Here is a 144,179-nt window from a genome sequence, read left to right on the forward strand (position 1 = left end):
GCTTTCACACACACTTACCTCTCAGAACTGAGCAAGTGGAGAGACTTTCGTTCATCTAGCACCAAGTGAACGGGTTGCAGGAGACACTATTTCTCTGTTTCTCAGTGTGTTTCTTAGTGCCGGTTGGAAGTTCCTGCATTTTTCACTGTAAAAGCGAGTTGGAGCTAGTACCTCCCCTTATATATATATGGAATGGAGTTTGCAACTGAAAAGAAACTTTGTGTTCCCAACAAGCTAGTTGAAGGACGGCTTTCACACACACTTACCTCTCAGAACTGAGCAAGTGGAGAGACGTTCATTCATCTAACACCAAGGGAACGGGTTGCAGGAGACAATTTTTCTCTGCTTTCTCAGTCTGATTCCTAGTGCCGGATTGAAGTTCCTGCAGTTTTCACTGTAAAACCGAGTTGGAGCTAGTACCTCCCCATATATATGTATGGAAATGAGTTTGCAACTGAAAAGAAACTTTGTGTTCCCAACAAGCTAGTTGAAGGACGGCTTTCACACACACTTTCCTCTCAGAACTGAGCAAGTGGAGAGACGTTCATTCATCTAACACCAAGGGAACGGGTTGCAGGAGACAATTTTTCTCTGCTTTCTCAGTCTGTTTCCTAGTGCCCGATTGAAGTTCCTGCAGTTTTCACTGTAAAACCGAGTTGGAGCTAGTACCTCCCCATATATATGTATGGAAATGAGTTTGCAACTGAAAAGAAACTTTGTGTTCCCAACAAGCTAGGTGAAGGACGGCTTTCACACACACTTACCTCTCAGAACTGAGCAAGTGGAGAGACGTTCGTTCATCTAGCACCAAGGGAACGGGTTGCAGGAGACACTTTTTCTCTGTTTCTCAGTTTGTTTCCTAGTTCCGGTTTGAAGTTCCTGCAGTTTTCACTGTAAAACCGAGTTGGAGCTAGTACCTCCCCATATATATGTATGGAATGGAGTTTGCAACTGAAAAGAAACTTTGTGTTCCCAACAAGCTAGGTGAAAGACGGCTTTCACACACACTTACCTCTCAGAACTGAGCAAGTGGAGAGACGTTCGTTCATCTAGCACCAAGGGAACGGGTTGCAGGAGACACTTATTCTGTGGTTTCTTATTCTGTTTCCTAGTGCCGGTTTGAAGTTCCTGCAGTTTTCACTGTAAAACCGAGTTGGAGCTAGTACCACCCCATATATATGTATGGAATGGAGTTTGCAACTGAAAAGAAACTTTGTGTTCCCAACAAGCTAGGTGAAGGACGGCTTTCACACACACATACCTCTCAGAACTGAGCAAGTGGAGAGATGTTCGTTCATCTAGCACCAAGGGAACGGGTTGCAGTAAACACTTTTCTTCTTCTTTCTCAGTCTGTTTCCTAGTGCCGGTTTGAAGTTCCTGCAGTTTTCACTGTAAAACAGAGTTGGAGCTAGTACCTCCCCATATATATGTATGGAATGGAGTTTGCAACTGAAAAGAAACTTTGTGTTCCCAACAAGCTAGGTGAAAGACGGCTTTCACACACACTTACCTCTCAGAACTGAGCAAGTGGAGAGACGTTCGTTCATCTAGCACCAAGGGAACGGGTTGCAGGAGACACTTGTTCTCTGTTTCTCTGTCTGTTTCCTAGTGCCGGTTTGAAGTTCCTGCAGTTTTCACTGTAAAATCCAGTTGGAGCTAGTACCTCCCCATATATATGTATGGATTGGAGTTTGCAACTGAAAAGAATCTTTGTGTTCCCCACAAGCTAGGTGAAGGACGGCTTTCACACACACTTATTTCTCAGAACTGAGCAAGTGGAGAGACGTTCGTTCATCTAGCACCAAGGGAACGGGTTGCAGGAGACACTTTTTCTCGGCTTTCTCAGTCTGTTTCCTAGTGCCGGTTTCAAGTTCCTGCAGTTTTCACTGTAAAACTGAGTTGGAGTTAGTACCTCCCTTTATATATATATGGAATGGAGTTTGCAACTGAAAAGAAACTTTGTGTTCCCAACAAGCTAGGTGAAGGACGGCTTTCACACACACTTACCTCTCAGAACTTAGCAAGTGGAGAGACGTTCGTTCATCTAGCACCAAGGGAACGGGTTGCAGGAGAAACTTTTTCTCTGCTTTCTCAGTCTGTTTCCTACTGCCGGTTTCAAGTTCCTGCAGTTTTCACTGTAAACCCGAGTTGGAGCTAGTACCTCCCCTTATATATATATGGAATGGAGTTTGCAACTGAAAAGAAACTTTTTGTTCCCAACAAGCGAGGTGAAGGACGGCTTTCACACACACTTACCTCTCAGAACTGAGCAAGTGGAGAGATGTTCGTTCATCTAGCACCATGGGAACGGGTTGCAGGAGACACTTTTTATCTGCTTTCTCAGTCTGTTTCCTAGAGCCGGTTTGAAGATCCTGCAGTTTTCACTGTAAAACCGAGTTGGAGCTAGTATCTCCCTTATATATATATGGAATGGAGTTTGCAACTGAAAAGAAACTTTGTGTTCCCAACAAGCTAGGTGAAGTACGGCTTTCACACACACTTATCTCTCAGAACTGAGCAAGTGGCGAGACTTCCATTCATCTAGCACCAAGGGAACGGGTTGCAGGAGACACATTTTCTCTGCTTTCTCAGTCTGTTTCCTAGTCCCGGTTTGAAGATCCTGCAATTTTCACTGTAAAACAAAGTTCGAGCTAGTACCTACCCATATATATGTATGGAATGAAGTTTGCACCTGAAAAGAAACTTTGTGTTCCCAACAAGCTAGTTGAAAGACGGCTTTCACACACACTTATCTCTCAGAACTGAGCAAGTGGAGAGACGTTCGTTCATCTAGCACCAACGGAACGGGTTGCAGGAGAAAATTTTTCTCTGCTTTATCAGTCTGTTTCCTAGTGCCGGTTTGAAGTTCCTGCAGTTTTCACTGTCAAACCGAGTTTGAGATAGTGCCTCCCCAAATATATGTATTGAATGGAGTTTGCAACTGAAATGAAACTTTGTGTTCGCAACAAGCTAGGTGAAGGACGGCTTTCACACACACTTATCTCTCAGAACTGAGCAAGTGGAGAGACGTTCGTTCATCTAGCACCAAGGGAACGGGTTGCAGGAGAAACTTTTTCTCTGCTTTCTCAGTCTGTTTCCTACTGCCGGTTTCAAGTTTCTGCAGTTTTCACTGTAAAACCGAGTTGGAGCTAGTACCTCCCCTTATATATATATGGAATGGAGTTTGCAACTGAAAAGAAACTTTGTGTTCCCAACAAGCTAGGTGAAGGACGGCTTTCACACACATTAACCTCTCAGAACTGAGCAAGTGGAGAGACGTTCGTTCAACTAGCACCAAGGTAACGGGTTGCAGGAGACACTTTTCCTCTGCTTTCTCAGTCTGTTTCCTAGTGCCGGTTTGAAGTTCCTGCAGTTTTCACTGTAAAACAGAGTTGGAGCTAGTACCTCCCCATATATATGTATGGAATGGAGTTTGCAACTGAAAAGAAACTTTGTGTTCCCAACAAGCTAGGTGAAGGACGGCTTTCACACACACTTATCTCTCAGAACTGAGCAAGTGGAGAGATGTTCGTTCATCTAGCACCAAGGGAACGGGTTGCAGGAGACACTTTTTCTCTGTTTCTCAGTCTGTTTCCTAGTGCCGGTTTGAAGTTCCTGCAGTTTTCACTGTAAAACCGATTTGGAGCTAGTACCTCCCCATATATATGTATGGAATGGAGTTTGCAACTGAAAAGAAACTTTGTGTTCGCAAAAAGCTAGGTGAAGGACGGCTTTCACACACACTTATCTCTCAGAACTGAGCAAGTGGAGAGACGTTCGTCATCTAGCACCAAGGGAACGTGTTGCAGGAGACACTTTTTCTCTGCTTTCGCAGTCTTTTTCCTAGTGCCGGATTGAAGTTCCTGCAGTTTTCACTGTCAAACCGAGTTGGAGCTAGTGCCTCCCCATATATATGTATGGAATGGGTTTGCAACTGAAAAGAAACTTTGTGTTCCCAACAAGCTAGGTGAAGGACGGCTTTCACACACACTTATCTCTCAGAACTGAGCAAGTGGAGAGACGTTCGTTCATCTAGCACCCAGTGAACGTGTTGCAGGAGACACTTTTTCTCTGCTTTCTCAGTGTGTTTCCTAGTGCCGGTTTGAAGTTCCTGCAGTTTTCACTGTAAAACAGAGTTGGAGCTAGTACCTCCCCATATATATGTATGGAATGGAGGTTGCAACTGAAAAGAAACTTTGTGTTCCCAACAAGCTAGGTGAAGGACGGCTTTCACACACACTTATCTCTCAGAACTGAGCAAGTGGAGAGATGTTCGTTCATCTAGCACCAAGGTAACGGGTTGCAGGAGACACTTTTTCTCTGTTTCTCAGTCTGTTTCCTAGTGCCGGTTTGAAGTTCCTGCAGTTTTCACTGTAAAACCGATTTGGAGCTAGTACCTCCCCATATATATGTATGGAATGGAGTTTGCAACTGAAAAGAAACTTTGTGTTCCCAACAATCTAGGTGAAGGACGGCTTTCACACACACTTATATCTCAGAACTGAGCAAGTGGAGAGACGTTCGTTCATCTAGCACCAAGGGAACGGGTTGCAGGAGACACTTTTTCTCTGCTTTCTCAGTCTGTTTCCTAGTGCCGGTTTGAAGTTCCTGCAGTTTTCACTGTCAAACCGAGTTTGAGATAGTGCCTCCCCAAATATATGTATTGAATGGAGTTTGCAACTGAAATGAAACTTTGTGTTCGCAACAAGCTAGGTGAAGGACGGCTTTCACACACACTTATCTCTCAGAACTGAGCAAGTGGAGAGACGTTCGTTCATCTAGCACCAAGGGAACGGGTTGCAGGAGAAACTTTTTCTCTGCTTTCTCAGTCTGTTTCCTACTGCCGGTTTCAAGTTTCTGCAGTTTTCACTGTAAAACCGAGTTGGAGCTAGTACCTCCCCTTATATATATATGGAATGGAGTTTGCAACTGAAAAGAAACTTTGTGTTCCCAACAAGCTAGGTGAAGGACGGCTTTCACACACATTAACCTCTCAGAACTGAGCAAGTGGAGAGACGTTCGTTCAACTAGCACCAAGGTAACGGGTTGCAGGAGACACTTTTCCTCTGCTTTCTCAGTCTGTTTCCTAGTGCCGGTTTGAAGTTCCTGCAGTTTTCACTGTAAAACAGAGTTGGAGCTAGTACCTCCCCATATATATGTATGGAATGGAGTTTGCAACTGAAAAGAAACTTTGTGTTCCCAACAAGCTAGGTGAAGGACGGCTTTCACACACACTTATCTCTCAGAACTGAGCAAGTGGAGAGATGTTCGTTCATCTAGCACCAAGGGAACGGGTTGCAGGAGACACTTTTTCTCTGTTTCTCAGTCTGTTTCCTAGTGCCGGTTTGAAGTTCCTGCAGTTTTCACTGTAAAACCGATTTGGAGCTAGTACCTCCCCATATATATGTATGGAATGGAGTTTGCAACTGAAAAGAAACTTTGTGTTCGCAAAAAGCTAGGTGAAGGACGGCTTTCACACACACTTATCTCTCAGAACTGAGCAAGTGGAGAGACGTTCGTCATCTAGCACCAAGGGAACGTGTTGCAGGAGACACTTTTTCTCTGTTTTCGCAGTCTTTTTCCTAGTGCCGGATTGAAGTTCCTGCAGTTTTCACTGTCAAACCGAGTTGGAGCTAGTGCCTCCCCATATATATGTATGCAATGGAGTTTGCAACTGAAAAGAAACTTTGTGTTCCCAACAAGCTAGGTGAAGGACGGCTTTCACACACACTTATCTCTCAGAATTGAGCAAGTGGAGAGACGTTCGTTCATCTAGCACCAAGGGAACGGGTTGCAGGATACACTTTTTCTCTGCTTTCGCAGTCTTTTTCCTAGTGCCGGATTGAAGTTCCTGCAGTTTTCACTGTCAAACCGAGTTTGAGATTGTGCCTCCCCATATATATGTATTGAATGGAGTTTGCAACTGAAAAGAAACTTTGTGTTCGCAAAAAGCTAGGTGAAGGACGGCTTTCACACACACTTATCCCTCAGAACTGAGCAAGTGGAGAGACGTTCGTTCATCTAGCACCAAGTGAACGTGTTGCAGGAGACACTTTTTCTCTGCTTTCTCAGTGTGTTTCCTAGTGCCGGTTTGAAGTTCCTGCAGTTTTCACTGTCAAACCGAGTTGGAGCTAGTGCCTCCCCATATATATGTATGGAATGGAGTTTGCAACTGAAAAGAAACTTTGTGTTCCCAACAAGCTAGGTGAAGGACGGCTTTCACACACACTTATCTCTCAGAACTGAAAAACTGGAGAGACGTTCGTTCATCTAGCACCAAGGGAACGGGTTGCAGGAGACCCATTTTCTGTGGTTTCTTAGTCTGTTTCCTAGTGCCGGTTTGAAGTTCCTGCAGTTTTCACTGTAAGACAGAGTTGGAGCTAGTTCCTCCCCTCATATATGTATGGAATGGAGATTGCAACTGAAAAGAATCTTTGTGTTCCCAACAAGCTAGGTGAAGGACGGCTTTCACACACACTTACCTCTCAGAACTGAGCAAGTGGAGAGACGTTCGTTCATCTAGCACCAAGGGAACGGGTTGCAGGAGACACTTTTTCTCTGTTTCTCAGTTTGTTTCCTAGTGCCGGTTTGAAGTTCCTGCAGTTTTCACTGTAAAACCGAGTTGGAGCTAGTACCTCCCCATATATATGTATGGAATGGAGTTTGCAACTGAAAAGAAACTTTGTGTTCCCAACAAGCTAGGTGAAGGACGGCTTTCACACACACTTATCTCTCAGAACTGAGCAAGTGGAGAGATGTTCGTTCATCTAGCACCAAGGGAACGGGTTGCAGGAGACACTTTTTCTCTGTTTCTCAGTCTGTTTCCTAGTGCCGGTTTGAAGTTCCTGCAGTTTTCACTGTAAAACCGATTTGGAGCTAGTACCTCCCCATATATATGTATGGAATGGAGTTTGCAACTGAAAAGAAACTTTGTGTTCCCAACAATCTAGGTGAAGGACGGCTTTCACACACACTTATATCTCAGAACTGAGCAAGTGGAGAGACGTTCGTTCATCTAGCACCAAGGGAACGGGTTGCAGGAGACACTTTTTCTCTGCTTTCTCAGTCTGTTTCCTAGTGCCGGTTTGAAGTTCCTGCAGTTTTCACTGTAAAACAGAGTTGGAGCTAGTACCTCCCCTTATATATGTATGGAATGGAGATTGCAACTGAAAAGAAACTTTGTGTTCCCAACAAGCTAGGTGAAGGACGGCTTTCACACACACTTACCTCTCAGAACTGAGCAAGTGGAGAGACGTTCGTTCATCTAGCACCAAGGGAACGGGTTGCAGGAGACACTTTTCCTCTGCTTTCTCAGTATGTTTCCTAGTGCCGGTTTGAAGTTCCTGCAGTTTTCACTGTAAAACCGAGTTGGAGCTAGTACCTCCCCATATATATGTATGGAATGGAGTTTGCAACTGGAAAGAAACTTTGTGTTCCAAACAAGCTAGGTGAAGGATGGCTTTCACACACACTTACCTCTCAGAACTGAGCAAGTGGAGAGACGTTCGTTCATCTAGCACCAGGTGAACGGGTTGCAGGAGACACTATTTCTCTGTTTCTCAGTGTGTTTCCTAGTGCCGGTTGGAAGTTCCTGCATTTTTCACTGTAAAACCGAGTTGGAGCTAGTACCTCCCCTTATATATATATGGAATGGAGTTTGCAACTGAAAAGAAACTTTGTGTTCCCAACAAGCTAGGTGAAGGACGGCTTTCACACACATTAAACTCTCAGAACTGAGCAAGTGGAGAGACGTTCGTTCAACTAGCACCAAGGTAACGGGTTGCAGGAGACACTTTTCCTCTGCTTTCTCAGTCTGTTTCCTAGTGCCGGTTTGAAGTTCCTGCAGTTTTCACTGTAAAACAGAGTTGGAGCTAGTACCTCCCCATATAAATGTATGGAATGGAGTTTGCAACTGAAAAGAAACTTTGTGTTCCCAACAAGCTAGTTGAAGGACGGCTTTCACACACACTTATCTCTCAGAACTGAGCAAGTGGAGAGACGTTCGTTCACCTAGCACCAAGGGAACGGGTTGCAGGAGACACTTTTTCTCTGTTTCTCAGTCTGTTTCCTAGTGCCGGTTTGAAGTTCCTGCAGTTTTCACTGTAAAACCGATTTGGAGCTTGTACCTCCCCATATATATGTATGGAATGGAGTTTGCAACTGAAAAGAAATTTTGTGTTCCCAACAAGCTAGGTGAAGGACGGCTTTCACACACACTTATCTCTCAGAATTGAGCAAGTGGAGAGACGTTCGTTCATCTAGCACCAAGGGAACGGGTTGCAGGAGACACTTTTTCTCTGCTTTCACAGTCTTTTTCCTAGTGCCGGTTTGAAGTTCCTGCAGTTTTCACTGTCAAACCGAGTTTGAGATAGTGCCTCCCCATATATATGTATTGAATGGAGTTTGCAACTGAAAAGAAACTTTGTGTTCGCAAAAAGCTAGGTGAAGGACGGCTTTCACACACACTTATCTCTCAGAACTGAGCAAGTGGAGAGACGTTCGTTCATCTAGCACCAAGGGAACGGGTTGCAGGAGAAACTTTTTCTCTGCTTTCTCAGTCTGTTTCCTACTGCCGGTTTCATGTTCCTGCAGTTTTCACTGTAAAACCGAGTTGGAGCTTGTACCTCCCCTTATATATATATGGAATGAAGTTTGCAACTGAAAAGAAACTTTATGTTCCCAACAAGCTAGGTGAAGGACGGCTTTCACACACACTTATCTCTCAGAACTGAGCAAGTGGAGAGACTTTCGTTCATCTAGCACCAAGGGAACGTGTTGCAGGAGACACTTTTTCTCTGCTTTCTCAGTGTGTTTCCTAGTGCCGGTTTGAAGTTCCTGCAGTTTTCACTGTCAAACCGAGTTGGAGCTAGTGCCTCCCCATATATATGTATGGAATGGAGTTTGCAACTGAAAAGAAACTTTGGGTTCCCAACAAGCTAGGTGAAGGACGGCTTTCACACACACTTATCTCTCAGAACTGAGCAACTGGAGAGACGTTCGTTCATCTAGCACCAAGTAAACGGGTTGCAGGAGACCCTTTTTCTGTGGTTTCTTAGTCTGTTTCCTAGTGCCGGTTTGAAGTTCCTGCAGTTTTCACTGTAAGACAGAGTTGGAGCTAGTTCCTCCCCTCATATATGTATGGAATGGAGATTGCAACTGAAAAGAAACTTTGTGTTCCCAACAAGCTAGATGAAGGACGGCTTTCACACACACTTACCTCTCAGAACTGAGCAAGAGGAGAGACGTTCGTTCATCTAGCACCAAGGGAACGGGTTGCAGGAGACACTTTTTCTCTGTTTCTCAGTTTGTTTCCTAGTGCCGGTTTGAAGTTCCTGCAGTTTTCACTGTAAAACCGAGTTGGAGCTAGTACCTCCCCATATATATGTATGGAATGGAGTTTGCAACTGAAAAGAAACTTTGTGTTCCCAACAAGCTAGGTGAAGGACGGCTTTCACACACACTTATCTCTCAGAACTGAGCAAGTGGAGAGACGTTCATTCATCTAGCACCAAGGGAACGGGTTGCAGGAGACACTTTTTCTCTGTTTCTCAGTTTGTTTCCTAGTGCCGGTTTGAAGTTCCTACAGTTTTCACTGTGAAACCGAGTTGGAGCTTGTACCTCCCCATATATATGTATGGAATGGAGTTTGCAACTGAAAAGAAACATTGTGTTCCCAACAAGCTAGGTGAAGGACGGCTTTCACACACACTTATCTCTCAGAACTGAAAAACTGGAGAGACGTTCGTTCATCTAGCACCAAGGGAACGGGTTGCAGGAGACCCTTTTTCTGTGGATTCTTAGTCTGTTTCCTAGTGCCGGTTTGAAGTTCCTGCAGTTTTCACTGTAAGACCGAGTTGGAGCTAGTTCCTCCCCTCATATATGTATGGAATGGAGATTGCAACTGAAAAGAATCTTTGTGTTCCCAACAAGCTAGGTGAAGGACGGCTTTCACACACACTTACCTCTCAGAACTGAGCAAGTGGAGAGACGTTCGTTCATCTAGCACCAAGGGAACGGGTTGCAGGAGACACTTTTTCTCTGTTTCTCTGTTTGTTTCCTAGTGCCGGTTTGAAGTTCCTGCAGTTTTCACTGTAAAACCGAGTTGGAGCTAGTACCTCCCCATATATATGTATGGAATGGAGTTTGCAACTGGAAAGAAACTTTGTGTTCCCAACAAGCTAGGTGAAGAACGGCTTTCACACACACTTACCTCTCAGAACTGAGCAAGTGGAGAGACTTTCGTTCATCTAGCACCAAGTGAACGGGTTGCAGGAGACACTATTTCTCTGTTTCTCAGTGTGTTTCCTAGTGCCGGTTGGAAGTTCCTGCATTTTTCACTGTAAAACCGAGTTGGAGCTAGTACCTCCCCTTATATATATATGGAATGGAGTTTGCAACTGAAAAGAAACTTTGTGTTCCCAACAAGCTAGGTGAAGGACGGCTTTCACACACATTAACCTCTCAGAAATGAGCAAGTGGAGAGACGTTCGTTCAACTAGCACCAAGGTAACGGGTTGCAGGAGACACTTTTCCTCTGCTTTCTCAGTCTGTTTCCTAGTGCCGGTTTGAAGTTCCTGCAGTTTTCACTGTAAAACAGAGTTGGAGCTAGTACCTCCCCATATATATGTATGGAATGGAGTTTGCAACTGAAAAGAAACTTTGTGTTCCCAACAATCTAGGTGAAGGACGGCTTTCACACACACTTATCTCTCAGAACTGAGCAAGTGGAGAGATGTTCGTTCATCTAGCACCAAGGGAACGGGTTGCAGGAGACACTTTTTCTCTGTTTCTCAGTCTGTTTCCTAGTGCCGGTTTGAAGTTCCTGCAGTTTTCACTGTAAAACCGATTTGGAGCTAGTACCTCCCCATATATATGTATGGAATGGAGTTTGCAACTGAAAAGAAACTTTGTGTTCCCAACAAGCTAGGTGAAGGACGGCTTTCACACACACTTATCTCTCAGAATTGAGCAAGTGGAGAGACGTTCGTTCATCTAGCACCAAGGGAACGGGTTGCAGGAGACACTTTTTCTCTGCTTTCGCAGTCTTTTTCCTAGTGCCGGATTGAAGTTCCTGCAGTTTTCACTGTCAAACCGAGTTTGAGATAGTGCCTCCCCATATATATGTATTGAATGGAGTTTGCAACTGAAAAGAAACTTTGTGTTCGCAAAAAGCTAGGTGAAGGACGGCTTTCACACACACTTATCTCTCAGAACTGAGCAAGTGGAGAGACGTTCGTTTATCTAGCACCAAGGGAACGTGTTGCAGGAGACACTTTTTCTCTGCTTTCTCAGTGTGTTTCCTAGTGCCGGTTTGAAGTTCCTGCAGTTTTCACTGTCAAACCGAGTTGGAGCTAGTGCCTCCCCATATATATGTATGGAATGGAGTTTTCAACTGAAAAGAAACTTTGTGTTCCCAACAAGCTAGGTGAAGGACGGCTTTCACACACACTTATCTCTCAGAACTGAAAAACTGGAGAGACTTTCGTTCATCTAGCACCAAGGGAACGGGTTGCCGGAGACCCTTTTTCTGTGGTTTCTTAGTCTGTTTCCTAGTGCCGGTTTGAAGTTCATGCAGTTTTCACTGTAAGACAGAGTTGGAGCTAGTTCCTCCCCTCATATATGTATGGAATGGAGATTGCAACTGAAAAGAATCTTTGTGTTCCCAACAAGCTAGGTGAAGGACGGCTTTCACACACACTTACCTCTCAGAACTGAGCAAGTGGAGAGACGTTCGTTCATCTAGCACCAAGGGAACGGGTTGCAGGAGACACTTTTTCTCTGTTTCTCATTTTGTTTCCTAGTGCCGGTTTGAAGTTCCTGCAGTTTTCACTGTAAAACCGATTTGGAGCTAGTACCTCCCCATATATAGGTATGGAATGGAGTTTGCAACTGAAAAGAAACTTTGTGTTCCCAACAAGCTAGGTGAAGGACGGCTTTCACACACACTTACCTCTCAGAACTGAGCAAGTGGAGAGACGTTCATTCATCTAGCACCAAGGGAACGGGTTGCAGGGGACACTTTTCCTCTGCTTTCTCAGTATGTTTCCAAGTGCCGGTTTGAAGTTCCTGCAGTTTTCACTGTAAAACCGATTTGGAGCTAGTACCTCCCCATATATATGTATGGAATGGAGTTTGCAACTGAAAAGAAACTTTGTGTTCCCAACAAGCTAGGTGAAGGACGGCTTTCACACACACTTATCTCTCAGAACTGAGCAAGTGGAGAGATGTTCGTTCATCTAGCACCAAGGGAACGGGATGCAGGAGACACTTTTTCTCTGTTTCTCAGTCTGTTTCCAAGTGCCGGTTTGAAGTTCCTGCAGTTTTCACTGTAAAACCGATTTGGAGCTAGTACCTCCCCATATATATGTATGGAATGGAGTTTGCAACTGAAAAGAAACTTTGTGTTCCCAACAAGCTAGGTGAAGGACGGCTTTCACACACACTTATCTCTCAGAATTGAGCAAGTGGAGAGACGTTCGTTCATCTAGCACCAAGGGAACGGGTTGCAGGAGACACTTTTTCTCTGCTTTCGCAGTCTTTTTCCTAGTGCCGGTTTGAAGTTCCTGCAGTTTTCACTGTCAAACCGAGTTTGAGATAGTGCCTCCCAATATATATGTATTGAATGGAGTTTGCAACTGAAAAGAAACTTTGTGTTCGCAAAAAGCTAGGTGAAGGACGGCTTTCACACACACTTATCTCTCAGAACTGAAAAACTGGAGAGACGTTCGTTCATCTAGCACCAAGGGAACGGGTTGCAGGAGACCTTTTTTCTGTGGTTTCTTAGTCTGTTTCCTAGTGCCGGTTTGAAGTTCCTGCAGTTTTCACTGTAAGACAGAGTTGGAGCTAGTTCCTCCCCTCATATATGTATGGAATGGAGATTGCAACTGAAAAGAATCTTTGTGTTCCCAACAAGCTAGGTGAAGGACGGCTTTCACACACACTTACCTCTCAGAACTGAGCAAGTGGAGAGACGTTCGTTCATCTAGCACCAAGGGAACGGGTTGCAGGAGACACTTTTTCTCTGTTTCTCAGTTTGTTTCCTAGTGCCGGTTTGAAGTTCCTGCAGTTTTCACTGTCAAACCGAGTTGGAGCTAGTGCCTCCCCATATATATTTATGGAATGGAGTTTGCAACTGAAAAGAAACTTTGTGTTCCCAACAATCTAGGTGAAGGACGGCTTTCACACACACTTATCTCTCAGAACTGAGCAAGTGGAGAGACGTTCGTTCATCTAGCACCAAGGGAACGGGTTGCAGGAGACACTTTTTCTCTGCTTTCTCAGTCTGTTTCCTAGTGCCGGTTTGAAGTTCCTGCAGTTTTCACTGTAAAACAGAGTTGGAGCTAGTACCTCCCCTTATATATGTATGGAATGGAGATTGCAACTGAAAAGAAACTTTGTGTTCCCAACAAGCTAGGTGAAGGACGGCTTTCACACACACTTACCTCTCAGAACTGAGCAAGTGGAGAGACGTTCGTTCATCTAGCACCAAGGGAACGGGTTGCAGGAGACACTTTTCCTCTGCTTTCTCAGTATGTTTCCTAGTGCCGGTTTGAAGTTCCTGCAGTTTTCACTGTAAAACCGAGTTGGATCTAGTACCTCCCCATATATATGTATGGAATGGAGTTTGCAACTGGAAAGAAACTTTGTGTTCCCAACAAGCTAGGTGAAGGACGGCTTTCACACACACTTACCTCTCAGAACTGAGCAAGTGGAGAGACGTTCGTTCATCTAGCACCAAGTGAACGGGTTGCAGGAGACACTATTTCTCTGTTTCTCAGTGTGTTTCCTAGTGCCGGTTGGAAGTTCCTGCATTTTTCACTGTAAAACCGAGTTGGAGCTAGTACCTCCCCTTATATATATATGGAATGGAGTTTGCAACTGAAAAGAAACTTTGTGTTCCCAACAAGCTAGGTGAAGGACGGCTTTCACACACATTAACGTCTCAGAACTGAGCAAGTGGAGAGACGTTCGTTCAACTAGCACCAAGGTAACGGGTTGCAGGAGACACTTTTCCTCTGCTTTCTCAGTCTGTTTCCTAGTGCCGATTTGAAGTTCCTGCAGTTTTCACTGTAAAACAGAGTTGGAGCTAGTACCTCCCCATATAAATGTATGGAATGGAGTTTGCAACTGAAAAGAAACTTTGTGTTCCCAACAAGCTAGTTGAAGGACGGCTTTCACACACACTTATCTCTCAGAACTGAGCAAGTGGAGAGACGTTCGTTCATCTAGCACCAAGGGAACGGGTTGCAGGAGACACTTTTTCTCTGTTTCTCAGTCTGTTTCCTAATGCCGGTTTGAAGTTCCTGCAGTTTTCACTGTAAAACCGATTTGGAGCTTGTACCTCCCCATATATATGTATGGAATGGAGTTTGCAACTGAAAAGAAATTTTGTGTTCCCAACAAGCTAGGTGAAGGACGGCTTTCACACACACTTATCTCTCAGAATTGAGCAAGTGGAGAGACGTTCGTTCATCTAGCACCAAGGGAACGGGTTGCTGGAGACACTTTTTCTCTGCTTTCACAGTCTTTTTCCTAGTGCTGGTTTGAAGTTCCTGCAGTTTTCACTGTCAAACCGAGTTTGAGATAGTGCCTCCCCATATATATGTATTGAATGGAGTTTGCAACTGAAAAGAAACTTTGTGTTCGCAAAAAGCTAGGTGAAGGACGGCTTTCACACACACTTATCTCTCAGAACTGAGCAAGTGGAGAGACGTTCGTTCATCTAGCACCAAGGGAACGGGTTGCAGGAGAAACTTTTTCTCTGCTTTCTCAGTCTGTTCCTACTGCCGGTTTCATGTTCCTGCAGTTTTCACTGTAAAACCGAGTTGGAGCTTGTACCTCCCCTTATATATATATGGAATGAAGTTTGCAACTGAAAAGAAACTTTATGTTCCCAACAAGCTAGGTGAAGGACGGCTTTCACACACACTTATCTCTCAGAACTGAGCAAGTGGAGAGACTTTCGTTCATCTAGCACCAAGGGAACGTGTTGCAGGAGACACTTTTTCTCTGCTTTCTCAGTGTGTTTCCTAGTGCCGGTTTGAAGTTCCTGCAGTTTTCACTGTCAAACCGAGTTGGAGCTAGTGCCTCCCCATATATATGTATGGAATGGAGTTTGCAACTGAAAAGAAACTTTGGGTTCCCAACAAGCTAGGTGAAGGACGGCTTTCACACACATTTATCTCTCAGAACTGAGCAACTGGAGAGACGTTCGTTCATCTAGCACCAAGGGAACGGGTTGCAGGAGACCCTTTTTCTGTGGTTTCTTAGTCTGTTTCCTAGTGCCGGTTTGAAGTTCCTGCAGTTTTCACTGTAAGACAGAGTTGGAGCTAGTTCCTCCCCTCATATATGTATGGAATGGAGATTGCAACTGAAAAGAAACTTTGTGTTCCCAACAAGCTAGGTGAAGGACGGCTTTCACACACACTTACCTCTCAGAACGGAGCAAGAGGAGAGACGTTCGTTCATCTAGCACCAAGGGAACGGGTTGCAGGAGACACTTTTTCTCTGTTTCTCAGTTTGTTTCCTAGTGCCGGTTTGAAGTTCCTGCAGTTTTCACTGTAAAACAGAGTTGGAGCTAGTACCTCCCCATATATATGTATGGAACGGAGTTTGCAACTGAAAAGAAACTTTGTGTTCCCAACAAGCTAGGTGAAGGACGGCTTTCACACACACTTATCTCTCAGAACTGAGCAAGTGGAGAGACGTTCATTCATCTAGCACCAAGGGAACGGGTTGCAGGAGACACTTTTTCTCTGTTTCTCAGTTTGTTTCCTAGTGCCGGTTTGAATTTCCTACAGTTTTCACTGTGAAACCGAGTTGGAGCTTGTACCTCCCCATATATATGTATGGAATGGAGTTTGCAACTGAAAAGAAACATTGTGTTCCCAACAAGCTAGGTGAAGGACGGCTTTCACACACACTTATCTCTCAGAACTGAGCAAGTGGAGAGACTTTCGTTCATCTAGCACCAAGGGAACGTGTTGCAGGAGACACATTTTCTCTGCTTTCTCATTCTGTTTCCTAGTGCCGGTTTGAAGTTACTGCAGTTTTCACTGTCAAACCGAGTTGGAGCTAGTGCCTCCCCATATATATTTATGGAATGGAGTTTGCAACTGAAAAGAAACTTTGTGTTCCCAACAATCTAGGTGAAGGACGGTTTCACACACACTTATCTCTCAGAACTGAGCAAGTGGAGAGACGTTCGTTCATCTAGCACCAATGGAACGGGTTGCAGGAGACACTTTTTCTCTGCATTCTCAGTCTGTTTCCTAGTGCCGGTTTGAAGTTCCTGCAGTTTTCACTGTAAAACAGAGTTGGAGCTAGTACCTCCCCTTATATATGTATGGAATGGAGATTGCAACTGAAAAGAAACTTTGTGTTCCCAACAAGCTAGGTGAAGGACGGCTTTCACACACACTTACCTCTCAGAACTGAGCAAGTGGAGAGACGTTCATTCATCTAACACCAAATGAACGGGTTGCAGGAGACAATTTTTCTCTGCTTTCTCAGTCTGTTTCCTAGTGCCGGTTTGAAGTTCCTGCAGTTTTCACTGTAAAACAGAGTTGGAGCTAGTACCTCCCCATATATATGTATGGAAATGAGTTTGCAACTGAAAAGAAACTTTGTGTTCCCAACAAGCTAGGTGAAGGACGGCTTTCACGCACACTTACCTCTCAGAACTGAGCAAGTGGAGAGACGTTCGTTCATCTAGCACCAAGGGAACGGGTTGCAGGAGACACTTTTTCTCTGTTTCTCAGTTTGTTTTCTAGTTCCGGTTTGAAGTTCCTGCAGTTTTCACTGTAAAACCAATTTGGAGCTAGTACCTCCCCATATATATGTATGGAATGGAGTTTGCAACTGAAAAGAAACTTTGTGTTTCCAACAAGCTTGGTGAAGGACGGCTTTCACACACACTTACCTCTCAGAACTGAGTAAGTGGAGAGACGTTCGTTCATCTAGCACCAAGGGAACCGGTTGCAGGAGAAACTTTTTCTCTGCTTTCTCAGTCTGTTTCCTACTGCCGGTTTCATGTTCCTGCAGTTTTCACTGTAAACCCGAGTTGGAGCTTGTACCTCCCCTTATATATATATGGAATGAAGTTTGCAACTGAAAAGAAACTTTGTGTTCCCAGCAAGCTAGGTGAAGGACGGCTTTCACACACACTTATCTCTCAGAACTGAGCAAGTGGAGAGACTTTCGTTCATCTAGCACCAAGGGAACGGGTTGCAGGAGACACTTTTTCTCTGCTTTCTCAGTGTGTTTCCTAGTGCCGGTTTGAAGTTCCTGCAGTTTTCACTGTCAAACCGAGTTGGAGCTAGTGCCTCCCCATATATATGTATGGAATGGAGTTTGCAACTGAAAAGAAACTTTGTGTTCCCAACAAGCTAGGTGAAGGACGGCTTTCACACACACTTATCTCTCAGAACTGAGCAACTGGAGAGACGTTCGTTCATCTAGCACCAAGGGAACGGGTTGCAGGAGACACTTTTTCTGTGGTTTCTTAGTCTGTTTCCTAGTGCCGGTTTGAAGTTCCAGCAGTTTTCACTGTAAGACAGAGTTGGAGCTAGTTCCTCCCCTCATATATGTATGGAATGGAGATTGCAACTGAAAAGAAACTTTGTGTTCCCAACAAGCTAGGTGAAGGACGGCTTTCACACACACTTACCTCTCAGAACTGAGCAAGTGGAGAGACGTTCGTTCATCTAGCACCAAGGGAACGGGTTGCAGGAGACACTTTTTCTCTGTTTCTCAGTTTGTTTCCTAGTGCCGGTTTGAAGTTCCTGCAGTTTTCACTGTGAAACCGAGTTGGAGCTAGTACCTCCCCATATATATGTATGGAATGGAGTTTGCAACTGAAAAGAAACTTTGTGTTCCCAACTAGCTAGGTGAAGGACGGCTTTCACACACACTTATCTCTCAGAACTGAGCAAGTGGAGAGACTTTCGTTCATCTAGCACCAAGGGAACGTGTTGCAGGAGACACATTTTCTCTGCTTTCTCAGTCTGTTTCCTAGTGCCGGTTTGAAATTACTGCAGTTTTCACTGTAAGACAGAGTTGGAGCTAGTTCCTCCCCTCATATATGTATGGAATGGAGATTGCAACTGAAAAGAAACTTTGTGTTCCCAACAAGCTAGGTGAAGGACGGCTTTCACACACACTTACCTCTCAGAACTGAGCAAGTGGAGAGACGTTCGTTCATCTAGCACCAAGGGAACGGGTTGCAGGAGACACTTATTCTCTGATTCTCAGTTTGTTTCCTAGTGCCGGTTTGAAGTTCCTGCAGTTTTCACTGTGAAACCGAGTTGGAGCTAGTACCTCCCCATATATATGTATGGAATGGAGTTTGCAACTGAAAAGAAACTTTGTGTTCCCAACTAGCTAGGTGAAGGACGGCTTTCACACACACTTATCTCTCAGAACTGAGCAAGTGGAGAGACTTTCGTTCATCTAGCACCAAGGGAACGTGTTGCAGGAGACACATTTTCTCTGCTTTCTCAGTCTGTTTCCTAGTGCCGGTTTGAAGTTACTGCAGTTTTCACTGTCAAACCGAGTTGGAGCTAGTGCCTCCCCATATATATTTATGGAATGGAGTTTGCAACTGAAAAGAAACTTTGTGTTCCCAGCAATCTAGGTGAAGGACGGCTTTCACACACACTTATCTCTCAGAACTGAGCAAGTGGAGAGACGTTCGTTCATCTAGCACCAAGGGAACGGGTTGCAGGAGACACTTTTTCTCTGCTTTCTCAGTCTGTTTCCTAGTGCCGGTTTGAAGTTCCTGCAGTTTTCACTGTAAAACAGAGTTTGAGCTTGTACCTCCCCTTATATATGTATGGAATGGAGATTGCAACTGAAAAGAAACTTTGTGTTCCCAACAAGCTAGGTGAAGGACGGCTTTCACACACACTTATCTCTCAGAACTGAGCAAGTGGAGAGACGTTCGTTCATCTAGCACCAAGTGAACGGGTTGCAGGAGACACTATTTCTCTGTTTCTCAGTGTGTTTCCTAGTGCCGGTTGGAAGTTCCTGCATTTTTCACTGTAAAACCGAGTTGGAGCTAGTACCTCCCCTTATATATATATGGAATGGAGTTTGCAACTGAAAAGAAACTTTGTGTTCCCAGCAATCTATGTGAAGGACGGCTTTCACACACACTTATCTCTCAGAACTGAGCAAGTGGAGAGACGTTCGTTCATCTAGCACCAAGGGAACGGGTTGCAGGAGACACTTTTTCTCTGCTTTCTCAGTCTGTTTCCTAGTGCCGGTTTGAAGTTCCTGCAGTTTTCACTGTAAAACAGAGTTTGAGCTTGTACCTCCCCTTATATATGTATGGAATGGAGATTGCAACTGAAAAGAAACTTTGTGTTCCCAACAAGCTAGGTGAAGGACGGCTTTCACACACACTTATCTCTCAGAACTGAGCAAGTGGAGAGACGTTCGTTCATCTAGCACCAAGGGAACGGGTTGCAGGAGACACTTTTCCTCTGCTTTCTCAGTATGTTTCCTAGTGCCGGTTTGAAGTTCCTGCACTTTTCACTGTAAAACCGAGTTGGAGCTAGTACCTCCCCATATATATGTATGGAATGGAGTTTGCAACTGGAAAGAAACTTTGTGTTCCCAACAAGCTAGGTGAAGGACGGCTTTCACACACACTTACCTCTCAGAACTGAGCAAGTGGAGAGACGTTCGTTCATCTAGCACCAAGTGAACGGGTTGCAGGAGACACTATTTCTCTGTTTCTCAGTGTGATTCCTAGTGCCGGTTGGAAGTTCCTGCATTTTTCACTGTAAAACCGAGTTGGAGCTAGTACCTCCCCTTATATATATATGGAATGGAGTTTGCAACTGAAAAGAAACTTTGTGTTCCCAACAAGCTAGGTGAAGGACGGCTGTCACACACATTAACCTCTCAGAACTGAGCAAGTGGAGAGACGTTCGTTCAACTAGCACCAAGGTAACGGGTTGCAGGAGACACTTTTCCTCTGCTTTCTCAGTCTGTTTCCTAGTGCCGGTTTGAAGTTCCTGCAGTTTTCACTGTAAAACAGAGTTGGAGCTAGTACCTCCCCACATAAATTTATGGAATGCAGTTTGAAACTGAAAAGAAATTTTGTGTTCCCAACAAGCTAGGTGAAGGACGGCTTTCACACACACTTATCTCTCAGAATTGAGCAAGTGGAGAGACGTTCGTTCATCTAGCACCAAGGGAACGGGTTGCAGGAGAAAATTTTTCTCTGCTTTCTCAGTCTGTTTCCTACTGCCGGTTTCATGTTCCTGCAGTTTTCACTGTAAAACCGAGTTGGAGCTTGTACCTCCCCTTATATATATATGGAATGAAGTTTGCAACTGAAAAGAAACTTTGTGTTCCCAACAAGCTAGGTGAAGGACGGCTTTCACACACACTTATCTCTCAGAACTGAGCAAGTGGAGAGACTTACGTTCATCTAGCACCAAGGGAACGTGTTGCAGGAGACACTTTTTCTCTGCTTTCTCAGTGTGTTTCCTAGTGCCGGTTTGAAGTTCCTGCAGTTTTCACTGTCAAACAGAGTTGGAGCTAGTGCCTCCCCATATATATGTATGGAATGGAGTTTGCAACTGAAAAGAAACTTTGGGTTCCCAACAAGCTAGGTGAAGGACGGCTTTCACACACACTTATCTCTCAGAACTGAGCAACTGGAGAGACGTTCGTTCATCTAGCACCAAGGGAACGGGTTGCAGGAGACACTTTTTCTGTGGTTTCTTAGTCTGTTTCCTAGTGCCGGTTTGAAGTTCCTGCAGTTTTCACTGTAAGACAGAGTTGGAGCTAGTTCCTCCCCTCATATATGTATGGAATGGAGATTGCAACTGAAAAGAAACTTTGTGTTCCCAACAAGCTAGGTGAAGGACGGCTTTCACACACACTTACCTCTCAGAACTGAGCAAGTGGAGAGACGTTCGTTCATCTAGCACCAAGGGAACGGGTTGCAGGAGACACTTTTTCTCTGTTTCTCAGTTTGTTTCCTAGTGCCGGTTTGAAGTTCCTGCAGTTTTCACTGTGAAACCGAGTTGGAGCTAGTACCTCCCCATATATATGTATGGAATGGAGTTTGCAACTGAAAAGAAACTTTGTGTTCCCAACTAGCTAGGTGAAGGACGGCTTTCACACACACTTATCTCTCAGAACTGAGCAAGTGGAGAGACATTCGTTCATCTAGCACCAAGGGAACGTGTTGCAGGAGACACATTTTCTCTGCTTTCTCAGTCTTTTTCCTAGTGCCGGTTTTAAGTTACTGCAGTTTTCACTGTCAAACCGAGTTGGAGCTAGTGCCTCCCCATATATATTTATGGAATGGAGTTTGCAACTGAAAAGAAACTTTGTGTTCCCAGCAATCTAGGTGAAGGACGGCTTTCACACACACTTATCTCTCAGAACTGAGCAAGTGGAGAGACGTTCGTTCATCTAGCACCAAGGGAACGGGTTGCAGGAGACACTTTTTCTCTGCTTTCTCAGTCTGTTTCCTAGTGCCGGTTTGAAGTTCCTGCAGTTTTCACTGTAAAACAGAGTTTGAGCTTGTACCTCCCCTTATATATGTATGGAATGGAGATTGCAACTGAAAAGAAACTTTGTGTTCCCAACAAGCTAGGTGAAGGACGGCTTTCACACACACTTATCTCTCAGAACTGAGCAAGTGGAGAGACGTTCGTTCATCTAGCACCAAGGGAACGGGTTGCAGGAGACACTTTTCCTCTGCTTTCTCAGTATGTTTCCTAGTGCCGGTTTGAAGTTCCTGCAGTTTTCACTGTAAAACCGAGTTGGAGCTAGTACCTCCCCATATATATGTATGGAATGGAGTTTGCAACTGGAAAGAAACTTTGTGTTCCCAACAAGCTAGGTGAAGGACGGCTTTCACACACACTTACCTCTCAGAACTGAGCAAGTGGAGAGACGTTCGTTCATCTAGCACCAAGTGAACGGGTTGCAGGAGACACTATTTCTCTGTTTCTCAGTGTGTTTCCTAGTGCCGGTTGGAAGTTCGTGCATTTTTCACTCTAAAACCGAGTTGGAGCTAGTACCTCCCCTTATATATATATGGAATGGAGTTTGCAACTGAAAAGAAACTTTGTGTTCCCAACAAGCTAGGTGAAGGACGGCTTTCACACACATTAACCTCTCAGAACTGAGCAAGTGGAGAGACGTTCGTTCAACTAGCACCAAGGTAACGGGTTGCAGGAGACACTTTTCCTCTGCTTTCTCAGTCTGTTTCCTAGTGCCGGTTTGAAGTTCCTGCAGTTTTCACTGTAAAACAGAGTTGGAGCTAGTACCTCCCCATATAAATGTATGGAATGCAGTTTGCAACTGAAAAGAAATTTTGTGTTCCCAACAAGCTAGGTGAAGGACGGCTTTCACACACAATTATCTCTCAGAATTGAGCAAGTGGAGAGACGTTCGTTCATCTAGCACCAAGGGAACGGGTTGCAGGAGACACTTTTTCTCTGCTTTCGCAGTCTTTTTCCTAGTGCCGGTTTGAAGTTCCTGCAGTTTTCACTGTCAAACAGAGTTTGAGATAGTGCCTCCCCATATATATGTATTGAATGGAGTTTGCAACTGAAAAGAAACTTTGTGTTCGCAAAAAGCTAGGTGAAGGACGGCTTTCACACACACTTATCTCTCAGAACTGAGCAAGTGGAGAGACGTTCGTTCATCTAGCACCAAGGGAACGGGTTGCAGGAGAAAATTTTTCTCTGCTTTCTCAGTCTGTTTCCTACTGCCGGTTTCATGTTCCTGCAGTTTTCACTGTAAAACCGAGTTTGAGCTTGTACCTCCCCTTATATATATATGGAATGAAGTTTGCAACTGAAAAGAAACTTTGTGTTCCCAACAAGCTAGGTGAAGGACGGCTTTCACACACACTTATCTCTCAGAACTGAGCAAGTGGAGAGACTTTCGTTCATCTAGCACCAAGGGAACGTGTTGCAGGAGACACTTTTTCTCTGCTTTCTCAGTGTGTTTCCTAGTGCCGGTTTGAAGTTCCTGCAGTTTTCACTGTCAAACCGAGTTGGAGCTAGTGCCTCCCCATATATATGTATGGAATGGAGTTTGCAACTGAAAAGAAACTTTGGGTTCCCAACAAGCTAGGTGAAGGACGGCTTTCACACACACTTATCTCTCAGAACTGAGCAAGTGGAGAGACTTTCGTTCATCTAGCACCAAGGTAACGGGTTGCAGGAGACCCTTTTTCTGTGGATTCTTAGTCTGTTTCCTAGTGCCGGTTTGAAGTTCCTGCAGTTTTCACTGTAAGACAGAGTTGGAGCTAGTTCCTCCCCTCATATATGTATGGAATGGAGATTGCAACTGAAAAGAAACTTTGTGTTCCCAACAAGCTAGTTGAAGGACGGCTTTCACACACAATTACCTCTCAGAACTGAGCAAGAGGAGAGACGTTCGTTCATCTAGCACCAAGGGAACGGGTTGCAGGAGACACTTTTTCTCTGTTTCTCAGTTTGTTTCCTAGTGCCGGTTTGAAGTTCCTGCAGTTTTCACTGTAAAACCGAGTTGGAGCTAGTACCTCCCCATATATATGTATGGAATGGAGTTTGCAACTGAAAAGAAACTTTGTGTTCCCAACAAGCTAGGTGAAGGACGGCTTTCACACACACTTATCTCTCAGAACTGAGCAAGTGGAGAGACGTTCATTCATCTAGCACCAAGGGAACGGGTTGCAGGAGACACTATTTCTCTGTTTCTCAGTTTGTTTCCTAGTGCCGGTTTGAAGTTCCTACAGTTTTCACTGTGAAACCGAGTTGGAGCTTGTACCTCCCCATATATATGTATGGAATGGAGTTTGCAACTGAAAAGAAACTTTGTGTTCCCAACAAGCTAGGTGAAGGACGGCTTTCACACACACTTATCTCTCAGAACTGAGCAAGTGGAGAGACTTTCGTTCATCTAGCAACAAGGGAACGTGTTGCAGGCGACACATTTTCTCTGCTTTCTCAGTCTGTTTCCTAGTGCCGGTTTGAAGTTACTGCAGTTTTCACTGTCAAACCGAGTTGGAGCTAGTGCCTCCCCATATATATTTATGGAATGGAGTTTGCAACTGGAAAGAAACTTTGTGTTCCCAACAATCTAGGTGAAGGACGGCTTTCACACACACTTACCTCTCAGAACTGAGCAAGTGGAGAGACGTTCGTTCATCTAGCACCAATGGAACGGGTTGCAGGAGACACTTTTTCTCTGCTTTCTCAGTCTGTTTCCTAGTGCCGGTTTGAAGTTACTGCAGTTTTCACTGTCAAACCGAGTTGGAGCTAGTGCCTCCCCATATATATTTATGGAATGGAGTTTGCAACTGAAAAGAAACTTTGTGTTCCCAACAATCTAGGTGAAGGACGGCTTTCACACACACTTACCTCTCAGAACTGAGCAAGTGGAGAGACGTTCGTTCATCTAGCACCAATGGAACGGGTTGCAGGAGACACTTTTTCTCTGCTTTCTCAGTCTGTTTCCTAGTGACGGTTTGAAGTTCTTGCAGTTTTCACTGTAAAACAGAGTTGGAGCTAGTACCTCCCCTTATATATGTATGGAATGGAGATTGCAACTGAAAAGAAACTTTGTGTTCCCAACAAGCTAGGTGAAGGACGGCTTTCACACACACTTACCTCTCAGAACTGAGCAAGTGGAGAGACGTTCATTCATCTAACACCAAATGAACGGGTTGCAGGAGACAATTTTTCTCTGCTTTCTCAGTCTGTTTCCTAGTGCCGGTTTGAAGTTCCTGCAGTTTTCACTGTAAAACAGAGTTGGAGCTAGTACCTCCCCATATATATGTATGGAAATGAGTTTGCAACTGAAAAGAAACTTTGTGTTCCCAACAAGCTAGGTGAAGGACGGCTTTCACACACACTTATCTCTCAGAACTGAGCAACTGGAGAGACGTTCGTTCATCTAGCACCAAGGGAACGGGTTGCAGGAGACACTTTTTCTCTGTTTCTCAGTTTGTTTCCTAGTGCCGGTTTGAAGTTCCTGCAGTTTTCACTGTGAAACCGAGTTGGAGCTAGTACCTCCCCATATATATGTATGGAATGGAGTTTGCAACTGAAAAGAAACTTTGTGTTCCCAACTAGCTAGGTGAAGAACGGCTTTCACACACACTTATCTCTCAGAACTGAGCAAGTGGAGAGACTTTCGTTCATCTAGCACCAAGGGAACGTGTTGCAGGAGACACATTTTCTCTGCTTTCTCAGTCTGTTTCCTAGTGCCGGTTTGAAGTTACTGCAGTTTTCACTGTCAAACCGAGTTGGAGCTAGTGCCTCCCCATATATATTTATGGAATGGAGTTTGCAACTGAAAAGAAACTTTGTGTTCCCAACAATCTAGGTGAAGAACGGCTTTCACACACACTTACCTCTCAGAACTGAGCAAGTGGAGAGACGTTCGTTCATCTAGCACCAAGGGAACGGGTTGCAGGAGAAACTTTTTCTCTGCTTTCTCAGTCTGTTTCCTACTGCCGGTTTCATGTTCCTGCAGTTTTCACTGTAAACCCGAGTTGGAGCTTGTACCTCCCCTTATATATATATGGAATGAAGTTTGCAACTGAAAAGAAACTTTGTGTTCCCAACAAGCTATGTGAAGGACGGCTTTCACACACACTTATCTCTCAGAACTGAGCAAGTGGAGAGACTTTCGTTCATCTAGCACCAAGGGAACGTGTTGCAGGAGACACTTTTTCTCTGCTTTCTCAGTGTGTTTCCTAGTGCCGGTTTGAAGTTCCTGCAGTTTTCACTGTCAAACCGAGTTGGAGCTAGTGCCTCCCCATATATATGTATGGAATGGAGTTTGCAACTGAAAAGAAACTTTGTGTTCCCAACAAGCTAGGTGAAGGACGGCTTTCACACACACTTATCTCTCAGAACTGAGCAACTGGAGAGACGTTCGTTCATCTAGCACCAAGGGAACGGGTTGCAGGAGACCCTTTCTGTGTGGTTTCTTAGTCTGTTTCCTAGTGCCGGTTTGAAGTTCCTGCAGTATTCACTGTAAGACAGAGTTGGAGCTAGTTCCTCCCCTCATATATGTATGGAATGGAGATTGCAACTGAAAAGAAACTTTGTGTTCCCAACAAGCTAGGTGAAGGACGGCTTTCACACACACTTACCTCTCAGAACTGAGCAAGTGGAGAGACGTTCGTTCATCTAGCACCAAGGGAACGGGTTGCAGGAGACACTTTTTCTCTGTTTCTCAGTTTGTTTCCTAGTGCCGGTTTGAAGTTCCTGCAGTTTTCACTGTGAAACCGAGTTGGAGCTAGTACCTCCCCATATATATGTATGGAATGGAGTTTGCAACTGAAAAGAAACTTTGTGTTCCCAACTAGCTAGGTGAAGAACGGCTTTCACACACACTTATCTCTCAGAACTGAGCAAGTGGAGAGAATTTCCTTCATCTAGCACCAAGGGAACGTGTTGCAGGAGACACATTTTCTCTGCTTTCTCAGTCTGTTTCCTAGTGCCGGTTTGAAGTTACTGCAGTTTTCACTGTCAAACCGAGTTGGAGCTAGTGCCTCCCCATATATATTTATGGAATGGAGTTTGCAACTGAAAAGAAACTTTGTGTTCCCAACAATCTAGGTGAAGGACGGCTTTCACACACACTTACCTCTCAGAACTGAGCAAGTGGAGAGACGTTCGTTCATCTAGCACCAAGGGAACGGGTTGCAGGAGAAACTTTTTCTCTGCTTTCTCAGTCTGTTTCCTACTGCCGGTTTCATGTTCCTGCAGTTTTCACTGTAAACCCGAGTTGGAGCTTGTACCTCCCCTTATATATATATGGAATGAAGTTTGCAACTGAAAAGAAACTTTGTGTTCCCAACAAGCTATGTGAAGGACGGCTTTCACACACACTTATCTCTCAGAACTGAGCAAGTGGAGAGACTTTCGTTCATCTAGCACCAAGGGAACGTGTTGCAGGAGACACATTTTCTCTGCTTTCTCAGTGTGTTTCCTAGTGCCGGTTTGAAGTTCCTGCAGTTTTCACTGTCAAACCGAGTTGGAGCTAGTGCCTCCCCATATATATGTATGGAATGGAGTTTGCAACTGAAAAGAAACTTTGTGTTCCCAACAAGCTAGGTGAAGGACGGCTTTCACACACACTTATCTCTCAGAACTGAGCAACTGGAGAGACGTTCGTTCATCTAGCACCAAGGGAACGGGTTGCAGGAGACCCTTTCTCTGTGGTTTCTTAGTCTGTTTCCTAGTGCCGGTTTGAAGTTCCTGCAGTTTTCACTGTAAGGCAGAGTTGGAGCTAGTTCCTCCCCTCATATATGTATGGAATGGAGATTGCAACTGAAAAGAAACTTTGTGTTCCCTACAAGCTAGGTGAAGGACGGCTTTCACACACACTTACCTCTCAGAACTGAGCAAGTGGAGAGACGTTCGTTCATCTAGCACCAAGGGAACGGGTTGCAGGAGACACTTTTTCTCTGTTTCTCAGTTTGTTTCCTAGTGCCGGTTTGAAGTTCCTGCAGTTTTCACTGTGAAACCGAGTTGGAGCTAGTACCTCCCCATATATATGTATGGAATGGAGTCTGCAACTGAAAAGAAACTTTGTGTTCCCAACTAGCTAGGTGAAGAACGGCTTTCACACACACTTATCTCTCAGAACTGAGCAAGTGGAGAGACTTTCGTTCATCTAGCACCAAGGGAACGTGTTGCAGGAGACACATTTTCTCTGCATTCTCAGTCTGTTTCCTAGTGCCGGTTTGAAGTTACTGCAGTTTTCACTGTCAAACCGAGTTGGAGCTAGTGCCTCCCCATATATATTTATGGAATGGAGTTTGCAACTGAAAAGAAACTTTGTGTTCCCAACAATCTAGGTGAAGGACGGCTTTCACACACAGTTATCTCTCAGAACTGAGCAAGTGGAGAGACGTTCGTTCATCTAGCACCAAGGGAACGGGTTGCAGGAGACACTTTTTCTCTGCTTTCTCAGTCTGTTTCCTAGTGCCGGTTTGAAGTTCCTGCAGTTTTCACTGTAAAACAGAGTTGGAGCTAGTACCTCCCCTTATATATGTATGGAATGGAGATTGCAACTGAAAAGAAACTTTGTGTTCCCAACAAGCTAGGTGAAGGACGGCTTTCACACACACTTACCTCTCAGAACTGAGCAAGTGGAGAGACGTTCGTTCATCTAGCACCAAGGGAACGGGTTGCAGGAGACACTTTTCCTCTGCTTTCTCAGTATGTTTCCTAGTGCCGGTTTGAAGTTCCTGCAGTTTTCACTGTAAAACCGAGTTGGAGCTAGTACCTCCTCATATATATGTATGGAATGGAGTTTGCAACTGGAAAGAAACTTTGTGTTCCCAACAAGCTAGGTGAAGGACGGCTTTCACACACACTTACCTCTCAGAACTGAGCAAGTGGAGAGACGTTCGTTCATCTAGCACCAAGTGAACGGGTTGCAGGAGACACTATTTCTCTGTTTCTCAGTGTGTTTCCTAGTGCCGTTGGAAGTTCCTGCATTTTTCACTGTAAAACCGAGTTGGAGCTAGTACCTCCCCTTATATATATATGGAATGGAGTTTGCAACTGAAAAGAAACTTTGTGTTCCCAACAAGCTAGGTGAAGGACGGCTTTCACACACATTAACCTCTCAGAACTGAGCAAGTGGAGAGACGTTCGTTCAACTAGCACCAAGGTAACGGGTTGCAGGAGACAGTTTTCCTCTGCTTTCTCAGTCTGTTTCCTAGTGCCGGTTTGAAGTTCCTGCAGTTTTCACTCTAAAACAGAGTTGGAGCTAGTACCTCCCCATATAAATGTATGGAATGGAGTTTGCAACTGAAAAGAAACTTTGTGTTCCCAACAAGCTAGGTGAAGGACGGCTTTCACACACACTTATCTCTCAGAACTGAGCAAGTGGAGAGACGTTCGTTCATCTAGCACCAAGGGAATGGGTTGCAGGAGACAATTTTTCTCTGTTTCTCAGTCTGTTTCCTAGTGCCGGTTTGAAGTTCCTGCAGTTTTCACTGTAAAACCGATTTGGAGCTTGTACCTCCCCATATATATGTATGGAATGGAGTTTGCAACTGAAAAGAAATTTTGTGTTCCCAACAAGCTAGGTGAAGGACGGCTTTCACACACACTTATTACTCAGAAATGAGCAAGTGGAGAGACGTTCGTTCATCTAGCACCAAGGGAACGGGTTGCAGGAGACACTTTTTCTCTGCTTTCGCAGTCTTTTTCCTAGTGCCGGTTTGAAGTTCCTGCAGTTTTCACTGTAAAACCGAGTTGGAGCTTGTACCTCCCCTTATATATATATGGAATGAAGTTTGCAACTGAAAAGAAACTTTGTGTTCCCAACAAGCTAGTTGAAGGACGGCTTTCACACACACTTATCTCTCAGAACTGAGCAAGTGGAGAGACTTTCGTTCATCTAGCACCAAGGGAACGTGTTGCAGGAGACACTTTTTCTCTGCTTTCTCAGTGTGTTTCCTAGTGCCGGTTTGAAGTTCCTGCAGTTTTCACTGTCAAACCGAGTTGGAGCTAGTGCCTCCCCATATATATGTATGGAATGGAGTTTGCAACTGAAAAGAATCTTTGGGTACCCAACAAGCTAGGTGAAGGACGGCTTTCACACACACTTATCTCTCAGAACTGAGCAAGTGGAGAGACGTTCGTTCATCTAGCACCAAGGGAACGGGTTGCAGGAGACCCTTTTTCTGTGGTTTCTTAGTCTGTTTCCTAGTGCCGGTTTGAAGTTCCTGCAGTTTTCACTGTAAGACAGAGTTGGAGCTAGTTCCTCCCCTCATATATGTATGGAATGGAGATTGCAACTGAAAAGAAACTTTGTGTTCCCAACAAGCTAGGTGAAGGACGGCTTTCACACACACTTACCTCTCAGAACTGAGCAAGAGGAGAGACGTTCGTTCATCTAGCACCAAGGGAACGGGTTGCAGGAGACACTTTTTCTCTGTTTCTCAGTTTGTTTCCTAGTGCCGGTTTGAAGTTCCTGCAGTTTACACTGTAAAACCGAGTTGGAGCTAGTACCTCCCCATATATATGTATGGAATGGAGTTTGCAACTGAAAAGAAACTTTGTGTTCCCAACAAGCTAGGTGAAGGACGGCTTTCACACACACTTATCTCTCAGAACTAAGCAAGTGGAGAGACGTTCATTCATCTAGCACCAAGGGAACGGGTTGCAGGAGACACTTTTTCTCTGTTTCTCAGTTTGTTTCCTAGTGCCGGTTTGAAGTTCCTACAGTTTTCACTGTGAAACCGAGTTGGAGCTTGTACCTCCCCATATATATGTATGGAATGGAGTTTGCAACTGAAAAGAAACTTTGTGTTCCCAACAAGCTAGGTGAAGTTCGGCTTTCACACACACTTATCTCTCAGAACTGAGCAAGTGGAGAGACTTTCGTTCATCTAGCACCAAGGGAACGTGTTGCAGGAGACACATTTTCTCTGCTTTCTCAGTCTGTTTCCTAGTGCCGGTTTGAAGTTACTGCAGTTTTCACTGTCAAACCGAGTTGGAGCTAGTGCCTCCCCATATATATTTATGGAATGGAGTTTGCAACTGAAAAGAAACTTTGTGTTCCCAACAATCTAGGTGAAGGACGGCTTTCACACACACTTATCTCTCAGAACTGAGCAAGTGGAGAGACGTTCGTTCATCTAGCACCAATGGAACGGGTTGCAGGAGACACTTTTTCTCTGTTTCTCAGTTTGTTTTCTAGTTCCGGTTTGAAGTTCCTGCAGTTTTCACTGTAAAACCGATTTGGAGCTAGTACCTCCCCATATATATGTATGGAATGGAGTTTGCAACTGAAAAGAAACTTTGTGTTCCCAACAAGCTTGGTGAAGGACGGCTTTCACACACACTTACCTCTCAGAACTGAGCAAGTGGAGAGACGTTCGTTCATCTAGCACCAAGGGAACGGGTTGCAGGAGAAACTTTTTCTCTGCTTTCTCAGTCTGTTTCCTACTGCCGGTTTCATGTTCCTGCAGTTTTCACTGTAATACCGAGTTGGAGCTTGTACCTCCCCTTATATATATATGGAATGAAGTTTGAAACTGAAAAGAAACTTTGTGTTCCCAACAAGCTAGGTGAAGGACGGCTTTCACACACACTTATCTCTCAGAACTGAGCAAGTGGAGAGACTTTCGTTCATCTAGCACCAAGGGAACGTGTTGCAGGAGACACTTTTTCTCTGCTTTCTCAGTGTGTTTCCTAGTGCCGGTTTGAAGTTCCTGCAGTTTTCACTGTCAAACCGAGTTGGAGCTAGTGCCTCCCCATATATATGTATGGAATGGAGTTTGCAACTGAAAAGAAACTTTGTGTTCCCAACAAGCTAGGTGAAGGACGGCTTTCACACACACTTATCTCTCAGAACTGAGCAAGTGGAGAGACGTTCGTTCATCTAGCACCAAGGGAACGGGTTGCAGGAGACCCTTTTTCTGTGGTTTCTTAGTCTGTTTCCTAGTGCCGGTTTGAAGTTCCTGCAGTTTCACTGTAAGACAGAGTTGGAGCTAGTTCCTCCCCTCATATATGTATGGAATGGAGATTGCAACTGAAAAGAAACTTTGTGTTCCCAACAAGCTAGGTGAAGGAAGGCTTTCACACACACTTACCTCTCAGAACTGAGCAAGTGGAGAGACGTTCGTTCATCTAGCACCAAGGGAACGGGTTGCAGGAGACACTTTTTCTCTGTTTCTCAGTTTGTTTCCTAGTGCCGGTTTTAAGTTCCTGCAGTTTTCACTGTAAAACCGAGTTGAAGCTAGTACCTCCCCATATATATGTATGGAATGGAATTTGCAACTGAAAAGAAACTTTGTGTTCCCAACAAGCTAGGTGAAGGACGGCTTTCACACACACTTATCTCTCAGAACTGAGCAAGTGGAGAGACGTTCGTTCATCTAGCACCAAGGGAACGGGTTGCAGGAGAAACTTTTTCTCTGCTTTCTCAGTCTGTTTCCTAGTGCCGGTTTGAAGTTCCTGCAGTTTTCACTGTAAAACCGAGTTGGAGCTACTACCTCCCCTTATATATGTATGGAATGGAGATTGCAACTGAAAAGAAACTTTGTGTTCCCAACAAGCTAGGTGAAGGACGGCTTTCACACACAGTTACCTCTCAGAACTGAGCAAGTGGAGAGACGTTCATTCATCTAACACCAAGGGAACGGTTTGCAGGAGAAACTTTTTCTCTGCTTTCTCAGTCTGTTTATTAGTGCTGGATTCAAGTTCCTGCAGTTTTCACTGTAAAACCGAGTTGGAGCTTGTACCTACCCTTATATATATATGGAATGGAGTTTGCAACTGAAAAGAAACTTTGTGTTCCCAACAAGATAGGTGAAGGACGGCTTTCACACACACTTACCTCTCAGAACTGAGCAAGTGGAGAGACGTTCTTTCATCTAGCACCAAGGGAACGGGTTGCAGGAGACACTTTTCCTCTGCTTTCTCAGTCTGTTTCCTAGTGCCGGTTTGAAGTTCCTGCAGTTTTCACTGTAAAACCGAGTTGGAGCTAGTACCTCCCCATATATATGTATGGAATGGAGTTTGCAACTGAAAAGAAACTTTGTGTTCCCAACAAGCTATGTGAAGGACGGCTTTCACACACACTTACCTCTCAGAACTTAGCAAGTGGAGAGACGTTCGTTCATCTAGCACCAAGGGAACGGTTTGCAGGAGACACTTTTTCTCTGTTTCTCAGTTTGTTTCCTAGTGCCGGTTTGAAGTTCCTGCAATTTTCACTGTAAAACCGAGTTGGAGCTAGTATCTCCCCATATATATGTATGGAATGGAGTTTGCAACTGAAAAGAAACTTTGTGTTCCCAACAAGCTAGGTGAAGGACGGCTTTCACACACACTTATCTCTCAGAACTGAGCAAGTGGAGAGACTTTCGTTCATCTAGCAACAAGGGAACGGGTTGCAGGAGACACTATTTCTCTGCTTTCTCAGTCTGTTTCCTAGTGCCGGTTTGATGTTCCTGCAGTTTTCACTGTCAAACCGAGTTGGAGCTAGTGCCTCCCCATATATATGTATGGAATGGAGTTTGCAACTGAAAAGAAACTTTGTGTTCCCAACAAGCTAGGTGAAGGACGGCTTTCACACACACTTATCTCTCAGAACTGAGCAAGTGGAGAGACGTTCGTTCATCTAGCACCAAGGGAACGGGTTGCAGGAGACACTTTTTCTGTGGTTTCTTAGACTGTTTCCTAGTGCCGGTTTGAAGTTCCTGCAGTTTTCACTGTAAAACCGAGTTGGAGCTAGTACCTCCCCTTATATATGTATGGAATGGTGATTGCAACTGAAAAGAAACTTTGTGTTCCCAACAAGCTAGGTGAAGGACGGCTTTCACACACACTTATCTCTCAGAACTGAGCAAGTGGAGAGACGTTCATTCATCTAACACCAAGGGAACGGGTTGCAGGAGACACTTTTTCTCTGCTTTCTCAGTCTGTTTCCTAGTGCCGGTTTGAAGTTCCTGCAGTTTTCACTGTAAAACCGATTTGGAGCTAGTACCACCCCATATATATGTAAGGAATGGTGTTTGCAACTGAAAAGAAACTTTGTGTTCCCTACAAGCTAGGTGAAGGACGGCTTTCACACACACTTACCTCTCAGAATAGAGCAAGTGGAGAGACGTTCGTTCATCTAGCACCAAGGGAACGGGTTGCAGGAGTCACTTTTTCTCTGCTTTCTCAGTCTGTTTCCTAGTGCCGGTTTGAAGTTCCTGCAGTTTTCACTGTAAAACCGAGTTGGAGCTAGTACCTCCCCATATATATGTTTGGAATGTAGTTTGCAACTGAAAAGAAACTTTGTGTTCCCAACAAGCTACGTGAAGTACGGCTTTCACACACACTTATCTCTCAGAACTGAGCAAGTGGAGAGACGTTCATTCATCTAGCACCAAGTGAACGGGTTGCAGGAGACACATTTTCTCTGCTTTCTCAGTCTGTTTTCTAGTCCCGGTTTGAAGTTCCTGCAGTTTTCACTGTAAAACAAAGTTCGAGCTGGTACCTACCCATATATATGTATGGTATGAAGTTTGCAACTGAAAAGAAACTTTGTGTTCCCAACAAGCTAGTTGAAAGACGGCTTTCACACACACTTATCTCTCAGAACTGAGCAAGTGGAGAGACGTTCGTTCATCTAGCAACAAGGGAACGGGTTGCAGCAGAAACTTTTTCTCTGCATTCTCTGTCTGTTTCCTACTGCCGGTTTCAAGTTCCTGCAGTTTTCACTGTAAACCCGAGTTGGAGCTTGTACCTACCCTTATATATATATGGAATGGAGTTTGCAACTGAAAAGAAACTTTGTGTTCCCAACAAGCTAGGTGAAGGACGGCTTTCACACACACTTACCTCTCAGAACTGAGCCACTGGAGAGACTTTCGTTCATCTAGCACCAAGGGAACGGGTTGCAGGAGAAACTTTTTCTCTGCTTTCTCAGTCTGTTTCCTACTGCCGGTTTCAAGTTCCTGCAGTTTTCACTGTAAAACCGAGTTGGAGCTAGTACCTCCCCTTATATATGTATGGAATGGTGATTGCTACTGAAAAGAAACTTTGTGATCCCAACAAGCTAGGTGAAGGACGGCTTTCACACACACTTACCTCTCAGAACTGATCAAGTGGAGAGACGTTCATTCATCTAACACCAAGGGAACGGGTTGCAGGAGACACTTTTTCTCTGCTTTCTCAGTCTGTTTCCTAGTGCCGGTTTGAAGTTCCTGCAGTTTTCACTGTAAAACCGAGTTGGAGCTAGTACCACCCCATATATATGTATGGAATGGAGTTTGCAACTGAAAAGAAACTTTGTGTTCCCAACAAGCTAGGTGAAGGACGTCTTTCACACACACTTACCTCTCAGAACTGAGCAAGTGGAGAGATGTTCGTTCATCTAGCACCAAGGGAACGGGTTGCAGTAGACACTTTTCTTCTTCTTTCTCAGTCTGTTTCCTAGTGCCGGTTTGAAGTTCCTGCAGTTTTCACTGTAAAACAGAGTTGGAGCTAGTACCTCCCCATATATATGTATGGAATGGAGTTTGCAACTGAAAAGAAACTTTGTGTTCCCAACAAGCTAGGTGAAGGACGGCTTTCACACACACTTATTTCTCAGAACTGAGCAAGTGGAGAGACGTTCGTTCAACTAGCACCAAGGGAACGGGTTGCAGGAGACACTTTTTCTCTGTTTCTCAGTCTGCTTCCTAGAGCCGGTTTGAAGTTCCTGCAGTTTTCACTGTAAAACCGAGTTGGAGCTAGTACCTCCCCATATATATGTATGGAATGGAGTTTATAACTGAAAAGAAACTTTGTGTTCCCAACAAGCTAGGTGAAGGACGGCTTTCACACACACTTATCTCTCAGAACTGAGCAAGTGGAGAGACGTTCGTTCATCTAGCACCAAGGGAACGTGTTGCAGGAGACACTTTTTCTCTGCTTTCTCAGTCTGTTTCCTACTGCCGGTTTGAAGTTCCTGCAGTTTTCACTGTCAAACCGAGTTGAAGCTAGTACCTCCCCTTATATATGTATGGAATGGTGATTGCAACTGAAAAGAAACTTTGTGTTCCCAACAAGCTAGGTGAAGGACGGCTTTCACACACACTTACCTCTCAGAACTGAGCAAGTGGAGAGACGTTCATTCATCTAACACCAAGGGAACGGGTTGCAGGAGACACTTTTTCTCTGCTTTCTCAGTCTGTTTCCTAGTGCCGGTTTGAATTTCCTGCAGTTTTCACTGTAAAACCGATTTGGAGCTAGTACCACCCCATATATATGTAAGGAATGGTGTTTGCAACTGAAAAGAAACTTTGTGTTCCCTACAAGCTAGGTGAAGGACGGCTTTCACACACACTTACCTCTCAGAATAGAGCAAGTGGAGAGACGTTCGTTCATCTAGCACCAAGGGAACGGGTTGCAGGAGTCACTTTTTCTCTGCTTTCTCAGTCTGTTTCCTAGTGCCGGTTTGAAGTTCCTGCAGTTTTCACTGTAAAACCGAGTTGGAGCTAGTACCTCCCCATATATATGTTTGGAATGTAGTTTGCAACTGAAAAGAAACTTTGTGTTCCCAACAAGCTACGTGAAGTACGGCTTTCACACACACTTATCTCTCAGAACTGAGCAAGTGGAGAGACGTTCATTCATCTAGCACCAAGTGAACGGGTTGCAGGAGACACATTTTCTCTGCTTTCTCAGTCTGTTTTCTAGTCCCGGTTTGAAGTTCCTGCAGTTTTCACTGTAAAACAAAGTTCGAGCTGGTACCTACCCATATATATGTATGGTATGAAGTTTGCAACTGAAAAGAAACTTTGTGTTCCCAACAAGCTAGTTGAAAGACGGCTTTCACACACACTTATCTCTCAGAACTGAGCAAGTGGAGAGACGTTCGTTCATCTAGCAACAAGGGAACGGGTTGCAGCAGAAACTTTTTCTCTGCATTCTCTGTCTGTTTCCTACTGCCGGTTTCAAGTTCCTGCAGTTTTCACTGTAAACCCGAGTTGGAGCTTGTACCTACCCTTATATATATATGGAATGGAGTTTGCAACTGAAAAGAAACTTTGTGTTCCCAACAAGCTAGGTGAAGGACGGCTTTCACACACACTTACCTCTCAGAACTGATCAAGTGGAGAGACTTTCGTTCATCTAGCACCAAGGGAACGGGTTGCAGGAGAAACTTTTTCTCTGCTTTCTCAGTCTGTTTCCTACTGCCGGTTTCAAGTTCCTGCAGTTTTCACTGTAAAACCGAGTTGGAGCTAGTACCTCCCCTTATATATGTATGGAATGGTGATTGCTACTGAAAAGAAACTTTGTGATCCCAACAAGCTAGGTGAAGGACGGCTTTCACACACACTTACCTCTCAGAACTGATCAAGTGGAGAGACGTTCATTCATCTAACACCAAGGGAACGGGTTGCAGGAGACACTTTTTCTCTGCTTTCTCAGTCTGTTTCCTAGTGCCGGTTTGAAGTTCCTGCAGTTTTCACTGTAAAACCGAGTTGGAGCTAGTACCACCCCATATATATGTATGGAATGGAGTTTGCAACTGAAAAGAAACTTTGTGTTCCCAACAAGCTAGGTGAAGGACGTCTTTCACACACACTTACCTCTCAGAACTGAGCAAGTGGAGAGATGTTCGTTCATCTAGCACCAAGGGAACGGGTTGCAGTAGACACTTTTCTTCTTCTTTCTCAGTCTGTTTCCTAGTGCCGGTTTGAAGTTCCTGCAGTTTTCACTGTAAAACAGAGTTGGAGCTAGTACCTCCCCATATATATGTATGGAATGGAGTTTGCAACTGAAAAGAAACTTTGTGTTCCCAACAAGCTAGGTGAAGGACGGCTTTCACACACACTTATTTCTCAGAACTGAGCAAGTGGAGAGACGTTCGTTCATCTAGCACCAAGGGAACGGGTTGCAGGAGACACTTTTTCTCTGCTTTCTCAGTCTGTTTCCTACTGCCGGTTTCAAGTTCCTGCAGTTTTCACTGTAAAACCGAGTTGGAGTTAGTACCTCCCCTTATATATATATGGAATGGAGTTTGCAACTGAAAAGAAACTTTGTGTTCCCAACAAGCTAGGTGAAGGACGGCTTTCACACACACTTACCTCTCAGAACTGAGCAAGTGGAGAGACGTTCGTTCATCTAGCACCAAGGGAACGGGTTGCAGGAGACACTTTTTCTCTGCTTTCTCAGTCTGTTTCCTAGAGCCGGTTTGAAGTTCCTGCAGTTTTCACTGTAAAACCGAGTTGGAGCTAGTATCTCCCTTATATATATATGGAATGGAGTTTGCAACTGAAAAGAAACTTTGTGTTCCCAACAAGCTAGTTGAAGGACGGCTTTCACACACACTTACCTCTCAGAACTGAGCAAGTGGAGAGACTTTCGTTCATCTAGCACCAAGGGAACGGGTTGCAGGAGACACTATTTCTGTGGTTTCTTAGTCTGTTTCCTAGTGCCGGTTTGAAGTTCCTGCAGTTTTCACTGTAAAACAGAGTTGGAGCGAGTACCTCACCTTATATATTTATGGAATGGATATTGCAACTGAAAAGAAACTTTGTGTTCCCAAAAAGCTAGGTGAAGGACGGCTTTCACACACACTTACCTCTCAGAACTGAGCAAGTGGAGAGACGTTCATTCATCTAACACCAAGGGAACGGGTTGCAGGAGACACATTTTCTCTGCTTTCTCAGTCTGTTTCCTAGTGCCGGTTTGAAGTTCCTGCAGTTTTCACTGTAAAACCGAGTTGGAGCTAGTACCTCCCCATATATATGTATGGAAATGTGTTTGCAACTGAAAAGAAACTTTGTGTTCCCAACAAGCTAGGTGAAGGACGGCTTTCACACACACTTACCTCTCAGAACTGAGCAAGTGGAGAGACGTTCGTTCATCTAGCACCAAGGGAACGGGTTGCAGGAGACACTTGTTCTCTGTTTCTCAGTCTGTTTCCTAGTGCCGGTTTGATGTTCCTGCAGTTTTCACTGTAAAACCGAGTTGGAGCTAGTACCTCCCCATATATATGTATGGAATGGAGTTTGCAACTGAAAAGAAACTTTGTGTTCCCAACAAGCTAGGTGAAGGACGGCTTTCACACACACTTATCTCTCAGAACTGAGCAAGTGGAGAGACGTTCGTTCATCTAGCACCAAGGGAACGGGTTGCAGGAGACACTTGTTCTCTGTTTCTCAGTCTGTTTCCTAGTGCCGGTTTGAAGTTCCTGCAGTTTTCACTGTAAAACAGAGTTGGAGCTAGTACCTCCCCATATATATGTATGGAATGGAGTTTGCAACTGAAAATAAACTTTGTGTTCCCAACAAGCTAGGTGAAGGACGGCTTTCACACACACTTATTTCTCAGAACAGAGCAATTGGAGAGACGTTCGTTCATCTAGTACCAAGGGAACGGGTTGCAGGAGAAACTTTTTCTCTGCTTTCTCATTCTGTTTCCTACTGCCGGTTTCAAGTTCCTGCAGTTTTCACTGTAAAACCGAGTTGGAGCTTGTACCTCCCCTTATATATATATGGAATGGAGTTTGCAACTGAAAAGAAACTTTGTTTTCCCAACAAGCTAGGTGAAGGACGGCTTTCACACACTCTTACCTCTTAGAACTGAGCAATTGGAGAGACGTCCGTTCATCTAGCACCAAGGGAACGGGTTGCAGGAGAAACTTTTTCTCTGCTTTCTCAGTCTGTTTCCTACTGCCGGTTTCAAGTTCCTGCAGTTTTCACTGTAAAACCGTGTTGGAGCTAGTACCTCACCTTATATATATATGGAATGGAGTTTGAAACTGAAAAGAAACTTTGTGTTCCCAACAAGCTAGGTGAAGGACGGCTTTCACACACACTTACCTCTCAGAACTGAGCAAATGGAGAGACGTTCGTTCATCTAGCACCAAGGGAACGGTTTGCAGGAGACACTTTTCCTCTGCTTTCTCAGTCTGTTTCCTAGTGCCGGTTTGAATTTCCTGCAGTTTTCACTGTAAAACCGAGTTGGAGCTAGTACCTCCCCATATATATGTATGGAATGGAGTTTGCAACTGAAAAGAAACTTTGTGTTCCCAACAAGCTAGGTGAAGGACGGCTTTCACACACACTTACCTCTCAGAACTGAGCAAGTGGAGAGACGTTCGTTCATCTAGCACCAAGGGAACGATTTGCAGGAGACACTTTTTCTCTGTTTCTCAGTTTGTTTCCTAGTGCCTGTTTGAAGTTCCTGCAGTTTTCACTGTAAAACCGAGTTGGAGCTAGTACCTCCCCATATATATGTATGGAATGGAGATTGCAACTGAAAAGAAACTTTCTGTTCCCAACAAGCTAGGTGAAGGACGGCTTTCACACACACTTATCTCTCAGAACTGAGCAAGTGGAGAGACGTTCGTTCATCTAGCACCAAGGGAACGGGTTGCAGGAGACACTTTTTCTGTGGTTTCTTAGTCTGTTTCCTAGTGCCGGTTTGAAGTTCCTGCAGTTTTCACTGTAAAACCGAGTTGGAGCTAGTACCTCCCCTTATATATGTATGGAATGGAGATTGCAACTGAAAAGAAACTTTGTGTTCCCAACAAGCTAGATGAAGGACGGCTTTCACACACACTTACCTCTCAGAACTGAGCAAGTGGAGAGACGTTCATTCATCTAACACCAAGGGAACGGGTGGCAGGAGACACTTTTTCTCTGCTTTCTCAGTCTGTTTCCTAGTGCCGGTTTGAAGTTCCTGCAGTTTTCACTGTAAAACCGAGTTGGAGCTAGTACCTCCCCATATATATGTATGGAATGGAGTTTGCAACTGAAAAGAAACTTTGTGTTCCCAACAAGCTAGGTGAAGGACGGCTTTCACACACACTTACCTCTCAGAACTGAGCAAGTGGAGAGATGTTCGTTCATCTAGCACCAAGGGAACGGGTTGCAGTAGACACTTTTCTTATTCTTTCTCAGTCTGTTTCCTAGTGCCGGTTTGAAGTTCCTGCAGTTTTCACTGTAAAACAGAGTTGGAGCTAGTACCTCCCCTTATATATGTATGGAATGGAGTTTGCAACTGAAAAGAAACTTTGTGTTCCCAACAAGCTAGGTGAAAGACGGCTTTCACACACACTTACCTCTCAGAACTGAGCAAGTGGAGAGACGTTCGTTCATCTAGCACCAAGGGAACGGGTTGCAGGAGACACTTGTTCTCTGTTTCTCAGTCTGTTTCCTAGTGCCGGTTTGAAGTTCCTGCAGTTTTCACTGTAAAACCGAGTTGGAGCTAGTACCTCCCCATATATATGTTTGGAATGTAGTTTGCAACTGAAAAGAAACTTTGTGTTCCCAACAAGCTACGTGAAGTACGGCTTTCACACACACTTATCTCTCAGAACTGAGCAAGTGGAGAGACGTTCATTCATCTAGCACCAAGTGAACGGGTTGCAGGAGACACATTTTCTCTGCTTTCTCAGTCTGTTTTCTAGTCCCGGTTTGAAGTTCCTGCAGTTTTCACTGTAAAACAAAGTTCGAGCTGGTACCTACCCATATATATGTATGGTATGAAGTTTGCAACTGAAAAGAAACTTTGTGTTCCCAACAAGCTAGGTGAAGGACGGCTTTCACACACACTTACCTCTCAGAACTGAGCAAGTGGAGAGACGTTCGTTCATCTAGCACCAAGGGAACGGGTTGCAGGAGACACTTGTTCTCTGTTTCTCAGTCTGTTTCCTAGTGCCGGTTTGATGTTCCTGCAGTTTTCACTGTAAAACCGAGTTGGAGCTAGTACCTCCCCATATATATGTATGGAATGGAGTTTGCAACTGAAAAGAAACTTTGTGTTCCCAACAAGCTAGGTGAAGGACGGCTTTCACACACACTTATCTCTCAGAACTGAGCAAGTGGAGAGACGTTCGTTCATCTAGCACCAAGGGAACGGGTTGCAGGAGACACTTGTTCTCTGTTTCTCAGTCTGTTTCCTAGTGCCGGTTTGAAGTTCCTGCAGTTTTCACTGTAAAACAGAGTTGGAGCTAGTACCTCCCCATATATATGTATGGAATGGAGTTTGCAACTGAAAATAAACTTTGTGTTCCCAACAAGCTAGGTGAAGGACGGCTTTCACACACACTTATTTCTCAGAACAGAGCAATTGGAGAGACGTTCGTTCATCTAGTACCAAGGGAACGGGTTGCAGGAGAAACTTTTTCTCTGCTTTCTCATTCTGTTTCCTACTGCCGGTTTCAAGTTCCTGCAGTTTTCACTGTAAAACCGAGTTGGAGCTTGTACCTCCCCTTATATATATATGGAATGGAGTTTGCAACTGAAAAGAAACTTTGTTTTCCCAACAAGCTAGGTGAAGGACGGCTTTCACACACTCTTACCTCTTAGAACTGAGCAAGTGGAGAGACGTCCGTTCATCTAGCACCAAGGGAACGGGTTGCAGGAGAAACTTTTTCTCTGCTTTCTCAGTCTGTTTCCTACTGCCGGTTTCAAGTTCCTGCAGTTTTCACTGTAAAACCGTGTTGGAGCTAGTACCTCACCTTATATATATATGGAATGGAGTTTGCAACTGAAAAGAAACTTTGTGTTCCCAACAAGCTAGGTGAAGGACGGCTTTCACACACACTTACCTCTCAGAACTGAGCAAATGGAGAGACGTTCGTTCATCTAGCACCAAGGGAACGGTTTGCAGGAGACACTTTTCCTCTGCTTTCTCAGTCTGTTTCCTAGTGCCGGTTTGAATTTCCTGCAGTTTTCACTGTAAAACCGAGTTGGAGCTAGTACCTCCCCATATATATGTATGGAATGGAGTTTGCAACTGAAAAGAAACTTTGTGTTCCCAACAAGCTAGGTGAAGGACGGCTTTCACACACACTTACCTCTCAGAACTGAGCAAGTGGAGAGACGTTCGTTCATCTAGCACCAAGGGAACGATTTGCAGGAGACACTTTTTCTCTGTTTCTCAGTTTGTTTCCTAGTGCCTGTTTGAAGTTCCTGCAGTTTTCACTGTAAAACCGAGTTGGAGCTAGTACCTCCCCATATATATGTATGGAATGGAGATTGCAACTGAAAAGAAACTTTCTGTTCCCAACAAGCTAGGTGAAGGACGGCTTTCACACACACTTATCTCTCAGAACTGAGCAAGTGGAGAGACGTTCGTTCATCTAGCACCAAGGGAACGGGTTGCAGGAGACACTTTTTCTGTGGTTTCTTAGTCTGTTTCCTAGTGCCGGTTTGAAGTTCCTGCAGTTTTCACTGTAAAACCGAGTTGGAGCTAGTACCTCCCCTTATATATGTATGGAATGGAGATTGCAACTGAAAAGAAACTTTGTGTTCCCAACAAGCTAGGTGAAGGACGGCTTTCACACACACTTACCTCTCAGAACTGAGCAAGTGGAGAGACGTTCATTCATCTAACACCAAGGGAACGGGTGGCAGGAGACACTTTTTCTCTGCTTTCTCAGTCTGTTTCCTAGTGCCGGTTTGAAGTTCCTGCAGTTTTCACTGTAAAACCGAGTTGGAGCTAGTACCTCCCCATATATATGTATGGAATGGAGTTTGCAACTGAAAAGAAACTTTGTGTTCCCAACAAGCTAGGTGAAGGACGGCTTTCACACACACTTACCTCTCAGAACTGAGCAAGTGGAGAGATGTTCGTTCATCTAGCACCAAGGGAACGGGTTGCAGTAGACACTTTTCTTATTCTTTCTCAGTCTGTTTCCTAGTGCCGGTTTGAAGTTCCTGCAGTTTTCACTGTAAAACAGAGTTGGAGCTAGTACCTCCCCTTATATATGTATGGAATGGAGTTTGCAACTGAAAAGAAACTTTGTGTTCCCAACAAGCTAGGTGAAAGACGGCTTTCACACACACTTACCTCTCAGAACTGAGCAAGTGGAGAGACGTTCGTTCATCTAGCACCAAGGGAACGGGTTGCAGGAGACACTTGTTCTCTGTTTCTCAGTCTGTTTCCTAGTGCCGGTTTGAAGTTCCTGCAGTTTTCACTGTAAAACCGAGTTGGAGCTAGTACCTCCCCATATATATGTTTGGAATGTAGTTTGCAACTGAAAAGAAACTTTGTGTTCCCAACAAGCTACGTGAAGTACGGCTTTCACACACACTTATCTCTCAGAACTGAGCAAGTGGAGAGACGTTCATTCATCTAGCACCAAGTGAACGGGTTGCAGGAGACATATTTTCTCTGCTTTCTCAGTCTGTTTTCTAGTCCCGGTTTGAAGTTCCTGCAGTTTTCACTGTAAAACAAAGTTCGAGCTGGTACCTACCCATATATATGTATGGTATGAAGTTTGCAACTGAAAAGAAACTTTGTGTTCCCAACAAGCTAGTTGAAAGACGGCTTTCACACACACTTATCTCTCAGAACTGAGCAAGTGGAGAGACGTTCGTTCATCTAGCAACAATGGAACGGGTTGCAGCAGAAACTTTTTCTCTGCATTCTCTGTCTGTTTCCTACTGCCGGTTTCAAGTTCCTGCAGTTTTCACTGTAAACCCGAGTTGGAGCTTGTACCTACCCTTATATATATATGGAATGGAGTTTGCAACTGAAAAGAAACTTTGTGTTCCCAACAAGCTAGGTGAAGGACGGCTTTCACACACACTTACCTCTCAGAACTGAGCCAGTGGAGAGACTTTCGTTCATCTAGAACCAAGGGAACGGGTTGCAGGAGAAACTTTTTCTCTGCTTTCTCAGTCTGTTTCCTACTGCCGGTTTCAAGTTCCTGCAGTTTTCACTGTAAAACCGAGTTGGAGCTAGTACCTCCCCTTATATATGTATGGAATGGTGATTGCTACTGAAAAGAAACTTTGTGATCCCAACAAGCTAGGTGAAGGACGGCTTTCACACACACTTACCTCTCAGAACTGATCAAGTGGAGAGACGTTCATTCATCTAACACCAAGGGAACGGGTTGCAGGAGACACTTTTTCTCTGCTTTCTCAGTCTGTTTCCTAGTGCCGGTTTGAAGTTCCTGCAGTTTTCACTGTAAAACCGAGTTGGAGCTAGTACCACCCCATATATATGTATGGAATGGAGTTTGCAACTGAAAAGAAACTTTGTGTTCCCAACAAGCTAGGTGAAGGACGGCTTTCACACACACTTAACTCTCAGAATTGAGCAAGTGGAGAGATGTTCGTTCATCTAGCACCAAGGGAACGGGTTGCAGTAGACACTTTTCTTCTTCTTTCTCAGTCTGTTTCCTAGTGCCGGTTTGAAGTTCCTGCAATTTTCACTGTAAAACAGAGTTGGAGCTAGTACCTCCCCATATATATGTATGGAATGGAGTTTGCAACTGAAAAGAAACTTTGTGTTCCCAACAAGCTAGGTGAAGGACGGCTTTCACACACACTTATTTCTCAGAACTGAGCAAGTGGAGAGACGTTCGTTCATCTAGCACCAAGGGAACGGGTTGCAGGAGACACTTTTTCTCTGCTTTCTCAGTCTGTTTCCTACTGCCGGTTTCAAGTTCCTGCAGTTTTCACTGTAAAACCGAGTTGGAGTTAGTACCTCCCCTTATATATATATGGAATGGAGTTTGCAACTGAAAAGAAACTTTGTGTTCCCAACAAGCTAGGTGAAGGACGGCTTTCACACACACTTACCTCTCAGAACTGAGCAAGTGGAGAGACGTTCGTTCATCTAGCACCAAGGGAACGGGTTGCAGGAGACACTTTTTCTCTGCTTTCTCAGTCTGTTTCCTAGAGCCGGATTGAAGTTCCTGCAGTTTTCACTGTAAAACCGAGTTGGAGCTAGTATCTCCCTTATATATATATGGAATGGAGTTTGCAACTGAAAAGAAACTTTGTGTTCCCAACAAGCTAGTTGAAGGATGGCTTTCACACACACTTACCTCTCAGAACTGAGCAAGTGGAGAGACTTTCGTTCATCTAGCACCAAGGGAACGGGTTGCAGGAGACACTATTTCTGTGGTTTCTTAGTCTGTTTCCTAGTGCCGGTTTGAAGTTCCTGCAGTTTTCACTGTAAAACAGAGTTGGAGCGAGTACCTCACCTTATATATTTATGGAATGGATATTGCAACTGAAAAGAAACTTTGTGTTCCCAACAAGCTAGGTGAAGGACGGCTTTCACACACACTTACCTCTCAGAACTGAGCAAGTGGAGAGACGTTCATTCATCTAACACCAAGGGAACGGGTTGCAGGAGACACATTTTCTCTGCTTTCTCAGTCTGTTTCCTAGTGCCGGTTTGAAGTTCCTGCAGTTTTCACTGTAAAACCGAGTTGGAGCTAGTACCTCCCCATATATATGTATGGAAATGTGTTTGCAACTGAAAAGAAACTTTGTGTTCCCAACAAGCTAGGTGAAGGACGGCTTTCACACACACTTACCTCTCAGAACTGAGCAAGTGGAGAGACGTTCGTTCATCTAGCACCAAGGGAACGGGTTGCAGGAGACACTTGTTCTCTGTTTCTCAGTCTGTTTCCTAGTGCCGGTTTGATGTTCCTGCAGTTTTCACTGTAAAACCGAGTTGGAGCTAGTACCTCCCCATATATATGTATGGAATGGAGTTTGCAACTGAAAAGAAACTTTGTGTTCCCAACAAGCTAGGTGAAGGACGGCTTTCACACACACTTATCTCTCAGAACTGAGCAAGTGGAGAGACGTTCGTTCATCTAGCACCAAGGGAACGGGTTGCAGGAGACACTTGTTCTCTGTTTCTCAGTCTGTTTCCTAGTGCCGGTTTGAAGTTCCTGCAGTTTTCACTGTAAAACCGAGTTGGAGCTATTACCTCCCCATATATATGTATGGAATGGAGTTTGCAACTGAAAATAAACTTTGTGTTCCCAACAAGCTAGGTGAAGGACGGCTTTCACACACACTTATTTCTCAGCACAGAGCAAGTGGAGAGACGTTCGTTCATCTAGTACCAAGGGAACGGGTTGCAGGAGAAACTTTTTCTCTGCTTTCTCATTCTGTTTCCTACTGCCGGTTTCAAGTTCCTGCAGTTTTCACTGTAAAACCGAGTTGGAGCTTGTACCTCCCCTTATATATATATGGAATGGAGTTTGCAACTGAAAAGAAACTTTGTTTTCCCAACAAGCTAGGTGAAGGACGGCTTTCACACACTCTTACCTCTTAGAACTGAGCAAGTGGAGAGACGTCCGTTCATCTAGCACCAAGGGAACGGGTTGCAGGAGAAACTTTTTCTCTGCTTTCTCAGTCTGTTTCCTACTGCCGGTTTCAAGTTCCTGCAGTTTTCACTGTAAAACCGTGTTGGAGCTAGTACCTCACCTTATATATATATGGAATGGAGTTTGCAACTGAAAAGAAACTTTGTGTTCCCAACAAGCTAGGTGAAGGACGGCTTTCACACACACTTACCTCTCAGAACTGAGCAAATGGAGAGACGTTCGTTCATCTAGCACCAAGGGAACGGTTTGCAGGAGACACTTTTCCTCTGCTTTCTCAGTCTGTTTCCTAGTGCCGGTTTGAAGTTCCTGCAGTTTTCACTGTAAAACCGAGTTGGAGCTAGTACCTCCCCATATATATGTATGGAATGGAGTTTGCAACTGAAAAGAAACTTTGTGTTCCCAACAAGCTAGGTGAAGGTCGGCTTTCACACACACTTACCTCTCAGAACTGAGCAAGTGGAGAGACGTTCGTTCATCTAGCACCAAGGGAACGATTTGCAGGAGACACTTTTTCTCTGTTTCTCAGTTTGTTTCCTAGTGCCTGTTTGAAGTTCCTGCAGTTTTCACTGTAAAACCGAGTTGGAGCTAGTACCTCCCCATATATATGTATGGAATGGAGATTGCAACTGAAAAGAAACTTTCTGTTCCCAACAAGCTAGGTGAAGGACGGCTTTCACACACACTTATCTCTCAGAACTGAGCAAGTGGAGAGACGTTCGTTCATCTAGCACCAAGGGAACGGGTTGCAGGAGACACTTTTTCTGTGGTTTCTTAGTCTGTTTCCTAGTGCCGGTTTGAAGATCCTGCAGTTTTCACTGTAAAACAGAGTTGGAGCTAGTACCTCCCCTTATATATGTATGGAATGGAGTTTGCAACTGAAAAGAAACTTTGTGTTCCCAACAAGCTAGGTGAAAGACGGCTTTCACACACACTTACCTCTCAGAACTGAGCAAGTGGAGAGACGTTCGTTCATCTAGCACCAAGGGAACGGGTTGCAGGAGACACTTGTTCTCTGTTTCTCAGTCTGTTTCCTAGTGCCGGTTTGAAGTTCCTGCAGTTTTCACTGTAAAACCGATTTGTAGCTAGTACCTCCCCATATATATGTATGGAATAGGGTTTGCAACTGAAAAGAAACTTTGTGTTCCCAACAAGCTAGATGAAGGACGGCTTTCACACACACTTATTTCTCAGAACTGAGCAAGTGGAGAGACGTTCGTTCATCTAGCACCAAGGGAACGGGTTGCAGGAGACACTTTTTCTCTGCTTTTTCAGTCTGTTTCCTACTGCCGGTTTCAAGTTCCTGCAGTTTTCACTGTAAAACCGTGTTGGAGTTTGTACCTCCCCTTATATATGTATGGAATGGAGTTTGCAACTGAAAAGAAACATTGTGTTCCCAACAAGCTAGGTGAAGGACGGCTTTCACACACACTTACCTCTCAGAACTGAGCAAGTGGAGAGACTTTCGTTCATCTAGCACCAAGGGAACGGGTTGCAGGAGAAACTTTTTCTCTGCTTTCTCAGTCTGTTTCCTACTACCGGTTTCAAGTTCCTGCAGTTTTCACTGTAAAACCGAGTTGGAGCTAGTACCTCCCCTTATATATATATGGAATGGAGTTAGCATCTGAAAAGAAACTTTGTGTTCCCAACAAGCTAGGTGAAGGACGGCTTTCACACACAAATACCTCTCAGAACTGAGCAAGTGGAGAGACGTTCGTTCATCTAGCACCAAGGGAACGGGTTGCAGGAGACACTTTTTCTCTGCTTTCTCAGTCTGTTTCCTAGTGCCGGTTTGAAGTTCCTGCAGTTTTCACTGTAAAACCGAGTTGGAGCTAGTACCTCCCCATATATATGTTTGGAATGGAGTTTGCAACTGAAAAGAAACTTTGTGTTCCCAACAAGCTAGGTGAAGGACGTCTTTCACATACACTTATCTCTCAGAACTGAGCAAGTGGAGAGACGTTCGTTCATCTAGCACCAAGGAAACGGGTTGCAGGAGTCACTTTTTCTCAGCTTTCTCAGTCTGTTTCCTAGAGCCGGTTTGAAGTTCCTGCAGTTTTCACTGTAAAACCGAGTTGGAGCTAGTATCTCCCTTATATATATATGGAATGGAGTTTGCAACTGAAAAGAAACTTTGTGTTCCCAACAAGCTAGTTGAAGGACGGCTTTCACACACACTTACCTCTCAGAACTGAGCAAGAGGAGAGACGTTCGTTCATCTAGCACCAAGGGAACGGGTTGGAGGAGACACTATTTCTGTGGTTTCAAGTCTGTTTCCTAGTGCCGGTTTGAAGTTCCTGCAGTTTTCACTGTAAAACAGAGTTGGAGCGAGTACCTCACCTTATATATTTATGGAATGGATATTGCAACTGAAAAGAAACTTTGTGTTCCCAACAAGCTAGGTGAAGGACGGCTTTCACACACACTTACCTCTCAGAACTGAGCAAGTGGAGAGACGTTCATTCATCTAACACCAAGGGAACGGGTTGCAGGAGACACATTTTCTCTGCTTTCTCAGTCTGTTTCCTAGTGCCGGTTTGAAGTTCCTGCAGTTTTCACTGTAAAACCGAGTTGGAGCTAGTACCTCCCCATATATATGTATGGAAATGTGTTTGCAACTGAAAAGAAACTTTGTGTTCCCAACAAGCTAGGTGAAGGACGGCTTTCACACACACTTACCTCTCAGAACTGAGCAAGTGGAGAGACGTTCGTTCATCTAGCACCAAGGGAACGGGTTGCAGGAGACACTTGTTCTCTGTTTCTCAGTCTGTTTCCTAGTGCCGGTTTGATGTTCCTGCAGTTTTCACTGTAAAACCGAGTTGGAGCTAGTACCTCCCCATATATATGTATGGAATGGAGTTTGCAACTGAAAAGAAACTTTGTGTTCCCAACAAGCTAGGTGAAGGACGGCTTTCACACACACTTATCTCTCAGAACTGAGCAAGTGGAGAGACGTTCGTTCATCTAGCACCAAGGGAACGGGTTGCAGGAGACACTTGTTCTCTGTTTCTCAGTCTGTTTCCTAGTGCCGGTTTGAAGTTCCTGCAGTTTTCACTGTAAAACCGAGTTGGAGCTATTACCTCCCCATATATATGTATGGAATGGAGTTTGCAACTGAAAATAAACTTTGTGTTCCCAACAAGCTAGGTGAATGACGGCTTTCACACACACTTATTTCTCAGAACAGAGCAAGTGGAGAGACGTTCGTTCATCTAGTACCAAGGGAACGGGTTGCAGGAGAAACTTTTTCTCTGCTTTTCATTCTGTTTCCTACTGCCGGTTTCAAGTTCCTGCAGTTTTCACTGTAAAACCGAGTTGGAGCTTGTACCTCCCCTTATATATATATGGAATGGAGTTTGCAACTGAAAAGAAACTTTGTTTTCCCAACAAGCTAGGTGAAGGACGGCTTTCACACACAATTACCTCTTAGAACTGAGCAAGTGGAGAGACGTCCGTTCATCTAGCACAAAGGGAACGGGTTGCAGGAGAAACTTTTTCTCTGCTTTCTCTGTCTGTTTCCTACTGCCGGTTTCAAGTTCCTGCAGTTTTCACTGTAAAACCGTGTTGGAGCTAGTACCTCACCTTATATATATATGGAATGGAGTTTGCAACTGAAAAGAAACTTTGTGTTCCCAACAAGCTAGGTGAAGGACGGCTTTCACACACACTTACCTCTCAGAACTGAGCAAATGGAGAGACGTTCGTTCATCTAGCACCAAGGGAACGGTTTGCAGGAGACACTTTTCCTCTGATTTCTCAGTCTGTTTCCTAGTGCCGGTTTGAAGTTCCTGCAGTTTTCACTGTAAAACCGAGTTGGAGCTAGTACCTCCCCATATATATGTATGGAATGGATTTTGCAACTGAAAAGAAACTTTGTGTTCCCAACAAGCTAGGTGAAGGACGGCTTTCACACACACTTACCTCTCAGAACTGAGCAAGTGGAGAGACGTTCGTTCATCTAGCACCAAGGGAACGATTTGCAGGAGACACTTTTTCTCTGTTTCTCAGTTTGTTTCCTAGTGCCTGTTTGAAGTTCCTGCAGTTTTCACTGTAAAACCGAGTTGGAGCTAGTACCTTCCCATATATATGTATGGAATGGAGTTTGCAACTGAAAAGAAACTTTCTGTTCCCAACAAGCTAGTTGAAGGACGGCTTTCACACACACTTATCTCTCAGAACTGAGCAAGTGGAGAAACGTTCGTTCATCTAGCACCAAGGGAACGGGTTGCAGGAGACACTTTTTCTGTGGTTTCTTAGTCTGTTTCCTAGTGCCGGTTTGAAGTTCCTGCAGTTTTCACTGTAAAACCGAGTTGGAGCTAGTACCTCCCCATATATATGTATGGAATGGAGATTGCAACTGAAAAGAAACTTTGTGTTCCCAACAAGCTAGGTGAAGGACGGCTTTCACACACACTTACCTCTCAGAACTGAGCAAGTGGAGAGACGTTCATTCATCTAAAACCAAGGGAACGGGTGGCAGGAGACACTTTTTCTCTGCTTTCTCAGTCTGTTTCCTAGTGCCGGTTTGAAGTTCCTGCAGTTTTCACTGTAAAACCGAGTTGGAGCTAGTACCTCCCCATATATATGTATGGAATGGAGTTTGCAACTGAAAAGAAACTTTGTGTTCCCAACAAGCTAGGTGAAGGACGGCTTTCACACACACTTACCTCTCAGAACTGAGCAAGTGGAGAGATGTTCGTTCATCTAGCACCAAGGGAACGGGTTGCAGTAGGCACTTTTCTTATTCTTTCTCAGTCTGTTTCCTAGTGCCGGTTTGAAGTTCCTGCAGTTTTCACTGTAAAACAGAGTTGGAGCTAGTACCTCCCCATATATATTTATGGAATGGAGTTTGCAACTGAAAAGAAACTTTGTGTTCCCAACAAGCTAGGTGAAAGACGGCTTTCACACACACTTACCTCTCAGAACTGAGCAAGTGGAGAGACGTTCGTTCATCTACCACCAAGGGAACGGGTTGCAGGAGACACTTGTTCTCTGTTTCTCAGTCTGTTTCCTAGTGCCGGTTTGAAGTTCCTGCAGTTTTCACTGTAAAACCGAGTTGTAGCTAGTACCTCCCCATATATATGTATGGAATAGGGTTTGCAACTGAAAAGAAACTTTGTGTTCCCAACAAGCTAGGTGAAGGACGGCTTTCACACACACTTATTTCTCAGAACTGAGCAAGTGGAGAGACGTTCGTTCATCTAGCACCAAGGGAACGGGTTGCAGGAGACACTTTTTCTCTGCTTTCTCAGTCTGTTTCCTACTGCCGGTTTCAAGTTCCTGCAGTTTTCACTGTAAAACCGAGTTGGAGCTAGTACCTCCCCATATATATGTATGGAATGGAGTTTGCAACTGAAAAGAAACTTTGTGTTTCCAACAAGCTAGGTGAAGTACGGCTTTCACACACACTTATCTCTCAGAACTGAGCAAGTGGCGAGACGTTCATTCATCTAGCACCAAGGGAACGGGTTGCAGGAGACACTTTTTCTCTGCTTTCTCATTCTGTTTCCTAGTGCCGGTTTGAAGTTCCTGCAGTTTTCACTGTAAAATAGAGTTGGAGCTAGTACCTCCCCATATATATGTATGGAATGGAGTTTGCAACTGAAAAGAAACTTTGTGTTCCCAACAAGCTAGGTGAAGGACGGCTTTCACACACACTTACCTCTCAGAACTGAGCAAGTGGAGAGATGTTCGTTCATCTAGCACCAAGGGAACGGGTTGCAGTAGACACTTTTCTTATTCTTTCTCAGTCTGTTTCCTAGTGCCGGTTTGAAGTTCCTGCAGTTTTCACTGTAAAACAGAGTTGGAGCTAGTACCTCCCCATATATATGTATGGAATGGAGTTTGCAACTGAAAAGAAACTTTGTGTTCCCAACAAGCTAGTTGAAAGACGGCTTTCACACACACTTACCTCTCAGAACTGAGCAAGTGGAGAGACGTTCGTTCATCTAGCACCAAGGGAACGGGTTGCAGGAGACACTTGTTCTCTGTTTCTCAGTCTGTTTCCTAGTGCCGGTTTGAAGTTCCTGCAGTTTTCACTGTAAAACCGAGTTGTAGCTAGTACCTCCCCATATATATGTATGGAATAGGGTTTGCAACTGAAAAGAAACTTTGTGTTCCCAACAAGCTAGGTGAAGGACGGCTTTCACACACACTTATTTCTCAGAACTGAGCAAGTGGAGAGACGTTCGTTCATCTAGCACCAAGGGAACGGGTTGCAGGAGACACTTTTTCTCTGCTTTCTCAGTGTGTTTCCTACTGCCGGTTTCAAGTTCCTGCAGTTTTCACTGTAAAACCGAGTTGGAGCTAGTACCTCCCCATATATATGTATGGAATGGAGTTTGCAACTGAAAAGAAACTTTGTGTTTCCAACAAGCTAGGTGAAGTACGGCTTTCACACACACTTATCTTTCAGAACTGAGCAAGTGGCGAGACGTTCATTCATCTAGCACCAAGGGAACGGGTTGCAGGAGACACATTTTCTCTGCTTTCTCAGTCTGTTTCCTAGTGCCGGTTTGAAGTTCCTGCAGTTTTCACTGTAAAATAGAGTTGGAGCTAGTACCTCCCCATATATATGTATGGAATGGAGTTTGCAACTGAAAAGAAACTTTGTGTTCCCAACAAGCTAGGTGAAGGACGTCTTTCACATACACTTATCTCTCAGAACTGAGCAAGTGGAGAGACGTTCGTTCATCTAGCACCAAGGGAACGGGTTGCAGGAGGTATTTTTTCTCTGCTTTCTCAATCTGTTTCCTAGTGCCGGTTTGAAGTTCCTGCAGTTTTCACTGTAAAACCGAGTTGGAGCTAGTACCTCCCCATATATATGTATGGAATGGAGTTTGCAACTGAAAAGAAACTTTGTGTTCCCAACAAGCTAGGTGAAGGACGGCTTTCACACACACTTACCTCTCAGAACTGAGCAAATGGAGAGACGTTCGTTCATCTAGCACCAAGGGAACGGTTTGCAGGAGACACTTTTCCTCTGCTTTCTCAGTCTGTTTCCTAGTGCCGGTTTGAAGTTCCTGAAGTTTTCACTGTAAAACCGAGTTGGAGCTAGTAAATCCCCATATATATGTATGGAATGGATTTTGCAACTGAAAAGAAACTTTGTGTTCCCAACAAGCTAGGTGAAGGACGTCTTTCACACACACTTACCTCTCAGAACTGAGCAAGTGGAGAGACGTTCGTTCATCTAGCACCAAGGGAAAGATTTGCAGGAGACACTTTTTCTCTGTTTCTCAGTTTGTTTCCTAGTGCCTGTTTGAAGTTCCTGCAGTTTTCACTGTAAAACCGAGTTGGAGCTAGTACCTCCCCTTATATATTTATGGAATGGAGATTGCAACTGAAAAGAAACTTTCTGTTCCCAACAAGCTAGGTGAAGGACGGCTTTCACACACACTTATCTCTCAGAACTGAGCAAGTGGAGAGACGTTCGTTCATCTAGCACCAAGGGAACGGGTTGCAGGAGACACTTTTTCTGTGGTTTCTTAGTCTGTTTCCTAGTGCCGGTTTGAAGTTCCTGCAGTTTTCACTGTAAAACCGAGTTGGAGCTAGTACCTCCCCTTATATATGTATGGAATGGAGATTGCAACTGAAAAGAAACTTTGTGTTCCCAACAAGATAGGTGAAGGACGGCTTTCACACACACTTACCTCTCAGAACTGAGCAAGTGGAGAGACGTTCATTCATCTAACACCAAGGGAACGGGTGGCAGGAGACACTTTTTCTCTGCTTTCTCAGTCTGTTTCCTAGTGCCGGTTTGAAGTTCCTGCAGTTTTCACTGTAAAACCGAGTTGGAGCTAGTACCTCCCCATATATATGTATGGAATGGAGTTTGCAACTGAAAAGAAACTTTGTGTTCCCAACAAGCTAGGTGAAGGACGGCTTTCACACACACTTACCTCTCAGAACTGAGCAAGTGGAGAGATGTTCGTTCATCTAGCACCAAGGGAACGGGTTGCAGTAGACACTTTTCTTATTCTTTCTCAGTCTGTTTCCTCGTGCCGGTTTGAAGTTCCTGCAGTTTTCACTGTAAAACAGAGTTGGAGCTAGTACCTCCCCATATATATGTATGGAATGGAGTTTGCAACTGAAAAGAAACTTTGTGTTCCCAACAAGCTAGGTGAAGTACGGCTTTCACACACAGTTACCTCTCAGAACTGAGCAAGTGGAGAGACGTTCGTTCATCTAGCACCAAGGGAACGGGTTGCAGGAGACACTTGTTCTCTGTTTCTCAGTCTGTTTCCTAGTGCCGGTTTGAAGTTCCTGCAGTTTTCACTGTAAAACCGAGTTGTAGCTAGTACCTCCCCATATATATGTATGGAATAGGGTTTGCAACTGAAAAGAAACTTTGTGTTCCCAACAAGCTAGGTGAAGGACGGCTTTCACACACACTTATTTCTCAGAACTGAGCAAGTGGAGAGACGTTCGTTCATCTAGCACCAAGGGAACGGGTTGCAGGAGACACTTTTTCTCTGCTTTCTCAGTCTGTTTCCTACTGCCGGTTTCAAGTTCCTGCAGTTTTCACTGTAAAACCGTGTTGGAGTTAGTACCTCCCCTTATATATGTATGGAATGGAGTTTGCAACTGAAAAGAAACTTTGTGTTCCCAACAAGCTAGGTGAAGGACGGCTTTCACACACACTTACCTCTCAGAACTGAGCAAGTGGAGAGACGTTCGTTCATCTAGCACCAAGGGAACGGGTTGCAGGAGAAACTTTTTCTCTGCTTTCTCAGTCTGTTTCCTACTGCCGGTTTCAAGTTCCTGCAGTTTTCACTGTAAAACCGAGTTGGAGCTAGTACCTCCCCTTATAAATATATGGAATGGAGTTAGCAACTGAAAAGAAACTTTGTGTTCCCAACAAGCTAGGTGAAGGACGGCTTTCACACACAATTACCTCTCAGAACTGAGCAAGTGGAGAGACGTTCGTCCATCTAGCACCAAGGGAACGGGTTGCAGGAGACACTTTTTCTCTGCTTTCTCAGTCTGTTTCCTAGTGCCGGTTTGAAGTTCCTGCAGTTTTCACTGTAAAACCGAGTTGGAGCTAGTACCTCCCCATATATATGTATTGAATGGAGTTTGCAACTGAAAAGAAACTTTGTGTTTCCAACAAGATAGGTGAAGTACGGCTTTCACACACACTTATCTCTCAGAACTGAGCAAGTGGCGAGACGTTCATTCATCTAGCACCAAGTGAACGGGTTGCAGGAGACACATTTTCTCTGCTTTCTCAGTCTGTTTCCTAGTGCCGGTTTGAAGTTCCTGCAGTTTTTACTGTAAAACAGAGTTGGAGCTAGTACCTCCCCATATATATGTATGGAATGGAGTTTGCAACTGAAAAGAAACTTTGTGTTCCCAACAAGCTAGGTGAAGGACGTCTTTCACATACACTTATCCCTCAGAACTGAGCAAGTGGAGAGACGTTCGTTCATCTAGCACCAAGGGAACGGGTTGCAGGAGGTATTTTTTCTCTGCTTTCTCAATCTGTTTCCTAGTGCCGGTTTGAAGTTCCTGCAATTTTCACTGTAAAACCGAGTTGGAGCTAGTACCTCCCCATATATATGTATGGAATGGAGTTTGCAACTGAAAAGAAACTTTGTGTTCCCAACAAGCTAGGTGAAGTACGGCTTTCACACACACTTATCTCTCAGAACTGAGCAAGTGGAGAGACGTTCGTTCATCTAGCACCAAGGGAACGGGTTGCAGGAGACACTTTTTCTCTGCTTTCTCAGTCTGTTTCCTACTGCCGGTTTCAAGTTCCTGCAGTTTTCACTGTAAAACCGATTTGGAGTTTGTACCTCCCCTTATATATATATGGAATGGAGTTTGCAACTGAAAAGAAACTTTGTTTTCCCAACAAGCAAGGTGAAGGAAGGCTTTCACACACACTTACCTTTCAGAACTGAGCAAGTGGAGAGACGTTCGTTCATCTAGCACCAAGGGAACGGGTTGCAGGAGAAACTTTTTCTCTGCTTTCTCAGTCTGTTTCCTACTGCCGGTTTCAAGTTCCTCCAGTTTTCACTGTAAAACCGAGTTGGAGCTAGTACCTCCCCTTATATATATATGGAATGGAGTTTGCAACTGAAAAGAAACTTTGTGTTCCCAAAAAGCTAGGTGAAGGACGGCTTTCACACACACTTACCTCTCAGAACTGAGCAAGTGGAGAGACGTTCGTTCATCTAGCACCAAGGGAACGGGTTGCAGGAGAAACTTTTTCTCTGCTTTCTCAGTCTGTTTCCTACTGCCGGTTTCATGTTCCTGCAGTTTTCACTGTAAAACCGAGTTGGAGCTAGTACCTCCCCATATATATGTATGGAATGGAGTTTGCAACTGAAAAGAAAATTTGTGTTCCCAACAAGCTAGGTGAAGGACGGCTTTCACACACACTTATCTCTCAGAACTGAGCAAGTGGAGAGACGTTCGTTCATCTAGCACCAAGGGAACGGGTTGCAGGAGACACTATTTCTCTGCTTTCTCAGTCTGTTTCCTACTGCCGGTTTCAAGTTCCTGCAGTTTTCACTGTAAAACCGAGTTGGAGTTAGTACCTCCCCTTATATATATATGGAATGGAGTTTGCAACTGAAAAGAAACTTTGTTTTCCCAACAAGCTAGGTGAAGGACGGCTTTCACACACACTTACCTCTCAGAACTGAGCAAGTGGTGAGACGTTCGTTCATCTAGCACCAAGGGAACGGGTTGCAGGAGAAACTTTTTCTCTGCTTTCTCAGTCTGTTTCCTACTGCCGGTTTCAAGTTCCTGCAGTTTTCACTGTAAAACCGAGTTGGAGCTAGTACCTCCCCTTATATATATATGGAATGGAGTTTGCAACTGAAAAGAAACTTTGTGTTCCCAACAAGCTAGGTGAAGGACGGCTTTCACACACACTTACCTCTCAGAACTGAGCAAGTGGAGAGACGTTCGTTCATCTAGCACCAAGGGAACGGTTTGCAGGAGACACTTTTTCTCTGCTTTCTCAGTCTGTTTCCTAGTGCCGGTTTGAAGTTCCTGCAGTTTTCACTGTAAAACCGAGTTGGAGCTAGTGCCTCCCCATATATATGTATTGAATGTAGTTTGCAACTGAAAAGAAACTTTGTGTTCACAACAAGCTAGGTGAAGGACGGCTTTCACACACACTTATCTCTCAGAACTGAGCAAGTGGAGAGACGTTCGTTCATCTAGCACCAAGGGAACGAGTTTGCAGGAGAAAGTTTTTCTCTGTTTTCTCAGTCTGTTTCCTAGTGCCGGTATGAAGTTCCTGCAGTTTTCACTGTAAAACCGAGTTGGAGCTTGTACGTCCCCATATATATGTATGGAATGGAGTTTGCAACTGAAAAGAAACTATGTGTTCCCAACAAGCTAGGTGAAGGACGTCTTTCACACACACTTATCTCTCAGAACTGAGCAAGTGGAGAGACGTTCGTTCATCTAGCACCAAGGGAACGGGTTGCAGGAGGTATTTTTTCTCTGCTTTCTCAATCTGTTTCCTAGTGCCGGTTTGAAGTTCCTGCAGTTTTCACTGTAAAACCGATTTGGAGTTTGTACCTCCCCTTATATATATATGGAATGGAGTTTGCAAGTGAAAAGAAACTTTGTTTTCCCAACAAGCTAGGTGAAGGACGGCTTTCACACACACTTACCTCTCAGAACTGAGCAAGTGGAGAGACGTTCGTTCATCTAGCACCAAGGGAACGGGTTGCAGGAGAAACTTTTTCTCTGCTTTCTCAGTCTGTTTCCTACTGCCGGTTTCAAGTTCCTGCAGTTTTCACTGTAAAACCGAGTTGGAGCTAGTACCTCCCCTTATATATATATTGAATGGAGTTTGCAACTGAAAAGAAACTTTGTGTTCCCAACAAGCTAGGTGAAGGACGGCTTTCACACACACTTACCTCTCAGAACTGAGCAAGTGGAGAGACGTTCGTTCATCTAGCACCAAGGGAACGGGTTGCAGGAGACACTTTTTCCCTGCTTTATCAGTCTGTTTCCTAGTGCCGGTTTGAAGTTCCTGCAGTTTTCACTGTAAAACAGATTTGGAGCTAGAACCTCCCCATATATATGTATGGAATGGAGTTTGCAACTGAAAAGAAACTTTGTGTTCCCAACAAGCTAGGTGAAGGACGTCTTTCACACACACTTACCTCTCAGAACTGAGCAAGTGGAGAGACGTTCGTTCATCTAGCACCAAGGGAACGGGTTGCAGGAGACACTTGTTCTCTGTTTCTCAGTCTGTTTCCTAGTGCCGGTTTGAAGTTCCTGCAGTTTTAACTGTAAAACCGAGATGGAGCTAGTACCTCCCCATATATATGTATGGAATGGAGTTTGCAACTGAAAAGAAACTTTGTGTTCCCAACAAGCTAGATGAAATACGGCTTTCACACACAATTATTTCTCAGAACTGAGCAAGTGGAGAGACGTTCGTTCATCTAGCACCAAGGGAACGGTTTGCAGGAGACACTTTTTCTCTGCTTTCTCAGTCTGTTTCCTAGTGCCGGTTTGAAGTTCCTGCAGTTTTCACTGTAAAACCGAGTTGGAGCTAGTGCCTCCCCATATATATGTATTGAATGTAGTTTGCAACTGAAAAGAATCTTTGTGTTCACAACAAGCTAGGTGAAGGACGGCTTTCACACACACTTATCTCTCAGAAAAGAGCAAGTGGAGAGACGTTCGTTCATCTAGCACCAAGGGAACGAGTTTGCAGGAGAAACTTTTTCTCTGTTTTCTCAGTCTGTTTCCTACTGCCAGTTTCAACTTCCTGCAGTATTCACTGTAAAACCGAGTTGGAGCTTGTACGTCCCCATATATATGTATGGAATGGGGTTTGCAACTGAAAAGAAACTTTGTGTTCCCAACAAGGTAGGTGAAGGACGTCTTTCACACACACTTATCTCTCAGAACTGAGCAAGTGGAGAGGCGTTCGTTCATCTAGCACCAAGGGAACGGGTTGCAGGATATATTTTTTCTCTGCTTTCTCAATCTGTTTCCTAGTGCCGGTTTGAAGTTCCTGCAGTTTTCACTGTAAAACCGAGTTGGAGCTAGAACCTCCCTATATATATGTATGGAATGGAGTTTGCAACTGAAAAGAAACTTTGTGTTCCCAACAAGCTAGTTGAAGGACGGCTTTCACACACACTTACCTCTCAGAACTGAGCAAGTGGAGAGACGTTCGTTCATCTAGCACCAAGGGAACGGGTTGCAGGAGACACTTTTTCTCTGTTTCTCAGGCTGTTTCCTAGTGCCGGTTTGAAGTTCCTTCAGTTTTCACTGTAAAACCGATTTGGAGCTAGTACCTCCCCATATATATGTATGGAATGGAGTTTGCAACTGAAAAGAAACTTTGTGTTCCCAACAAGCTAGGTGAAGGACGGCTTTCACACACACTAATCTCTCAGAACTGAGCAAGTGGAGAGACGTTCGTTCATCTAGCACCAAGGGAACGGGTTGCAGGAGAAACTTTTTCTCTGCTTTCTCAGTCTGTTTCCTACTGCCGGTATCAAGTTCCTGCAGTTTTCACTGTAAAACCGAGTTGGAGCTAGTACCTCCCCTTATATATATATGGAATGGAGTTTGCAACTGAAAAGAAACTTTGTGTTCCCAACAAGCTAGGTGAAGGACGGCTTTCACACACACTTACCTCTCAGAACTGAGCAAGTGGAGAGACGTTCGTTCATCTAGCACCAAGGGAACGGGTTGCAGGAGAAACTTTTTCTCTGCTTTCTCATTCTGTTTCCTAGTGCCGGTTTGAAGTTCCTGCAGTTTTCACTGTAAAACCGAGTTGGAGCTAGTACCTCCCCATATATATGTTTGGAATGGAGTTTGCAACTGAAAAGAAACTTTGTGTTTCCAACAAGCTAGGTGATGTACGGCTTTCACACACACTTATGTCTCAGAACTGAGCAAGTGGCGAGACGTTCATTCATCTAGCACCAAGTGAACGGGTTGCAGGAGACACATTTTCTCTGCTTTCTCAGTCTGTTTCCTAGTGCCGGTTTGAAGTTCCTGCAGTTTTCACTGTAAGACAGAGTTGGAGCTTGTACGTCCCCATATATATGTATGGAATGGAGTTTGCAACTGAAAAGAAACTTTGTGTTCCCAACAAGCTAGGTGAAGGACGTCTTTCACACACACTTATCTCTCAGAACTGAGCAAGTGGAGAGACGTTCGTTCATCTAGCACCAAGGGAACGGGTTGCAGGAGGTATTTTTTCTCTGCTTTCTCAATCTGTTTCCTAGTGCCGGTTTGAAGTTCCTGCAGTTTTCACTGTCAAACGGAGTTGGAGCTAGTACCTCCCCATATATATGTATGGAATGGAGTTTGCAACTGAAAAGAAACTTTGTGTTCCCAACAAGCTAGGTGAAGGACGGCTTTCACACACACTTATCTCTCAGAACTGAGCAAGTGGAGAGACGTTCGTTCATCTAGCACCAAGGGAACGGGTTGCAGGAGACACTTTTTCTCTGCTTTCTCAGTCTGTTTCCTACTGCCGGTTTCAAGTTCCTGCAGTTTTCACTGTAAAACCGATTTGGAGTTTGTACCTCCCCTTATATATATATGGAATGGAGTTTGCAACTGAAAAGAAACTTTGTTTTCCCAACAAGCTAGATGAAGGACGGCTTTCACGCACACTTACCTTTCAGAACTGAGCAAGTGGAGAGACGTTCGTTCATCTAGCACCAAGGGAACGGGTTGAAGGAGAAACTTTTTCTCTGCTTTCTCAGTCTGTTTCCTACTGCCGGTTTCAAGTTCCTCCAGTTTTCACTGTAAAACCGAGTTGGAGCTAGTACCTCCCCTTATATATATATGGAATGGAATTTGCAACTGAAAAGAAACTTTGTGTTCCCAACAAGCTAGGTGAAGGACGGCTTTCACACACACTTATCTCTCAGAACTGAGCAAGTGGAGAGACGTTCGTTCATCTAGCACCAAGGGAACGGGTTGCAGGAGAAACTTTTTCTCTGCTTTCTCAGTCTGTTTCCTAGTGCCGGTTTCAAGTTCCTGCAGTTTTCACTGTAAAACCGAGTTGGAGCTAGTACCTCCCCATATATATGTATGGATTGGAGTTTGAAACTGAAAAGAAACTTTGTGTTCCCAACAAGCTAGGTGAAGGACGGCTTTCACACACACTTATCTCTCAGAACTGAGCAAGTGGAGAGACGTTCGTTCATCTAGCACTAAGGGAACGGGTTGCAGGAGACACTTTTTCTCTGCTTTCTCAGTCTGTTTCCTACTGCCGGTTTCAAGTTCCTGCAGTTTTCCTGTAAAACCGAGTTGGAGTTAGTACCTCCCCTTATATATATATGGAATGGAGTTTGCAACTGAAAAGAAACTTTGTTTTCCCAACAAGCTAGGTGAAGGACGGCTTTCACACACACTTACCTCTCAGAACTGAGCAAGTGGTGAGACGTTCGTTCATCTAGCTCCAAGGGAACGGGTTGCAGGAGAAACTTTTTCTCTGCTTTCTCAGTCTGTTTCCTACTGCCGGTTTCAAGTTCCTGCAGTTTTCACTGTAAAACCGAGTTGGAGCTAGTACCTCCCCTTATATATATATGGAATGGAGTTTGCAACTGAAAAGAAACTTTGTGTTCCCAACAAGCTAGTTGAAGGACGGCTTTCACACACACTTACCTCTCAGAACTGAGCAAGTGGAGAGACGTTCGTTCATCTAGCACCAAGGGAACGGGTTGCAGGAGAAACTTTTTCCCTGCTTTATCAGTCTGTTTCCTAGTGCCAGTTTGAAGTTCCTGCAGTTTTCACTGTAAAAGAGTTTTGGAGCTAGAACCTCCCCATATATATGTATGGAATGGAGTTTGCAACTGTAAAGAAACTTTGTGTTCCCAACAAGCTAGGTGAAGGACGGCTTTCACACACACTTACCTCTCAGAACTGAGTAAGTGGAGAGACGTTCGTTCATCTAGCACCAAGGGAACGGGTTGCAGGAGACACTTGTTCTCTGTTTCTCAGTCTGTTTCCTAGTGCCGGTTTGAAGTTCCTGCAGTTTTCAGTGTAAAACCGAGTTGGAGCTAGTACCTCCCCATATATATGTATGGAATGGAGTTTGCAACTGAAAAGAAACTTTGTGTTCCCAACAAGCTAGGTGAAGTACGGCTTTCACACACAATTATTTCTCAGAACTGAGCAAGTGGAGAGACGTTCGTTCATCTAGCACCAAGGGAACGGTTTGCAGGAGACACTTTTTCTCTGCTTTCTCAGTCTGTTTCCTAGTGCCGGTTTGAAGTTCCTGCAGTTTTCACTGTAAAACCGAGTTGGAGCTAGTGCCTCCCCATATATATGTATTGAATGTAGTTTGCAACTGAAAAGAAACTTTGTGTTTACAACAAGCTAGTTGAAGGACGGCTTTCACACACACTTATCTCTCAGAACTGAGCAAGTGGAGAGACGTTCGTTCATCTAGCACCAAGGGAACGAGTTTGCAGGAGAAACTTTTTCTCTGTTTTCTCAGTCTGTTTCCTACTGCCGGTTTCAACTTCCTGCAGTTTTCACTGTAAAAAAGAGTTGGAGCTTGTACGTCCCAATATATATGTATGGAATGGAGTTTGCAACTGATAAGAAACTTTGTGTTCCCAACAAGCTAGGTGAAGGACGTCTTTCACACACACTTATCTCTCAGAACTGAGCAAGTGGAGAGGCGTTCGTTCATCTAGCACCAAGGGAACGGGTTGCAGGATATATTTTTTCTCTGCTTTCTCAATCTGTTTCCTAGTGCCGGTTTGAAGTTCCTGCAGTTTTCACTGTAAAACCGAGTTGGAGCTAGTACCTCCCTATATATATGTATGGAATGGAGTTTGCAACTGAAAAGAAACTTTGTGTTCCCAACAAGCTAGGTGAAGGACGGCTTTCACACACACTTACCTCTCAGAACTGAGCAAGTGGAGAGACGTTCGTTCATCTAGCACCAAGGGAACGGTTTGCAGGAGACACTTTTTCTCTGTTTCTCAGGTTGTTTCCTAGTGCCGGTTTGAAGTTCCTTCAGTTTTCACTGTAAAACCGATTTGGAGCTAGTACCTCCCCATATATATGTATGGAATGGAGTTTGCAACTGAAAAGAAACTTTGTGTTCCCAACAAGCTAGGTGAAGGACGGCTTTCACACACACTTATCTCTCAGAACTGAGCAAGTGGAGAGACGTTCGTTCATCTAGCACCAAGGGAACGGGTTGCAGGAGACACTTTTTCTCTGCTTTCTCATTCTGTTTCCTACTGCCGGTTTCAAGTCAGTGCAGTTTTCAGTGTAAAACCGAGTTGGAGTTAGTACCTCCCCTTATATATATATGGAATGGAGTGTGCAACTGAAAAGAAACTTTGTGTTCCCAACAAGCTAGGTGAAGGACGGCTTTCACACACACTTACCTCTCAGAACTGAGCAAGTGGAGAGACGTTGGTTCATCTAGCACCAAGGGAACGGGTTGCAGGAGAAACTTTTTCTCTGCTTTCTCAGTCTGTTTCCTACTGCCGGTTTCAAGTTCCTGCAGTTTTCACTGTAAAATCGAGTTGGAGCTAGTACCTCCCCTTATATATATATGGAATGTAGTTTGCAACTGAAAAGAAACTTTGTGTTCCCAACAAGCTAGGTGAAGGACGGCTTTCACACACACTTACCTCTCAGAACTGAGCAAGTGGAGAGACTTTCGTTCATCTAGCACCAAGGGAACGGGTTGCAGGAGACACTTATTCTCTGCTTTCTCAGTCTGTTTCCTAGTGCCGGTTTGAAGTTCCTGCAGTTTTCACTGTAAAACCTAGTTGGAGCTAGTACCTCCCCTTATATATATATAGAATGGAGTTTGCAACTGAAAAGAAACTTTGTGTTCCCAACAAGCTAGGTGAAGGACGGCTTTCACACACACTTATCTCTCGAAACTGAGCAAGTGGAGAGACTTTCGTTCATCTAGCACCAAGGGAACGGGTTTCAGGAGACACTTTTTCTCTGCTTTCTCAGTCGGTTTCCTATTGCCGATTTTGAAGTTCCTGCAGTTTTCACTGTAAGACCTAGTTGTTGCTAGTACCTCCCCATATATATTAATGGAATGGAGTTTGCAACTGAAAAGATACTTTGTGTTCCCAACAATCTAGGTGAAGTACGGCTTTCACACACACTTATCTCTCGGAACTGAGCAAGTGGAGAGACGTTCGTTCATCTAGCACCAAGGGAACGGGTTGCAGGAGACACTTTTTCTCTTCTTTCTCAGTCTGTTTCCTAGTGCCGGTTTGAAGTTCCTGCAGTTTTCACTGTAAAATAGAGTTGGAGCTAGTACCTCCCCATATATATGTATGGAATGGAGTTTGCAACTGAAAAGAAACTTTGTGTTCCCAACAAGCTAGTTGAAGGACGGCTTTCACATACACTTATCTCTCAGAACTGAGCAAGTGGAGAGACTTTCGTTCATCTAGCACCAAGGGAACGGATTGCAGGAGACAATTTTTCTCTGCTTTCTCAGTCTGTTTCCTAGTGCCGGTTTGATGTTCCTGCAGTTTTCACAGTAAAACCGAGTTGGAGCTTGTACCTCCCCATATATATGTATGGAATGGAGTTTGCAACTGAAAAGAAACTTTGTGTTCCCAACAAGCTAGGTGAAGGACGGCTTTCATACACACTTATCTCTCGAAACTGAGCAAGTGGAGAGACGTTCGTTCTTCTAGCACCAATGGAACGGGTTGCAGGAGACAGTTTTTCTCTGCTTTCTCAGTCTGTTTCCTACTGCCGGTTAGAAGTTCCTGCAGTTTTCACTGTAAAACCGTGTTGGAGCTAGTACCTCCCCATATATATATATGGAATGGAGTTTGCAACTGAAAAGAAACTTTGTGTTCCCAAAAAGCTAGGTGAAGGACGGCTTTCACACACACTTATCTCTCAGAAATGAGCAAGTGGAGAGACATTCGTTCATCTAGCACCAAGGGAACGGTTTGCAGGAGACACTTTTTCTCTGCTTTCTCAGTCTGTTTCCTAGTGCCGGTTTGAAGTTCCTGCAGTTTTCACTGTAAAACCGAGTTGGAGTTAGTACCTCCCCTTATATATATATGGAATGGAGTTTGCAACTGAAAAGAAACTTTGTGTTCCCAACAAGCTAGGTGAAGGACGGCTTTCACACACACTTACCTCTCAGAACTGAGCAAGTGGAGAGACGTTGGTTCATCTAGCACCAAGGGAACGGGCTGCAGGAGAAACATTTTCTCTGCATTCTCATTCTGTTTCCTACAGCCGGTTACAAGTTCCTTCAATTTTCACTGTAAAACCGAGTTGGAGCTAGTACCTCCCCTTATATATATATGGAATGGAGTTTGCAACTGAAAACAAACTTTGTGTTCCCAACAAGCTAGGTGAAGGACGGCTTTCACACACACTTACCTCTCAGAACTGAGCAAGTGGAGAGACGTTCGTTCATCTAGCACCAAAGGAACGGGTTGCAGGAGACACTTTTTCTCTGCTTTCTCAGTCTGTTTCCTAGTGCCGGTTTGAAGTTCCTGCAGTTTTCACTGTAAAACCGAGTTGGAGCTAGTACCTCCCCTTATATATATATGGAATGGAGTTTGCAACTGAAAAGAAACTTTGTGTTCCCAACAAGCTAGGTGAAGGACGGCTTTCACACACACTTACCACTCAGAACTGAGCAAGTGGAGAGACGTTCGTTCATCTAGCACCAAGGGAACGGTTTGCAGGAGACACTTTTTCTCTGCTTTCTCAGTCTGTTTCCTAGTGCCGGTTTGAAGTTCCTGCAGTTTTCACTGTAAAACCGATTTGGAGCTAGTACCTCCCCATATATATGATTGGAATGGAGTTTGCAACTGAAAAGAAACTTTGTGTTTCCAACAAGCTAGGTGAAGTTCGGCTTTCACACACACTTATCTCTCAGAACTGAGCAAGTGGAGAGACGTTCGTTCATCTAGCACCAAGGGAACGGGTTGCAGGTGGTATTATTTCTCTGCTTTCTCAGTCTGTTTCCTAGTGCCGGTTTGAAGTTCCTGCAGTTTTCACTGTAAAACCGAGATGGAGCTAGTACCTCCCCATATATATGTATGGAATGGAGTTTGAAACTGAAAAGAAACTTTGTGTTCCCAACAATCTAAGTGAAGGACGGCTTTCACACACACTTACATCTCAGAACTGAGCAAGTGGAGAGACGTTCGTTCATCTAGCACCAAGGGAACGTGTTGCAGGAGACACTTTTTCTCTGTTTCTCAGTCTGTTTCCTAGTGCCGGTTTGAAGTTCCTGCAGTTTTCACTGTAAAACCGAGTTGGAGCTAGTACCTCCCCATATATATGTATGGAATGGAGTTTGCAACTGAAAATAAACTTTGTGTTCCCAACAAGCTAGGTGAAGGACGGCTTTCACACACACTTATTTCTCAGAACTGAGCAAGTGGAGAGACGTTCGTTCATCTAGTACCAAGGTAACGGGTTGCAGGAGAAACTTTTTCTCTGCTTTCTCAGTCTGTTTCCTACTGCCGGTTTCATATTCCTGCAGTTTTCACTGTAAAACCGGGTTGAAGCTTGTACCTCCCCTTATATATATATGGAATGGAGTCTGCAACTGAAAAGAAACTTTGTTTTCCCAACAAGCTAGGTGAAGGACGGCTTTCACACACACTTACCTCTCAGAACTGAGCAAGTGGAGAGACGTTCGTTCATCTAGCACCAAGGGAACGGGTTGCAGGAGAAACTTTTTCTCTGCTTTCTCAGTCTGTTTCCTACTGCCGGTTTCAAGTTCCTGCAGTTTTCACTGTAAAACCGTGTTGGAGCTAGTACCTCACCTTATATATATATGGAATGGAGTTTGCAACTGAAAAGAAACTTTGTGTTCCCAACAAGCTAGGTGAAGGACGGCTTTCACACACACTTACCTCTCAGAACTGAGCAAGTGGAGAGACGTTCGTTCATCTAGCACCAATGGAACGGGTTGCAGGAGACACTTTTCCTCTGCTTTCTCAGTCTGTTTCCTAGTGCCGGTTTGAATTTCCTGCAGTTTTCACTGTAAAACCGAGTTGGAGCTAGTACCTCCCCATATATATGTATGGAATGGAGTTTGCAACTGAAAAGAAACTTTGTGTTCCCAACAAGCTATGTGAAGGACGGCTTTCACACACATTTACCTCTCAGAACTGAGCAAGTGGAGAGACGTTCGTTCATCTAGCACCAAGGGAACGGGTTGCAGGAGACACTTTTTCTCTGTTTCTCAGTTTGTTTCCTAGTGCCTGTTTGAAGTTCCTGCAGTTTTCACTGTAAAACCGAGTTGGAGCTAATACCTCCCCATATATATGTATGGAATGGAGGTTGCAACTGAAAAGAAACTTTTTGTTCCCAACAAGCTAGGTGAAGGACGGCTTTCACACACACTTATCTCTCAGAACTGAGCAAGTGGAGAGACGTTCGTTCATCTAGCACCAAGGGAACGGGTTGCAGGAGACACATTTTCTGTGGTTTCTTAGTCTGTTTCCTAGTGCCGGTTTGAAGTTCCTGCAGTTTCACTGTAAAACAGAGTTGGAGCTAGTACCTCCCCTTATATATGTATGGAATGGAGATTGCAACTGAAAAGAAACTTTGTGTTCCCAACAAGCTAGGTGAAGGACGGGTTTCACACACACTTACCTCTCAGAACTGAGCAAGTGGAGAGACGTTCATTCATCTAACACCAAGGGAACGGGTTGCAGGAGACACTTTTTCTCTGCTTTCTCAGTCTGTTTCCTAGTGCCGGTTTGAAGTTCCTGCAGTTTTCACTGTAAAACCGAGTTGGAGCTAGTACCTCCCCATATATATGTATGGAATGGAGTTTGCAACTGAAAAGAAACTTTGTGTTCCCAACAAGCTAGGCGAAGTACGGCTTTCACACACACTTACCTCTCAGAACTGAGCAAGTGGAGAGATGTTCGTTCATCTAGCACCAAGGGAACGGGTTGCAGGAGACACTTTCTTATTCTTTCTCAGTCTGTTTCCTAGTGCCGGTTTGAAGTTCCTGCAGTTTTCACTGTAAAACAGAGTTGGAGCTAGTACCTCCCCATATATATGTATGGAATGGAGTTTGCAACTGAAAAGAAACTTTGTGTTCCCAACAAGCTAGGTGAAAGACGGCTTTCACACACACTTACCTCTCAGAACTGAGCAAGTGGAGAGACGTTCGTTCATCTAGCACCAAGGGAACGGGTTGCAGGAGACACTTGTTCTCTGTTTCTCAGTCTGTTTCCTAGTGCCGGTTTGAAGTTCCTGCAGTTTTCACTGTAAAACCGAGTTGTAGCTAGTACCTCCCCATATATATGTATGGAATGGAGTGTGCAACTGAAAAGAAACTTTGTGTTCCCAACAAGCTATGTGAAGGACGGCTTTCACACACACTTACCTCTCAGAACTGAGCAAGTGGAGAGACTTTGGTTCATCTAGCACCAAGGGAACGGGTTGCAGGAGAAACTTTTTCTCTGTTTTCTCAGTCTGTTTCCTACTGCCGGTTTCAAGTTCCTGCAGTTTTCACTGTAAAATCAAATTGGAGCTTGTACCTCCCCTTATATATATATGGAATGGAGTTTGCAACTGAAAAGAAACTTTGTGTTCCCAACAAGCTAGGTGAAGTACGGCTTTCACACACACTTACCTCTCAGAACTGAGCAAGTGGAGAGACTTTCGTTCATCTAGCACCAAGGGAACGGGTTGCAGGAGACACTTATTCTCTGCTTTCTCACTCTGTTTCCTAGTGCCGGTTTGAAGTTCCTGCAGTTTTCACTGTAAAACCGAGTTGGAGCTAGTACCTCCCCTTATATATATATAGAATGGAGTTTGCAACTGAAAAGAAACTTTGTGTTCCCTACAAGCTAGTTGAAGGACGGCTTTCACACACACTTACCTCTCAGAACTGAGCAAGTGGAGAGACGTTCGTTCATCTAGCACCAAGGGAACGGGTTGCAGGAGAAACATTTTCTCTGCTTTCTCAGTCTGTTTCCTAGTGCCGGTTTGAAGTTCCTGCAGTTTTCACTGTAAAACCGAGTTGGAGCTAGTACCTCCCCATATATATGTTTGGAATGGAGTTTGCAACTGAAAAGAAACTTTGTGTTCCCAACAAGCTAGGTGAAGGTCGGCTTTCACACACACTTATCTCTCAGAACTGAGCAAGTGGAGAGACGTTCGTTCATCTAGCACTAAGGGAACGGGTTGCAGGAGGTAATTTTTCTCTGCTTTCTCAGTCTGTTTCCTAGTGCCGGTTTGAAGTTCCTGCAGTTTTCACTGTAAAACCGTGTTGGAGCTAGTAACTCCCCATATATATGTATGGATTGAAGTTTGCAACTGAAAAGAAACTTTGTGTTCCCAACAAGCTAGGTGAAGTACGGCTTTCACACACACTTACCTCTCAGAACTGAGCAAGTGGAGAGACTTTCGTTCATCTAGCACCAAGGGAACGGGTTGCAGGAGACACTTATTCTCTGCTTTCTCACTCTCTTTCCTAGTGCCGGTTTGAAGTTCCTGCAGTTTTCACTGTAAAACCGAGTTGGAGCTAGTACCTCCCCTTATATATATATAGAATGGAGTTTGCAACTGAAAAGAAACTTTGTGTTCCCTACAAGCTAGGTGAAGTACGGCTTTCACACACACTTACCTCTCAGAACTGAGCAAGTGGAGAGACGTTCGTTCATCTAGCACCAAGGGAACGGGTTGCAGGAGAAATTTTTCTCTGCTTTCTCAGTCTGTTTCCTAGTGCCGGTTTGAAGTTCCTGCAGTTTTCACTGTAAAACCGAGTTGGAGCTAGTACCTCCCCATATATATGTTTGGAATAGAGTTTGCAACTGAAAAGAAACTTTGTGTTCCCAACAAGCTAGGTGAAGGTCGGCTTTCACACACACTTATCTCTCAGAACTGAGCAAGTGGAGAGAAGTTCGTTCATCTAGCACTAAGGGAACGGGTTTCAGGAGGTATTTTTTCTCTGCTTTCTCAGTCTGTTTCCTAGTGCCGGTTTGAAGTTCCTGCAGTTTTCACTGTAAAACCGAGTTGAAGCTAGTAACTCCCCATATATATGTATGGAATGAAGTTTGCAACTGAAAAGAAACTTTGTGTTCCCAACAAGCTAGGTGAAGGACGGCTTTCACACACACTTACCTCTCAGAACTGAGCAAGTGGAGAGATGTTCGTTCATCTAGCACCAAGGGAACGGGTTGCAGTAGACACTTTTCTTATTCTTTCTCAGTCTGTTTCCTAGTGCCGGTTTGAAGTTCCTGCAGTTTTCACTGTAAAACAGAGTTGGAGCTAGTACCTCCCCATATATATGTATGGAAAAGAGTGTGCAACTGAAAAGAAACTTTGTGTTCCCAACAAGCTATGTGAAGGACGGCTTTCACACACACTTACCTCTCAGAACTGAGCAAGTGGAGAGACGTTGGTTCATCTAGCACCAAGGGAACGGGTTGCAGGAGACACTTATTCTCTGTTTTCTCAGTCTGTTTCCTAGTGCCGGTTTGAATTTCCTGCAGATTTCACTGTAAAACCGAGTTGGAGCTAGTACCTCCCCATATATATGTATGGAATGGAAGTTGCAACTGAAAAGAAACTTTCTGTTCCCAACAAGCTAGGTGAAGGACGGCTTTCACACACACTTATCTCTCAGAAATGAGCAAGTGGAGAGACTTTCGTTCATCTAGCACCAAGGGAACGGGTTGCAGGAGACACATTTTCTGTGGTTTCTTAGTCTGTTTCCTAGTGCCGGTTTGAAGTTCCTGCAGTTTTCACTGTAAAACAGAGTTGGAGCTAGTACCTCCCCTTATATATGTATGGAATGGAGATTGCAACTGAAAAGAAACTTTGTGTTCCCAACAAGCTAGGTGAAGGACGGCTTTCACACACACTTACTTCTCAGAACTGAGCAAGTGGAGAGACGTTCGTTCATCTAACACCAAGGGAACGGGTTGCAGGAGACACTTTTTCTCTGCTTTCTCAGTCTGTTTCCTAGTGCCGGTTTGAAGTTCCTGCAGTTTTCACTGTAAAACAGAGTTGGAGCTAGTACCTCCCCATATATATGTATGGAATGGAGTTTGCAACTGAAAAGAAACTTTGTGTTCCCAACAAGCTAGGTGAAGGACGGCTTTCACACACACTTACCTCTCAGAACTGAGCAAGTGGAGAGATGTTCGTTCATCTAGCACCAAGGGAACGGGTTGCAGTAGACACTTTTCTTATTCTTTCTCAGTCTGTTTCCTAGTGCCGGTTTGAAGTTCCTGCAGTTTTCACTGTAAAACAGAGTTGGAGCTAGTACCTCTCCATATATATGTATGGAATGGAGTTTGCAACTGAAAAGAAACTTTGTGTTCCCAACAAGCTAGGTGAAAGACGGCTTTCACACACACTTATCTCTCAGAACTGAGCAAGAGGAGAGACGTTCGTTCATCTAGCACCAATGGAACGGGTTGCAGGAGACACTTGTTCTCTGTTTCTCAGTCTGTTTCCTAGTGCCGGTTTGAAGTTCCTGCAGTTTTCACTTTAAAACCGAGTTGTAGCTAGTACCTCCCCATATATATGTATGGAATGGAGTGTGCAACTGAAAAGAAACTTTGTGTTCCCAACAAGCTATGTGAAGGACGGCTTTCACACACACTTACCTCTCAGAACTGAGCAAGTGGAGAGACGTTGGTTCATCTAGCACCAAGGGAACGGTTTGCAGGAGAAACTTTTTCTCTGTTTTCTCAGTCTGTTTCCTACTGCCGGTTTCAAGTTCCTGCAGTTTTCACTGTAAAATCGAATTGGAGCTAGTACCTCCCCTTATATATATATGGAATGGAGTTTGCAACTGAAAAGAAACTTTGTGTTCCCAACAAGCTAGGTGAAGTACGGCTTTCACACACACTTACCTCTCAGAACTGAGCAAGTGGAGAGACTTTCGTTCATCTAGCACCAAGGGAACGGGTTGCAGGAGACACTTATTCTCTGCTTTCTCAGTCTGTTTCCTAGTGCCGGTTTGAATTTCCTGCAGTTTTCACTGTAAAACCGAGTTGGAGCTAGTACCTCCCCATATATATGTATGGAATGGAGATTGCAACTGAAAAGAAACTTTGTGTTCCCAACAAGCTAGGTGAAGGACGGCTTTCACACACACTTACCTCTCAGAACTGAGCAAGTGGAGAGACGTTCATTCATCTAACACCAAGGGAACGGGTTGCAGTAGACACTTTTTCTCTGCTTTCTCAGTCTGTTTCCTAGTGCCGTTTTGAAGTTCCTGCAGTTTTCACTGTAAAACAGAGTTGGAGCTAGTACCTCCCCATATATATGTATGGAATGCAGGTTGCAACTGAAAAGAAACTTTCTGTTCCCAACAAGCTAGGTGAAGGACGGCTTTCACACACACTTATCTCTCAGAACTGAGCAAGTGGAGAGACGTTCGTTCATCTAGCACCAAGGGAACGGGTTGCAGGAGACACATTTTCTGTGGTTTCTTAGTGTGTTTCCTAGTGCCGGTTTGAAGTTCCTGCAGTTTTCACTGTAAAACAGAGTTGGAGCTAGTACCTCCCCTTATATATGTATGGAATGGAGATTGCAACTGAAAAGAAACTTTGTGTTCCCAACAAGCTATGTGAAGGACGGCTTTCACACACACTTACCTCTCAGAACTGAGCAAGTGGAGAGACGTTCATTCATCTAACACCAAGGGAACGGGTTGCAGGAGACACTTTTTCTCTGCTTTCTCAGTCTGTTTCCTAGTGCCGGTTTGAAGTTCCTGCAGTTTTCACTGTAAAACAGAGTTGGAGCTAGTACCTCCCCATATATATGTATGGAATGGAGTTTGCAACTGAAAAGAAACTTTGTGTTCCCAACATGCTAGGTGAAGGACGGCTTTCACACACACTTACCTCTCAGAACTGAGCAAGTGGAGAGATGTTCGTTCATCTAGCACCAAGGGAACGGGTTGCAGTAGACACTTTTCTTATTCTTTCTCAGTCTGTTTCCTAGTGCCGGTTTGAAGTTCCTGCAGTTTTCACTGTAAAACAGAGTTGGAGCTAGTACCTCCCCATATATATGTATGGAATGGAGTTTGCAACTGAAAAGAAACTTTGTGTTCCCAACAAGCTAGTTGAAAGACGGCTTTCACACACATTTATCTCTCAGAACTGAGCAAGTGGAGAGACGTTCGTTCATCTAGCACCAAGGGAACGGGTTGCAGGAGACACTTGTTCTCTGTTTCTCAGTCTGTTTCCTAGTGCCTGTTTGCAGTTCCTGCAGTTTTCACTGTAAAACCGAGTTGTAGCTAGTACCTCCCCAGATATATGTATGGAATGGAGTGTGCAACTGAAAAGAAACTATGTGTTCCCAACAAGCTATGTGAAGGACGGCTTTCACACACACTTACCTCTCAGAACTGAGCAAGTGGAGAGACGTTGGTTCATCTAGCACCAAGGGCACGGTTTGCAGGAGAAACTTTTTCTCTGTTTTCTCAGTCTGTTTCCTAGTGCCGGTTTCAAGTTCCTGCAGTTTTCACTGTAAAATCGAATTGGAGCTAGTACCTCCCCTTATATAAATATGGAATGGAGTTTGCAACTGAAAAGAAACTTTGTGTTCCCAACAAGCTAGGTGAAGTACGGCTTTCACACACACTTACCTCTCAGAACTGAGTAAGTGGAGAGACTTTCGTTCATCTAGCACCAAGGGAACTGGTTGCAGGAGACACTTATTCTCTGCTTTCTCAGTCTGTTTCCTAGTGCCGGTTTGAAGTTCCTGCAGTTTTCACTGTAAAACCGAGTTGGAGCTAGTACCTCCCCTTATATATATATAGAATGGAGTTTGCAACTGAAAAGAAACTTTGTGTTCCCAACAAGCTAGGTGAAAGACGGCTTTCACACACACTTATCTCTCAGAACTGAGCAAGTGGAGAGACGTTCGTTCATCTAGCACCAAGGGAACGGGTTGCAGGAGACACTTGTTCTCTGTTTCTCAGTCTGTTTCCTAGTGCCGGTTTGCAGTTCCTGCAGTTTTCACTGTAAAACCGAGTTGTAGCTAGTACCTCCCCAGATATATGTATGGAATGGAGTGTGCAACTGAAAAGAAACTATGTGTTCCCAACAAGCTATGTGAAGGACGGCTTTCACACACACTTACCTCTCAGAACTGAGCAAGTGGAGAGACGTTGGTTCATCTAGCACCAAGGGCACGGTTTGCAGGAGAAACTTTTTCACTGTTTTCTCAGTCTGTTTCCTAGTGCCGGTTTCAAGTTCCTGCAGTTTTCACTGTAAAATCGAATTGGAGCTAGTACCTCCCCTTATATATATATGGAATGGAGTTTGCAACTGAAAAGAAACTTTGTGTTCCCAACAAGCTAGGTGAAGTACGGCTTTCACACACACTTACCTCTCAGAACTGAGCAAGTGGAGAGACGTTCGTTCATCTAGCACCAAGGGAACGGGTTGCAGGAGAAACTTTTTCTCTGCTTTCTCAGTCTGTTTCCTAGTGCCGGTTTGAAGTTCCTGCAGTTTTCACTGTAAAACCGAGTTGGAGCTAGTAACTCCCCATATATATGTATGGAATGAAGTTTGCAACTGAAAAGAAACTTTGTGTTCCCAACAAGCTAGGTGAAGTACGGCTTTCACACACACTTACCTCTCAGAACTGAGCAAGTGGAGAGACGTTCGTTCATCTAGCACCAAGGGAACGGGTTGCAGGAGACACTTATTCTCTGCTTTCTCACTCTGTTTCCTAGTGCCGGTTTGAAGTTCCTGCAGTTTTCACTGTAAAACCGAGTTGGAGCTAGTACCTCCCCTTATATATATATAGAATGGAGTTTGCAACTGAAAAGAAACTTTGTGTTCCCTACAAGCTAGGTGAAGGACGGCTTTCACACACACTTATCTCTCAGAACTGAGCAAGTGGAGAGACGTTCGTTCATCTAGCACCAAGGGAACGGGTTGCAGGAGACACTTGTTCTCTGTTTCTCAGTCTGTTTCCTAGTGCCGGTTTGCAGTTCCTGCAGTTTTCACTGTAAAACCGAGTTGTAGCTAGTACCTCCCCAGATATATGTATGGAATGGAGTGTGCAACTGAAAAGAAACTATGTGTTCCCAACAAGCTATGTGAAGGACGGCTTTCACACACACTTACTTCTCAGAACTGAGCAAGTGGAGAGACGTTGGTTCATCTAGCACCAAGGGCACGGTTTGCAGGAGAAACTTTTTCTCTGTTTTCTCAGTCTGTTTCCTAGTGCCGGTTTCAAGTTCCTGCAGTTTTCACTGTAAAATCGAATTGGAGCTAGTACCTCCCCTTATATATATATGGAATGGAGTTTGCAACTGAAAAGAAACTTTGTGTTCCCAACAAGCTAGGTGAAGGTCGGCTTTCACACACACTTACCTCTCAGAACTGAGTAAGTGGAGAGACTTTCGTTCATCTAGCACCAAGGGAACGGTTTGCAGGAGACACTTATTCTCTGCTTTCTCAGTCTGTTTCCTAGTGCCGGTTTGAAGTTCCTGCAGTTTTCACTGTAAAACCGAGTTGGAGCTAGTACCTCCCCTTATATATATATAGAATGGAGTTTGCAACTGAAAAGAAACTTTGTGTTCCCTACAAGCTAGGTGAAGGACGGCTTTCACACACACTTACCTCTCAGAACTGAGCAAGTGGAGAGACGTTCGTTCATCTAGCACCAAGGGAACGGGTTGAAGGAGAAACTTTTTCTCTGCTTTCTCAGTCTGTTTCCTAGTGCCGGTTTGAAGTTCCTGCAGTTTTCACTGTAAAACCGAGTTGGAGCTAGTAACTCCCCATATATATGTATGGAATGAAGTTTGCAACTGAAAAGAAACTTTGTGTTCCCAACAAGCTAGGTGAAGTACGGCTTTCACACACACTTACCTCTCAGAACTGAGCAAGTGGAGAGACGTTCGTTCATCTAGCACCAAGGGAACGGGTTGCAGGAGACACTTATTCTCTGCTTTCTCACTCTGTTTCCTAGTGCCGGTTTGAAGTTCCAGCAGTTTTCACTGTAAAACCGAGTTGGAGCTAGTACCTCCCCTTATATATATATAGAATGGAGTTTGCAACTGAAAAGAAACTTTGTGTTCCCTACAAGCTAGGTGAAGGACGGCTTTCACACACACTTACCTCTCAGAACTGAGCAAGTGGAGAGACGTTCGTTCATCTAGCACCAAGGGAACGGGTTGCAGGAGAAACTTTTTCTCTGCTTTCTCAGTCTGTTTCCTAGTGCCGGTTTGAAGTTCCTGCAGTTTTCACTGTAAAACCGAGTTGGAGTTAGTACCTCCCCATATATATGTTTGGAATGGAGTTTGCAACTGAAAAGAAACTTTGTGTTCCCAACAAGCTAGGTGAAGGTCGGCTTTCACACACACTTATCTCTCAGAACTGAGCAAGTGGAGAGAAGTTCGTTCATCTAGCACTAAGGGAACGGGTTGCAGGAGGTATTTTTTCTCTGCTTTCTCAGTCTGTTTCCTAGTGCCGGTTTGAAGTTCCTGCAGTTTTCACTGTAAAACCGAGTTGGAGCTAGTAACTCCCCATATATATGTATGGAATGAAGTTTGCAACTGAAAAGAAACTTTGTGTTCCCAACAAGCTAGGTGAAGGACGGCTTTCACACACACTTACCTCACAGAACTGAGCAAGTGGAGAGATGTTCGTTCATCTAGCACCAAGGGAACGGGTTGCAGTAGACACTTTTCTTATTCTTTCTCAGTCGGTTTCCTAGTGCCGGTTTGAAGTTCCTGCAGTTTTCACTGTAAAACAGAGTTGGAGCTAGTACCTCCCCATATATATGTATGGAATGGAGTGTGCAACTGAAAAGAAACTTTGTGTTCCCAACAAGCTATGTGAAGGACGGCTTTCACACACACTTACCTCTCAGAACTGAGCAAGTGGAGAGACGTTCGTTCATCTAGCACCAAGGGAACGGGTTGCAGGAGACACTTATTCTCTGCTTTCTCAGTCTGTTTCCTAGTGCCGGTTTGAATTTCCTGCAGTTTTCACTGTAAAACCGAGTTGGAGCTAGTACCTCCCCATATATATGTATGGAATGGAGGTTGCAACTGAAAAGAAACTTTCTGTTCCCAACAAGCTAGGTGAAGGACGGCTTTCACACACACTTATCTCTCAGAACTGAGCAAGTGGAGAGACGTTCGTTCATCTAGCACCAAGGGAACGGGTTGCAGGTGACACATTTTCTGTGGTTTCTTAGTCTGTTTCCTAGTGCCGGTTTGAAGTTCCTGCAGTTTTCACTGTAAAACAGAGTTGGAGCTAGTACCTCCCCTTATATATGTATGGAATGGAGATTGCTACTGAAAAGAAACTTTGTGTTCCCAACAAGCTAGGTGAAGGACGGCTTTCACACACACTTACTTCTCAGAACTGAGCAAGTGGAGAGACGTTCATTCATCTAACACCAAGGGAACGGGTTGCAGGAGACACTTTTTCTCTGCTTTCTCAGTCTGTTTCCTAGTGCCGGTTTGAAGTTCCTGCAGTTTTCACTGTAAAACAGAGTTGGAGCTAGTACCTCCCCATATATATGTATGGATTGGAGTTTGCAACTGAAAAAAAACTTTGTGTTCCCAACAAGCTAGGTGAAGGACGGCTTTCACACACACTTACCTCTCAGAACTGAGCAAGTGGAGAGATGTTCGTTCATCTAGCACCAAGGGAAGGTGTTGCAGTAGACACTTTTCTTATTCTTTCTCAGTCTGTTTCCTAGTGCCGGTTTGAAGTTCCTGCAGTTTTCACTGTAAAACAGAGTTGGAGCTAGTACCTCCCCATATATATGTATGGAATGGAGTTTGCAACTGAAAAGAAACTTTGTGTTCCCAACAAGCTAGGTGAAAGACGGCTTTCACACACACTTATCTCTCAGAACTGAGCAAGTGGAGAGACGTTCGTTCATCTAGCACCAAGGGAACGGGTTGCAGGAGACACTTGTTCTCTGTTTCTCAGTCTGTTTCCTAGTGCCGGTTTGAAGTTCCTGCAGTTTTCACTGTAAAACCGAGTTGTAGCTAGTACCTCCCCATATATATGTATGGAATGGAGTGTGCAACTTAAAAGAAACTTTGTGTTCCCAACAAGCTATGTGAAGGACGGCTTTCACACACACTTACCTCTCAGAACTGAGCAAGTGGAGAGACGTTCGTTCATCTAGCACCAAGGGAACGGGTTGCAGGAGAAACTTTTTCTCTGTTTTCTCAGTCTGTTTCCTAGTGCCGGTTTCAAGTTCCTGCAGTTTTCACTGTAAAACCGAGTTGGAGCTAGTACCTCCCCTTATATATATATAGAATGGAGTTTGCAACTGAAAAGAAACTTTGTGTTCCCTACAAGCTAGGTGAAGGACGGCTTTCACACACACTTACCTCTCAGAACTGAGCAAGTGGAGAGACGTTCGTTCATCTAGCACCAAGGGAACGGGTTGCAGGAGAAACTTTTTCTCTGCTTTCTCAGTCTGTTTCCTAGTGCCGGTTTGAAGTTCCTGCAGTTTTCACTGTAAAACCGAGTTGGAGCTAGTAACTCCCCATATATATGTATGGAATGAAGTTTGCAACTGAAAAGAAACTTTGTGTTCCCAACAAGCTAGGTGAAGTACGGCTTTCACACACACTTACCTCTCAGAACTGAGCAAGTGGAGAGACTTTCGTTCATCTAGCACCAAGGGAACGGGTTGCAGGAGACACTTTTTCTCTGCTTTCTCACTATGTTTCCTAGTGCCGGTTTGAAGTTCCTGCAGTTTTCACTGTAAAACCGAGTTGGAGCTAGTACCTCCCCTTATATATATATAGAATGGAGTTAGCAACTGAAAAGAAACTTTGTGTTCCCTACAAGCTAGGTGAAGGACGGCTTTCACACACACTTACCTCTCAGAACTGAGCAAGTGGAGAGACGTTCGTTCATCTAGCACCAAGGGAACGGGTTGCAGGAGAAACTTTTTCTCTGCTTTCTCAGTCTGTTTCCTAGTGCCGGTTTGAAGTTGCTGCAGTTTTCACTGTAAAACCGAGTTGGAGCTAGTACCTCCCCATATATATGTTTGGAATGGAGTTTGCAACTGAAAAGAAACTTTGTGTTCCCAACAAGCTAGGTGAAGGTCGGCTTTCACACACACTTATCTCTCAGAACTGAGCAAGTGGAGAGAAGTTCGTTCATCTTGCACTAAGGGAACGGGTTGCAGGAGGTATTTTTTCTCTGCTTTCTCAGTCTGTTTCCTAGTGCCGGTTTGAAGTTCCTGCAGTTTTCACTGTAAAACCGAGTTGGAGCTAGTAACTCCCCATATATATGTATGGAATGAAGTTTGCAACTGAAAAGAAACTTTGTGTTCCCAACAAGCTAGGTGAAGGACGGCTTTCACACACACTTACCTCTCAGAACTGAGCAAGTGGAGAGATGTTCGTTCATCTAGCACCAAGGGAACGGGTTGCAGTAGACACTTTTCTTATTCTTTCTCAGTCTGTTTCCTAGTGCCGGTTTGAAGTTCCTGCAGTTTTCACTGTAAAACCGAGTTGGAGCTAGTACCTCCCCATATATATGTATGGAATGGAGTGTGCAACTGAAAAGAAACTTTGTGTTCCCAACAAACTATGTGAAGGACGGCTTTCACACACACTTACCTCTCAGAACTGAGCAAGTGGAGAGACGTTGGTTCATCTAGCACCAAGGGAACGGGTTGCAGGAGACACTTATTCTCTGCTTTCTCAGTCTGTTTCCTAGTGCCGGTTTGAATTTCCTGCAGTTTTCACTGTAAAACCGAGTTGGAGCTAGTACCTCCCCATATATATGTATGGAATGGAGGTTGCAACTGAAAAGAAACTTTCTGTTCCCAACAAGCTAGGTGAAGGACGGCTTTCACACACACTTATCTCTCAAAAATGAGCAAGTGGAGAGACGTTCGTTCATCTAGCACCAAGGGAACGGGTTGCAGGAGACACATTTTCTGTGGTTTCTTAGTCTGTTTCCTAGTGCCGGTTTGAAGTTCCTGCAGTTTTCACTGTAAAACAGATTTGGAGCTAGTACCTCCCCTTATATATGTATGGAATGGAGATTGCAACTGAAAAGAAACTTTGTGTTCCCAACAAGCTAGGTGAAGGACGGCTTTCACACACACTTACTTCTCAGAACTGAGCAAGTGGAGAGACGTTCGTTCATCTAACACCAAGGGAACGGGTTGCAGGAGACACTTTTTCTCTGCTTTCTCAGTCTGTTTCCTAGTGCCGGTTTGAAGTTCCTGCAGTTTTCACTGTAAAACAGAGTTGGAGCTAGTACCTCCCCATATATATGTATGGAATGGAGTTTGCAACTGAAAAGAAACTTTGTGTTCCCAACAAGCTAGGTGAAGGACGGCTTTCACACACACTTACCTCTCAGAACTGAGCAAGTGGAGAGATGTTCGTTCATCTAGCACCAAGGGAACGGGTTGCAGTAGACACTTTTCTTATTCTTTCTCAGTCTGTTTCCTAGTGCCGGTTTGAAGTTCCTGCAGTTTTCACTGTAAAACAGAGTTGGAGCTAGTACCTCCCCATATATATGTATGGAATGGAGTTTGCAACTGAAAAGAAACTTTGTGTTCCCAACAAGCTAGTTGAAAGACGGCTTTCACACACACTTATCTCTCAGAACTGAGCAAGTGGAGAGACGTTCGTTCATCTAGCACCAAGGGAACGGGTTGCAGGAGACACTTGTTCTCTGTTTCTCAGTCTGTTTCCTAGTGCCGGTTTGAAGTTCCTGCAGTTTTCACTGTAAAACCGAGTTGTAGCTAGTACCTCCCCATATATATGTATGGAATGGAGTGTGCAACTTAAAAGAAACTTTGTGTTCCCAACAAGCTATGTGAAGGACGGCTTTCACACACACTTACCTCTCAGAACTGAGCAAGTGGAGAGACGTTGGTTCATCTAGCACCAAGGGAACGGGTTGCAGGAGAAACTTTTTCTCTGTTTTCTCAGTCTGTTTCCTACTGCCGGTTTCAAGTTCCTGCAGTTTTCACTGTAAAATCGAATTGGAGCTTGTACCTCCCCTTATATATATATGGAATGGAGTTTGCAACTGAAAAGAAACTTTGTGTTCCCAACAAGCTAGGTGAAGTACGGCTTTCACACACACTTACCTCTCAGAACTGAGCAAGTGGAGAGACTTTCGTTCATCTAGCACCAAGGGAACGGGTTGCAGGAGACACTTATTCTCTGCTTTCTCAGTCTGTTTCCTAGTGCCGGTTTGAAGTTCCTGCAGTTTTCACTGTAAAACCGAGTTGGAGCTAGTAACTCCCCATATATATGTATGGAATGAAGTTTGCAACTGAAAAGAAACTTTGTGTTCCCAACAAGCTAGGTGAAGGACGGCTTTCACACACACTTATCTCTCAGAACTGAGCAAGTGGAGAGATGTTCGTTCATCTAGCACCAAGGGAACGGGTTGCAGTAGACACTTTTCTTATTCTTTCTCAGTCTGTTTCCTAGTGCCGGTTTGAAGTTCCTGCAGTTTTCACTGTAAAACAGAGTTGGAGCTAGTACTTCCCCATATATATGTATGGAATGGAGTGTGCAACTGAAAAGAAACTTTGTTTTCCCAACAAGCTATGTGAAGGACGGCTTTCACACACACTTACCTCTCAGAACTGAGCAAGTGGAGAGACGTTGGTTCATCTAGCACCAAGGGAACGGTTTGCAGGAGAAACTTTTTCTCTGTTTTCTCAGTCTGTTTCCTACTGCTGGTTTCAAGTTCCTGCAGTTTTCACTGTAAAATCGAATTGGAGCTAGTACCTCCCCTTATATATATATGGAATGGAGTTTGCAACTGAAAAGAAACTTTGTGTTCCCAACAAGCTAGGTGAAGTACGGCTTTCACACACACTTACCTCTCAGAACTGAGCAAGTGGAGAGACTTTCGTTCATCTAGCACCAAGGGAACGGGTTGCAGGAGACACTTATTCTCTGCTTTCTCAGTCTGTTTCCTAGTGCCGGTTTGAAGTTCCTGCAGTTTTCACTGTAAAACCGAGTTGGAGCTAGTACCTCCCCATATATATGTATGGAATGGAGGTTGCAACTGAAAAGAAACTTTCTGTTCCCAACAAGCTAGGTGAAGGACGGCTTTCACACACACTTATCTCTCAGAACTGAGCAAGTGGAGAGACGTTCGTTCATCTAGCACCAAGGGAACGGGTTGCAGGAGACACATTTTCTGTGGTTTCTTAGTGTGTTTCCTAGTGCCGGTTTGAAGTTCCTGCAGTTTTCACTGTAAAACAGAGTTGGAGCTAGTACCTCCCCTTATATATGTATGGAATGGAGATTGCAACTGAAAAGAAACTTTGTGTTCCCAACAAGCTAGGTGAAGGACGGCTTTCACACACACTTACCTCTCAGAACTGAGCAAGTGGAGAGACGTTCATTCATCTAACACCAATGGAACGGGTTGCAGGAAACACTTTTTCTCTGCTTTCTCAGTCTGTTTCCTAGTGCCGGTTTGAAGTTCCTGCAGTTTTCACTGTAAAACAGAGTTGGAGCTAGTACCTCCCCATATATATGTATGGAATGGAGGTTGCAACTGAAAAGAAACTTTCTGTTCCCAACAAGCTAGGTGAAGGACGGCTTTCACACACACTTATCTCTCAGAACTGAGCAAGTGGAGAGACGTTCGTTCATCTAGCACCAAGGGAACGGGTTGCAGGAGACACATTTTCTGTGGTTTCTTAGTGTGTTTCCTAGTGCCGGTTTGAAGTTCCTGCAGTTTTCACTGTAAAACAGAGTTGGAGCTAGTACCTCCCCTTATATATGTATGGAATGGAGTTTGCAACTGAAAAGAAACTTTGTGTTCCCAACAAGCTAGGTGAAGGACGGCTTTCACACACACTTACCTCTCAGAACTGAGCAAGTGGAGAGATGTTCGTTCATCTAGCACCAAGGGAACGGGTTGCAGTAGACACTTTTCTTATTCTTTCTCAGTCTGTTTCCTAGTGCCGGTTTGAAGTTCCTGCAGTTTTCACTGTAAAACCGAGTTGGAGCTAGTACCTCCCCATATATATGTATGGAATGGAGTGTGCAACTGAAAAGAAACTTTGTGTTCCCAACAAACTATGTGAAGGACGGCTTTCACACACACTTACCTCTCAGAACTGAGCAAGTGGAGAGACGTTGGTTCATCTAGCACCAAGGGAACGGGTTGCAGGAGACACTTATTCTCTGCTTTCTCAGTCTGTTTCCTAGTGCCGGTTTGAATTTCCTGCAGTTTTCACTGTAAAACCGAGTTGGAGCTAGTACCTCCCCATATATATGTATGGAATGGAGGTTGCAACTGAAAAGAAACTTTCTGTTCCCAACAAGCTAGGTGAAGGACGGCTTTCACACACACTTATCTCTCAAAAATGAGCAAGTGGAGAGACGTTCGTTCATCTAGCACCAAGGGAACGGGTTGCAGGAGACACATTTTCTGTGGTTTCTTAGTCTGTTTCCTAGTGCCGGTTTGAAGTTCCTGCAGTTTTCACTGTAAAACAGATTTGGAGCTAGTACCTCCCCTTATATATGTATGGAATGGAGATTGCAACTGAAAAGAAACTTTGTGTTCCCAACAAGCTAGGTGAAGGACGGCTTTCACACACACTTACTTCTCAGAACTGAGCAAGTGGAGAGACGTTCGTTCATCTAACACCAAGGGAACGGGTTGCAGGAGACACTTTTTCTCTGCTTTCTCAGTCTGTTTCCTAGTGCCGGTTTGAAGTTCCTGCAGTTTTCACTGTAAAACAGAGTTGGAGCTAGTACCTCCCCATATATATGTATGGAATGGAGTTTGCAACTGAAAAGAAACTTTGTGTTCCCAACAAGCTAGGTGAAGGACGGCTTTCACACACACTTACCTCTCAGAACTGAGCAAGTGGAGAGATGTTCGTTCATCTAGCACCAAGGGAACGGGTTGCAGTAGACACTTTTCTTATTCTTTCTCAGTCTGTTTCCTAGTGCCGGTTTGAAGTTCCTGCAGTTTTCACTGTAAAACAGAGTTGGAGCTAGTACCTCCCCATATATATGTATGGAATGGAGTTTGCAACTGAAAAGAAACTTTGTGTTCCCAACAAGCTAGTTGAAAGACGGCTTTCACACACACTTATCTCTCAGAACTGAGCAAGTGGAGAGACGTTCGTTCATCTAGCACCAAGGGAACGGGTTGCAGGAGACACTTGTTCTCTGTTTCTCAGTCTGTTTCCTAGTGCCGGTTTGAAGTTCCTGCAGTTTTCACTGTAAAACCGAGTTGTAGCTAGTACCTCCCCATATATATGTATGGAATGGAGTGTGCAACTTAAAAGAAACTTTGTGTTCCCAACAAGCTATGTGAAGGACGGCTTTCACACACACTTACCTCTCAGAACTGAGCAAGTGGAGAGACGTTGGTTCATCTAGCACCAAGGGAACGGGTTGCAGGAGAAACTTTTTCTCTGTTTTCTCAGTCTGTTTCCTACTGCCGGTTTCAAGTTCCTGCAGTTTTCACTGTAAAATCGAATTGGAGCTTGTACCTCCCCTTATATATATATGGAATGGAGTTTGCAACTGAAAAGAAACTTTGTGTTCCCAACAAGCTAGGTGAAGTACGGCTTTCACACACACTTACCTCTCAGAACTGAGCAAGTGGAGAGACTTTCGTTCATCTAGCACCAAGGGAACGGGTTGCAGGAGACACTTATTCTCTGCTTTCTCAGTCTGTTTCCTAGTGCCGGTTTGAAGTTCCTGCAGTTTTCACTGTAAAACCGAGTTGGAGCTAGTAACTCCCCATATATATGTATGGAATGAAGTTTGCAACTGAAAAGAAACTTTGTGTTCCCAACAAGCTAGGTGAAGGACGGCTTTCACACACACTTATCTCTCAGAACTGAGCAAGTGGAGAGATGTTCGTTCATCTAGCACCAAGGGAACGGGTTGCAGTAGACACTTTTCTTATTCTTTCTCAGTCTGTTTCCTAGTGCCGGTTTGAAGTTCCTGCAGTTTTCACTGTAAAACAGAGTTGGAGCTAGTACTTCCCCATATATATGTATGGAATGGAGTGTGCAACTGAAAAGAAACTTTGTTTTCCCAACAAGCTATGTGAAGGACGGCTTTCACACACACTTACCTCTCAGAACTGAGCAAGTGGAGAGACGTTGGTTCATCTAGCACCAAGGGAACGGTTTGCAGGAGAAACTTTTTCTCTGTTTTCTCAGTCTGTTTCCTACTGCTGGTTTCAAGTTCCTGCAGTTTTCACTGTAAAATCGAATTGGAGCTAGTACCTCCCCTTATATATATATGGAATGGAGTTTGCAACTGAAAAGAAACTTTGTGTTCCCAACAAGCTAGGTGAAGTACGGCTTTCACACACACTTACCTCTCAGAACTGAGCAAGTGGAGAGACTTTCGTTCATCTAGCACCAAGGGAACGGGTTGCAGGAGACACTTATTCTCTGCTTTCTCAGTCTGTTTCCTAGTGCCGGTTTGAAGTTCCTGCAGTTTTCACTGTAAAACCGAGTTGGAGCTAGTACCTCCCCATATATATGTATGGAATGGAGGTTGCAACTGAAAAGAAACTTTCTGTTCCCAACAAGCTAGGTGAAGGACGGCTTTCACACACACTTATCTCTCAGAACTGAGCAAGTGGAGAGACGTTCGTTCATCTAGCACCAAGGGAACGGGTTGCAGGAGACACATTTTCTGTGGTTTCTTAGTGTGTTTCCTAGTGCCGGTTTGAAGTTCCTGCAGTTTTCACTGTAAAACAGAGTTGGAGCTAGTACCTCCCCTTATATATGTATGGAATGGAGATTGCAACTGAAAAGAAACTTTGTGTTCCCAACAAGCTAGGTGAAGGACGGCTTTCACACACACTTACCTCTCAGAACTGAGCAAGTGGAGAGACGTTCATTCATCTAACACCAATGGAACGGGTTGCAGGAAACACTTTTTCTCTGCTTTCTCAGTCTGTTTCCTAGTGCCGGTTTGAAGTTCCTGCAGTTTTCACTGTAAAACAGAGTTGGAGCTAGTACCTCCCCATATATATGTATGGAATGGAGGTTGCAACTGAAAAGAAACTTTCTGTTCCCAACAAGCTAGGTGAAGGACGGCTTTCACACACACTTATCTCTCAGAACTGAGCAAGTGGAGAGACGTTCGTTCATCTAGCACCAAGGGAACGGGTTGCAGGAGACACATTTTCTGTGGTTTCTTAGTGTGTTTCCTAGTGCCGGTTTGAAGTTCCTGCAGTTTTCACTGTAAAACAGAGTTGGAGCTAGTACCTCCCCTTATATATGTATGGAATGGAGTTTGCAACTGAAAAGAAACTTTGTGTTCCCAACAAGCTAGGTGAAGGACGGCTTTCACACACACTTACCTCTCAGAACTGAGCAAGTGGAGAGACGTTCATTCATCTAACACCAAGGGAACGGGTTGCAGGAGACACTTTTTCTCTGCTTTCTCAGTCTGTTTCCTAGTGCCGGTTTGAAGTTCCTGCAGTTTTCACTGTAAAACAGAGTTGGAGCTAGTACCTCCCCATATATATGTATGGAATGGAGTTTGCAACTGAAAAGAAACTTTGTGTTCCCAACAAGCTAGGTGAAGGACGGCTTTCACACACACTTACCTCTCAGAACTGAGCAAGTGGAGAGATGTTCGTTCATCTAGCACCAAGGGAACGGGTTGCAGTAGACACTTTTCTTATTCTTTCTCAGTCTGTTTCCTAGTGCCGGTTTGAAGTTCCTGCAGTTTTCACTGTAAAACAGAGTTGGAGCTAGTACCTCCCCATATATATGTATGGAATGGAGTTTGCAACTGAAAAGAAACTTTGTGTTCCCAACAAGCTAGGTGAAAGACGGCTTTCACACACACTTATCTCTCAGAACTGAGCAAGTGGAGAGACGTTCGTTCATCTAGCACCAAGGGAACGGGTTGCAGGAGACACTTGTTCTCTGTTTCTCAGTCTGTTTCCTAGTGCCGGTTTGAAGTTCCTGCAGTTTTCACTGTAAAACCGAGTTGTAGCTAGTACCTCCCCATATATATGTATGGAATGGAGTGTGCAACTGAAAAGAAACTTTGTGTTCCCAACAAGCTATGTGAAGGACGGCTTTCACACACACTTACCTCTCAGAACTGAGCAAGTGGAGAGACGTTGGTTCATCTAGCACCAAGGGAACGGGTTGCAGGAGAAACTTTTTCTCTGTTTTCTCAGTCTGTTTCCTACTGCCGGTTTCAAGTTCCTGCAGTTTTCACTGTAAAATCGAATTGGAGCTAGTACCTCCCCTTATATATATATGGAATGGAGTTTGCAACTGAAAAGAAACTTTGTGTTCCCAACAAGCTAGGTGAAGTACGGCTTTCACACACACTTACCTCTCAGAACTGAGTAAGTGGAGAGACTTTCGTTCATCTAGCACCAAGGGAACGGGTTGCAGGAGACACTTATTCTCTGCTTTCTCAGTCTGTTTCCTAGTGCCGGTTTGAAGTTCCTGCAGTTTTCACTGTAAAACCGAGTTGGAGCTAGTACCTCCCCTTATATATATATAGAATGGAGTTTGCAACTGAAAAGAAACTTTGTGTTCCCTACAAGCTAGGTGAAGGACGGCTTTCACACACACTTACCTCTCAGAACTGAGCAAGTGGAGAGACGTTCGTTCATCTAGCACCAAGGGAACGGGTTGCAGGAGAAAATTTTTCTCTGCTTTCTCAGTCTGTTTCCTAGTGCCGGTTTGAAGTTCCTGCAGTTTTCACTGTAAAACCGAGTTGGAGCTAGAACCTCCCCATATATATGTTTGGAATGGAGTTTGCAACTGAAAAGAAACTTTGTGTTCCCAACAAGCTAGGTGAAGGTCGGCTTTCACACACACTTATCTCTCAGAACTGAGCAAGTGGAGAGACGTTCGTTCATCTAGCACTAAGTGAACGGGTTGCAGGAGGTATTTTTTCTCTGCTTTCTCAGTCTGTTTCCTAGTGCCGGTTTGAAGTTCCTGCAGTTTTCACTGTAAAACCGAGTTGGAGCTAGTAACTCCCCATATATATGTATGGAATGAAGTTTGCAACTGAAAAGAAACTTTGTGTTCCCAACAAGCTAGGTGAAGGACGGCTTTCACACACACATATCTCTCAGAACTGAGCAAGTGGAGAGACATTCGTTCATCTAGCACCAAGGGAACGGTTTGCAGGAGACACTTTTTCTCTGTTTCTCAGTTTGTTTCCTAGTGCCTGTTTGAAGTTCCTGCAGTTTTCACTGTAAAACCGAGTTGGAGCTAGTACCTCCCCATATATATGTATGGAATGGAGATTGCAACTGAAAAGAAACTTTGTGTTCCCAACAAGCTATGTGAAGGACGGCTTTCACACACACTTACCTCTCAGAACTGAGCAAGTGGAGAGACTTTCGTTCATCTAGCACCAAGGGAACGGGTTGCAGGAGACACTTATTCTCTGCTTTCTCAGTCTGTTTCCTAGTGCCGGTTTGAAGTTCCTGCAGTTTTCACTGTAAAACCGAGTTGGAGCTAGGACCTCCCCTTATATATATATGGAATGGAGTTTGCAACTGAAAAGAAACTTTGTGTTCCCAACAAGCTAGGTGAAGGACGGCTTTCACACACACTTACCTCTCAGAACTGAGCAAGTGGAGAGACTTTCGTTCATCTAGCACCAAGGGAACTGGTTGCAGGAGACACTTATTCTCTGCTTTCTCAGTCTGTTTCCTAGTGCCGGTTTGAAGTTCCTGCAGTTTTCACTGTAAAACCGAGTTTGAGCTAGTACCTCCCCTTATATATATATAGAATGGAGTTTGCAACTGAAAAGAAACTTTGTGTTCCCAACAAGCTAGGTGAAGGACGGCTTTCACACACACTTACCTTTCAGAACTGAGTAAGTGGAGAGACGTTCGTTCATCTAGCACCAAGGGAACGGGTTGCAGTAGACACTTTTCTTATTCTTTCTCAGTCTGTTTCCTAGTGCCGGTTTGAAGTTCCTGCAGTTTTCACTGTAAAACAGAGTTGGAGCTAGTACCTCCCCATATATATGTATGGAATGGAGTTTGCAACTGAAAAGAAACTTTGTGTTCCCAACAAGCTAGGTGAAAGACGGCTTTCACACACACTTATCTCTCAGAACTGAGCAAGTGGAGAGACGTTCGTTCATCTAGCACCAAGGGAACGGGTTGCAGGAGACACTTGTTCTCTGTTTCTCAGTCTGTTTCCTAGTGCCGGTTTGAAGTTCCTGCAGTTTTCACTGTAAAACCGAGTTGTAGCTAGTACCTCCCCATATATATGTATGGAATGGAGTGTGCAACTTAAAAGAAACTTTGTGTTCCCAACAAGCTATGTGAAGGACGGCTTTCACACACACTTACCTCTCAGAACTGAGCAAGTGGAGAGACGTTGGTTCATCTAGCACCAAGGGAACGGGTTGCAGGAGAAACTTTTTCTCTGTTTTCTCAGTCTGTTTCCTACTGCCGGTTTCAAGTTCCTGCAGTTTTCACTGTAAAATCGAATTGGAGCTTGTACCTCCCCTTATATATATATGGAATGGAGTTTGCAACTGAAAAGAAACTTTGTGTTCCCAACAAGCTAGGTGAAGTACGGCTTTCACACACACTTACCTCTCAGAACTGAGCAAGTGGAGAGACATTCGTTCATCTAGCACCAAGGGAACGGGTTGCAGGAGACACTTATTCTCTGCTTTCTCAGTCTGTTTCCTAGTGCCGGTTTGAAGTTCCTGCAGTTTTCACTGTAAAACCGAGTTGGAGCTAGTAACTCCCCATATATATGTATGGAATGAAGTTTGCAACTGAAAAGAAACTTTGTGTTCCCAACAAGCTAGGTGAAGGACGGCTTTCACACACACTTACCTCTCAGAACTGAGCAAGTGGAGAGATGTTCGTTCATCTAGCACCAAGGGAACGGGTTGCAGTAGACACTTTTCTTATTCTTTCTCAGTGTGTTTCCTAGTGCCGGTTTGAAGTTCCTGCAGTTTTCACTGTAAAACCGAGTTGGAGCTAGTACCTCCCCATATATATGTATGGAATGGAGTGTGCAACTGAAAAGAAACTTTGTGTTCCCAACAAGCTATGTGAAGGACGGCTTTCACACACACTTACCTCTCAGAACTGAGCAAGTGGAGAGACGTTGGTTCATCTAGCACCAAGGGAACGGTTTGCAGGAGAAACTTTTTCTCTGTTTTCTCAGTCTGTTTCCTACTGCTGGTTTCAAGTTCCTGCAGTTTTCACTGTAAAATCGAATTGGAGCTAGTACCTCCCCTTATATATATATGGAATGGAGTTTGCAACTGAAAAGAAACTTTGTGTTCCCAACAAGCTAGGTGAAGTACGGCTTTCACACACACTTACCTCTCAGAACTGAGCAAGTGGAGAGACTTTCGTTCATCTAGCACCAAGGGAACGGGTTGCAGGAGACACTTATTCTCTGCTTTCTCAGTCTGTTTCCTAGTGCCGGTTTGAATTTCCTGCAGTTTTCACTGTAAAACCGAGTTGGAGCTAGTACCTCCCCATATATATGTATGGAATGGAGGTTGCAACTGAAAAGAAACTTTCTGTTCCCAACAAGCTAGGTGAAGGACGGCTTTCACACACACTTATCTCTCAGAACTGAGCAAGTGGAGAGACGTTCGTTCATCTAGCACCAAGGGAACGGGTTGCAGGAGACACATTTTCTGTGGTTTCTTAGTGTGTTTCCTAGTGCCGGTTTGAAGTTCCTGCAGTTTTCACTGTAAAACAGAGTTGGAGCTAGTACCTCCCCTTATATATGTATGGAATGGAGATTGCAACTGAAAAGAAACTTTGTGTTCCCAACAAGCTAGGTGAAGGACGGCTTTCACACACACTTACCTCTCAGAACTGAGCAAGTGGAGAGACGTTCATTCATCTAACACCAATGGAACGGGTTGCAGGAGACACTTTTTCTCTGCTTTCTCAGTCTGTTTCCTAGTGCCGGTTTGAAGTTCCTGCAGTTTTCACTGTAAAACAGAGTTGGAGCTAGTACCTCCCCATATATATGTATGGAATGGAGGTTGCAACTGAAAAGAAACTTTCTGTTCCCAACAAGCTAGGTGAAGGACGGCTTTCACACACACTTATCTCTCAGAACTGAGCAAGTGGAGAGACGTTCATGCATCTAACACCAATGGAACGGGTTGCAGGAGACACATTTTCTGTGGTTTCTTAGTGTGTTTCCTAGTGCCGGTTTGAAGTTCCTGCAGTTTTCACTGTAAAACAGAGTTGGAGCTAGTACCTCCCCTTATATATGTATGGAATGGAGTTTGCAACTGAAAAGAAACTTTGTGTTCCCAACAAGCTAGGTGAAGGACGGCTTTCACACACACTTACCTCTCAGAACTGAGCAAGTGGAGAGACGTTCATTCATCTAACACCAAGGGAACGGGTTGCAGGAGACACTTTTTCTCTGCTTTCTCAGTCTGTTTCCTAGTGCCGGTTTGAAGTTCCTGCAGTTTTCACTGTAAAACAGAGTTGGAGCTAGTACCTCCCCATATATATGTATGGAATGGAGGTTGCAACTGAAAAGAAACTTTCTGTTCCCAACAAGCTAGGTGAAGGACGGCTTTCACACACACTTATCTCTCAGAACTGAGCAAGTGGAGAGACGTTCGTTCATCTAGCACCAAGGGAACGGGTTGCAGGAGACACATTTTCTGTGGTTTCTTAGTGTGTTTCCTAGTGCCGGTTTGAAGTTCCTGCAGTTTTCACTGTAAAACAGAGTTGGAGCTAGTACCTCCCCTTATATATGTATGGAATGGAGTTTGCAACTGAAAAGAAACTTTGTGTTCCCAACAAGCTAGGTGAAGGACGGCTTTCACACACACTTACCTCTCAGAACTGAGCAAGTGGAGAGACGTTCATTCATCTAACACCAAGGGAACGGGTTGCAGGAGACACTTTTTCTCTGCTTTCTCAGTCTGTTTCCTAGTGCCGGTTTGAAGTTCCTGCAGTTTTCACTGTAAAACAGAGTTGGAGCTAGTACCTCCCCATATATATGTATGGAATGGAGGTTGCAACTGAAAAGAAACTTTCTGTTCCCAACAAGCTAGGTGAAGGACGGCTTTCACACACACTTATCTCTCAGAACTGAGCAAGTGGAGAGACGTTCGTTCATCTAGCACCATGGGAACGGGTTGCAGGAGACACATTTTCTGTGGTTTCTTAGTGTGTTTCCTAGTGCCGGTTTGAAGTTCCTGCAGTTTTCACTGTAAAACAGAGTTGGAGCTAGTACCTCCCCTTATATATGTATGGAATGGAGATAGCAACTGAAAAGAAACTTTGTGTTCCCAACAAGCTAGGTGAAGGACGGCTTTCACACACACTTACCTCTCAGAACTGAGCAAGTGGAGAGACGTTCATTCATCTAACACCAAGGGAACGGGTTGCAGGAGACACTTTTTCTCTGCTTTCTCAGTCTGTTTCCTAGTGCCGGTTTGAAGTTCCTGCAGTTTTCACTGTAAAACAGAGTTGGAGCTAGTACCTCCCCATATATATGTATGGAATGGAGTTTGCAAATGAAAAGAAACTTTGTGTTCCCAACAAGCTAGGTGAAGGACGGCTTTCACACACACTTACCTCTCAGAACTGAGCAAGTGGAGAGATGTTCGTTCATCTAGCACCAAGAGAACGGGTTGCAGTAGACACTTTTCTTATTCTTTCTCAGTCTGTTTCCTAGTGCCGGTTTGAAGTTCCTGCAGTTTTCACTGTAAAACCGAGTTGGAGCTAGTACCTCCCCATATATATGTATGGAATGGAGTTTGCAACTGAAAAGAAACTTTGTGTTCCCAACAAGCTAGGTGAAAGACGGCTTTCACACACACTTATCTCTCAGAACTGAGCAAGTGGAGAGGCGTTCGTTCATCTAGCACCAAGGGAACGGGTTGCAGGAGACACTTGTTCTCTGTTTCTCAGTCTGTTTCCTAGTGCCGGTTTGAAGTTCCTGCAGTTTTCACTGTAAAACCGAGTTGTAGCTAGTACCTCCCCATATATATGTATGGAATGGAGTGTGCAACTGAAAAGAAACTTTGTGTTCCCAACAAGCTATGTGAAGGACGGCTTTCACACACACTTACCTCTCAGAACTGAGCAAGTGGAGAGACGTTGGTTCATCTAGCACCAAGGGAACGGGTTGCAGGAGAAACTTTTTCTCTGTTTTCTCAGTCTGTTTCCTACTGCCGGTTTCAAGTTCCTGCAGTTTTCACTGTAAAATCGAATTGGAGCTAGTACCTCCCCTTATAATATATGGAATGGAGTTTGCAACTGAAAAGAAACTTTGTGTTCCCAACAAGCTAGGTGAAGTACGGCTTTCACACACAATTACCTCTCAGAACTGAGTAAGTGGAGAGACTTTCGTTCATCTAGCACCAAGGGAACGGGTTGCAGGAGACACTTATTCTCTGCTTTCTCAGTCTGTTTCCTAGTGCCGGTTTGAAGTTCCTGCAGTTTTCACTGTAAAACCGAGTTGGAGCTAGTACCTCCCCTTATATATATATAGAATGGAGTTTGCAACTGAAAAGAAACTTTGTGTTCCCTACAAGCTAGGTGAAGGACGGCTTTCACACACACTTACCTCTCAGAACTGAGCAAGTGGAGAGACGTTCGTTCATCTAGCACCAAGGGAACGGGTTGCAGGAGAAAATTTTTCTCTGCTTTCTCAGTCTGTTTCCTAGTGCCGGTTTGAAGTTCCTGCAGTTTTCACTGTAAAACCGAGTTGGAGCTAGTAAGTCCCCATATATATGTTTGGAATGGAGTTTGCAACTGAAAAGAAACTTTGTGTTCCCAACAAGCTAGGTGAAGGTCGGCTTTCACACACACTTATCTCTCAGAACTGAGCAAGTGGAGAGACGTTCGTTCATCTAGCACTAAGTGAACGGGTTGCAGGGGGTATTTTTTCTCTGCTTTCTCAGTCTGTTTCCTAGTGCCGGTTTGAAGTTCCTGCAGTTTTCACTGTAAAACCGAGTTGGAGCTAGTAACTCCCCATATATATGTATGGAATGAAGTTTGCAACTGAAAAGAAACTTTGTGTTCCCAACAAGCTAGGTGAAGGACGGCTTTCACACACACATATCTCTCAGAACTGAGCAAGTGGAGAGACATTCGTTCATCTAGCACCAAGGGAACGGTTTGCAGGAGACACTTTTTCTCTGTTTCTCAGTTTGTTTCCTAGTGCCTGTTTGAAGTTCCTGCAGTTTTCACTGTAAAACCGAGTTGGAGCTAGTACCTCCCCATATATATGTATGGAATGGAGATTGCAACTGAAAAGAAACTTTGTGTTCCCAACAAGCTATGTGAAGGACGGCTTTCACACACACTTACCTCTCAGAACTGAGCAAGTGGAGAGACTTTCGTTCATCTAGCACCAAGGGAAAGGGTTGCAGGAGACACTTATTCTCTGCTTTCTCAGTCTGTTTCCTAGTGCCGGTTTGAAGTTCCTGCAGTTTTCACTGTAAAACCGAGTTGGAGCTAGGACCTCCCCTTATATATATATGGAATGGAGTTTGCAACTGAAAAGAAACTTTGTGTTCCCAACAAGCTAGGTGAAGGACGGCTTTCACACACACTTACCTCTCAGAACTGAGCAAGTGGAGAGACTTTCGTTCATCTAGCACCAAGGGAACTGGTTGCAGGAGACACTTATTCTCTGCTTTCTCAGTCTGTTTCCTAGTGCCGGTTTGAAGTTCCTGCAGTTTTCACTGTAAAACCGAGTTTGAGCTAGTACCTCCCCTTATATATATATAGAATGGAGTTTGCAACTGAAAAGAAACTTTGTGTTCCCAACAAGCTAGGTGAAGGACGGCTTTCACACACACTTACCTTTCAGAACTGAGTAAGTGGAGAGACGTTCGTTCATCTAGCACCAAGGGAACGGGTTGCAGGAGACACTTTTTCCCTGCTTTCTCAGTCTGTTTCCTAGTGCCGGTTTGAAGTTCCTGCAGTTTTCACTGTACAACAGAGTTGGAGCTAGAACCTCCCCATATATATGTTTGGAATGGAGTTTGCAACTGAAAAGAAACTTTGTGTTCCCAACAAGCTAGGTGAAGGTCGGCTTTCACACACACATATCTCTCAGAACTGAGCAAGTGGAGAGACGTTCGTTCATCTAGCACTAAGGGAACGGGTTGCAGGAGGTATTTTTTCTCTGCTATCTCAGTCTGTTTCCTAGTGCCGGTTTGAAGTTCCTGCAGTTTTCACTGTAAAACCGAGTTGGAGCTAGTAACTCCCCATATATATGTATGGAATGAAGTTTGCAACTGAAAAGAAACTTTGTGTTCCCAACAAGCTAGGTGAAGGACGGCTTTCACACACACTTACCTCTCAGAACTGAGCAAGTGGAGAGATGTTCGTTCATCTAGCACCAAGGGAACGGGTTGCAGTAGACACTTTTCTTATTCTTTCTCAGTGTGTTTCCTAGTGCCGGTTTGAAGTTCCTGCAGTTTTCACTGTAAAACCGAGTTGGAGCTAGTACCTCCCCATATATATGTATGGAATGGAGTGTGCAACTGAAAAGAAACTTTGTGTTCCCAACAAGCTATGTGAAGGACGGCTTTCACACACACTTACCTCTCAGAACTGAGCAAGTGGAGAGACGTTGGTTCATCTAGCACCAAGGGAACGGTTTGCAGGAGAAACTTTTTCTCTGTTTTCTCAGTCTGTTTCCTACTGCTGGTTTCAAGTTCCTGCATTTTTCACTGTAAAATCGAATTGGAGCTAGTACCTCCCCTTATATATATATGGAATGGAGTTTGCAACTGAAAAGAAACTTTGTGTTCCCAACAAGCTAGGTGAAGTACGGCTTTCACACACACTTACCTCTCAGAACTGAGCAAGTGGAGAGACTTTCGTTCATCTAGCACCAAGGGAACGGGTTGCAGGAGACACTTATTCTCTGCTTTCTCAGTCTGTTTCCTAGTGCCGGTTTGAATTTCCTGCAGTTTTCACTGTAAAACCGAGTTGGAGCTAGTACCTCCCCATATATATGTATGGAATGGAGGTTGCAACTGAAAAGAAACTTTCTGTTCCCAACAAGCTAGGTGAAGGACGGCTTTCACACACACTTATCTCTCAGAACTGAGCAAGTGGAGAGACGTTCGTTCATCTAGCACCAAGGGAACGGGTTGCAGGAGACACATTTTCTGTGGTTTCTTAGTGTGTTTCCTAGTGCCGGTTTGAAGTTCCTGCAGTTTTCACTGTAAAACAGAGTTGGAGCTAGTACCTCCCCTTATATATGTATGGAATGGAGATTGCAACTGAAAAGAAACTTTGTGTTCCCAACAAGCTAGGTGAAGGACGGCTTTCACACACACTTACCTCTCAGAACTGAGCAAGTGGAGAGACGTTCATTCATCTAACACCAATGGAACGGGTTGCAGGAGACACTTTTTCTCTGCTTTCTCAGTCTGTTTCCTAGTGCCGGTTTGAAGTTCCTGCAGTTTTCACTGTAAAACAGAGTTGGAGCTAGTACCTCCCCATATATATGTATGGAATGGAGGTTGCAACTGAAAAGAAACTTTCTGTTCCCAACAAGCTAGGTGAAGGACGGCTTTCACACACACTTATCTCTCAGAACTGAGCAAGTGGAGAGACGTTCATGCATCTAACACCAATGGAACGGGTTGCAGGAGACACATTTTCTGTGGTTTCTTAGTGTGTTTCCTAGTGCCGGTTTGAAGTTCCTGCAGTTTTCACTGTAAAACAGAGTTGGAGCTAGTACCTCCCCTTATATATGTATGGAATGGAGTTTGCAACTGAAAAGAAACTTTGTGTTCCCAACAAGCTAGGTGAAGGACGGCTTTCACACACACTTACCTCTCAGAACTGAGCAAGTGGAGAGACGTTCATTCATCTAACACCAAGGGAACGGGTTGCAGGAGACACTTTTTCTCTGCTTTCTCAGTCTGTTTCCTAGTGCCGGTTTGAAGTTCCTGCAGTTTTCACTGTAAAACAGAGTTGGAGCTAGTACCTCCCCATATATATGTATGGAATGGAGGTTGCAACTGAAAAGAAACTTTCTGTTCCCAACAAGCTAGGTGAAGGACGGCTTTCACACACACTTATCTCTCAGAACTGAGCAAGTGGAGAGACGTTCGTTCATCTAGCACCAAGGGAACGGGTTGCAGGAGACACATTTTCTGTGGTTTCTTAGTGTGTTTCCTAGTGCCGGTTTGAAGTTCCTGCAGTTTTCACTGTAAAACAGAGTTGGAGCTAGTACCTCCCCTTATATATGTATGGAATGGAGTTTGCAACTGAAAAGAAACTTTGTGTTCCCAACAAGCTAGGTGAAGGACGGCTTTCACACACACTTACCTCTCAGAACTGAGCAAGTGGAGAGACGTTCATTCATCTAACACCAAGGGAACGGGTTGCAGGAGACACTTTTTCTCTGCTTTCTCAGTCTGTTTCCTAGTGCCGGTTTGAAGTTCCTGCAGTTTTCACTGTAAAACAGAGTTGGAGCTAGTACCTCCCCATATATATGTATGGAATGGAGGTTGCAACTGAAAAGAAACTTTCTGTTCCCAACAAGCTAGGTGAAGGACGGCTTTCACACACACTTATCTCTCAGAACTGAGCAAGTGGAGAGACGTTCGTTCATCTAGCACCAAGGGAACGGGTTGCAGGAGACACATTTTCTGTGGTTTCTTAGTGTGTTTCCTAGTGCCGGTTTGAAGTTCCTGCAGTTTTCACTGTAAAACAGAGTTGGAGCTAGTACCTCCCCTTATATATGTATGGAATGGAGATAGCAACTGAAAAGAAACTTTGTGTTCCCAACAAGCTAGGTGAAGGACGGCTTTCACACACACTTACCTCTCAGAACTGAGCAAGTGGAGAGACGTTCATTCATCTAACACCAAGGGAACGGGTTGCAGGAGACACTTTTTCTCTGCTTTCTCAGTCTGTTTCCTAGTGCCGGTTTGAAGTTCCTGCAGTTTTCACTGTAAAACAGAGTTGGAGCTAGTACCTCCCCATATATATGTATGGAATGGAGTTTGCAAATGAAAAGAAACTTTGTGTTCCCAACAAGCTAGGTGAAGGACGGCTTTCACACACACTTACCTCTCAGAACTGAGCAAGTGGAGAGATGTTCGTTCATCTAGCACCAAGAGAACGGGTTGCAGTAGACACTTTTCTTATTCTTTCTCAGTCTGTTTCCTAGTGCCGGTTTGAAGTTCCTGCAGTTTTCACTGTAAAACCGAGTTGGAGCTAGTACCTCCCCATATATATGTATGGAATGGAGTTTGCAACTGAAAAGAAACTTTGTGTTCCCAACAAGCTAGGTGAAAGACGGCTTTCACACACACTTATCTCTCAGAACTGAGCAAGTGGAGAGGCGTTCGTTCATCTAGCACCAAGGGAACGGGTTGCAGGAGACACTTGTTCTCTGTTTCTCAGTCTGTTTCCTAGTGCCGGTTTGAAGTTCCTGCAGTTTTCACTGTAAAACCGAGTTGTAGCTAGTACCTCCCCATATATATGTATGGAATGGAGTGTGCAACTGAAAAGAAACTTTGTGTTCCCAACAAGCTATGTGAAGGACGGCTTTCACACACACTTACCTCTCAGAACTGAGCAAGTGGAGAGACGTTGGTTCATCTAGCACCAAGGGAACGGGTTGCAGGAGAAACTTTTTCTCTGTTTTCTCAGTCTGTTTCCTACTGCCGGTTTCAAGTTCCTGCAGTTTTCACTGTAAAATCGAATTGGAGCTAGTACCTCCCCTTATAATATATGGAATGGAGTTTGCAACTGAAAAGAAACTTTGTGTTCCCAACAAGCTAGGTGAAGTACGGCTTTCACACACAATTACCTCTCAGAACTGAGTAAGTGGAGAGACTTTCGTTCATCTAGCACCAAGGGAACGGGTTGCAGGAGACACTTATTCTCTGCTTTCTCAGTCTGTTTCCTAGTGCCGGTTTGAAGTTCCTGCAGTTTTCACTGTAAAACCGAGTTGGAGCTAGTACCTCCCCTTATATATATATAGAATGGAGTTTGCAACTGAAAAGAAACTTTGTGTTCCCTACAAGCTAGGTGAAGGACGGCTTTCACACACACTTACCTCTCAGAACTGAGCAAGTGGAGAGACGTTCGTTCATCTAGCACCAAGGGAACGGGTTGCAGGAGAAAATTTTTCTCTGCTTTCTCAGTCTGTTTCCTAGTGCCGGTTTGAAGTTCCTGCAGTTTTCACTGTAAAACCGAGTTGGAGCTAGTAAGTCCCCATATATATGTTTGGAATGGAGTTTGCAACTGAAAAGAAACTTTGTGTTCCCAACAAGCTAGGTGAAGGTCGGCTTTCACACACACTTATCTCTCAGAACTGAGCAAGTGGAGAGACGTTCGTTCATCTAGCACTAAGTGAACGGGTTGCAGGGGGTATTTTTTCTCTGCTTTCTCAGTCTGTTTCCTAGTGCCGGTTTGAAGTTCCTGCAGTTTTCACTGTAAAACCGAGTTGGAGCTAGTAACTCCCCATATATATGTATGGAATGAAGTTTGCAACTGAAAAGAAACTTTGTGTTCCCAACAAGCTAGGTGAAGGACGGCTTTCACACACACATATCTCTCAGAACTGAGCAAGTGGAGAGACATTCGTTCATCTAGCACCAAGGGAACGGTTTGCAGGAGACACTTTTTCTCTGTTTCTCAGTTTGTTTCCTAGTGCCTGTTTGAAGTTCCTGCAGTTTTCACTGTAAAACCGAGTTGGAGCTAGTACCTCCCCATATATATGTATGGAATGGAGATTGCAACTGAAAAGAAACTTTGTGTTCCCAACAAGCTATGTGAAGGACGGCTTTCACACACACTTACCTCTCAGAACTGAGCAAGTGGAGAGACTTTCGTTCATCTAGCACCAAGGGAAAGGGTTGCAGGAGACACTTATTCTCTGCTTTCTCAGTCTGTTTCCTAGTGCCGGTTTGAAGTTCCTGCAGTTTTCACTGTAAAACCGAGTTGGAGCTAGGACCTCCCCTTATATATATATGGAATGGAGTTTGCAACTGAAAAGAAACTTTGTGTTCCCAACAAGCTAGGTGAAGGACGGCTTTCACACACACTTACCTCTCAGAACTGAGCAAGTGGAGAGACTTTCGTTCATCTAGCACCAAGGGAACTGGTTGCAGGAGACACTTATTCTCTGCTTTCTCAGTCTGTTTCCTAGTGCCGGTTTGAAGTTCCTGCAGTTTTCACTGTAAAACCGAGTTTGAGCTAGTACCTCCCCTTATATATATATAGAATGGAGTTTGCAACTGAAAAGAAACTTTGTGTTCCCAACAAGCTAGGTGAAGGACGGCTTTCACACACACTTACCTTTCAGAACTGAGTAAGTGGAGAGACGTTCGTTCATCTAGCACCAAGGGAACGGGTTGCAGGAGACACTTTTTCTCTGCTTTCTCAGTCTGTTTCCTAGTGCCGGTTTGAAGTTCCTGCAGTTTTCACTGTACAACAGAGTTGGAGCTAGAACCTCCCCATATATATGTTTGGAATGGAGTTTGCAACTGAAAAGAAACTTTGTGTTCCCAACAAGCTAGGTGAAGGTCGGCTTTCACACACACATATCTCTCAGAACTGAGCAAGTGGAGAGACGTTCGTTCATCTAGCACTAAGGGAACGGGTTGCAGGAGGTATTTTTTCTCTGCTATCTCAGTCTGTTTCCTAGTGCCGGTTTGAAGTTCCTGCAGTTTTCACTGTAAAACCGAGTTGGAGCTAGTAACTCCCCATATATATGTATGGAATGAAGTTTGCAACTGAAAAGAAACTTTGTGTTCCCAACAAGCTAGGTGAAGGACGGCTTTCACACACACTTACCTCTCAGAACTGAGCAAGTGGAGAGATGTTCGTTCATCTAGCACCAAGGGAACGGGTTGCAGTAGACACTTTTCTTATTCTTTCTCAGTGTGTTTCCTAGTGCCGGTTTGAAGTTCCTGCAGTTTTCACTGTAAAACCGAGTTGGAGCTAGTACCTCCCCATATATATGTATGGAATGGAGTGTGCAACTGAAAAGAAACTTTGTGTTCCCAACAAGCTATGTGAAGGACGGCTTTCACACACACTTACTTCTCAGAACTGAGCAAGTGGAGAGACGTTGGTTCATCTAGCACCAAGGGAACGGTTTGCAGGAGAAACTTTTTCTCTGTTTTCTCAGTCTGTTTCCTACTGCTGGTTTCAAGTTCCTGCAGTTTTCACTGTAAAATCGAATTGGAGCTAGTACCTCCCCTTATATATATATGGAATGGAGTTTGCAACTGAAAAGAAACTTTGTGTTCCCAACAAGCTAGGTGAAGTACGGCTTTCACACACACTTACCTCTCAGAACTGAGCAAGTGGAGAGACTTTCGTTCATCTAGCACCAAGGGAACGGGTTGCAGGAGACACTTATTCTCTGCTTTCTCAGTCTGTTTCCTAGTGCCGGTTTGAATTTCCTGCAGTTTTCACTGTAAAACCGAGTTGGAGCTAGTACCTCCCCATATATATGTATGGAATGGAGGTTGCAACTGAAAAGAAACTTTCTGTTCCCAACAAGCTAGGTGAAGGACGGCTTTCACACACACTTATCTCTCAGAACTGAGCAAGTGGAGAGACGTTCGTTCATCTAGCACCAAGGGAACGGGTTGCAGGAGACACATTTTCTGTGGTTTCTTAGTGTGTTTCCTAGTGCCGGTTTGAAGTTCCTGCAGTTTTCACTGTAAAACAGAGTTGGAGCTAGTACCTCCCCTTATATATGTATGGAATGGAGATTGCAACTGAAAAGAAACTTTGTGTTCCCAACAAGCTAGGTGAAGGACGGCTTTCACACACACTTACCTCTCAGAACTGAGCAAGTGGAGAGACGTTCATTCATCTAACACCAATGGAACGGGTTGCAGGAGACACTTTTTCTCTGCTTTCTCAGTCTGTTTCCTAGTGCCGGTTTGAAGTTCCTGCAGTTTTCACTGTAAAACAGAGTTGGAGCTAGTACCTCCCCATATATATGTATGGAATGGAGGTTGCAACTGAAAAGAAACTTTCTGTTCCCAACAAGCTAGGTGAAGGACGGCTTTCACACACACTTATCTCTCAGAACTGAGCAAGTGGAGAGACGTTCATGCATCTAACACCAATGGAACGGGTTGCAGGAGACACATTTTCTGTGGTTTCTTAGTGTGTTTCCTAGTGCCGGTTTGAAGTTCCTGCAGTTTTCACTGTAAAACAGAGTTGGAGCTAGTACCTCCCCTTATATATGTATGGAATGGAGTTTGCAACTGAAAAGAAACTTTGTGTTCCCAACAAGCTAGGTGAAGGACGGCTTTCACACACACTTACCTCTCAGAACTGAGCAAGTGGAGAGACGTTCATTCATCTAACACCAAGGGAACGGGTTGCAGGAGACACTTTTTCTCTGCTTTCTCAGTCTGTTTCCTAGTGCCGGTTTGAAGTTCCTGCAGTTTTCACTGTAAAACAGAGTTGGAGCTAGTACCTCCCCATATATATGTATGGAATGGAGGTTGCAACTGAAAAGAAACTTTCTGTTCCCAACAAGCTAGGTGAAGGACGGCTTTCACACACACTTATCTCTCAGAACTGAGCAAGTGGAGAGACGTTCGTTCATCTAGCACCAAGGGAACGGGTTGCAGGAGACACATTTTCTGTGGTTTCTTAGTGTGTTTCCTAGTGCCGGTTTGAAGTTCCTGCAGTTTTCACTGTAAAACAGAGTTGGAGCTAGTACCTCCCCTTATATATGTATGGAATGGAGTTTGCAACTGAAAAGAAACTTTGTGTTCCCAACAAGCTAGGTGAAGGACGGCTTTCACACACACTTACCTCTCAGAACTGAGCAAGTGGAGAGACGTTCATTCATCTAACACCAAGGGAACGGGTTGCAGGAGACACTTTTTCTCTGCTTTCTCAGTCTGTTTCCTAGTGCCGGTTTGAAGTTCCTGCAGTTTTCACTGTAAAACAGAGTTGGAGCTAGTACCTCCCCATATATATGTATGGAATGGAGGTTGCAACTGAAAAGAAACTTTCTGTTCCCAACAAGCTAGGTGAAGGACGGCTTTCACACACACTTATCTCTCAGAACTGAGCAAGTGGAGAGACGTTCGTTCATCTAGCACCAAGGGAACGGGTTGCAGGAGACACATTTTCTGTGGTTTCTTAGTGTGTTTCCTAGTGCCGGTTTGAAGTTCCTGCAGTTTTCACTGTAAAACAGAGTTGGAGCTAGTACCTCCCCTTATATATGTATGGAATGGAGATAGCAACTGAAAAGAAACTTTGTGTTCCCAACAAGCTAGGTGAAGGACGGCTTTCACACACACTTACCTCTCAGAACTGAGCAAGTGGAGAGACGTTCATTCATCTAACACCAAGGGAACGGGTTGCAGGAGACACTTTTTCTCTGCTTTCTCAGTCTGTTTCCTAGTGCCGGTTTGAAGTTCCTGCAGTTTTCACTGTAAAACAGAGTTGGAGCTAGTACCTCCCCATATATATGTATGGAATGGAGTTTGCAACTGAAAAGAAACTTTGTGTTCCCAACAAGCTAGGTGAAAGACGGCTTTCACACACACTTATCTCTCAGAACTGAGCAAGTGGAGAGGCGTTCGTTCATCTAGCACCAAGGGAACGGGTTGCAGGAGACACTTGTTCTCTGTTTCTCAGTCTGTTTCCTAGTGCCGGTTTGAAGTTCCTGCAGTTTTCACTGTAAAACCGAGTTGTAGCTAGTACCTCCCCATATATATGTATGGAATGGAGTGTGCAACTGAAAAGAAACTTTGTGTTCCCAACAAGCTATGTGAAGGACGGCTTTCACACACACTTACCTCTCAGAACTGAGCAAGTGGAGAGACGTTGGTTCATCTAGGACCAAGGGAACGGGTTGCAGGAGAAACTTTTTCTCTGTTTTCTCAGTCTGTTTCCTACTGCCGGTTTCAAGTTCCTGCAGTTTTCACTGTAAAATCGAATTGGAGCTAGTACCTCCCCTTATAATATATGGAATGGAGTTTGCAACTGAAAAGAAACTTTGTGTTCCCAACAAGCTAGGTGAAGTACGGCTTTCACACACAATTACCTCTCAGAACTGAGTAAGTGGAGAGACTTTCGTTCATCTAGCACCAAGGGAACGGGTTGCAGGAGACACTTATTCTCTGCTTTCTCAGTCTGTTTCCTAGTGCCGGTTTGAAGTTCCTGCAGTTTTCACTGTAAAACCGAGTTGGAGCTAGTACCTCCCCTTATATATATATAGAATGGAGTTTGCAACTGAAAAGAAACTTTGTGTTCCCTACAAGCTAGGTGAAGGACGGCTTTCACACACACTTACCTCTCAGAACTGAGCAAGTGGAGAGACGTTCGTTCATCTAGCACCAAGGGAACGGGTTGCAGGAGAAAATTTTTCTCTGCTTTCTCAGTCTGTTTCCTAGTGCCGGTTTGAAGTTCCTGCAGTTTTCACTGTAAAACCGAGTTGGAGCTAGTAAGTCCCCATATATATGTTTGGAATGGAGTTTGCAACTGAAAAGAAACTTTGTGTTCCCAACAAGCTAGGTGAAGGTCGGCTTTCACACACACTTATCTCTCAGAACTGAGCAAGTGGAGAGACGTTCGTTCATCTAGCACTAAGTGAACGGGTTGCAGGGGGTATTTTTTCTCTGCTTTCTCAGTCTGTTTCCTAGTGCCGGTTTGAAGTTCCTGCAGTTTTCACTGTAAAACCGAGTTGGAGCTAGTAACTCCCCATATATATGTATGGAATGAAGTTTGCAACTGAAAAGAAACTTTGTGTTCCCAACAAGCTAGGTGAAGGACGGCTTTCACACACACATATCTCTCAGAACTGAGCAAGTGGAGAGACATTCGTTCATCTAGCACCAAGGGAACGGTTTGCAGGAGACACTTTTTCTCTGTTTCTCAGTTTGTTTCCTAGTGCCTGTTTGAAGTTCCTGCAGTTTTCACTGTAAAACCGAGTTGGAGCTAGTACCTCCCCATATATATGTATGGAATGGAGATTGCAACTGAAAAGAAACTTTGTGTTCCCAACAAGCTATGTGAAGGACGGCTTTCACACACACTTACCTCTCAGAACTGAGCAAGTGGAGAGACTTTCGTTCATCTAGCACCAAGGGAAAGGGTTGCAGGAGACACTTATTCTCTGCTTTCTCAGTCTGTTTCCTAGTGCCGGTTTGAAGTTCCTGCAGTTTTCACTGTAAAACCGAGTTGGAGCTAGGACCTCCCCTTATATATATATGGAATGGAGTTTGCAACTGAAAAGAAACTTTGTGTTCCCAACAAGCTAGGTGAAGGACGGCTTTCACACACACTTACCTCTCAGAACTGAGCAAGTGGAGAGACTTTCGTTCATCTAGCACCAAGGGAACTGGTTGCAGGAGACACTTATTCTCTGCTTTCTCAGTCTGTTTCCTAGTGCCGGTTTGAAGTTCCTGCAGTTTTCACTGTAAAACCGAGTTTGAGCTAGTACCTCCCCTTATATATATATAGAATGGAGTTTGCAACTGAAAAGAAACTTTGTGTTCCCAACAAGCTAGGTGAAGGACGGCTTTCACACACACTTACCTTTCAGAACTGAGTAAGTGGAGAGACGTTCGTTCATCTAGCACCAAGGGAACGGGTTGCAGGAGACACTTTTTCTCTGCTTTCTCAGTCTGTTTCCTAGTGCCGGTTTGAAGTTCCTGCAGTTTTCACTGTACAACAGAGTTGGAGCTAGAACCTCCCCATATATATGTTTGGAATGGAGTTTGCAACTGAAAAGAAACTTTGTGTTCCCAACAAGCTAGGTGAAGGTCGGCTTTCACACACACATATCTCTCAGAACTGAGCAAGTGGAGAGACGTTCGTTCATCTAGCACTAAGGGAACGGGTTGCAGGAGGTATTTTTTCTCTGCTATCTCAGTCTGTTTCCTAGTGCCGGTTTGAAGTTCCTGCAGTTTTCACTGTAAAACCGAGTTGGAGCTAGTAACTCCCCATATATATGTATGGAATGAAGTTTGCAACTGAAAAGAAACTTTGTGTTCCCAACAAGCTAGGTGAAGGACGGCTTTCACACACACTTACCTCTCAGAACTGAGCAAGTGGAGAGATGTTCGTTCATCTAGCACCAAGGGAACGGGTTGCAGTAGACACTTTTCTTATTCTTTCTCAGTGTGTTTCCTAGTGCCGGTTTGAAGTTCCTGCAGTTTTCACTGTAAAACCGAGTTGGAGCTAGTACCTCCCCATATATATGTATGGAATGGAGTGTGCAACTGAAAAGAAACTTTGTGTTCCCAACAAGCTATGTGAAGGACGGCTTTCACACACACTTACCTCTCAGAACTGAGCAAGTGGAGAGACGTTGGTTCATCTAGCACCAAGGGAACGGTTTGCAGGAGAAACTTTTTCTCTGTTTTCTCAGTCTGTTTCCTACTGCTGGTTTCAAGTTCCTGCAGTTTTCACTGTAAAATCGAATTGGAGCTAGTACCTCCCGTTATATATATATGGAATGGAGTTTGCAACTGAAAAGAAACTTTGTGTTCCCAACAAGCTAGGTGAAGTACGGCTTTCACACACACTTACCTCTCAGAACTGAGCAAGTGGAGAGACTTTCGTTCATCTAGCACCAAGGGAACGGGTTGCAGGAGACACTTATTCTCTGCTTTCTCAGTCTGTTTCCTAGTGCCGGTTTGAATTTCCTGCAGTTTTCACTGTAAAACCGAGTTGGAGCTAGTACCTCCCCATATATATGTATGGAATGGAGGTTGCAACTGAAAAGAAACTTTCTGTTCCCAACAAGCTAGGTGAAGGACGGCTTTCACACACACTTATCTCTCAGAACTGAGCAAGTGGAGAGACGTTCGTTCATCTAGCACCAAGGGAACGGGTTGCAGGAGACACATTTTCTGTGGTTTCTTAGTGTGTTTCCTAGTGCCGGTTTGAAGTTCCTGCAGTTTTCACTGTAAAACAGAGTTGGAGCTAGTACCTCCCCTTATATATGTATGGAATGGAGATTGCAACTGAAAAGAAACTTTGTGTTCCCAACAAGCTAGGTGAAGGACGGCTTTCACACACACTTACCTCTCAGAACTGAGCAAGTGGAGAGACGTTCATTCATCTAACACCAATGGAACGGGTTGCAGGAGACACTTTTTCTCTGCTTTCTCAGTCTGTTTCCTAGTGCCGGTTTGAAGTTCCTGCAGTTTTCACTGTAAAACAGAGTTGGAGCTAGTACCTCCCCATATATATGTATGGAATGGAGGTTGCAACTGAAAAGAAACTTTCTGTTCCCAACAAGCTAGGTGAAGGACGGCTTTCACACACACTTATCTCTCAGAACTGAGCAAGTGGAGAGACGTTCATGCATCTAACACCAATGGAACGGGTTGCAGGAGACACATTTTCTGTGGTTTCTTAGTGTGTTTCCTAGTGCCGGTTTGAAGTTCCTGCAGTTTTCACTGTAAAACAGAGTTGGAGCTAGTACCTCCCCTTATATATGTATGGAATGGAGTTTGCAACTGAAAAGAAACTTTGTGTTCCCAACAAGCTAGGTGAAGGACGGCTTTCACACACACTTACCTCTCAGAACTGAGCAAGTGGAGAGACGTTCATTCATCTAACACCAAGGGAACGGGTTGCAGGAGACACTTTTTCTCTGCTTTCTCAGTCTGTTTCCTAGTGCCGGTTTGAAGTTCCTGCAGTTTTCACTGTAAAACAGAGTTGGAGCTAGTACCTCCCCATATATATGTATGGAATGGAGGTTGCAACTGAAAAGAAACTTTCTGTTCCCAACAAGCTAGGTGAAGGACGGCTTTCACACACACTTATCTCTCAGAACTGAGCAAGTGGAGAGACGTTCGTTCATCTAGCACCAAGGGAACGGGTTGCAGGAGACACATTTTCTGTGGTTTCTTAGTGTGTTTCCTAGTGCCGGTTTGAAGTTCCTGCAGTTTTCACTGTAAAACAGAGTTGGAGCTAGTACCTCCCCTTATATATGTATGGAATGGAGTTTGCAACTGAAAAGAAACTTTGTGTTCCCAACAAGCTAGGTGAAGGACGGCTTTCACACACACTTACCTCTCAGAACTGAGCAAGTGGAGAGACGTTCATTCATCTAACACCAAGGGAACGGGTTGCAGGAGACACTTTTTCTCTGCTTTCTCAGTCTGTTTCCTAGTGCCGGTTTGAAGTTCCTGCAGTTTTCACTGTAAAACAGAGTTGGAGCTAGTACCTCCCCATATATATGTATGGAATGGAGGTTGCAACTGAAAAGAAACTTTGTGTTCCCAACAAGCTATGTGAAGGACGGCTTTCACACACACTTACCTCTCAGAACTGAGCAAGTGGAGAGACTTTCGTTCATCTAGCACCAAGGGAACGGGTTGCAGGAGACACTTATTCTCTGCTTTCTCAGTCTGTTTCCTAGTGCCGGTTTGAAGTTCCTGCAGTTTTCACTGTAAAACCGAGTTGGAGCTAGGACCTCCCCTTATATATATATGGAATGGAGTTTGCAACTGAAAAGAAACTTTGTGTTCCCAACAAGCTAGTTGAAGGACGGCTTTCACACACACTTACCTCTCAGAACTGAGCAAGTGGAGAGACTTTCGTTCATCTAGCACCAAGGGAACTGGTTGCAGGAGACACTTATTCTCTGCTTTCTCAGTCTGTTTCCTAGTGCCGGTTTGAAGTTCCTGCAGTTTTCACTGTAAAACCGAGTTTGAGCTAGTACCTCCCCTTATATATATATAGAATGGAGTTTGCAACTGAAAAGAAACTTTGTGTTCCCAACAAGCTAGGTGAAGGACGGCTTTCACACACACTTACCTTTCAGAACTGAGTAAGTGGAGAGACGTTCGTTCATCTAGCACCAAGGGAACGGGTTGCAGGAGACACTTTTTCTCTGCTTTCTCAGTCTGTTTCCTAGTGCCGGTTTGAAGTTCCTGCAGTTTTCACTGTACAACAGAGTTGGAGCTAGAACCTCCCCATATATATGTTTGGAATGGAGTTTGCAACTGAAAAGAAACTTTGTGTTCCCAACAAGCTAGGTGAAGGTCGGCTTTCACACACACATATCTCTCAGAACTGAGCAAGTGGAGAGACGTTCGTTCATCTAGCACTAGGGAACGGGTTGCAGTAGACACTTTTCTTATTCTTTCTCAGTCTGTTTCCTAGTGCCGGTTTGAAGTTCCTGCAGTTTTCACTGTAAAACAGAGTTGGAGCTAGTACCTCCCCATATATATGTATGGAATGGAGTTTGCAACTGAAAAGAAACTTTGTGTTCCCAACAAGCTAGGTGAAAGACGGCTTTCACACACACTTATCTCTCAGAACTGAGCAAGTGGAGAGACGTTCGTTCATCTAGCACCAAGGGAACGGGTTGCAGGAGACACTTGTTCTCTGTTTCTCAGTCTGTTTCCTAGTGCCGGTTTGAAGTTCCTGCAGTTTTCACTGTAAAACCGAGTTGTAGCTAGTACCTCCCCATATATATGTATGGAATGGAGTGTGCAACTGAAAAGAAACTTTGTGTTCCCAACAAGCTATGTGAAGGACGGCTTTCACACACACTTACCTCTCAGAACTGAGCAAGTGGAGAGACGTTGGTTCATCTAGCACCAAGGGAACGGGTTGCAGGAGAAACTTTTTCTCTGTTTTCTCAGTCTGTTTCCTACTGCCGGTTTCAAGTTCCTGCAGTTTTCACTGTAAAATCGAATTGGAGCTAGTACCTCCCCTTATAATATATGGAATGGAGTTTGCAACTGAAAAGAAACTTTGTGTTCCCAACAAGCTAGGTGAAGTACGGCTTTCACACACACTTACCTCTCAGAACTGAGTAAGTGGAGAGACTTTCGTTCATCTAGCACCAAGGGAACGGGTTGCAGGAGACACTTATTCTCTGCTTTCTCAGTCTGTTTCCTAGTGCCGGTTTGAAGTTCCTGCAGTTTTCACTGTAAAACCGAGTTGGAGCTAGTACCTCCCCTTATATATATATAGAATGGAGTTTGCAACTGAAAAGAAACTTTGTGTTCCCTACAAGCTAGGTGAAGGACGGCTTTCACACACACTTACCTCTCAGAACTGAGCAATTGGAGAGACGTTCGTTCATCTAGCACCAAGGGAACGGGTTGCAGGAGAAAATTTTTCTCTGCTTTCTCAGTCTGTTTCCTAGTGCCGGTTTGAAGTTCCTGCAGTTTTCACTGTAAAACCGAGTTGGAGCTAGTAAGTCCCCATATATATGTTTGGAATGGAGTTGGCAACTGAAAAGAAACTTTGTGTTCCCAACAAGCTAGGTGAAGGTCGGCTTTCACACACACTTATCTCTCAGAACTGAGCAAGTGGAGAGACGTTCGTTCATCTAGCACTAAGTGAACGGGTTGCAGGAGGTATTTTTTCTCTGCTTTCTCAGTCTGTTTCCTAGTGCCGGTTTGAAGTTCCTGCAGTTTTCACTGTAAAACCGAGTTGGAGCTAGTAACTCCCCATATATATGTATGGAATGAAGTTTGCAACTGAAAAGAAACTTTGTGTTCCCAACAAGCTAGGTGAAGGACGGCTTTCACACACACATATCTCTCAGAACTGAGCAAGTGGAGAGACATTCGTTCATCTAGCACCAAGGGAACGGTTTGCAGGAGACACTTTTTCTCTGTTTCTCAGTTTGTTTCCTAGTGCCTGTTTGAAGTTCCTGCAGTTTTCACTGTAAAACCGAGTTGGAGCTAGTACCTCCCCATATATATGTATGGAATGGAGATTGCAACTGAAAAGAAACTTTGTGTTCCCAACAAGCTATGTGAAGGACGGCTTTCACACACACTTACCTCTCAGAACTGAGCAAGTGGAGAGACTTTCGTTCATCTAGCACCAAGGGAACGGGTTGCAGGAGACACTTATTCTCTGCTTTCTCAGTCTGTTTCCTAGTGCCGGTTTGAAGTTCCTGCAGTTTTCACTGTAAAACCGAGTTGGAGCTAGGACCTCCCCTTATATATATATGGAATGGAGTTTGCAACTGAAAAGAAACTTTGTGTTCCCAACAAGCTAGGTGAAGGACGGCTTTCACACACACTTACCTCTCAGAACTGAGCAAGTGGAGAGACTTTCATTCATCTAGCACCAAGGGAACTGGTTGCAGGAGACACTTATTCTCTGCTTTCTCAGTCTGTTTCCTAGTGCCGGTTTGAAGTTCCTGCAGTTTTCACTGTAAAACCGAGTTTGAGCTAGTACCTCCCCTTATATATATATAGAATGGAGTTTGCAACTGAAAAGAAACTTTGTGTTCCCAACAAGCTAGGTGAAGGACGGCTTTCACACACACTTACCTTTCAGAACTGAGTAAGTGGAGAGACGTTCGTTCATCTAGCACCAAGGGAACGGGTTGCAGGAGACACTTTTTCTCTGCTTTCTCAGTCTGTTTCCTAGTGCCGGTTTGAAGTTCCTGCAGTTTTCACTGTACAACAGAGTTGGAGCTAGAACCTCCCCATATATATGTTTGGAATGGAGTTTGCAACTGAAAAGAAACTTTGTGTTCCCAACAAGCTAGGTGAAGGTCGGCTTTCACACACACATATCTCTCAGAACTGAGCAAGTGGAGAGACGTTCGTTCATCTAGCACTAAGGGAACGGGTTGCAGGAGGTATTTTTTCTCTGCTATCTCAGTCTGTTTCCTAGTGCCGGTTTGAAGTTCCTGCAGTTTTCACTGTAAAACCGAGTTGGAGCTAGTAACTCCCCATATATATGTATGGAATGAAGTTTGCAACTGAAAAGAAACTTTGTGTTCCCAACAAGCTAGGTGAAGGACGGCTTTCACACACACATATCTCTCAGAACTGAGCAAGTGGAGAGACATTCGTTCATCTAGCACCAAGTGAACGGTTTGCAGGAGACACTTTTTCTCTGTTTCTCAGTTTGTTTCCTAGTGCCTGTTTGAAGTTCCTGCAGTTTTCACTGTAAAACCGAGTTGGAGCTAGTACCTCCCCATATATATGTATGGAATGGAGATTGCAACTGAAAAGAAACTTTGTGTTCCCAACAAGCTATGTGAAGGACGGCTTTCACACACACTTACCTCTCAGAACTGAGCAAGTGGAGAGACTTTCGTTCATCTAGCACCAAGGGAACGGGTTGCAGGAGACACTTATTCTCTGCTTTCTCAGTCTGTTTCCTAGTGCCGGTTTGAAGTTCCTGCAGTTTTCACTGTAAAACCGAGTTGGAGCTAGGACCTCCCCTTATATATATATGGAATGGAGTTTGCAACTGAAAAGAAACTTTGTGTTCCCAACAAGCTAGGTGAAGGACGGCTTTCACACACACTTACCTCTCAGAACTGAGCAAGTGGAGAGACTTTCGTTCATCTAGCACCAAGGGAACTGGTTGCAGGAGACACTTATTCTCTGCTTTCTCAGTCTGTTTCCTAGTGCCGGTTTGAAGTTCCTGCAGTTTTCACTGTAAAACCGAGTTTGAGCTAGTACCTCCCCTTATATATATATAGAATGGAGTTTGCAACTGAAAAGAAACTTTGTGTTCCCAACAAGCTAGGTGAAGGACGGCTTTCACACACACTTACCTTTCAGAACTGAGTAAGTGGAGAGACGTTCGTTCATCTAGCACCAAGGGAACGGGTTGCAGGAGACACTTTTTCTCTGCTTTCTCAGTCTGTTTCCTAGTGCCGGTTTGAAGTTCCTGCAGTTTTCACTGTACAACAGAGTTGGAGCTAGAACCTCCCCATATATATGTTTGGAATGGAGTTTGCAACTGAAAAGAAACTTTGTGTTCCCAACAAGCTAGGTGAAGGTCGGCTTTCACACACACATATCTCTCAGAACTGAGCAAGTGGAGAGACGTTCGTTCATCTAGCACTAGGGAACGGGTTGCAGGAGGTATTTTTTCTCTGCTATCTCAGTCTGTTTCCTAGTGCCGGTTTGAAGTTCCTGCAATTTTCACTGTAAAACCGAGTTGGAGCTAGTAACTCCCCATATATATGTATGGAATGAAGTTTGCAACTGAAAAGAAACTTTGTGTTCCCAACAAGCTAGGTGAAGGACGGCTTTCACACACACTTATCTCTCAGAACTGAGCAAGTGGAGAGACATTCGTTCATCTAGCACCAAGGGAACGGGTTGCAGGAGACACTTTTTCTCTGTTTCTCAGTTTGTTTCCTAGTGCCTGTTTGAAGTTCCTGCAGTTTTCACTGTAAAACCGAGTTGGAGCTAGTACCTCCCCATATATATTTATGGAATGGAGTTTGCAACTGAATAGGAACTTTCTATTCCCAACAAGCTATGTGAAGGACGGCTTTCACACACACTTATCTCTCAGAACTGAGCAAGTGGAGAGACGTTCGTTCATCTAGCACCAAGGGAACGGGTTGCAGGAGACATTTTTTCTGTGGTTTCTTAGTCTGTTTCCCAGTGCCGGTTTGAAGTTCCTGCAGTTTTCACTGTAAAACAGAGTTGGAGCTAGTACCTCCCCTTATATATGTATGGTATGGAGATTGCAACTGAAAAGAAACTTTGTGTTCCCAACAAGCTAGGTGAAGGACGGCTTTCACACACACTTACCTCTCAGAACTGAGCAAGTGGAGAGACTTTCGTTCATCTAGCACCAAGGGAACGGGTTGCAGGAGACACTTATTCTCTGCTTTCTCACTCTCTTTCCTAGTGCCGGTTTGAAGTTCCTGCAGTTTTCACTGTAAAACCGTGTTGGAGCTAGTACCTCCCCTTATATATAGATAGAATGGAGTTTGCAACTGAAAAGAAACTTTGTGTTCCCAACAAGCTAGGTGAAGGACGGCTTTCACACACATTTACCTCTCAGAACTGAGCAAGTGGAGAGATGTTCGTTCATCTAGCACCAAGGGAACGGGTTGCAGTAGACACATTTCTAATTCTTTCTCAGTCTGTTTCCTAGTGCCGGTTTGAAGTTCCTGCAGTTTTCACTGTAAAACAGTGTTGGAGCTAGTACCTCCCCATATATATGTATGGAATGGAGTTTGCAACTGAAAAGAAACTTTGTGTTCCCAACAAGCTAGGTGAAGGACGGCTTTCACACACACTTACCTCTCAGAACTGAGCAAGTGGAGAGACGTTCATTCATCTAGCACCAAGGGAACGGGTTGCAGTAGACACTTTTCTTATTCTTTCTCAGTCTGTTTCCTAGTGCCGGTTTGAAGTTCCTGCAGTTTTCACTGTAAAACAGAGTTGGAGCTAGTACCTCCCCATATATATGTATGGAATGGAGTTTGCAACTGAAAAGAAACTTTGTGTTCCCAACAAGCTAGGTGAAAGACGGCTTTCACACACACTTACATCTCAGAACTGAGCCAGTGGAGAGATGTTCGTTCATCTAGCACCAACGGAACGGGTTGCAGTAGACACTTTTCTTATTCTTTCTCAGTCTGTTTACTAGTGCCGGTTTGAAGTTCCTGCAGTTTTCACTGTAAAACAGAGTTGGAGCTAGTACCTCCCCATATATATGTATGGAATGGAGTTTGCAACTGAAAAGAAACTTTGTGTTCCCAACAAGCTAGGTGAAAGACGGCTTTCACACACACTAACCTCTCAGAACTGAGCAAGTGGAGAGACGTTCGTTCATCTAGCACCAAGGGAACGGTTTGCAGGAGACACTTGTTCTCTGTTTCTCAGACTGTTTCCTAGTGCCGGTATGAAGTTCCTGCAGTTTTCACTGTAAAACCGAGTTGTAGCTAGTACCTCCCCATATATATGTATGGAATGGAGTGTGCAACTGAAAAGAAACTTTGTGTTCCCAACAAGCTATGTGAAGGACGGCTTTCACACACAATTACCTCTCAGAACTGAGCAAGTGGAGAGACGTTGGTTCAACTAGCACCAAGTAAACGGGTTGCAGGAGACACTTTTTCTCTGCTTTCTCAGTCTGTTTCCTACTGCCGGTTTCAAGTTCCTGCAGTTTTCACTGTAAAATCGAGTTGGAGCTAGTACCTCCCCTTATATATATATGGAATGGAGTTTGCAACTGAAAAGAAACTTTGTGTTCCCAACAAGCTAGGTGAAGGACGGCTTTCACACACACTTACCTCTCAGAACTTAGCAAGTGGAGAGACTTTCGTTCATCTAGCACCAAGGGAACGGGTTGCAGGAGACACTTATTCTCTGCTTTCTTAGTCTGTTTCCTAGTGCCGGTTTGAAGTTCCTGCAGTTTTCACTGTAAAACCGAGTTGGAGCTAGTACCTCCCCTTATATATATATAGAATGGAGTTTGCAACTGAAAAGAAACTTTGTGTTCCCAACAAGCTAGGTGAAGGACGGCTTTCACACACACTTACCTCTCAGAACTGAGCAAGTGGAGAGATGTTCGTTCATCTAGCACCAAGGGAACGGGTTGCAGTAGACACTTTTCTTATTCTTTCTCAGTCTGTTTCCTAGTGCCGGTTTGAAGTTCCTGCAGTTTTCACTGTAAAACAGAGTTGGAGCTAGTACCTCCCCATATATATGTATGGAATGGAGTTTGCAACTGAAAAGAAACTTTGTGTTCCCAACACGCTAGGTGAAGGTCGGCTTTCACACACACTTATCTCTCAGAACTGAGCAAGTGGAGAGACGTTCGTTCATCTAGCACTAAGGGAACGGGTTGCAGGACGTATTTTTTCTCTGCTTTCTCAGTCTGTTTCCTAGTGCTGGTTTGAAGTTCCTGCAGTTTTCACTGTAAAACCGAGTTGGAGCTAGTAACTCCCCATATATATGTATGGAATGAAGTTTGCAACTGAAAAGAATCTTTCTGTTCCCAACAAGCTAGGTGAAGGACGGCTTTCACACACACTTATCTCTCAGAACTGAGCAAGTGGAGAGACTTTCGTTCATCTAGCACCAAGGGAACGGGTTGCAGGAGACACTTTTTCTCTGTTTCTCAGTTTGTTTCCTAGTGCCTGTTTGAAGTTCCTGCAGTTTTCACTGTAAAACCGAGTTGGAGCTAGTACCTCCCCATATATATATATGGAATGGAGTGTGCAACTGAAAAGAAACTTTGTGTTCCCAACAAGCTATGTGAAGGACGGCTTTCACACACACTTACCTCTCAGAACTGAGCAAGTTGAGAGACGTTGGTTCATCTAGCACCAAGGGAACGGGTTGCATGAGACACTTTTTCTCTGCTTTCTCAGTCTGTTTCCTACTGCCGGTTTCAAGTTCCTGCAGTTTTCACTGTAAAATCGAGTTGGAGCTAGTACCTCCCCTTATATATATATGGAATGGAGTTTGCAACTGAAAAGAAACTTTGTGTTCCCAACAAGCTAGGTGAAGGACGGCTTTCACACACACTTACCTCTCAGAACAGAGCAAGTGGAGAGACTTTCGTTCATCTAGCACCAAGGGAACGTGTTGCAGGAGACACTTTTTCTCTGCTTTCTCAGTCTGTTTCCTAGTGCCGGTTTGAAGTTCCTGCAGTTTTCACTGTAAATCCAAGTTGGAGCTAGTAACTCCCCATATATATGTATGGAATGAAGTTTGCAACTGAAAAGAAACTTTGTGTTCCCAACAAGCTAGGTGAAGGACGGCTTTCACACACACTTACCTCTCAGAACTGAGCAAGTGGAGAGATGTTCGTTCATCTAGCACCAAGGGAACGGGTTGCAGTAGACACTTTTCTTATTCTTTCTCAGTCTGTTTCCTAGTGCCGGTTTGAAGTTCCTGCAGTTTTCACTGTAAAACAGAGTTGGAGCTAGTACCTCCCCATATATATGTATGGAATGGAGTTTGCAACTGAAAAGAAACTTTGTGTTCCCAACACGCTAGGTGAAGGTCGGCTTTCACACACACTTATCTCTCAGAACTGAGCAAGTGGAGAGACGTTCGTTCATCTAGCACTAAGGGAACGGGTTGGAGGACGTATTTTTTCTCTGCTTTCTCAGTCTGTTTCCTAGTGCTGGTTTGAAGTTCCTGCAGTTTTCACTGTAAAACCGAGTTGGAGCTAGTAACTCCCCATATATATGTATGGAATGAAGTTTGCAACTGAAAAGAATCTTTCTGTTCCCAACAAGCTAGGTGAAGGACGGCTTTCACACACACTTATCTCTCAGAACTGAGCAAGTGGAGAGACTTTCGTTCATCTAGCACCAAGGGAACGGGTTGCAGGAGACACTTTTTCTCTGTTTCTCAGTTTGTTTCCTAGTGCCTGTTTGAAGTTCCTGCAGTTTTCACTGTAAAACCGAGTTGGAGCTAGTACCTCCCCATATATATATATGGAATGGAGTGTGCAACTGAAAAGAAACTTTGTGTTCCCAACAAGCTATGTGAAGGACGGCTTTCACACACACTTACCTCTCAGAACTGAGCAAGTTGAGAGACGTTGGTTCATCTAGCACCAAGGGAACGGGTTGCATGAGACACTTTTTCTCTGCTTTCTCAGTCTGTTTCCTACTGCCGGTTTCAAGTTCCTGCAGTTTTCACTGTAAAATCGAGTTGGAGCTAGTACCTCCCCTTATATATATATGGAATGGAGTTTGCAACTGAAAAGAAACTTTGTGTTCCCAACAAGCTAGGTGAAGGACGGCTTTCACACACACTTACCTCTCAGAACTGAGCAAGTGGAGAGACTTTCGTTCATCTAGCACCAAGGGAACGGGTTGCAGTAGACACTTTTCTTATTCTTTCTCAGTCTGTTTCCTAGTGCCGGTTTGAAGTTCCTGCAGTTTTCACTGTAAAACAGAGTTGGAGCTAGTACCTCCCCATATATATGTATGGAATGGAGTTTGCAACTGAAAAGAAACTTTGTGTTCCCAACACGCTAGTTGAAGGTCGGCTTTCACACACACTTATCTCTCAGAACTGAGCAAGTGGAGAGACGTTCGTTCATCTAGCACTAAGGGAACGGTTTGCAGGACGTATTTTTTCTCTGCTTTCTCAGTCTGTTTCCTAGTGCTGGTTTGAAGTTCCTGCAGTTTTCACTGTAAAACCGAGTTGGAGCTAGTAACTCCCCATATATATGTATGGAATGAAGTTTGCAACTGAAAAGAATCTTTCTGTTCCCAACAAGCTAGGTGAAGGACGGCTTTCACACACACTTATCTCTCAGAACTGAGCAAGTGGAGAGACTTTCGTTCATCTAGCACCAAGGGAACGGGTTGCAGGAGACACTTTTTCTCTGTTTCTCAGTTTGTTTCCTAGTGCCTGTTTGAAGTTCCTGCAGTTTTCACTGTAAAACCGAGTTGGAGCTAGTACCTCCCCATATATATATATGGAATGGAGTGTGCAACTGAAAAGAAACTTTGTGTTCCCAACAAGCTATGTGAAGGACGGCTTTCACACACACTTACCTCTCAGAACTGAGCAAGTTGAGAGACGTTCGTTCATCTAGCACCAAGGGAACGGGTTGCATGAGACACTTTTTCTCTGCTTTCTCAGTCTGTTTCCTACTGCCGGTTTCAAGTTCCTGCAGTTTTCACTGTAAAATCGAGTTGGAGCTAGTACCTCCCCTTATATATATATGGAATGGAGTTTGCAACTGAAAAGAAACTTTGTGTTCCCAACAAGCTAGGTGAAGGACGGCTTTCACACACACTTACCTCTCAGAACTGAGCAAGTGGAGAGACTTTCGTTCATCTAGCACCAAGGGAACGTGTTGCAGGAGACACTTTTTCTCTGCTTTCTCAGTCTGTTTCCTAGTGCCGGTTTGAAGTTCCTGCAGTTTTCACTGTAAATCCAAGTTGGAGCTAGTAACTCCCCATAAATATGTATGGAATGAAGTTTGCAACTGAAAAGATACTTTGTGTTCCCAACAAGCTAGGTGAAGGACGGCTTTCACACACATTTATCTCTCAGAACTGAGCAAGTGGAGAGACATTCGTTCATCTAGCACCAAGGGAACGGGTTGCAGGAGACACTTTTTCTCTGTTTCTCAGTTTGTTTCCTAGTGCCTGTTTGAAGTTCCTGCAGTTTTCACTGTAAAGCAGATTTGGAGCTAGTACCTCCCCATATATATGTATGGAATGGAGTTTGCAACTGAAAAGAAACTTTCGGTTCCCAACAAGCTAGGTGAAGGACGGCTTTCACACACACTTATCTCTCAGAACTGAGCAAGTGGAGAGACGTTCGTTCATGTAGCACCAAGGGAACGGGTTGCAGGAGACACATTTTCCGTGGTTTCTTAGTCTGTTTCCTAGTGCCGGTTTGAAGTTCCTGCAGTTTTCACTGTAAAACAGAGTTGGAGCTAGTACCTCCCCTTATATATGTATGGAATGGAAATTACAACTGAAAAGAAACTTTCTGTTCCCAACAAGCTAGGTGAAGGTCGGCTTTCACACACACTTATCTCTCAGAACTGAGCAAGTGGAGAGACGTTCGTTCATCTAGCACCAAGGGAACGGGTTGCAAGAGACACTTTTTCTGTGGTTTCTTAGTCTGTTTCCTAGTGCCGGTTTGAAGTTCCTGCAGTTTTCACTGTAAAACAGAGTTGGAGCTAGTACCTCCCCTTATATATGTATGGAATGGAGATTGCAACTGAAAAGAAACTTTGTGTTCCCAACAAGCTAGGTGAAGGTCGGCTTTCACACACACTTACCTCTCAGAACTGAGCAAGTGGAGAGACGTTCATTCATCTAACACCAAGGGAACGGGTTGCAGGAGGCACTTTTTCTCTGCTTTCTCAGTCTGTTTCCTAGTGCCGGTTTGAAGTTCCTGCAGTTTTCACTGTAAAATCGAGTTGGAGCTAGTACCTCCCCTTATATATATATGGAATGGAGTTTGCAACTGAAAAGAAACTTTGTGTTCCCAACAAGCTAGGTGAAGGACGGCTTTCACACACACTTACCTCTCAGAACTGAGCAAGTGGAGAGACTTTCGTTCATCTAGCACCAAGGGAACGTGTTGCAGGAGACACTTTTTCTCTGCTTTCTCAGTCTGTTTCCTAGTGCCGGTTTGAAGTTCCTGCAGTTTTCACTGTAAATCCAAGTTATAGCTAGTAACTCCCCATATATATGTATGGAATGAAGTTTGCAACTGAAAAGAAACTTTGTGTTCCCAACAAGCTAGGTGAAGGACGGCTTTCACACACACTTATCTCTCAGAACTGAGCAAGTGGAGAGACATTCGTTCATCTAGCACCAAGGGAACGGGTTGCAGGAGACACTTTTTCTCTGTTTCTCAGTTTGTTTCCTAGTGCCTGTTTGAAGTTCCTGCAGTTTTCACTGTAAAACAGAGTTGGAGCTAGTACCTCCCCATATATATGTATGGAATGGAGTTTGCAACTGAAAAGAAACTTTCTGTTCCCAACAAGCTAGGTGAAGGACGGCTTTCACACACACTTATCTCTCAGAACTGAGCAAGTGGAGAGACGTTCGTTCATGTAGCACCAAGGGAACGGGTTGCAGGAGACACTTTTTCTGTGGTTTCTTAGTCTGTTTCCTAGTGCCGGTTTGAAGTTCCTGCAGTTTTCACTGTAAAACAGAGTTGGAGCTAGTACCTCCCCTTATATATGTATGGAATGGAAATTACAACTGAAAAGAAACTTTCTGTTCCCAACAAGCTAGGTGAAGGTCGGCTTTCACACACACTTATCTCTCAGAACTGAGCAAGTGGAGAGACGTTCGTTCATCTAGCACCAAGGGAACGGGTTGCAAGAGACACTTTTTCTGTGGTTTCTTAGTCTGTTTCCTAGTGCCGGTTTGAAGTTCCTGCAGTTTTCACTGTAAAACAGAGTTGGAGCTAGTACCTCCCCTTATATATGTATGGAATGGAGATTGCAACTGAAAAGAAACTTTGTGTTCCCAACAAGCTAGGTGAAGGTCGGCTTTCACACACACTTACCTCTCAGAACTGAGCAAGTGGAGAGACGTTCATTCATCTAACACCAAGGGAACGGGTTGCAGGAGACACTTTTTCTCTGCTTTCTCAGTCTGTTTCCTAGTGCCGGTTTGAAGTTCCTGCAGTTTTCACTGTAAAACCGAGTTGGGGCTAGTACCTCCCCATATATATGTATGGAATGGAGTTTGCAACTGAAAAGAAACTTTGTGTTCCCAACAAGCTAGGTGAAGGACGGCTTTCACACACACTTACCTCTCAGATCTGAGCAAGTGGAGAGATGTTCGTTCATCTAGCACCAAGGGAACGGGTTGCAGTAGACACATTTCTTATTCTTTCTCAGTCTGTTTCCTAGTGCCGTTTTGAAGTTCCTGCAGTTTTCACTGTAAAACAGAGTTGGAGCTAGTACCTCCCCATATATATGTATGGAATGGAGTTTGCAACTGAAAAGAAACTTTGTGTTCCCAACAAGCTAGGTGAAAGACGGCTTTCACACACACTTACCTCTCAGAACTGAGCAAGTGGAGAGACGTTCGTTCATCTAGCACCAAGGGAACTGGTTGCAGGAGACACTTGTTCTCTGTTTCTCAGTCTGTTTCCTAGTGCCGGTTTGAAGTTCCTGCAGTTTTCACTGTAAAACCGAGTTGTAGCTAGTACCTCCCCATATATATGTATGGAATGGAGTGTGCAACTGTAAAGAAACTTTGTGTTCCCAACAAGCTATGTGAAGGACGGCTTTCACACATACTTACCTCTCAGAACTGAGCAAGTTGAGAGACGTTGGTTCATCTAGCACCAAGGGAACGGGTTGCAGGAGAAACTTTTTCTCTGCATTCTCAGTCTGTTTCCTACTGCCGGTTTCAAGTTCCTGCAGTTTTCACTGTAAAATCGAGTTGGAGCTTGTACCTCCCCTTATATATATATGGAAAGGAGTTTGCAACTGAAAAGAAACTTTGTGTTCCCAACAAGCTAGGTGAAGGACGGCTTTCACACACACTTACCTCTCAGAACTGAGCAAGTGGAGAGACTTTCGTTCATCTAGCACCAAGGGAACGTTTTGCAGGAGACACTTTTTCTCTGCTTTCTCAGTCTGTTTCCTAGTGCCGGTTTGAAGTTCCTGCAGTTTTCACTGTAAAACCGGGTTGGAGCTAGTACCTCCCCATATATATGTTTGGAATGGAGTTTGAAACTGAAAAGAAACTTTGTGTTCCCAACAAGCTAGGTGAAGGTCGGCTTTCACACACACTTATCTCTCAGAACTGAGCAAGTGGAGAGACGTTCGTTCATCTAGCACTAAGGGAACGGGTTGCAGGAGGTATTTTTTCTCTGCTTTCTCAGTCTGTTTCCTAGTGCCGCTTTGAAGTTCCTGCAGTTTTCACTGTAAAACCAAGTTGGAGCTAGTAACTCCCCATATATATGTATGGAATGAAGTTTGCAACTGAAAAGAAACTTTGTGTTCCCAACAAGCTAGATGAAGGACGGCTTTCACACACACTTATCTCTCAGAACTGAGCAAGTGGAGAGACATTCGTTCATCTAGCACCAAGGGAACGGGTTGCAGGAGACACTTTTTCTCTGTTTCTCAGTTTGTTTCCTAGTGCCTGTTTGAAGTTCCTGCAGTTTTCACTGTAAAACAGAGTTGGAGCTAGTACTTCCCCATATATATGTATGGAATGGAGTTTGCAACTGAAAAGAAACTTTCTGTTCCCAACAAGCTAGGTGAAGGACGGCTTTCACACACACTTATCTCTCAGAACTGAGCAAGTGGAGAGACGTTCGTTCATCTAGCACCAAGGGAACGGGTTGCAGGAGACACTTTTTCTGTGGTTTCTTAGTCTGTTTCCTAGTTCCGGTTTGAAGTTCCTGCAGTTTTCACTGTAAAACAGAGTTGGAGCTAGTACCTCCCCTTATATATGTATGGAATGGAGATTACAACTGAAAAGAAACTTTGTGTTCCCAACAAGCTAGGTGAAGGACGGCTTTCACACACACTTACCTCAGAACTGAGCAAGTGGAGAGACTTTCGTTCATCTAGCACCAAGGGAACGGGTTGCAGGAGACACTTATTCTCTGCTTTCTCAGTCTGTTTCCTAGTGCCGGTTTGAAGTTCCTGCAGTTTTCACTGTAAAACCGAGTTGGAGCTAGTACCTCCCCTTATATATATATAGAATGGAGTTTGCAACTGAAAAGAAACTTTGTGTTCCCAACAAGCTAGGTGAAGGACGGCTTTCACACACACTTACCTCTCAGAACTTAGCAAGTGGAGAGACGTTCATTCATCTAGCACCAAGGGAACGGGTTGCAGGAGACACTTTTTCTCTGCTTTCTCAGTCTGTTTCCTAGTGCCGGTTTGAAGTTCCTGCAGTTTTCACTGTAAAACCGAGTTGGAGCTAGTACCTCCCCATATATATGTATGGAATGGAGTTTGCAACTGAAAAGAAACTTTGTGTTCCCAACAAGCTAGGTGAAGGACGGCTTTCACACACACTTACCTCTCAGAACTGAGCAAGTGGAGAAATGTTCGTTCATCTAGCACCAAGGGAACGGGTTGCAGTAGACACTTTTCTTAATCTTTCTCAGTCTGTTTCCTAGTGCCGGTTTGAAGTTCCTGCAGTTTTCACTGTAAAACAGAGTTGGAGCTAGTACCTCCCCATATATATGTATGGAATGGAGTTTGCAACTGAAAAGAAACTTTGTGTTCCCAACAAGCTAGGTGAAGGACGGCTTTCACACACACTTATCTCTCAGAACTGAGCATGTGGAGAGACGTTCGTTCATCTAGCACCAAGGGAACGGGTTGCAGGAGACACTTTTTCTCTGCTTTCTCAGTCTGTTTCCTACTGCCGGTTTCAAGTTCCTGCAGTTTTCACTGTAAAACCGAGTTGGAGCTAGTACCTCCCCTTATATATATATGGAATGGAGTTTGCAACTGAAAAGAAACTTTGTGTTCCCAACAAGCTAGGTGAAGGACGGCTTTCACACACACTTACCTCTCAGAACTGAGCAAGTGGAGAGACGTTCGCTCATCTAGCACCAAGGGAATGGGTTGCAGGAGAAACTTTTTCTCTGCTTTCTCAGTCTGTTTAATACTGCCGGTTTCATGTTCCTGCAGTTTTCACTGTAAAACCGAGTTGGAGCTAGTACCTCCCCTTATATATATATGGAATGGAGTTTGCAACTGAAAAGAAACTTTGTGTTCCCAACAAGCTAGGTGAAGGACGGCTTTCACACACACTTACCTCTCAGAACTGAGCAAGTGGAGAGACGTTCGCTCATCTAGCACCAAGGGAATGGGTTGCAGGAGAAACTTTTTCTCTGCTTTCTCAGTCTGTTTAATACTGCCGGTTTCATGTTCCTGCAGTTTTCACTGTAAAACCGAGTTGGAGCTAGTACCTCCCCTTATATATATATGGAATGGAGTTTGCAACTGAAAAGAAACTTTGTGTTCCCAACAAGCTAGGTGAAGGACGGCTTTCACACACACTTACCTCTCAGAACTGAGCAAGTGGAGAGACGTTCGTTCATCTAGCACCAAGGGAACCGGTTGCAGGAGACACTTTTTCCCTGCTTTATCAGTCTGTTTCCTAGTGCCGGTTTGAAGTTCCTGCATTTTTCACTGTAAAACCGAGTTGGAGCTAGTACCTCCCCTTATATATATATGGAATGGAGTTTGCAACTGAAAAGAAACTTTGTGTTCCCAACAAGCTAGGTGAAGGACGGCTTTCACACACACTTATCTCTCAGAACTGAGCAAGTGGAGAGACGTTCGTTCATCTAACACCAAGGGAACGGGTTGCAGGAGACACTTTTTCTCTGCTTTCTCAGTCTGTTTCCTAGTGCCGGTTTGAAGTTCCTGCAGTTTTCACTGTAAAACCGGGTTGGAGCTAGTACCTCCCCATATATATGTTTGGAATGGAGTTTGCAACTGAAAAGAAACTTTGTGTTTCCAACAAGCTGGGTGAAGGTCGGCTTTCACACACACTTATCTCTCAGAACTGAGCAAGTGGCGAGACGTTCATTCATCTAGCACCAAGTGAACGGGTTGCAGGAGACAATATTTCTCTGCTATCTCAGTCTGTTTCCTAGTGCCGGTTTGAAGTTCCTGCAGTTTTCACTGTAAAACTGAGTTGGAGCTTGTACGTCCCCATATATATGTATGGAATTGAGTTTGAAACTGAAAAGAAACTTTGTGTTCCCAACAAGCTAGGAGAAGTACGTCTTTCACACACTCTTATCTCTCAGAACTGAGCAAGTTGAGAGACGTTCGTTCATCTAGCACCAATGGAACGGGTTGCAGGAGGTATTTTTTTTCTGCTTTCTCAATCTGTTTCCTAGTGCCGGTATGAAGTTCCTGCAGTTTTCACTGTAAAACCGAGTTGGAGCTAGTACCTCCCCTTATATATATATGGAATGGAGTTTGCAACTGAAAAGAAACTTTCTTTTCCCAACAAGCTAGGTGAAGGACGGCTTTCACACACACTTACCTCTCAGAACTGAGCAAGTGGAGAGACGTTCGTTCATCTAGCACCAAGGGAACGGGTTGCAGGAGAAACTTTTTCTCTGCATTCTCAGTCTGTTTCCTACTGCCGGTTTCAAGTTCCTGCAATTTTCACTGTAAAACCGAGTTGGAGCTAGTACCTCCCCTTATATATATATGGATTGGAGTTTGCAACTGAAAAGAAAGTTTGTGTTCCCAACAAGCTAGGTGAAGTACGGCTTTCACACACACTTACCTCTCAGAACTGAGCAAGTGGAGAGACGTTCGTTCATCTAGCACCAATGGAACGGGTTGCAGGAGAAACTTTTTCTCTGCTTACTCAGTCTGTTTCCTACTGCCGGTTTCAAGTTCCTGCAGTTTTCACTGTAAAACCAAGTTGGAGCTAGTACCTCCCCTTATATATATATGGAATGGAGTTTGCAACTGAAAAGAAACTTTGTGTTCCCAACAAGCTAGGTGAAGGACGGCTTTCACACACACTTTCCTCTCAGATCTGAGCAAGTGGAGAGACGTTCGTTCATCTAGAACCAAGGGAACGGGTTGCAGGAGACACTTTTTCCCTGCTTTATCAGTCTGTTTCCTAGTGCCGGTTTGAAGTTCCTGCAGTTTTCACTGTAAAACCGTGTTGGAGCTAGTACCTCCCCTTATATATATATGGAATGTAGTTTGCAACTGAAAAGAAACTTTGTGTTCCCAACAAGCTAGGTGAAGGACGGCTTTCACACACACTTACCTCTCAGAACTGAGCAAGTGGAGAGACGTTCGTTCATCTAGCACCAAGGGAACGGGTTGCAGGAGACACTTTTTCTCTGCTTTCTCAGTCTGTTTCCTAGTGCCGGTTTGAAGTTCCTGCAGTTTTCACTGTAAAACCGTGTTGGAGCTAGTACCTCCCCATATATATGTATGGAATGGAGGTTGCAACTGAAAAGAAACTTTGTGTTCCCAACAAGCTCGGTGAAGGTCGGCTTTCACACAAACTTACCTCTCAGAACTGAGCAAGTGGAGAGACGTTCTTTCATCTAGCACCAAGGGAACGGGTTGCAGGAGAAACATTTTCCCTGCTTTATCAGGCTGTTTCCTAGTGCCGGTTTGAAGTTCCTGCAGTTTTCACTGTAAAACCGAGTTGGAGCTAGTACCTCCCCATATATATATATATGGAATGGAGTTTGCAACTGAAAAGAAACTTTGTGTTCCCAACAAGCTAGGTGAAGGACGGCTTTCACACACACTTATCTCTCAGAACTGAGCAAGTGGAGAGACGTTCGTTCATCTAGCACCAAGGGAACGGGTTGCAGGAGGTATTATTTCTCTGCTTTCTCAATCTGTTTCCTAGTGCCGGTTTGAAGTTCCTGCAGTTTTTTCTGTAAAACCGAGTTGGAGCTAGTACCTCCCCATATATATGTATGGAATGGGGTTTGCAAATGAAAAGAAACGTTGTGTTCCCAACAAGCTAGGTGAAGGACGGCTTTCACACACACTTACCTCTCAGAACAGAGCAAGTGGAGAGACGTTCGTTCATCTAGCACCAAGGGAATGGGTTGCAGGAGAAACTTTTTCTCTGCTTTCTCAGTCTGTTTAATACTGCCGGTTTCATGTTCCTGCAGTTTTCACTGTAAAACCGAGTTGGAGCTAGTACCTCCCCTTATATATATATGGAATGGAGTTTGCAACTGAAAAGAAACTTTGTGTTCCCAACAAGCTAGGTGAAGGACGGCTTTCACACACACTTACCTCTCAGAACTGAGCAAGTGGAGAGACGTTCGTTCATCTAGCACCAAGGGAACCGGTTGCAGGAGACACTTTTTCCCTGCTTTATCAGTCTGTTTCCTAGTGCCGGTTTGAAGTTCCAGCATTTTTCACTGTAAAACCGAGTTGGAGCTAGTACCTCCCCTTATATATATATGGAATGGAGTTTGCAACTGAAAAGAAACTTTGTGTTCCCAACAAGCTAGGTGAAGGACGGCTTTCACACACACTTATCTCTCAGAACTGAGCAAGTGGAGAGACGTTCGTTCATCTAGCACCAAGGGAACGGGTTGCAGGGGACACTTTTTCTCTGCTTTCTCAGTCTGTTTCCTAGTGCCGGTTTGAAGTTCCTGCAGTTTTCACTGTAAAACCGTGTTGGAGCTATTACCTCCCCATATATATGTTTGGAATGGAGTTTGCAACTGAAAAGAAACTTTGTGTTCCCAACAAGCTGGGTGAAGGTCGGCTTTCACACACACTTACCTCTGAGAACTGAGCAAGTGGAGAGACGTTCGTTCACCTAGCACCAAGGGAACGGGTTGCAGGAGAAACTTTTTCCCTGCATTATCAGTTTGTTTCCTAGTGCCGGTTTGAAGTTCCTGCAGTTTTCACTGTAAAACCGAGTTGGAGCTAGTACCTCCCCATATATATGTATGGAATGGAGTTTGCAACTGAAAAGAAACTTTGTGTTCCCAACAAGCTAGGTGAAGGTCGGCTTTCACACACACTTACCTCTCAGAACTGAGCAAGTGGAGAGACGTTCGTTCATCTAGCACCAAGGGAACGGGTTGCAGGAGACACTTGTTCTCTGCTTTCTCAGTCTGTTTCCTACTGCCGGTTTGAAGTTCCTGCAGTTTTCACTGTCAAACCGAGTTGGAGCTATTGCCTCCCCTTATATATGTATTGAATGGAGTTTGCAACTGAAAAGAAACTTTGTGTTCACAACAAGCTAGGTGAAGGACGGCTTTCACACACACTTATCTCTCAGAACTGAGCAAGTGGAGAGACGTTCGTTCATCTAGCACCAAGGGAACGAGTTTGCAGGAGAAACTTTTTCTCTGTTTTCTCAGTCTGTTTCCTACTGCCGGTTTCAACTTCCTGCAGTTTTCACTGTAAAACCGAGTTGGAGCTTGTACGTCCCCATATATATGTATGGAATGGAGTTTGCAACTGAAAAGTAACTTTGTGTTCCCAACAAGCTAGGTGAAGGACGTCTTTCACACACACTTATCTCTCAGAACTGAGCAAGTGGAGAGGCGTTCGTTCATCTAGCACCAAGGGAACGGGTTGCAGGATGTATTTTTTCTCTGCTTTCTCAATTTGTTTCCTAGTGCCGGTTTGAAGTTCTTGCAGTTTTCACTGTAAAACCGAGTTGGAGCTAGTACCTCCCTATATATATTTATGGAATGGAGTTTGCAACTGAAAAGAAACTTTGTGTTCCCAACAAGCTAGGTGAAGGACGGCTTTCACACACACTTACCTCTCAGAACTGAGCAAGTGGAGAGACGTTCGTTCATCTAGCACCAAGGGAACGGGTTGCAGGAGACACTTTTTCTCTGTTTCTCAGGCTGTTTCCTAGTGCCGGTTTGAAGTTCCTGCAGTTTTCACTGTAAAACGGATTTGGAGCTAGTACCTCCCCATATATATATATGGAATGGAGTTTGCAACTGAAAAGAAACTTTGTGTTCCCAACAAGCTAGGTGAAGGACGGCTTTCACACACACTTATCTCTCAGAACTGAGCAAGTGGAGAGACGTTCGTTCATCTAGCAACAAGGGAACGGGTTGCAGGTGAAACTTTTTCTCTGCTTTCTCAGTCTGTTTCCTACTGCCGGTTTCAAGTCCCTGCAGTTTTCACTGTAAAACCGAGTTGGAGTTAGTACCTCCCCTTATATATATATGGAATGGAGTTTGCAACTGAAAAGAAACTTTGTGTTCCCAACAAGCTAGGTGAAGGACGGCTTTCACACACACTTACCTCTCAGAACTGAGCAAGTGGAGAGACGTTGGTTCATCTAGCACCAAGGGAACGGGTTGCAGGAGAAACATTTTCTCTGCTTTCTCAGTCTGTTTCCTACAGCCGGTTTCAAGTTCCTGCAATTTTCACTGTAAAACCGAGTTGGAGCTAGTACCTCCCCTTATATATATATGGAATGGAGTTTGCAACTGAAAAGAAACTTTGTGTTCCCAACAAGCTAGGTGAAGGACGGCTTTCACACACACTTACCTCTCAGAACTGAGCAAGTGGAGAGACGTTCGTTCATCTAGCACCAAAGGAACGGGTTGCAGGAGACACTTTTTCTCTGCTTTCTCAGTTTGTTTCCTACTGCCGGTTTGAAGTTCCTGCAGTTTTCACTGTAAAACCGAGTTGGAGCTAGTACCTCCCCTTATATATATATGGAATGGAGTTTGCAACTGAAAAGAAACTTTGTGTTCCCAACAAGCTAGGTGAAGGACGGCTTTCACACACACTTACCACTCAGAACTGAGCAAGTGGAGAGACGTTCGTTCATCTAGCACCAAGGGAACGGGTTGCAGGAGACACATTTTCTCTGCTTTCTCAGTCTGTTTCCTAGTGCCGGTTTGAAGTTCCTGCAGTTTTCACTGTAAAACCGAGTTGGAGCTAGTACCTCCCCATATATATGATTGGAATGGAGTTTGCAACTGAAAAGAAACTTTGTGTTCCCAACAAGCTAGGTGAAGTTCGGCTTTCACACACACTTATCTCTCAGAACTGAGCAAGTGGAGAGACGTTCGTTCATCTAGCACCAAGGGAACGGGTTGCAGGAGAAACTTTTTCTCTGCTTTCTCAGTCTGTTTCCTACTGCCGGTTTCAAGTTCCTGCAGTTTTCACTGTAAAACCGAGTTGGAGTTAGTACCTCCCCTTATATATATATGGAATGGAGTTTGCAAATGAAAAGAAACTTTGTGTTCCCAACAAGCTAGGTGAAGGACGGCTTTCACACACACTTTAGTCTCAGAACTGAGGAAGTGGAGAGACGTTCGTTCATCTAGCACGAAGGGAACGGGTTGCAGGAGAAAATTTTTCTGTGCTTTCTCAGTCTGTTTCCTACTGCCGGTTTCAAGTTCCTGCAGTTTTCACTGTAAAACCGAGTTGGAGCTAGTACCTCCCCTTATATATATATGGAATGGAGTTGCAACTGTATAGAAACTTTGTGTTCCCAAAAATCTAGGTGAAGTACGGCTTTCACACACACTTACCTCTCAGAACTGAGCAAGTGGAGAGACGTTCGTTCATCTAGCACCAAGGGAACGGGTTGCAGGAGACACTTTTTCTCTGCTTTCTCAGTCTGTTTCCTAGTGCCGGTTTGAAGTTCCTGCAGTTTTCACTGTAAAACCGAGTTGGAGTTAGTACCTCCCCTTATATATATATGGAATGGAGTTTGCAACTGAAAAGAAACTTTGTGTTCCCAACAAGCTAGGTGAAGGACGGCTTTCACACACACTTACCTCTCAGAACTGAGCAAGTGGAGAGACGTTCGTTCATCTAGCACCAAGGGAACGGGTTGCAGGAGACACTTATTCTCTGCTTTCTCAGTCTGTTTCCTAGTGCCCTTTTGAAGTTCCTGCAGTTTTCTCTATAAAATCGAGTTGAAGCTAGTACCTCCCCATATATATGTTTGGAATGGAGTTTGCAACTGAAAAGAAACTTTGTGTTCCCAACAAGCTATGTGAAGGACGGCTTTCACACACAATTATCTCTCAGAACTGAGCAAGTGGCGAGACGTTCATTCATCTAGCACCAAGTGAACGGGTTGCAGGAGACACATTTCTCTGCTTCTCAGTCTGTTTCCTAGTGCCGGTTTGAAGTTCCTGCAGTTTTCACTGTAAAACCGAGTTGGAGCTTGTACCTCCCCATATATAAGTATGGAATGGAGTTTGCAACTGAAAAGAAACTTTGTGTTCCCAACAAGCTAGGTGAAGTACGGCTTTCACACTCACTTATCTCTCAGAACTGAGCAAGTGGAGAGACGTTCGTTCATCTAGCACCAAGGGAACGGGTTGCAGGAGACACTTTTTCTCTGCTTTCTCAGTCTGTTTCCTAGTGCTGGTTTCAACTTCCTGCAGTTTTCACTGTAAACCCGAGTTGGAGCTAGTACCTCCCCATATATATGTATGGAATGGGGTTTGCAACTGAAAACAAACTTTGTGTTCCCAAAAATCTTGGTGAAGGACGGCTTTCACACACACTTATCTCTCAGAACTGAGCAAGTGGAGAGACGTTCGTTCATCTAGCATCAAGGGAACGGGTTGCAGGAAACACTTTTTCTCTGATTTCTCACTCTGTTTCCTAGTGCCGGTTTGTAGTTCCTGCAGTTTTCATTGTAAAACCGAGTTGGAGCTTGTACATCCCCATATATATGTATGGAACGGTGTTTGCAACTGAAAAGAAACTTTGTGTTCCCAACAAGATAGGTTAAGTACGGCTTTCACCCACACTTACCTCTCAGAACTGAGCAAGTGGAGAGACGTTCGTTCATCTAGCACCAAGGGAACGGGTTGCAGGAGACACATTTTCTCTGCTTTCTCAGTCTGTTTCCTAGGGCCGGTTTGAATTTCCTGCAGTTTTCACTGTAAAACCGAGTTGGAGCTAGTACCTCCCCATATATATGTATGGAATGGAGTGTGCAACTGAAAAGAAACTTTGTGTTCCCAACAAGCTGGGTGAAGGACGGCTTTCACACACACTTACCTCTCAGAACTGAGCAAGTGGAGAGACGTTCGTTCATCTAGCACCAAGGGAATGGGTTGCAGGAGACACTTTTTCTCTGCTTTCTGAGACTCTTTCCTAGTGCCGGTTTGAAGTTCCTGCAGTTTTCACTGTAAAACCGTGTTGGAGCTAGTACAGCCCCATATATATGTATGGATTGGAGTTTGTAACTGAAAAGAAACTTTGTGTTCCCAACAAGCTAGGTGAAGTACGGCTTTCAACACACTTATCACTCTGAACTGAGTAAGTCGAGAGACGTTCGTTCATCTAGCACCAAGGGAACGGGTTGCAGGAGACACTTATTCTCTGCTTTCTCAGTCTGTTTCCTAGTGCCAGTTTGAATTTCCTGCAGTTTTCACTGTAAAACAGAGTTGGAGCTACTACCTCCCCATATATATGTATGGAATGGAGTTTGCAACTGAAAAGAAACTTTGTGTTCCCAACAATCTAGGTGAAGGACAGCTTTCACACCCACTTATCTCTCAGAACTGAGCAAGTGGAGAGACGTTCGTTCATCTAGCACCAAGGGAACGGGTTGCAAGAGACACTTTTTCTCTGCTTTCTCAGTCTGTTTCCTAGTGCCGTTTTGAAGTTCCTGCAGTTTTCACTGTAAAACCGAGTTGGAGCTAGATCCTCACCATATATATGTATGGTATGGAGTCTGCAACTGAAAAGAAACTTTGTGTTCCCAACAAGCTAGGTGAAGGACGGCTTTCACACTCACATAACTCTCAGAACTGAGCAAGTGGAGAGACGTTCTTTCATCTAGCACCAAGGGAACGGGTTGCAGGAGACACTTTTTCTCTGCTTTCTCAGTCTGTTTCCTAGTGCCGGTTTGAAGTTCCTGCAGTTTTCACTGTCAAAAAGAGTTGGAGCTAGTACCTCCCCATATATATGTATGGAATGGAGTTTGCAATTGAAAAGAAACTTTGTGTTCCCAACAAGCTAGGTGAAGGACGGCTTTCACACACACTTATCTCTCAGAACTGAGCAAGTGGAGAGACGTTCGTTCATCTAGCACCAAGGGAACGGGTTGCAGGAGACACATTTTCTCTGCTTTCTCAGTCTGTTTCCTAGTGCCGGTTTGAAGTTCCTGCAGTTTTCACTGTAAAACCGAGTTGGAGCTAGTACCTCCCCATATATATTCATGGAATGGAGTTTGCAACTGAAAAGAAACTTTGTGTTCCCAACAAGCTAGGGGAAGGACGGCTTTCACACACACATATCTCTCAGAACTGAGCAAGTGGAGAGACGTTCGTTCATCTAGCACCAAGGGAACGGGTTGCAGGAGACACTTTTTTTCTGCTTTCTCAGTCATTTTCCTAGTGCAGGTTTGAAGTTCTTGCAGTTTTCACTGTAAAACCGGTTTGGAGCTAGTACCTCCCCATATATATGTATGGAATGGGGTTTGCAACTGAAAAGAAACTTTGTGTTCCCAACAAGCTAGGTGAAGGACGGCTTTCACACACACATTTCTCTCAGAACTGAGCAAGTGGAGAGACGTTCGTTCATCTAGCACCAAGGGAACGGGTTACAGGAGATAATTTTTCTCTGCTTTCTCAGTCTGTTTCCTAGTGCCGGTTTGAAGTTCCTGCAGTTTTCACTGTAAAATGGACTTGGAGCTAGTACCTATCCATATATATGTATGGAATGGGGTTTGCAACTGAAAAGAAACTTTGTGTTCCCAACAAGCTTTGTGAAGGACGGCTTTCAAACACACTTATCTCTCAGAACTGAGCAAGTGGAGAGACGTTCGTTCATCTAGCACCAAGGGAACGGGTTGCAGGAGACAATTTTTCTCTGCTTTCTCAGTCTGTTTCCTACTGCCGGTTTCAAGTTCCTGCAGTTTTCACTGTAAAACCGAGTTGGAGCTTGTACATCCCCATATATATGTATGGAACGGTGTTTGCAACTGAAAAGAATCTTTGTGTTCCCAACAAGCTATGTGAAGAACGGCTTTCACTCACACTTACCTCTCAGAACTGAGCAAGTGGAGAGACGTTCGTTCATCTAGCACCAAGGGAACGGGTTGCAGGAGACACTATTTCTCTGCTTTCTCAGTCTGTTTCCTAGTGCCGGTTTGAAGTTCCTGCAGTTTTCACTGTAAAACCGAGTTGGAGCTAGTACCTCACCATATATATGTATGGTATGGAGTTTGCAACTGAAAAGAAACTTTGTGTTCCCAACAAGCTAGGTGAAGGAGGGCTTTCACACACACTTACCTCTCAGAACTGAGCAAGTGGAGAGACGTTCGTTCATCTAGCACCAAGGGAACGGGTTGCAGGAGACACTTTTTTTCTGCTTTCTCAGTCATTTTCCTAGTGCAGGTTTGAAGTTCCTGCAGTTTTCACTGTAAAACCGGTTTGGAGCTAGTACCTCCCCATATATATGTATGGAATGGGGTTTGCAACTGAAAAGAAACTTTGTGTTCCCAACAAGCTAGGTGAAGGACGGCTTTCACACACACATTTCTCTCAGAACTGAGCAAGTGGAGAGACGTTCGTTCATCTAGCACCAAGGGAACGGGTTGCAGGAGCCAATTTTTCTCTGCTTTCTCAGTCTGTTTCCTAGTGCCGATTTGAAGTTCCTGCAGTTTTCACTGTAAAATGGACTTGGAGCTAGTACCTATCCATATATATGTATGGAATGGGGTTTGCAACTGAAAAGAAACTTTCTGTTCCCAACAAGCTTTGTGAAGGACGGCTTTCAAACACACTTATCTCTCAGAACTGAGCAAGTGGAGAGACGTTCGTTCATCTAGCACCAAGGGAACGGGTTGCAGGAGACAATTTTTCTCTGCTTTCTCAGTCTGTTTCCTACTGCCGGTTTCAAGTTCCTGCAGTTTTCACTGTAAAACCGAGTTGGAGCTTGTACATCCCCATATATATGTATGGAACGGTGTTTGCAACTGAAAAGAATCTTTGTGTTCCCAACAAGCTATGTGAAGGACGGCTTTCACTCACACTTACCTCTCAGAACTGAGCAAGTGGAGAGACGTTCGTTCATCTAGCACCAAGGGAACGGGTTGCAGGAGACACTATTTCTCTGCTTTCTCAGTCTGTTTCCTAGTGCCGGTTTGAAGTTCCTGCAGTTTTCACTGTAAAACCGAGTTGGAGCTAGTACCTCACCATATATATGTATGGTATGGAGTTTGCAACTGAAAAGAAACTTTGTGTTCCCAACAAGCTAGGTGAAGGAGGGCTTTCACACACACTTACCTCTCAGAACTGAGCAAGTGGAGAGACGTTCGTTCATCTAGCACCAAGGGAATGGGTTGCAGGAAACACTATTTCTCTGCTTTCTGAGTCTGTTTCCAAGTGCCGGTTTGAAGTTCCTGCAGTTTTCACTGTAAAACCGAGTTGGAGCTAGTACAGCCCCATATATATATATGGAATGGAGTTTGCAACTGAAAAGAAACTTTGTGTTCCCAACAAGCTAGGTGAAGGACGGCTTTCAACACAGTTATCACTCAGAACTGAGTAAGTGGAGAGACGTTCGTTCATCTAGCACCAAGGTAACGGGTTGCAGGAGACACTTTTTCTCTGCTTTCTCAGTATGTTTCCCAGTGCCGGTTTGAAGTTCCTGCAGTTTTCACTGTAAAACCGAGTCGGAGCTGGTACTTCCCCATATATATGTATGGAATGGGGTTTGCAACCGAAAAGAAACTTTGTGTTCCCAAAAATCTTGGTGAAGGACGGCTTTCACACACACATATCTCTCGGAACTGAGCAAGGGGAGAGACGTTCGTTCATCTAGCACCAATGGAACGGGTTGCAGTGGACACTTTTCCTCTGCTTCCCCGTCTCATTCCTAGTGGCGGTTTCAAGTTCCTGCAGTTTTCACTGTAAAACCGAGTTGGAGCTTGTACCTCCCCATATATATGTATGGAATGGAGTTTGCAACTGAAAAGAAACTTTGTGTTCCCAACAAGTTAGGTGAAGGTCGGCTTTCACACACAATTATCTCTCAGAACTGAGCAAGTGGAGAGACGTTCGTTCATCTAGCACCAAGGGAACGGGTTGCAGGAGACACTTTTTCTCTGCTTTCTCAGTCTGTTTCCTAGTGACGGTTTGAAGTTCCTGCAGTTTTCACTGTATAACCGAGTTGGAGCTAGAGCCTCCCCATATATATGTATGGAATGGAGTTTGCAACTGAAAAGAATCTTTGTGTTCCCAACAAGCTAGGTGAAGGACGGCTTTCACACACACTTACCTCTCAGAACTGAGCAAGTGGAGAGACGTTCGTTCATCTAGCACCAAGGGAAAGAGTTGCAGGAGACACTATTTCTCTGCTTTCTCAGTCTGTTTCCTAGTGCCGGTTTCAAGTTCCTGCAGTTTCCACTGTCAAACCTAGTTGGAGCTAGTACGTCCCCTTATATATGTATGGAATGGAGTTTGCAATTGAAAAGAAACTTTGAGTTCCCAACAATCTAGGTGAAGTACGGCTTTCACACACACTTACCTCTCAGAACTGAGCAAGTGGAGAGACGTTCATTCATCTAACTCCAAGGGAACGGGTTGCAGGAGACACTTTTTCTATGCTTTCTCAGTCTGTTTCCTAGTGCCGGTTTGAAGTTCCTGCAGTTTTCACTGTCAAACCGAGTTGGAGCTAGTACCTCCCCATATATATGTATGGAATGGAGTTTGCAACTAAAAAGAATTTTTGTGTTCCCAACAAGCTAGCTGAAGGACGGCTTTCACACACACTTATATCTCAGAACAGAACAAGTGGAGACACGTTCGTTCACCTAGCACCAAGGGAAAGGTTTGCAGGAGAAAGTTTTTCTCTTCTTTCTCAGTCTGTTTCCTAGTGCTGGTTTGAAGTTCCTGCAGTTTTCACTGTAAAACCGTGTTGGAGCTAGTACCTCCCCATATATATGTATGGAATGGAGTTTGCAACTGAAAAGAAACTTTGTTTTCCCAACAATCTAGGTGAAGGACGGCTTTCACACACACATATCTCTCAGAACTGAGCAAGTGGAGAGACGTTCGTTCATCTAGCACCAAGGGAACGGGTTGCGGCAGACACTATTTCTCTACTTTCTCAGTGTGTTTCCTAGTGCCAGTTTGAATTTCCTGCAGTTTTCACTGTAAAATAGAGTTGGAGCTAGTACCTCCCCATATATATGTATGGAATGGAGTTTGCAACTGAAAAGAAACTTTGTGTTCCCAACAATCTATGTGAAGGACGGCTTTCACACACACTTATCTCTCAGAACTGAGCAAGTGGAGAGACGTTCGTTCATCTAGCACCAAGGGAATGGGTTGCAGGAAACACTATTTCTCTGCTTTCTGAGTCTGTTTCCAAGTGCCGGTTTGAAGTTCCTGCAGTTTTCACTGTAAAACCGAGTTGGAGCTAGTACAGCCCCATATATATATATGGAATGGAGTTTGCAACTGAAAAGAAACTTTGTGTTCCCAACAAGCTAGGTGAAGGACGGCTTTCAACACAGTTATCACTCAGAACTGAGTAAGTGGAGAGACGTTCGTTCATCTAGCACCAAGGGAACGGGTTGCAGGAGACAATTTTTCTCTGTTTCTCAGTCTGTTTCCTAGTGCCGGTTTGAAATTCCTGCAGTTTTCACTGTAAAACCGAGTTGGAGCTAGTACCTCACCATATATATGTATGGTATGGAGTTTGCAACTGAAAAGAAACTTTGTGTTCCCAACAAGCTAGGTGAAGGAGGGCTTTCACACACACTAACCTCTCAGAACTGAGCAAGTGGAGAGACGTTCGTTCATCTAGCACCAAGGGAATGGGTTGCAGGAAACACTATTTCTCTGCTTTCTGAGTCTGTTTCCAAGTGCCGGTTTGAAGTTCCTGCAGTTTTCACTGTAAAACCGAGTTGGAGCTAGTACAGCCCCATATATATATATGGAATGGAGTTTGCAACTGAAAAGAAACTTTGTGTTCCCAACAAGCTAGGTGAAGGACGGCTTTCAACACAGTTATCACTCAGAACTGAGTAAGTGGAGAGACGTTCGTTCATCTAGCACCAAGGGAACGGGTTGCAGGAGACACTTTTTCTCTGCTTTCTCAGTATGTTTCCCAGTGCCGGTTTGAAGTTCCTGCAGTTTTCACTGTAAAACCGAGTCGGAGCTGGTACTTCCCCATATATATGTATGGAATGGGGTTTGCAACCGAAAAGAAACTTTGTGTTCCCAAAAATCTTGGTGAAGGACGGCTTTCACACACACATATCTCTCGGAACTGAGCAAGGGGAGAGACGTTCGTTCATCTAGCACCAATGGAACGGGTTGCAGTGGACACTTTTCCTCTGCTTCCCCGTCTCATTCCTAGTGGCGGTTTCAAGTTCCTGCAGTTTTCACTGTAAAACCGAGTTGGAGCTTGTACCTCCCCATATATATGTATGGAATGGAGTTTGCAACTGAAAAGAAACTTTGTGTTCCCAACAAGTTAGGTGAAGGTCGGCTTTCACACACAATTATCTCTCAGAACTGAGCAAGTGGAGAGACGTTCGTTCATCTAGCACCAAGGGAACGGGTTGCAGGAGACACTTTTTCTCTGCTTTCTCAGTCTGTTTCCTAGTGACGGTTTGAAGTTCCTGCAGTTTTCACTGTATAACCGAGTTGGAGCTAGAGCCTCCCCATATATATGTATGGAATGGAGTTTGCAACTGAAAAGAATCTTTGTGTTCCCAACAAGCTAGGTGAAGGACGGCTTTCACACACACTTACCTCTCAGAACTGAGCAAGTGGAGAGACGTTCGTTCATCTAGCACCAAGGGAAAGAGTTGCAGGAGACACTATTTCTCTGCTTTCTCAGTCTGTTTCCTAGTGCCGGTTTCAAGTTCCTGCAGTTTCCACTGTCAAACCTAGTTGGAGCTAGTACGTCCCCTTATATATGTATGGAATGGAGTTTGCAATTGAAAAGAAACTTTGAGTTCCCAACAATCTAGGTGAAGTACGGCTTTCACACACACTTACCTCTCAGAACTGAGCAAGTGGAGAGACGTTCATTCATCTAACTCCAAGGGAACGGGTTGCAGGAGACACTTTTTCTATGCTTTCTCAGTCTGTTTCCTAGTGCCGGTTTGAAGTTCCTGCAGTTTTCACTGTCAAACCGAGTTGGAGCTAGTACCTCCCCATATATATGTATGGAATGGAGTTTGCAACTAAAAAGAATTTTTGTGTTCCCAACAAGCTAGCTGAAGGACGGCTTTCACACACACTTATATCTCAGAACAGAACAAGTGGAGACACGTTCGTTCACCTAGCACCAAGGGAAAGGTTTGCAGGAGAAAGTTTTTCTCTGCTTTCTCAGTCTGTTTCCTAGTGCTGGTTTGAAGTTCCTGCAGTTTTCACTGTAAAACCGTGTTGGAGCTAGTACCTCCCCATATATATGTATGGAATGGAGTTTGCAACTGAAAAGAAACTTTGTTTTCCCAACAATCTAGGTGAAGGACGGCTTTCACACACACATATCTCTCAGAACTGAGCAAGTGGAGAGACGTTCGTTCATCTAGCACCAAGGGAACGGGTTGCGGCAGACACTATTTCTCTACTTTCTCAGTGTGTTTCCTAGTGCCAGTTTGAATTTCCTGCAGTTTCCACTGTAAAATAGAGTTGGAGCTAGTACCTCCCCATATATATGTATGGAATGGAGTTTGCAACTGAAAAGAAACTTTGTGTTCCCAACAATCTATGTGAAGGACGGCTTTCACACACACTTATCTCTCAGAACTGAGCAAGTGGAGAGACGTTCGTTCATCTAGCACGAAGGGAACGGGTTGCAGGAGACAATTTTTCTCTGTTTCTCAGTCTGTTTCCTAGTGCCGGTTTGAAATTCCTGCAGTTTTCACTGTAAAACCGAGTTGGAGCTACTACCTCCCCATATATATGTATGGAATGGAGTTTGCAAGTGAAAAGAAAATTGTGTTCCCAACAAGCTAGGTGAAGGACTGCTTTCACACACACATTGCTCACAGAACTGAGCAAGTGGAGAGACGTTCGTTCATCTAGCACCAAGGGAACGGGTTACAGGATACACTTTTTCTCTGCTTTCTCAGTCTGTTTCCTAGTGCCGGTTTGAATTTCCTGCAGTTTTCACTGTAAAACCGATTTGGAGCTAGTACATCCCCATATATATGTATGGAATGGAGTTTGCAACGGAAAAGAAACTTTGTGTTCCCAACAAGCTAGGTGAAGGACGGCTTTCACACTCACTTATCTCTCAGAACTGAGCAAGTGGAGAGACGTTCTTTCATCTAGCACCAAGGGAACGGTTTGCAGGAGACACATTTTCTCTGCTTTCTCAGTCTGTTTCCTAGTGCCGGTTTGATGTTCCTGCATTTATCCCAGTAAAACCGAGTTGGAGCTAGTACCTCCCCATATATATGTATGGAATGGAGTTTGCAAGTGAAAAGAAACTTTGTGTTCCCAACAAGCTAGGTGAAGGACGGCTTTCACACACACTTAACTCTCAGAACTGAGCAAGTGGAGAGACGTTCGTTCATCTAGCACCAATGGAACGGGTTGCAGGAGACACTTTTTCTCTGCTTTCTCAGTCTGTTTCCTAGTGCCGGTTTGAAGTTCCTGCAGTTTTCACTGTCAAACAGATTTGGAGCTAGTACCTCCCCATATATATGTATGGAATGGAGTTTGCAACTGAAAAGAAACTTTGTTTTCCCAACAATCTAGGTGAAGTACGGCTTTCACACACACTTATCTCTCAGAACTGAGCAAGTGGAGAGACGTTCGTTCATCTAGCACCAAGGGAACGGGTTGCAGCAGACACTATTTCTCTACTTTCTCAGTCTGTTTCCTAGTGCCAGTTTGAATTTCCTGCAGTTTTCACTGTAAAACAGTGTTGGAGCTAGTACCTCCCCATATATATGTATGGAATGGAGTTTGCAACTGAAAAGAAACTTTGTGTTCCCAACAATCTATGTGAAGGACGGCTTTCACACACACTTATCTCTCAGAACTGAGCAAGTGGAGAAACGTTCGTTCATCTAGCACCAAGGGAACGGGTTGCAGGAGACAATTTTTCTCTGTTTCTCAGTCTGTTTCCTAGTGCCGGTTTGAAGTTCCTGCAGTTTTCACTGTAAAACCGAGTTGGAGCTAGTACCTCCCCATATATATGTATGGAATGGAGTTTGCAAGTGAAAAGAAACTTTGTGTTCCCAACAAGCTAGGTGAAGGACGGCTTTCACACACACATTGCTCTCAGAACTGAGCAAGTGGAGAGACGTTCGTTCATCTAGCACCAAGGGAACGGGTTACAGGAGACACTTTTTCTCTGCTTTCTCAGTCTGTTTCCTAGTGCCGGTTGGAATTTCCTGCAGTTTTCACTGTAAAACCGATTTGGAGCTAGTACATCCCCATATATATGTATGGAATGGAGTTTGCAACTGAAAAGAAACTTTGTGTTCCCAACAAGCTAAGTGAAGGACGGCTTTCACACACACTTACCTCTCAGAACTGAGCAAGTGGAGAGACGTTCGTTCATCTAGCACCTAAGGAACGGGTTGCAGGAGACACTTTTTCTCTGTTTCTCAGTCTGTTTCCTAGTGCCGGTTTCAAGTTCCTGCAGTTTTCACTGTAAAACCGAGTTGGAGCTAGTACCTCCCCATATATATGTATGGAATGGAGTTTGCAACTGAAAATAAACTTTGTGTTCCCAACAAGCTAGGTGAAGGACGGCTTTCACACACACTTACCTCTCAGAACTGATCAAGTGGAGAGACGTTCGTTCATCTAGCACAAAGGGAATGGGTTGCAGGAGACACTTTTTCTCTGCTTTCTCAGTCTGTTTCCTAGTGCCGGTTTGAAGTTCCTTCAGTTTTCACTGTCAAACCGAGTTGGAGCTAGTGCCTCCCCATATATATATATTGAATGGAGTTTGCAACTGAAAAGAAACTTTGTGTTCCCAACAAGCTAGGTGAAGGACGGCTTTCACACACACTTATCTCTCAGAACTGAGCAAGTGGAGAGACGTTCGTTCATCTAGCACGAAGGGAACGGGTGGCAGGAGACACTTTTTCTGTGGTTTCTCAGTCTGTTTCCTAGTGCCGGTTTGACGTTCCTGCAGTTTTCAATGTAAAACCGAGTTGGAGCTAGTACCTCCCCTTATATATGTATGGAATGGAGATTGCAACTGAAAAGAAACTTTGTGTTCCCAACAAGCTAGTTGAAGGACGTCTTTCACACACACTTTCCTCTCAGAACTGAGCAAGTGGAGAGACGTTCATTCATCTAGCACCAAGGGAACGGGTTGCAGGAGACACTTTTTCTCTGCTTTCTCAGTCTGTTTCCTAGTGCCGGTTTGAAGTTCCTGCAGTTTTCACTGTAAAACCGAGTTGGAACTAGTACCTCCCCATATATATGTATGGACTGGAGTTTGCAACTGAAAAGAAACGTTGTGTTCCCAACAAGCTTGGTGAAGGACGGCTTTCACACACAATTACCTGTCAGAACTGAGCAAGTGGAGAGACGTTCGTTCATCTAGCACCAAGGGAACGGGTTGCAGGAGACACTTTTTCTCTGCTTCTCAGTCTGTTTCCTAGTGCCGGTTTGAAGTTCCTGCAGTTTTCACTGTAAAGTAGAGTTGGAGCTAGTACCTCCACATATATATGTATGGAATGGAGTTTGCAACTGAAAAGAAACTTTGTGTTCCCAACAAGCTAGGTGAAGGACGGCTTTCACACACACTTATCTCTCAGAACTGAGCAATTGAAGAGACGTTCGTTCATCTAGCACCAAGGGAACGGGTTGCAGGAGACACTTTTTCTCTGCTTTCTCAGTCTGTTTCCTAGTGCCGGTTTGATGTTCCTGCAGTTTTCACTGTCAAACCGAGTTGGAGCTAGTGCCTCCCCATATATATGTATTCAATGGAGTTTGCAACTGAAAAGAAACTTTGAGTTCCCAACAAGCTAGATGAAGGACGGCTTTCACACACACTTATCTCTCAGAACTGAGCAAGTGGAGAGACGTTCGTTCATCTAGCACTAAGGGAACGGGTTGCAGGAGACACTTTTCTGTGGTTTCTCAGTCTGTTTCCTAGTGCCGGTTTGAAGTTCCTGCAGTTTTCACTGTAAAACCGAGTTGGAGCTAGTACCTCCCCTTATATATGTATGGAATGGAGATTGCAACTGAAAAGAAACTTTGTGTTCCCAAAAAGCTAGGTGAAGGACGGCTTTCACACACACTTTCCTCTCAGAACTGAGCAAGTGGAGAGACGTTCATTCATCTAGCACCAATTTAAAGGCTTGTAGGAGACACTTTTTCTCTGCTTTCTCAGTCTGTTTCCTAGTGCCGGTTTGAAGTTCCTGCAGTTTTCACTGTAAAACCGATTTGGAGCTAGTACCTCCCCATATATATGTATGGAATGGAGTTTGCAACTGAAAAGAAACTTTGTGTTCCCAACAAGCTAGGTGAAGTACGGCTTTCACACACACTTACCTCTCAGAACTGAGCAAGTGGAGAGACGTTCGTTCATCTAGCACCAAGGGAACGGGTTGCAGCAGACACTTTTCCTCTGCTTTCTCAGTCTGTTTCCTAGTGCCGGTTTGAAGTTCCTGCAGTTTTCACTGTAAAACAGTGTTGGAGCTAGTACCTCCCCATATATATGTATGGAATGGAGTTTGCAACTGAAAAGAAACTTTGTGTTCCCAACAAGCTAGGTGAAGGACGGCTTTCACACACACTTACCTCTCAGAACTGAGCAAGTGGAGAGACGTTCGTTCATCTAGCACCAAGGGAACGGGTTGCAGGAGACACATTTTCTCTGCTTCTCAGTCTGTTTCCTAGTGCCGGTTTGAAGTTCCTGCAGTTTTCACTGTAAAACCGAGTTGGAGCTAGTACCTCCACATAAATATGTATGGAATGGAGTTTGCAACTGAAAAGAAACATTGTGTTCCCAACAAGCTATGTGAAGGACGGCTTTCACACACACTTATCTCTCAGAACTGAACAAGTGGAGAGACGTTCGTTCATCTAGCACCAAGGGAACGGTTGCAGGAGACACTTTTTCTCTGCTTTCTCCGTCTGTTTCCTAGTGCCGATTTGAAGTTCCTGCAGT

This window comes from Camelus bactrianus, unplaced genomic scaffold, assembly GCF_048773025.1.
Source record: "Camelus bactrianus isolate YW-2024 breed Bactrian camel unplaced genomic scaffold, ASM4877302v1 HiC_scaffold_33, whole genome shotgun sequence".
Lineage (NCBI taxonomy): Eukaryota > Metazoa > Chordata > Mammalia > Artiodactyla > Camelidae > Camelus > Camelus bactrianus.